General features: G+C 43.6%; 7 protein-coding genes and 1 long non-coding RNA gene across 9 annotated transcripts in view; 1 reads left to right on the forward strand and 7 right to left on the reverse strand.

The window, feature by feature from the left end:
• Positions 1 to 86, reverse strand: part of LOC110537925 (uncharacterized) — a 5541-nt gene extending 5455 nt beyond the window's left edge. Inside the window, exon 1 of the mRNA XM_021624393.3 lies at positions 1 to 86. This exon is cut by the window's left edge and continues 1303 nt beyond it. The gene's annotated coding sequence lies outside the window, so the exon portion shown is untranslated.
• Positions 87 to 6229: 6143 nt separating this feature from the next.
• LOC110537927 (proline-rich transmembrane protein 2) lies at positions 6230 to 24358 on the reverse strand. Of its 2 annotated transcripts, none has more exons than XM_021624396.3 (5): positions 24058 to 24358; positions 14893 to 15145; positions 12665 to 12951; positions 11930 to 12062; positions 6230 to 11081 (listed from the first exon to the last, which is right to left on the reverse strand). In XM_021624396.3, the coding sequence occupies exons 2-5, from the start codon at positions 15059 to 15061 to the stop codon at positions 11065 to 11067; spliced, it is 606 nt and encodes a 201-aa protein (XP_021480071.1). In that variant the 5' UTR covers positions 15062 to 15145; positions 24058 to 24358; the 3' UTR covers positions 6230 to 11064. The 2 variants fall into 2 exon arrangements, with proteins under 2 accessions (XP_021480071.1, XP_090049122.1); XM_090192996.1 differs by having other exon boundaries at positions 24267 to 24351.
• A 951-nt stretch (positions 24359 to 25309) lies between these two features.
• On the reverse strand, positions 25310 to 44403 carry LOC110537928 (major vault protein). Its single transcript, XM_036938000.2, has 17 exons — positions 43737 to 44403; positions 39580 to 39749; positions 37358 to 37553; positions 36917 to 37040; positions 36352 to 36483; positions 36107 to 36201; positions 35114 to 35350; positions 34802 to 34927; positions 34370 to 34570; positions 29240 to 29475; positions 28815 to 29012; positions 28516 to 28660; positions 28110 to 28321; positions 27095 to 27211; positions 26606 to 26732; positions 26232 to 26420; positions 25310 to 25880 (listed from the first exon to the last, which is right to left on the reverse strand). The coding sequence occupies exons 1-17, from the start codon at positions 43737 to 43739 to the stop codon at positions 25758 to 25760; spliced, it is 2631 nt and encodes an 876-aa protein (XP_036793895.2). The 5' UTR covers positions 43740 to 44403; the 3' UTR covers positions 25310 to 25757.
• Positions 44404 to 44462: 59 nt separating this feature from the next.
• LOC149979249 (uncharacterized) lies at positions 44463 to 48103 on the forward strand. The gene is made up of 2 exons (XR_016485183.1): positions 44463 to 44585; positions 46852 to 48103. It is a non-coding gene; the product is annotated as an uncharacterized LOC149979249 (long non-coding RNA).
• A 2291-nt stretch (positions 48104 to 50394) lies between these two features.
• On the reverse strand, positions 50395 to 63052 carry LOC110537930 (ceramide synthase). Its single transcript, XM_090192987.1, has 7 exons — positions 62312 to 63052; positions 59459 to 60089; positions 59205 to 59288; positions 56294 to 56519; positions 55721 to 55816; positions 55296 to 55405; positions 50395 to 54002 (listed from the first exon to the last, which is right to left on the reverse strand). Exons 2-7 carry the CDS (start codon positions 59581 to 59583, stop codon positions 53726 to 53728), a joined length of 918 nt encoding a protein of 305 aa, XP_090049113.1. The 5' UTR covers positions 59584 to 60089; positions 62312 to 63052; the 3' UTR covers positions 50395 to 53725.
• A 759-nt stretch (positions 63053 to 63811) lies between these two features.
• Positions 63812 to 85844, reverse strand: LOC110537929 (serine/threonine-protein kinase NLK2). The gene is made up of 11 exons (XM_021624401.3): positions 84276 to 85844; positions 83974 to 84103; positions 81662 to 81717; positions 81225 to 81331; positions 80865 to 80950; positions 79845 to 80054; positions 71901 to 72002; positions 67257 to 67343; positions 66895 to 67093; positions 66665 to 66758; positions 63812 to 66551 (listed from the first exon to the last, which is right to left on the reverse strand). Exons 1-11 carry the CDS (start codon positions 84587 to 84589, stop codon positions 66503 to 66505), a joined length of 1434 nt encoding a protein of 477 aa, XP_021480076.1. The 5' UTR covers positions 84590 to 85844; the 3' UTR covers positions 63812 to 66502.
• Positions 85845 to 86095: 251 nt separating this feature from the next.
• Positions 86096 to 101178, reverse strand: LOC110537932 (myc-associated zinc finger protein). The gene is made up of 7 exons (XM_021624403.3): positions 100085 to 101178; positions 99618 to 99768; positions 92020 to 92390; positions 91586 to 91854; positions 88524 to 88587; positions 87731 to 87902; positions 86096 to 87532 (listed from the first exon to the last, which is right to left on the reverse strand). The coding sequence occupies exons 1-7, from the start codon at positions 100115 to 100117 to the stop codon at positions 87201 to 87203; spliced, it is 1392 nt and encodes a 463-aa protein (XP_021480078.1). The 5' UTR covers positions 100118 to 101178; the 3' UTR covers positions 86096 to 87200.
• Positions 101179 to 103970: 2792 nt separating this feature from the next.
• cdipt (CDP-diacylglycerol--inositol 3-phosphatidyltransferase (phosphatidylinositol synthase)) lies at positions 103971 to 113397 on the reverse strand. The gene is made up of 6 exons (XM_036938006.2): positions 113164 to 113397; positions 110317 to 110451; positions 107656 to 107809; positions 107045 to 107126; positions 106483 to 106564; positions 103971 to 106205 (listed from the first exon to the last, which is right to left on the reverse strand). Exons 1-6 carry the CDS (start codon positions 113204 to 113206, stop codon positions 106060 to 106062), a joined length of 642 nt encoding a protein of 213 aa, XP_036793901.1. The 5' UTR covers positions 113207 to 113397; the 3' UTR covers positions 103971 to 106059.
• Between the last annotated feature and the right edge of the window lie 4247 nt (positions 113398 to 117644).

The following is a 117644-nucleotide window of genomic DNA, read 5'->3' on the forward strand; positions in this document are numbered from 1 at the left end:
GGTGGTAAGGGTATGCAACAACACGTCTGCCACGCTGATCCTCAACAAGGGGGCCCCTCAGGGGTGCGTGCTTAGTCTCCTCTTGTACTCCCTGTTCACCCACGACTTTGTGGCCAAGCACAACTCCAACACCATCATTAAGTTTGCTGACAACACAACAGTGGTAGGCCTGATCACCCACAACGATGAGACAGCCTATAGGGAGGAGGTCAGAGACCTGGCAGTGTGGTCCCAGGACAACAACCTCTCTCTCAACTTGAGCAAGACAAAGGTGATGATCGTGGACTGTAGGAAAAGGAGGGCCGAACACACCCCAATTCACATCGACGGGGCTGTAGTTCCTTGGTGTCCACATCACCAACAAACTATTATGGTCCAGATACACCAAGACAGTCGTAAAGAGGGCACAACAACTTATTTTCCCCCTCAGGAGACTGAAAACATTTGGCATGGGTCCCCAGATCCTCAAAAAGTTCTACAGCTGCACCATCGAGAGCATCCTGACCGGTTGCATCACCGCCTGGTATGGCAACTGCTCGGCATCCGGCCGTAAGGCGATACAGATGGTGTGTACGGCCCAGTACATCATTGGGGCCAAGCTTCCTGCCATCCAGGACCTATATACTAGGCGGTGTCAAAGACTTCAGTCACCCATGTCATAGACTGCTCTCTCTGCTACCGCACGGCAAGCGGTACCGAAGCGCCAAGTCTAGGTCCAAAAGATTCCATAACAACTTCTACCCCCAAGCCATAAGACTGCTGAATAATTTAATCAAATGGCGACCTGGACTATTTACATTAACCCCCCCCCCCTTTGTTTTTACACTGCTGCAACTCGCTGTTTATTATCTATGCATTGTCACTTTATCCCTACCTACTTGTATAAATTACCTCGACTAACCTCTACCCCCGCACATTGGCTCTACCCCTTGTATATAGCCTTGTTATTGTTATTTTATTGTGTTACTTTTGTTTCATTTTTTTGTAAATATTTTCCTAACTTATTGTCTTAAAACTGCATTGTTGGTTAAGAGCTTCAGGTCTCAGGAAAGGTTACTCATCACACTGGCGTAGTAGTAGGCATATTTAATGAAACTCAGGTGAATTACAGGTCAAGATGATTAAAGACGGGATCTCTTTATCTATGATAGAGAAATTGGCGTGCTCAGCTCAAACGTTTTGTCGTCCCAAAAAATGATTTGGGTGCTGGGTTCCAAAGGCTTATGCTGGAAGAAAGAAACGCATCTGTTTGTTTTGATCACTGCTGCTAAAATATAAGACATTTCAACTTACAGAATATTTCCTTTCTTCAAATATATCTCCTTATCTTTGCCACGCAGCATCGACATCAACTCTCTACTCCTCTGCAACTCTTCACTGGGTCAATTGCAGGCGGTGGCTCTCCTGGGAAAATGCAGGTAAGTACAAAGGAAAGTGTCTAGTGTCACCTGAGTGTCTAAGAAAGGTTAATAACAGTAGCTACATTTGAAGAAAAACACCCAAGAGAATTCAAACACTGGTAACTGCACAGAGTGAGCCACTGCCAGCCTAGGCCCTCCACCAAACCCCTTGCGACTGGGATTTGGTCGTCTGGGTTTGCATCCCAAATGGTACCCTATTCCATGTTCACTGCTTTTGACCAGGGCCCAACGGCACTACATAGGGTGCCATTTGGGACGCATCCCAGGTCTGCCTCTAATCTTCCTGTGGTATCAACGTCAGGGCTTTATCGGGAGACGAAGAGGTGCGTGACCCTCTGGACTGGACTGCCATCCTCCATGCAGGAGAGGAGATGCAGATTGTGTGGGAGAGGCTGCAGTCCCTTAATCGGATTGATTGATTAGATAATTCAGTCAGAGAAGTAAATGAAATCCCTGAAGGTTAACTGTAACCTTCTCTAAATGTCTCCTCTACTCTCTTTAACTCTCTCCCTCTCTCTTGACTCCCCTCTCTCGGTCCCTCTCTCATCAGAGCTGAATGGGTCAGGCCAACGCAGGTCTGCCCCTTTTCCATGTCATTTTGGTGCTGTTGTTGTTGCTGTGATCATGTCGTATGTTAATGTTATGTGGGTTTTACGTATCTACACTACCGTTAACATTATTGGCCCCCTGTTGGATAAATGAAGTGTTTTGAATTGGATGGGATCGAATTGACTCCCTCCAACCAAGGTCAAGCTGCTGTACAAATCAAACACACTTTTAAAATATGAAATATCTGGCTTTCTGGAAGGCCACTATCTGCAATGAATTGAATACTGATTCTCCTAGGAGGTTAAAAGGCTACGTACTGCATTACCAGCCTGAACTGAAAGACTCTTTGAATCGGTCAATTTTGAAATAGTTATTTACCTGGAATCATTTGGATTTGGACCATTTAACATTTGGACCAATGTACATTGGGAAGTTAGCACGCTCGGTTCTGGAGCAGAGTGTTGTTGAAGTGGGATGGAATCCCGGGTTGTACAAGGATGGTCTGTGTTACATTCAAGGGGGAGGGGATTTCGATAAAGCGTTGCATGCAATGGGGGGGGGGAAATCCTCTTAGAGAATATGGAGTGTAGCAGCCGGTGTAACAATCCCAAATGGTGTCTCCCAGGAGATCTCCTCTCCCTTCCTTTCCCCTGTCCTCTGCAGCACACTGCGTTCTTTCTCTCCATCTGCTAAAACCGGCCAGTCAGAATCTATCTTCTCACAGAGTTTAGTCTGTAGACACACCAATCCCTTTTTACTCCTGCTCGGATCCTGTGCCCTGCATACACACACCCTCCTTTGAACTCTACTAAGACGTGTGTGTGTGTGTGTGTGTGTTTGTTTCATGGCTCTTGGTTCAGAACATCAAAGGCACAGCACATACAGTACACTATTTCTTGTTTAGTTTTCCTCTCGCATTCTCTCCTTCTTTTACAGCTCTCTTTTTTAAAAACCTTTGGTTTCAGACCCCTCCCTCTCCCCCTTTCCTCTCTGCGTTCAACTGCATTATGATAGTCCAGATTTTGTCTTCTTTCTCTCCCTTGCTCGACATGTCTACTTTTATCTTTACCTCTGTCTAACTCTCTAGTTCCTTCCTTTTCTGCTTTTGTGTCGTTCTACCTGTTTTTTTTTTGTGGTATTTTTATCTCCCTCTTTCTATCTCTCTCTCGCCATCTGTACTCCCACTCTGCTCTCTGCCTCCTCACCACTCCTTTACAAACAGAACAAGTCTTATCCATCTCATTATCTGTCTGATAATGCCTTGTTTTTTCCCGTGATTTGTAGCTACCCCTTTTATTTGAGTTTACCTCCATCACCTTTTCTTTCTCTCTACTCTCGCTACCGTCTCCAGTAGCCGTCCTCCCCAACCCACCGTGCGCCCCCCTCTACCTCTCTCTCCCTCCCTTTTCTTTCTCTCTACTGCCATCTCCAGTAGCCGTCCTCCCCAACCCACCGTGCTCCCCCCTCTACCCCTCTCTCCCTCCCTTTTCTTTCTCTCTACTGCCGTCTCCAGTAGCCGTCCTCCCCAACCCACTGTGCGCCCCTCTACCCCTCTCTCCCTCCCTTTTTATCTCTCTCTCTCTCTCTCCTCCTCACACTGCTCTTTCTCTATCCAGCCTATCCCTCTTTCTCTGCAGCCCCCACTCTTTCCCCCTATCATGTTTTCTCTCTCCTTAATTCCCAGCCACAGAGGCAGAAGCTTTTAATAATTCATATGGATTTCAAATGTAAATGAGATAGAATTTTTATTAACACTGAGAAGTCAGACCTCACTCCCTCCCTGCTCCATCCCCGCTTCTCCGGTTGCTCTCCCTCCCTGCCAACTGTTGCCTTGACAACCGCAACATCCTGGAAACACGTAACAGAAATTCACACACACAAGACAAGAGTGGGTTTCTCGGATACCCTATCTCAAGCACATTCTTAAGGTAGGGAAAATGATGGAAGGAGAGCGAGTCTGACGCAGTTCAGGACTAACATGTTGCGAGATGTATTATTGAACATAAATATAAACGCAACATGTAAAGTGTTGGTCCCATGTTTCATGAGATGAAATAAAAGGTCCCAGAAATGTTCAATACACGCAAAAAGCTTATTTCTCTCCAATGTTGTGCACAAATTTGTTTACCAGTTAGTGAGCATTTTGCCTTTGACAAGATAATCCATCCACCTGACAGGTGTGGCATATCAAGAAGCTGATTAAACAGCATGATCATTGCACAGGTGCACCTTGTGCTGGGGACAATTAAAGGCCAATCTAAAATGAGTCCTCTAATAAGAGGACTTGCCACCCCACATAGCCTGGTTCCTCTCTAGGTTTCTTCCTAGGTTTTGGCCTTTCTATGGAGTTTTTCCTAGCCACCGTGCTTCTACACCTGCATTGCTTGCTGTTTGGGGTTTTAGGCTGGGTTTCTGTACAGCACTTTGAGATATCAGCTGATGTAAGAAGGGCTATATAAATACATTTGATTTGATTTGATTTAAAATGTGCAGTTTTGTCACACAACACAATGCCACATATGTCTCAAGTTTTGAGGGAGCGTTGGCATGCTGACTGCAGGAATGTCTACCGGAGCTGTTGCCAGATAATTGAATGTTCCTTTCTCTACCATTACCCGCATCAAACGTTGTTTTAGAGAATTTGGCTGTACGTCCAACCGGCCTCACAACCGCAGACCACGCCAGCCAAGGACCTCCGCATCCGGTTTCTTCACCTGCGAGATTGTCTGAGACCAGCCACCCAGAGAGCTGATGAAACTGTGGGTTTGCACACCCAAATAATTTCTGCACAAACTGTCAAAAACCATCTTAGGGAAGCTCATCTGCGTGCTCGTCATCCTCACCAGGTTCTTGACCTGCCTGCAGTTTGGTGTCGTAACCAACTTCAGTGGGCAAATGCTCACCTTCGATGGCCACTGCCACGCTAGAGAAGAGTGCTCTTCGCTGATTAATCCCGGTTTCAACTGTACCGGGCAGATGGCAGACAGCGTGTATGGCGTCGTGTGGGCGAGCAGTTTGCTGCTGTCAATATTGTTGACAGAATGCCCCATGGAGGCGGTGGGGTTATGGTATGGGCAGGCATAAGCTATGGACACAGTTGCGTTTTATCAATGTCAATTTGAATGCACAGAGATTCCGTGACGAGATCCTGAGGCCCATTGTCGTGCCATTCATCCGCCGCCATCCAACTCTTATGCAAAGGAGATGTGTTGCGCCGCATGAAGGCAAATGGTGGTCACACCAGATACTGATTGGTGACTGATCTGTGACTAACAGATGCTTATCTGGATTCCCAGTCATGTGAAATCCATAGATTGAATTTGTTTAAATGAGTGAACTTGTCTGGATTCCCAGTCATGTGAAATCCATAGATTGAATTTGTTTAAATGAGTGAACTTGTCTGGATTCCCAGTCATGTGAAATCCATAGATTGAATTTGTTTAAATGAGTGAACTTGTCTGGATTCCCAGTCATGTGAAATCCATAGATTGAATTTGTTTAAATGAGTGAACTTGTCTGGATTCCCAGTCATGTGAAATCCATAGATTGAATTTGTTTAAATGAGTGAACTTGTCTGGATTCCCAGTCATGTGAAATCCATAGATTGAATTTGTTTAAATGAGTGAACTTGTCTGGATTCCCAGTCATGTGAAATCCATAGATTGAATTTGTTTAAATGAGTGAACTTGTCTGGATTCCCAGTCATGTGAAATCCATAGATTGAATTTGTTTAAATGAGTGAACTTATCTGGATTCCCAGTCATGTGAAATCCATAGATTGAATTTGTTTAAATGAGTGAACTTGTCTGGATTCCCAGTCATGTGAAATCCATAGATTGAATTTGTTTAAATGAGTGAACTTGTCTGGATTCCCAGTCATGTGAAATCCATAGATTGAATTTGTTTAAATGAGTGAACTTGTCTGGATTCCCAGTCATGTGAAATCCATAGATTGAATTTGTTTAAATGAGTGAACTTGTCTGGATTCCCAGTCATGTGAAATCCATAGATTGAATTTGTTTAAATGAGTGAACTTGTCTGGATTCCCAGTCATGTGAAATCCATAGATTGAATTTGTTTAAATGAGGGAACTTGTCTGGATTCCCAGTCATGTGAAATCCATAGATTGAATTTGTTTAAATGAGGGAACTTGTTCAAATTGACTGATTTTCTCACATGAACTGTAAAATCGTAGAAATTGTGGCAGGTTGCGTTTACAGTTTTGGTCAAGTGTAGCAATGTACCGTGTAAAACAGAGCTCGTACTCAACTAGGGTTTATTCACAAGGTTCCTTTCAAACTTGATCAATAATCATTAATAATCAAACAGGATCAAGATCAATACAGAGTGCTTTATCAATATATTGGATTAACATAGTAGTGTACATACATACTCATACTGTATGTTTATAAAGCAGTCAATTAAGGCATGCACAGTCAGGCAGGTCTGCACAGATGTCTGATTCAGGATTATATTATAGATCTGTAATCAACGACAATAAGAACAACACTGATTAACTAATGGGCCGATGGTCTGGTACCACCGGTCTGTGGCTACCTCCCAAATGGCACCATATTCCCTATATAGTGCACTACTTTTGACCAGAGCCCCATGGGACTAGAAATGGAGTAGGGTTTCATTTGGGAGTGAACCAAGATCTCTCCTCCAAAGAGATAATATATCAAAACAGGATATAGATTATATTGGGCAGGATGTAGTTTACAACAAACAGGAAAGGGGATCAAATAGATAATTGTAAAGTGATCCGACATGGCTCAGTTGGTAGAGTGTGGCGCTTGCAATGCCAGGAATGTGGGTTCGATTCCCAGGACCAACCATATGTAAAAATGTATCACTTTGGATAAAAGCATATAATAAAATAACGATAATCTATAGAAAATAAGAAGGATCAGAAGAACATGAATTAGTTGGGAATAATGATGTTCTTAATTAAAGGAATTCATGAATTTGGTGGGAGAAAGAAAGACCTGAGAGATTAATAGGAAATTACTAAGAAAAGGTGGAGATTACTCACAACGTTTATGTCGGTGTGTGTATAAATTATCTCATGAACTGGTTGGTCATCGTCGTTGTGATCACATAAGGTATCTGCATATGAATTGTGTAACTAACTGTAAACATGCTTTTTTTGTTGTTGCGCCGTTCTCTTGTCAAGGAAGCTCAGAAACCAACCGGGTTGAATAACAGCGAAGGCCATTGTAGAATATTGTTTCCTTTGTGTTGTTCTATTGTCATAAAGAGAACAACAACTCTAGCAGAGATAACAGTGAAATAGAACCATAATCATGACAATAGTGATACTAGTGATGATAATAATGGAATAATACAATTAATAGCTCAATAACAGTCCACATCAAACCAAAGGCATAATCAGGTATATAAATAAATATATACATACATACATACATCTACAATATAGTGCAAGCAGGTTAAATATCCATAGTTGTGCACAACCATTGAGAAATGGAAATAAAAGAAGTCAAAAGTCAGCATTCACTTTCAGCTGTAAATCTTTTTTGCTTATGTGGTTTTAGTACGAACAGACATGCTACACTTTTGGCGTGAATGGGGTTACAGGAGACTTGGGCAATGTCCTGATGACCTCTTCTTCCTCCCAAAGTGTGCACTTGTTAACTTCCCTTCACTGATTCGAAAATAAATGGCTGGTACAATACGTATTGTAGAAACTCCCTCTAGCCAATGCCTCCAGGGTGGGAAAGGAAAACCAGCCACCAGCCAAATGCTGCTAGATTTTGCCATTGGCTGGTAGAATGTATTTTCTTACCAGCCACATGGATGGGTGATCACACAGAGCATTTGGGAGCAGTTTTATTTTTGTTCAATCCAAAGCCCACAAAAAAAACCTATTTGTGTATGCGTTTTCTGTGATTTATCTACATTTTTTTGTGGCTGGTCAAATTTGGGCATCCACGGCTGATGGACTAAAAACGGAATTTCCCACCCTGCATGCCTCCACTAATCCAATGCTTTTAGATTAGTGGGAACTATTGAACGAGTGTACACTTCAGTAGAAAGGATATATTATTGGGACACACCCCCTCACTAACCTTCCAAACATGGGAAACCTTCCCCTTTGGTTTTCAACCATATTGTAGCCTTTCTATGGTAGCTAGCGTAGACCTCAAGGGTGGTTCTGAGGAAGTGCTCCAAACGGTCGGGTGGAGCAGAGTCTCAAAATAACAAATTGGCATAGATTATTCTGGACCCCCAAACAAATCGCAGTGGAAAAAGTCAACTTTGGACGTGAACATCATGTGTTGTCATGACAAATATGCATGTGATTTATTTACAACGCGCTGTACGGGTCAACGAGCCTCTCAGCTACCTAAAGATGTCCTTGGTGTAAAAGCATTAGAGTTAACCCAGCCTCCATTAAAAACTCTTAAGTATAAACGCACTGTAAACGATACTGTAAACATGCACAGGGGACTGGGCTCAGGAAGTGAAGGGAATGTGGGTGCCAAGTAGAATATGACACCTTTAAACTGAGTGGGAGGGGACTGACTCAACTGCTTCTCCCTAAAAACAGCATCCGGGGGCAGACACACACACACACACACACACACACACACACACACACACACACACACACACACACACACACACACACACACACACACACACACACACACACAGTGTTACACTGCATTTCTCTCTCACACTCTTTTGCTCTCTCTCTCTCTCTCTCTCTCTCTCTCTATCTCTAGAGCACTTAGCCAGAGTCAAGCAAAAGACTGCCTTGCCCCTACTGTATGTGGCTTGGCTCACATTCCAGGCTTTGGCACACAGTGACACACTGACTGACTCCCAGAGGGAGAAGAGGTCATTCTTCTCTGTGAATAACAACCAGACAAGGGCAAACACTAAGCACATAGGAGCTGATACTGACCAGGGAGGAGAGAGAGTAACAACTGACCAAACACCCCAGTGAGGCAATTGTGTAGAATTTGAACAAAAGAGGCAACCATCAAAGATAACGAATACATACTTAGAGAGGTGAGAGGTACTGAAGTGAAAGGAATGAATTCAAACTGACCAGAGATGGTAGACTATGTTTAGAATTGTGTAAATACTGTCAAGCAGACTGTCATAACATTGTTGTTGTGGAATTGAAAGATGCATGGCTCCCTTGCAAAAGAGACCCTGGTCTCAATAGGACACCCTGTTAAAGTAAAGGTAAAATGAATAAATAAGTTACCAATAAGGAATAGATGATATGGAGGTATATACTAGACAGAAGCGGGGGAAATGAAGAGTAAGCAACAAAATTAAAATGACTGCCTGTCTTTTGTGTTTATTCTAGAACCGGCTCTGCTCAGTCTGTTTTTCCAGTCTAGTATATTCTCTGACTTTTATCCTGCATCAGTATCAAGCACCACACCATCTCTCTTTCTCTTTCCCTCTCTGTCTCTCTCTCTCACACGCACGCAAACACACACACACACACACACACACACACACACACACACACACACACACACACACACACACACACACACACACACACACACACACACACACACACACATCCTCTTTGCCTCTATCTGTGCCAAACAAAGGACTGAAGCCCATGCAGCTATCCCCAATCCTCCCCTCCCTCTTCTCCTCTCCTGTTCTTTATCTCCCTCCTTCCCTCAGCCAATGAGAATGTCATTCCGCCGTATGGGTGTGCCTGCCTGTGTCTCTGTGTGTAACTGCGTACATCTGTCTTCTCTCACACTCTATGTGTATATATATTTGTGTGTGTGTGCGGGGGGGGGGGTAAGCAAGTGTGTTTCAGAGTGCATGCGAGTTACCTGCCCTGCCTCAATCCCCAACCCAGAGTGGCTCATTCTCCCCAGATTCCAGGTATTTTAAAACGAAGACGATGAAGCAAAGATAGATGGAGACCCCAGGTTTTTCCCTAAATCAAACTACAGATGGTCCCATCTGTCTCTAACTCCTCCCTCCCTTTACAGAAAAGAATGATATGGAACAAATGCAGAACAAAAAAGCCCCCCCCCCCCCCCATCAACATCATCACATTGATCAAAGATCAATTCCAATCCTGTCACCTCCCTCCCTAACTCTCCCTTTGACTTCTTTAACTTGCTCCCATAGTGTGAGATGGTTTCTGACATCACAGTTAAAAAGATCCCTTGGTTGTGTTACAGTGGTGTGGACTGACTGGAGATGAATGGTACAGTGGAAGAAAATAATCCCAGTACAGAGAAAAGCAGATGTCCTTTCCCGGCGACACCGTGTTTTGTCACGTTCGGAGCAGCTCGGGAGGAGCAGCCTGGGAAGAGCAGCCTGGGAGGAGCAGCTCGGTAGGAGCAGCCTGGGAGGAGCAGCCTGGGAAGAGCAGCTCGGGAGGAGCAGCCTGGGAGGAGCAGCCTGGGAGGAGCAGCGTGGGAGGAGAAGCCTGGGAGGAGCAGCCTGGGAGGAGCAGCCGGGGAGGAGCAGCTCGGGAGGAGCAGCCTGGTCCTGGAAAACTATGCAGAGACTTTAAATACAGTCTGAGAGACTCATGCAACCATTGCAGGGGATCATGGCATCGTTGACCAGAGTTAGACGTGTCTCTCTTATTCAGAGGAACCAGCCTGGTTGTCACGGTCTATCCTACCTCAGTGTTGTTCAACATGACGCCTTCGACTTTCTGAGTGATGGCGGCAGCCAGTGACGAGTGGTCAACAAAAATAGGTGGGTAACTCCTGATCACTGTTCGCGGTCAATGATGCATTTGTCTGCAAAAGGTGGGTAAACACTCGAGCAAAATTAAGAACGTGCGTATCCGGCGTTTACATACGTTTAACGTGCCCTACACCACTGGTGGCAGCGTTGGGGTCCGTGGTGTAGGAGGTAGAGATGAAGGACTTGTCTATCCGTTTCAGAGAACATATTACAGGCCATACATGCTCGTGCAGCAAAAAAAAGGGACGAGGGGACTATACTGTAGGTTGCAGGTGCTTTTGTAGAATAGTGTTTTGATCGTAGGAAAGGGGAAAAGTCTGGTTGGGATGGTTGTTTGTGTGCTGTCTTGTGATCTTGCTCCTGGTTTCCATGGTGACCCTCAGGATTTTATTATACCTAATAATACAAGAGAAAACACAAGGGTGTTTGCAAAGATGTCATCAATAATGTTATGAAGTACAAACACTGAAAACGGTCTGACTCAAACCAGCCACAAATGGACGCAAATAAAGAACCAGACACATCAAACGCAGGTTGGCATTTATTGGGATGAATCTTGTCCTGGAGGCAGCTCTGCAGGGTGGTCACTAGCTGGCCAAGCCACAAAGTGGCCCCTGGGCACCAACCTCCAGGGCACCCCTCCCAACCCTGGAGGTTGGGGGCCCCGGGGCACATGCCCTGTGTGCCCGTTCTGTAAGCTGACCCTGCCCTAACCTTAACCTCATGCCTAAGACTAACTTTTAAAAAATCTCATGACTTTTTTACGATATAGACAATTTTGACTTTGACCCGTCTAGCGAGGAACCGCTCAGCTCTGCCTCCAGGACAAGATTCCTCCCAATAAACTTCAACCTCCACCACAATCAAAAACAGATAACAGTGCTACAAAGTCCAGGATTCAATCTGATCGTGTTTGTAGACAAAGCAGCTTTTAAAAGCAATGATCCTGCGTTCACATTCACGGTAAACGCTGCATATGTCGACTCAATAGGAAATTACCATTAAATGGCGCATTGTTGACAACGCAATCAGATTGAATCCTGGCCAAGATAGGGAAGAAAACGAACAAAAAGGTACAACAACGGGCACTAACCTAATCAAGCACAAACACAAACGCAGACATGACCAAAGCAGGATAGAACACACACAAACAAACAAACAAACAAACAAAAGCTGCACGTAACGACAGACACAAAACAGCACCGCAACAAGAACTCGAGAGCTCAGCCACTTTGGCCACTCACTTCCCCAGTTTAAGACGATGGCTGCGATGATGATGATGACCCCGCCAACTAGCGAGACGATGGACAGCACCATTGCGTTCCGGCCCAGACGCCGCGCCCCGTCAATGTTCCCCAGCTGCAGGCTGTTCCTCGACTGGAGAGTAGGGAGACATGTTATTGATTAGGTTACAAAATGCTAGTAAGTTTACCAAAATTACCAGGTTGTTCAGAAATCCTGGTTGGAAGAGTCCTAGAATCAAGAGGGAATTAAGCAGGAAATCCAGGAATCCATAATCCTGGATATCTGGAAAACCTGGGAATTTTGGGACCCTAGTTGGTGTATATAAAGGGACCACTGCATGAAGAACACAGATATGACATATAAATAAATACACACAGTAATTCATTCACCTACCCCTGCTTCAACATACACACACAAATATACCCATGCATGCAGGCAGGCAGGCAGGCAGACAGACAGACAGGCGGAGAGACAGACACACAGGCAAAACTCACTGTGAAGACAAAAGGTTAAAAGCAGTGGGTGGCAGTCCCATCTCTTCTGACCAGAACATTGGCCATCATTTTCTGTTCATTTCCCAGCAGGTGATCACTAACACATCGCGGCCTCCCACTGCTTTTAGCTGTTCATCTTTGTGGTGTTTCTTAGATATCACACGCACTCATGCACACACACATTCCTTCACAGACAACACTTACAAACCACATGTCAAATACTTAAAAAGTTCCACTCGCCATAACAGAGAAGACGAGAGCCACGATGTTGATGGGCCACAAGGGGCAGAAGCAGGACAGGATGGCCAGGATCAGGTAGTCTCTAGGGGGCTTGCCGTTGTCCTCCTCTGTCACAGTGCTGGGCTGACGGCTGATGGAAGGCCTGGGAGACCCTGCCCCATGACCCAGCAGGGACCCAGAGCGGCTTCCTTTCCGCGCCCGGCCGTTGGTTGGTTTGGCGTGTTGCAGTCGCTTGGGGGACGAGATGGAAGATGTGGGTGAGGAGTCGGCAGCACACATTCCATTACCTGTAGGTGGGTGGGTAGAGGGAGGCAAGGAGGGGAAGGAGGGTGAAAAGGAGGGACAAAGAAGGAAGGAGAGAATGTCCTCATAGTTTCATCGCCAAAATCGGGAATCCAGACATGATTCAACATCTATAGACGGGTTGGCTGACAACGTCACAAAAACTATGCGCGTGTATAAATGTGGTCGGAAGGTGTGTGTTGTTATGATTCCGAACAGTCAGATAACTAGCAACAATGACAAGAAGCCGATGTGCTAGCTAGTTTAGCCTACTCAAACACCCTGCTCAAACAGAGGGATGCTATGTTAGCTAGCTGGCTATGACTATCCAACACAACACTGGAACTCTTCCAAGTCAAGGTAAGCTTTTGGTTTTACAAATGTATTGCCACCAGGGTCTGCCGCCATAACTGCTTACTGACTGTACACTGTAACGTTACTGCATGATTGTAGCAGGTTTACTAACGCGTTAGTTCTATTAGCTATGTTGACTATGATGTTACTTTAGCTAATATGGTGACAACAATGTAGGCTATGTGTAGCGGTTATGGTTCGGCTTGGAAAGGTTTTTTCGCCTGGTCACATACAGCTGATGTGTTGTGCATTGAAGTCCACAAGTGAAGGGAAAATGTGAGAGGAGAGTGAATAGATGTGAGTAGGAATAGAACGAGGCTGCTATGAAAGTGAACTGTGTTTACGCGTGATCAGGGTTATATTCATTCTGCAAATTCTGTTGAAAAACGTTTCTTAAACGGAAGCAAACGGAACAAAATGGGGACAAACATGAATTTGTCCAATAGAAACTTTTGTTTGCAACTGTTGGACTAATGATTACACCCTATATCAGCTAGATGCAGGCAAGAGTGTGCAAGGCGGTATTGAATGTGTCACTGTCTGTCCATGTGAATATGTCTCTGTCTGACTCCTCAACTTTTTCTCTCAACCTGTGTGCACCTACATTGTAAACTTTCATTCATAGACTAGGTTATAGCAACCTCATGTAGTAGCCTAAACCTATCACTGTTACATTGAACTGGGTGAATGGAATATGAATTGACAATAGAATGTAATAGAAATAAGGCCATGCTCATGAAAAATCGTCCTCCCTCATCTTAAATGGCACTGACCACCACTGATGTATAGATAGGTGTAATCTAGAGCTCTCTCTCTTGCTTCTCCTTCACTTTGGAAGAAATTAATTTGTTCAAAACTGTTCTAGAGCGAGTTGATTTTTAATCCGAGGGTATTCTGTTATTGACACACTTGTTGAATTATGCTGCACAACCTGACAACAACAGTAATTCATGAGGCAGTCTAGATAGAGCAGGTGAGTGCAGGTAGGCCTAGACAGAGGCATTTTTTTGTGGTTCAAATCAATATATTTGTACAATTCTCAAATGGCTCTGATACCCCTTCTGAAAAAATATTGCATTCAGAGTGCAGTATAATTGCTATATGCTGCAAAAACTGCATCCAAAGTACCACAGTTGACTGCAATTACTGCCCTTTTACTGCAGTTTCAAAACTTTAAATCTTTTTTTTTTGGAAGGGCACAAGTGATTGACGTATGGTGTGGTCAAGCCAATAACCTACATATACTTTTTGTTTGGAAAGGGATAGAAAGAAAGGGTTTAATTGAAAGACTAGTGGAGGGAGGGGAGGATTGAGTCATTGAAAAAAGAAAGGGTGCTGAAGAGAAGGTTGCTATCTGTAAATCATGCATCTGTCTTAAGTGATTCCCGGACGGACAGGGCCAGACACTCAGGGTAATGAGAAGGGGAAGTGAAGGGACATCTCTAGAAAACAAACATCTCTAGAAAACAACAACAGAGATGAGCTCAAAGTGTTGAGAGGGGTGTTAATTTGAAGTTGGGGTGGTTAGGGTGGAGGAGAACGGGATGGGGTGGAGGAGGATAGGGGGGGGGGGTTGTGGAATATTTATTTACTGGTCTCCATCTTCTCGCTGATTACTGCCAAGTGGTCTTTGGGTTCCGATTGGCTGGAGTCAGGGGCTGTCTCTTGGTGCTCAGCGCTGGTTGGCTGGGAGGTGATAGTCTGCTCCGGCTGCTGTTCTCCCTCCGCTCCACTGGGGACAGCATTGGTGTTGGAAGCCATGGCAGAATGCGGACAATGTTGTTTTCACTGGTAGTTTGGGCCTGTTTGATGATTGGTCTTGATTGGACTTTTGATCTTCTTCAACTGAAATGAACAGGGGAAATAGAGAACATGATTCATTTGACAGTTACTTGCATTGTGGTGTTATCAAATTACCAGTTTGTTAGCATGGAAGTCTTAGAGCTCCTGCAATGTTCTGATCAACCGTACAATATAGTATAGACTAGCATTTCTAAACATTTTATACAGGTATACCAAGGACCAGCCAGCAAGCAATGGCTTTCTTCATTGGGACTGCTTAGATTAAACTTGACATTTTACCAAATCGTAGTCAGCTAACCATCTGAGGGGCGGGTAAGCAACATCCGGGGACCATATAGAAAGGAAACTACTCAGGGATGAGGCCAATATTGACTTCAAAATAGTTACAACGTTTATTGGCTGTCATAAAGGAAAACTGAGGATGGATCAACATTGTAGTTACTCCACAATACTAACCTAATTGACAGAGTGAAAAGATGGAAGACTGTACAGAATACAAATATTCCAAAAGATGCATACCATTTGTAACAAGGCACTAAAGTAATACTACAGAAATTTGGCAAAGCAATTCACTTTTTGTCCTGAAGACAAAGTGTTATGTTTGGGGCAAATCCAATATAAAACATTGCAGAGTACCACTCTCCATACTTTCAAGCATAGTGGTGGCTGCATCATGTTATGGGTATGCTTGTAATTGTTAAGTACTGGGGAGTTTTTCAGGATAAAAAAATGGCGGAATGGAGCTAAGCACAGGCAAAATCCTAGAGGACAACCTGGTTTAATTTGCTTTCCACTAGACACTGAGAGAGGAATTCACATGTCAGCAGGACAATAACCTAAAACACAAGGCCAAATCTACACTGGAGTTGGTTACCAAGAAGACAGTGAATGTTCCTGAGTGGCTGAGTTACAGTTTTGACTTAAATATACTAGAAAATCTATGGCAATGGCCAACAACAAATTTGACAGAGCTTGAACAATCCAGGTGTGTAAAGCTCTTAGAGACTTACCCAGAAAGACTCACAGCTGTAATCGCTGCAAAAGGTGCGTCTACAAAATGTTGATATTCACACAGGTATTGTGTATAGATGGATACATTTTAAATTACGGCTGTAACACAACAAAATGTGTAATAAATAAGTCAAGGAATATGAATACTTTCTGAAGGCATATACTGTTGGGAATAGGGTGCTATTTGGGATATAGGGTGCTATTTCAGACTACTGCCAATAAACATTGTACCTACTCTGTTAATAATGCACTGTTGCCAGTAGCAACCGACTGACTGACCAATGAGAATATCTTTCCACATAGGTATGACAGCCTCTGGGAATGTAATAGATGTTCTTCAAAGAGAGGAAATGTTTGGAAAATAACATGTTTTTTTACAACTATGCAATACAATAAAGCAATAAAACAGAACGGAGTAGGCTATGACTGAAGACCTGCTTATGTTAGACAGAGTAAATGGCAGAGGAAGAGGCACTTCTCTTATAACTAGTTGGAACCGGTTCAGGGAACAGAACCAAAAACCGTAAAATAAAGGAAATTATTTGAGGAACAGAACCCAAACCAAAAACAAAAGTGATCTATTCTGTTCCTGAAAATAACGTTATATTAGGCTCCGGGATTTTTTTCCCAGTCCCACATAAATTGCAACAAACTGCCTATGCAAAGCCCTCACCCTGTCACACAGAAACGTATTCCAGGAGTATTGCCGCCACCAACTGGACGGGTTGAAAAAACAGGGTAAAAATAAAATCCATTCATGGTAGGGAAAACTAACTTGATCCACCCCCCCCCCCAAAAAAATGTAAATTGACAAAACCAAAACAAAAATCATACTTTTTCCTTCCCTCATATCTCCATATCTCCCTTCTCGGGCTCTAGGGCTTGAGAGGGTGGTACGGCTTGTGACAACTACTCCACCGAAAAATCTTTCAGTACCAGGAACCGGCTCCGCCAAAATCCACAATGAAGTATGGTTGGCTGGGACAGAGAAGCCGCTCCTTGGTAGGTATGATTCTGTGGACCTAATTAAGATTATGCATGTCATAACTAGATACCCAGCGCTTCGAGGCAAGCCTCCATCCTCTCTCACTCTCAAAGTTGCAGTTGCATCTCGCCCTACATTGTGGCAGGCAGCACAGTGTGTGTTTGTCTTTCATTATGATTAAACCATGCTTTTACGGCAAATAAAATGTGCTTTTAGCGACTTTCCTATACAGATAAAATGACTTACCCACTTCAGAAAAGCTGCTCTATCCGGTAAAGTAATTTAGTGTTGAGTTAAAATGTAAAATACATAAAGTGCCATTCAAAAGTGTGGATACACCTACTCATTCAAGGGTTTTTCCTTATTTTTTTATACTATTTTCTATATTGTAGAATAATAATGGAGACATCAAAACTATAAAATAACACATATGGAATCATGTAGTAACTAAAAAGTGTTAAACAAATGCAAATGTTTTATATTTGAGATTCTTCAAAGTAGCCACCCTTTGCCTTGATGACAACTTTGCACACGCTTGGCATTCTCTCAACCAGCTTCACCTGGAATGCTATTCCAACAGTCTTGAATGAGTACCCACATATGCTGAGCACCTGTTGGGTGCTTTTCCTTAATTCTGCAGTCCAACCCATCCCAAACCATCTCAATTGGGTTGAGGTCAGGTGATAGTAGAGGCCAGATCATCTGATGCAGCACTCCATCACTCTCCTTCTTGGTCAATAGCTCTTACACAACCTGGAGGTGTGTTGGATCATTGTCCTGTTGAAAAACAAATGATAGTCCCACTAAGCGCAAACCAGATGGAATGGCGTATCACTGCAGAAAGCTGTGTGCCTTGAATTCTAAATAATATCACTGACAGTGTCACCAGCAAAGCACTCACACACCATCACACCTCCTCCTCCATGCTTCATGGTGGGAACCACACATGCGGAGATCATCCGTTCACCTACTCTGCGTCTCACAAAGACACGGCGGTTGGAAACAAAAATCTCACATTTGGACTCATCAGATCAAAGGGCAGATTTCCACCGGTCTAATGACTATTGCTCATGTTTCTTGGCCCAAGCAAGTCTCTTATTATTATTGGTCCTTTAGTAGTCCTTTAGTAGTGGTTTCTTTGCAGCAATTCGACCATGAAGGCTTGATTCACACAGTCTCCTCTGAACAGTTGATGTTGAGATGTGTCTGTGAAACATATATTTGGCTGCAATCTGAGGCTGGTAACTCTAATGAACTTATCCTCTGCAGCAGAGGTAACTCTAGGTCTTGCTTTGTTGTGGCAGTTCTCATGAGAGCAAGTTTCATCATAGCGACTGCACTTGAAGAAACTTTCAAAGTTCTTGAAATGTTCCGGATTGACTGACCTTCATCTCTTAAAGTAAAGTGACTATGCATAGATAAACATAAACAGTCTCATGGCTTGGGGGTAGAAGGTGTTAAGGAACCTTTTGGTCCTAGACTTGGCGCTCCGGAACCGCTTGCCGTGCGGTAGCAGAGAGAACAGTCTATGACTTGGGTGACTGGAGACGTTGACAATTTTTTGGGCTTTCCTCTGACACTGCCTAGTATATAGGTCCTGGATGACAGGAAGCTTGGCCCCAGTGATGTACTAGACCGTACGCACTACCCTCTGTAGCGCCTTACGATCAGATGCCGAGGAGTTGCCATACCAGGCGGTGATGCAACCGGTCAGGATGCTCTCAATGGTGCAGCTGTAGAAGTTTTTGAAGATCTGGGGACCCATGCCAAATCTTTTCAGTCTCCTGAGGGGGGAAAGGTGTTGTCGTGCCCTCTTCACAACTGTCTTGGTGTGTTTGGACCATTATAGTTTGTTGGTGATGTGGACACCAAGGAACTTGTAACTCTCGACACGCTCCACTACAGCCCCGTTGATGTTAATGGGGGCCTGTTCGGCCCGCCTTTTCCTGCAGTACACGATTTGCTCCTTTGTCTTGCTCACATTGAGGGAGAGGTTGTTGTCCTGGCACCACACTGCCAGGTCTCTGAACTCCTCCCTATAGACTGTCTCATCGTTGTGGGTAATCAGGCCTACCACTGTTGTGTCGTCAGCAAACTTAATGATGGTGTTGGAGTCGTGTTTGGCCACGCAGTCGTGGGTGAACATGGCGTACAGGAGGGGACTAAGCACGCACCCCTGAGGGGCCCCAGTGTTGAGGATCAGCGTGGCAGATGTATTGTTACCTACCCTTACCACCTGGGGGCGGCCTGTCAGAAAGTCCAGGATCCAGTTGCAGACGGAAGTGTTTAGTCCCAGGGTCCTTAGCTTAGTGATGAATTTTGTGGGCACTATAGTGTTGAACGCTGAGCTGTATCTGACTCCTCCTTAAGATAAGCCACACCCACAAGCCCTCTAACCTTTATGCCACACCCCTCCTATCTGCACACCTCTCTCAGCCTTTGGTCATGTTCCAGGCTGACTACATTTCAGACGCCTGACAGATCTCACAACACCTTGATAGGTGTTTTAAATGTCTGCTAACCACATCATATGATCGAACAATCTGATGCCTGACTCCGAAGTCGATGATGTGGTACTCAGCCATTGTTTGGTGAAACGTAAAGTCTGCAATGTAGTCGACCTGGTAAGCAACCAAAGTCTTCCGACAGGTGACGTCAAACTTACGTGGCGCTATTCCCAACCTAAGTTAGCTAAGTTAGACAACCACATATCACAGTCACTTGACCGACTAAATCTGACATAAGACAATTCTGTCAACCCTCTTATCATTTTGAATAAGAGTTAGAGTGAGGATTAGAGGTAATAAGGATTAGTCCGTATCGAATAGTAAGGCTGGGATACATTCAAACCTGCCATAGAGACAGAATCATTGGATCACTTGTTTTGTTTTTTGGTCGCAGGTTCAGGAATGGCTGAAGAATTGGAGCATTTACTTGGAACTAACTCTGCAAATAGCACTGCTAGGTGATTTGAAAAGTCATAGTCAATCGATCAATAATATATATTGAACAAAAATATAAACAGAACATGTAAAGTGTTGGTCCTATGTTTCATGAGCTGAAATAAAAGATCCCAGAAATGTTCCATATGCACAAAAAGCTTATTTCTCTCATATTTTGTGCATAAATGTGTTAACATCCCCATTAGTGAGCATTTAATCGTTTTCAAGATAATCCATCCATCTGACAGATGTGGCATATCAAGAAGCTGATTAAACAGAATGATGATTACACAGGTGCACCTTGTGCTGGGGACACTAAAATGTGCAATTATGTAACACAACACAATGCCACAGATGTCTCAAGTTTTGAGGGAGCGAGCAATTGGCATGCTGACTGCTGGAATGTCCACCAGAGCTGTTGCCAGAGAATTGAATATTCCTTTCTCTACCATAAGCCGCGTCCAACCGGCCTCACAACCACAGACCACGTGTAAACACGCCAGCCCAGGACCTCCACATCCAGCTTCTTCACCTGTGGGATCGTCTGAGACCAGCCACCAGGACAGCTGATGAAATTGAGGAGTATTTCTGTGTGTAATAAATCCCTTTTGTGTGGAAAACTCATTCTGATTGGCTGGGCCTGGCTCCCACTGGTTGAATCAATGTTGTTTCCACGTCATTTCAATTAAATGACATTGAACCAACATGGAATAGACATTAAATTGACGTCTGTGTCCAGTGAGCTGGTAGTAGTAGTTGGTTAGACAATTTGACCATTGGAAAAAGAGCTACTGCATAAATACTGCAATGCGGGTTTTATTGAATTGAGTCCAAAGTGTTAATGAAATTATAATTATTATAAACTCGGTTTAGGGTGGGGACGGTTTGAATTCCCCAAGCAATCAACCTAACCTGGCTCTTACATATTGTCCACAAGACAAACTTACACCGCTTCCCTCACTTCCTTACTTAGGCAGGGATTTAAGTTGCCCTTTTCTGCAATCAAATGACCGAGTGGCCTCATGGGTGGAATGTTATTAATATTTCAATAATTTCATAATTAATCAACTTTTTCTTTTTTTTTTTACACAGAAAATCTGGTGTTTCTATGTCAAACGGTTTTGTTATATTTCAGTCTTCTGTGATGCACAGTATATAAAGTGTAATGTTGGAATGCAAACTCCAATTGAATACATTTAAACTCTATATCTGACATGTTACAGGTATCTTCTTTTTTTAAGCTTATAACCATTTGTGTGAGGTATATACTTTTTGTTCAAAGTAGATTTGTTTAAGACTACCAAGAAACACTGTGTGGCCGATTTTGCCCACTGCAGTAAATGGATTAAAGGTGCGTTGTTGACAAGCGCATTGCACTGTCGACAATGCACCTCTTAAAGGCAATGTTCTCGACGCTTGTGGAGATCACATTCATTGTAAACACTGTGGATTTTCGGTTTAAGTTTAAATAGGTTTGCGCAGGACTGATTTCTTCATCTCACTCTTGCTGCTTTTGCACGCTCCCACTGGCTTCTTGTCTGACTCCCACCCGCTCCTGCAAGAACTGGTCCCGAACCTGACCACAGTCCTGCAATGTTATTTTAGGTGTATGTTACACAGCTTACACAGCAGTTTTGCCGGCCTAGGAAAGATCAAAATGCGGGCGAAAATAGCCTAAGAAATATGAGGATGAAGTACCATTGATTTTGGGCCTAGTGATGAGCGATTAGTTCTTTTTTTTAAGTCAGTTCGTTTAAAAAACAAAATATTAACGGTTTTCGGTGTCGATATATATTTTTTTTTGCATTATGAAATATGACCTTTAAATTATTTACAGCTTTTTAAATTTAAATCCCAAAGCCACATATTGAGAACATTCAATTGCCAAAACATTCAAAACAGTCCTTTGTCTCTAACAACTCAGAATAAAGCAATTAACAAGAGCCCCATGATAGTAGTGACGGCCCATTAATGCTTATCACTTATTATTAACCATCATTTATTCACATGACTTTATTTAAATAAAATATTTCAGTTGTGTATATTACTCTATTATTTAATTTCATCATCTCATCTCTGCTCAGGCAGCAACAGCCAGAGAACCATCTAATGTAATTTCTGTTCTCCCCAACGAGCCAAGTTCTCCTTGGCTAGCGAAAAGGCTAGACGTGATCATTGGGTTGCCACATCTGCCCATGTTGAAGAGCTGACGAAATCACTATTTTAGTAGTTCTTCAAAATAGGTATGGCATACTTTCAAGACTGCTACAACTATCAATCGGGAAGTATAACTATACACCCCAAACTTCCCCTATCCCTCTCATTGCTGTGTTGAGTACATTCCTCTCTCAAGAGGTCTGTGTGGGTTTGCCGGGAAGAATATGCGCAATGGATTCTGGTCATTGTAGTGAATTACCAAATTACTAGGTTTAATATTTGCTTATTAAAAACTAAATTCTCTGCAGCGTTTTTGATTTGATGTCTTTCGTGCTTGATAGGATTTATCTCTAGAGAAACAGCGCGTTGAGCTCATAAAAAAGGAACTACGCCATTTAACCGACGTTGGTCAATTAGTTGTTTAATATTCGGGGGAAAAAAACGACATTTCGGTTAATTGCTTATTGGGCTATATCAGCCAATAGGCTAGACGTAGTTTGAAAGAAAGCCAGAGTTGGGTTGAAATAGATTAGGAGAGTAGACACGTGCACTTCGCTAGAACTACGTTGTGCATAACTTTTAGCAGGCAGAGACAAATAAATGTGTTATCAATACTTAATATCTAGTCAATGTAGGAACCGAAACTATCGTCTGTCATACTTCGGAAGTTAATGTAATTGGAAAGACAACTGCCTCGGGCTTCCCCCCCATGCATATAGCCTACAGGCTATTTAATTGAGACACTTGATCTCGAAAGCCCAACAAAAGGGGAATACTGCTATCTAACGTAATTTACCTTTAAAAGTCAGGTGCAATGCGTTTGCCGATAAGGTGCATTTGACTCCCGGCCTTACTTCCTCTACAATTTGACATCTGGATATTCTCTGTCCTGTAAATACTTTCATTCCATTTACAGGGTTGTTAGAGTATACTGTGTGTACATGTCATTTATAAAAAAAGTGTTCGGCTTCGCTAAGAGGCGTTGTTGAGTCATACAATTAAATCGAAGTACCACCCAACCCGCTTTACAAAGATGAATGTTGTGAAAATATAAACATACATGGGAAATGTAATGGTTATTATAATAAATATTGTACATTTTGATGACATTTACATAGAATAATTATCTGCAATTAATTCAGGGAGTGAGACTAACATACTAGAGGAGAATGAAGAGGGGATGGAGGAGAGAAGGGAGGGCAGGAAAGTGGAATGAGCACATCATGGAAAATGTGATTTTAGCCCACCTAGACGTGTTTGTGTGTGTGCGTGGGGGGGTGAGGGACTTGCGGTGAATTGCACATGTAATTCATCAAAAAAGCAGGAACACTGTAAATTCTAGCAAATTCTATGTAAAGATGATCAATGACTTATGCAGACTAACATATATCTGTTTGGAAAACCACTGAATGCATAATAAAGATGCCTACAGACACATATACATGCATGCCTGGCTGCCTTACACACCACACACACACACACACACACACACACACACACACACACACACACACACACACACACACACACACACACACACACACACACACACACACACACACACACACACACAGAGAGAGAGAGAGAAAGAGAGGCATAAATACACATGCACCCTCTCCCCGCCCTCCCTCGCTATTTCTCTCATGCACAGGAGTAAATTGCAGAATGAACAAATGACTGGTGCATTCTCTCAGACACACGCGCGCGCACCATAGTCTGCATGCACACACAATGATGACACACCCACTTTAAACCGCACATGCAGTGCATACTGTACACTAGACTGGCTACTGTACACTACAGATAGCAAAATATGAACAAAATCACATAGAAACCGCATGCTATCCACCTAGGCCTACCTGATCTTATTGAGTGACATGAAACATTATCCTTAACATTTTGCTTTTCTTGATCACAATTCCAAATATTACAGAAAATGCAACGTGCGAGAAAAGAGAACACAAGTTCAGTAAACTACGATTAAAATCTCCACCCAGAATTCGCCGAATTGTCTTTTTCTTTTGATACAAGCTATGGTAAACGGTAACGGTAAAATTAGGCTACAGACCACACCGTGGGATGTCAAATTGCGCTCTTGTGCTTGCTATGTTGCTACCTCATCTCTCTCTCCCTCTTTTGTTCAACGGCGCTGCAAGATTTAGGGGGGGGGGGGGGGGGGGGGGGGGGGCTGGGAAGGGGAGGCAGGAAACTCCCGTGCCCGGAGGCGGGTAGAAAGGAGGGGAGAGAGGGAGAAATCGACGCAGCACATGCTTTCGCTCGCTTATCTCTCTCGCCCTGCTTTCCTTAATTTTTTTTCTCTCAGGCTCTATTTCGCTGATGGGGCAAATAGGATACCAACGCGCCACTTGCGCCGTCCACATACCAGTTTAGTTAGTCATACCCCCTCAAGCGTTCCTTTGTCGCTGGTGCACTGACCGACTTATGTTAGCCTATATTTATTCCTATAATCATGTGATCAATATTGTTAACAGTATTCACCAGCAATTGAAAATACAGTGCATGCTTGGCTATTATTTGGTCATGTCTGGCCCAACTTTGCTCATCGCACCTGAAGTGGAGATTTTCAGTACCAGCCAGGCCGAGCCATGAGGGATACTTTAGTGTTGTATGCTAGCGACGTCCTGTGGACAGAAGTGTAGGCCAAGTTATACTGGGTCTGTTTGCTCTTTGGACAAACAGAATAGTTGATCACGTTACCAGTTAACGTTACCTTCAACTAAACCCCATTTTGTTCTACGTATATTACATGGTCACATATGCATTGGGATTGTCGAAAATAGGCTATCAAAATGAGGGAGAAAAATAAATCGGTGCTAAAATCTCCAGTAGTCTTCTAATAAAAACGTAATCAGTATCAAATCATTGATTAAAGGTGCAATCAGTAAGATTTGTATTGTTGTACAACGGTCATTTCAATTAATGATATGGTACAATTTGAGCTCTGTAATAGATCAATCAGGCCAGAGCATGTGGCCTAATGTTGTTTTTATTAGTTACTACGGAATAAGCTGAACACATAAACACATTATCCAGTGTGTGATGTGTGTACAGAAAGAACATGGATACAAACGGAAGAATTGGCACTCAATGTTTTGGGGAAAGTTCATGCTTTAATTTCTTTGATAAATGGACCAAGAAATGAATGAAAGATATTTGCATAAACCTCAAACAAGGAAAGATTCCTTTACTATCAAGCATTCCGGTTAGTGGAGATATGCAACACATGGAGTTGGACAGCACTTATTATGGCATCGACGGCACCAAACAGATGAGTAAAAAAAAAAGGCATGTAAACCAAGGGAATGTTCACTTGGGCGTCTTTAGTCAGACACACAGCTGTGTACACACACACACACACACACACACGTCAGAATAATCACCACAGTACAGTCGCCCATGTCATCTCCTTAAATGGTCAGTTACTACATCAGACATAATGGATAAACAACCAGAAATCCCACATCTGTAGGGGATGCTTTCAGACTGGAAATTCTCTTCTTGTCGACATTCTCCTCCTTTTCCTATTCTCTTCCTCATCTCATTGGCCCGGGCTCTGAGATAAAGCTCCCAGAAGGCCGTTGGCCGTGCTGAAGAGGTTGATGGGAGAAGAGCCGTCTGTGATCAGGGTGGACTTCAAACCCAGAGACTGGAGCAGCTTCACCTAGGGGAGGGGAGGGAAGGACAGAAAGCGAGAGAGATTATATATCAAATATGATAATTGTTCCTTTCCGTTACAACTAATTGAAGAAGATCCAGTGTTCCAGTTCCAATATCTTAAACGGTATCTTATAAATCCTGATAATGTTTTGTCACGCTAAGATAGCTAATTTATTTAAATTGAGATTGGGTGGGAGAAAGACAGACCTGCTCTGTGAAACGTAAAGTCAAACGCTACAGAACGATTCTGACCCGAGCAAGAGCTTAAGGATTCTCCAGGTGCCATTTTTATTCAGACAAAATGTATTGTGTAGCACAAATATGACAGTGTTACGGTGTGTCAGGAGTTATGTACCTGTAGCTCGGGGCCGGCTCTGGCCATCTCCTGCAGGGTGTCGGCGCCGATACTGTCCACCAGCTGTTTAAAGCGGTTGCTCTCTATCTCAGCCAGCTTCTGCTGTTTCTCCACTTCTAAACGATCCATCTCTGACTTATAGTTTAGCTCTTGCTCCCTCGCCTTGGACAGACGGTTCAGCTCGCCCTCCTGCACACACACAATTACAGGTCAGCTACACATAGTATGTGAACCTTTCAGAATTACACAATGTAGAACACCTTCAAACATTCATCAAACAAAACAGACCCACACACACAGGTCAGCAATTACAGGTGAACTACTGGTTGTTTCAGAATTAAACCATGTAGAACACACAGCAAGAGGATACATACAGCCTCAATCCTCTGGGCCTCAGCCTTCAGTTTAGCCTCGTTGACTGCTGCCTCTCCCTGGATACAGGCTGCCTCTGCTCTGGCCTGGGCCTCTGCCTTGGCTGCCCCTGTACTCTCCACCGCCGCACTGCAAAACACAAGGACACACTGTTAGATGGTTAAGGTTGGAAACACTGATCCTAGTGCTGTACCTTGGGGAAACTTCTTCACCCCAGCGCCACATATCTAACCTCCGCATTCACACAACTCACAATAGCATTATGTTAGGATCTCTGATCTAAAATCTTACTCGATACAACTTCAGTCACACTACTAAGAACAGCATGATGCTAACTCTAGCCATGCTAATTCTAGTCTCTTGCCATAACATTTTCCCATCAACGATGCTAACATGTGTTAGCGTTATGCTAATGCTATCCCCCTACCATTACATTTCCCATAAGCGATGCTAACATTCGTTAGTGTTAGCGGCAGAGCATTAATGGTCACCTGAGGGCCTCCAGCTCCAACAGCTCTTTCCTGGTCTTCTCTGCCTCCGCCTGGTCTGTGATCCTCTGCCTCTCCAGACGACCACGTGCCTCCTGCTCGAGACGCTCTGCCTCATGGCTGTAGGGAGGGAGGGGAGAGAGAAGTTAACGCTTACCCTATTGGCAAAAACAACCCAATCTGAAGATGAACTCTGTGTGTCTGTCTGGTGGCAGGTAGCCTAGCAACTGAGAGGGTTGGCCAGTAATCAAAAAGGTCACTAGTTCGAATCCCTTAGCCGAACTAGGTGAAAAATCAGTCAATGTCAGTCAATCAGTCAATAAGCAAGGCACTTAACCTGAATTGCTCCTGTAAGTGTGTGCGCACATGCGTGTTTGTCAATGACATATGGACAAAGCCATCGATCACGAGCCATTCATTCCTATGTGAAGGCGCATTGAAGCCAAATGAAGTCTTAGGGTGGTGTCTCATGGAGACATAACATGTGCAGCTTGAGCTACTCCAAGAAGTGAGTTGCAGGCTAGCCCACTCTCATTTTTAACCTTTATTTAACCAGGCAGTTAAGAACAAATTCTTATTTTCAATGACGGCCTAGGAACTGCCTGTTCAGGGGCAGAACAACAGATCTTGTCAGCTCGGGGGTTTGAACTTGCAACCTTCCGGTTCCTAGTCCAACTCTCTAACCACTAACCTGCCGCCCCATTAAATAACTAAAGTTGAAGGCAGACAGGTGTACTGTAGGCTGCCATTAGCAAACAAATTATTCTTATAACTTCTGTAATGAGATTTTTAAATAAATCGGTTCAAGTAAATATATCTAGTGTATTAGAAGTCATGATTGTCTTCAAATTTTGTATACAAAGATAGACATTTTTCCATTCACTATAATGGGGGGGGATCCTATTTTATGCTAACAATTCCTGCAGTACCATGTTCGGCCTTGAACTTCGATGGCTTCAGAGGGGGAAATCTCCCCCCCCCCCCCCCGCCGTGTGTGCACGCGCATCTTGTATCCTACCGTGCGGCAGCCTCCTGGGAGTTGGTGGTGATCTCGATGGCCAGCTGGACACTCTTCTGCAGGGAGTCTCTGGTCCTCTGGTCCACCGGCTCCACTGACTGGATGTCCACACTGCTGATGACCAGACTGTTCTGGTGGAAGCGCAGGCTGGGACGCACTGCCAGCTTGTCATCAAAGCCAAACACAGAGGAGCAGATGATCCGGTTGGAGTTCTGTAGAGTGGAGGTGGTTAAAGAAGAGGTTAAAGCGTGGGGGTGTTATTGTTGTCTTTGAATCAATTGGCTTACGGTTTCCATAGGCCTACCTAAACTACAACCGCTCAGGGCTGGAGGCCATGTAGAATTTAAAAAGTGTGTTGAAAAGGAAGAACAGTGCAGATTTAGATGACTGAGGTGTGTGGACGGACCTTGTGAAAGTCGTCAAACTGCACGGAGGCGACGGCTCCTCTGACGCGGGAGGCGATGGCTTTACAGGCATCCCCCACAAAGTCTGGTACCGAGAACAGAGCCGCAGCCTGGGACGGGTCCGCGGGAGACTTCAGGTCAAAGTGCCTGTGAGTGAGTGAGTAAGTGAGTGAGTGAGTGAGTGAGTGATTAAATGCATCAGCTGGCCTACAGACTAGACTAGGGACACAGAGAGACAGACCAAATCGCAGAGAATTCTCAAGCACACACATACGCCCGCCCCCCCCCCCACAAACACTACCAGTTGTAGCTGAGCTGCAGCTGCAGGCGTGCGTGGTCGGCCGTCTCTATGGTGATGATGTCAGTGAAGAAGTCCGGCCCCAGCAGCAGACACACGGCCTTGATGACATTGGTCCTCTTGGGCTTGTCCCCCGACAGGGAAAGCACAGTGAACTGCTCATCAGGACCCAACATTACCATCTCTGGCCCAAACACCACCCTGAGAGAGGGGAGGGCGGGAGGAGAGAGGGAAAGAGAGGAGAGGGGATGGGAAGAGAGAGGGAGGGCGAAAGGGAAAAGTTAACACTAGGGGTGCTCTGGTTAAAAGTAGTGCACTATATAGGGAATAGGGTGCCATTTGGAATGTAGGCTAGTTTTATGGGTTGTTTCTGGACAGGGCCAGTGTCATTGTCCCTCCACGTCCGTCTGCCTGTCAGCCATGTTTACCTGGCCTTCTTCTCCCTGTAGTCGTAGACCTGCACGGCAGCGTTGTGGGGAACCCTGTAGGACACCACCTCAGTCTTGTCCCGGGCCGTCATCTCCACTTCCTTTCTGCGGTCTGAGCGGTCAGCCAGGGGATCCTTTGTGGAGGTCAGGAGGGTCTCAACATTCTGAGGCAGATTCTTCGCCCACAGCTCCTCGTCCTGCGTCAGCATGTAAGTGTGGCCAATCACAGCACGGACCTAGAGCCAGGCAGCCAATGGGGGGGGGGGGGGGGGGGATTTAAGGTTGTTAAATAACAGGTGAATGGATTCCCTGGATCATTTGAATCAGGTGTTTTAGTGTATGTCCTAAATGTCCCCCCTACAGTACATGGTACACTACTTTTGACCAGAATCCTGTGGGCCCTGGTAAATCGTGCACTATATCATTGACGCCTGAGCAATGGAGCAGGTGCAATCCCACTTTTTTACCAGAAAAAGTATCCATGTCCTTTTCAATGTTTTTTCGCTAGTCTATATTAAAATACATGTCTGTTTTATATAATAATTAAAGCTGCAATATGTAACTTTTTAGGCAACCCGACCAAAGTGGGAGTTATAGATGGATCGGTCATTCTCACTGAAAGCAAGTCTAAGAAGAGGTAGATCTGTTCTGTGTGCTATTTCTACACTTCCTGTTAAGTTTCATATTTGCATCTTTGACTTTTGGTTTTGTAAAACAGAAGAAAAAATATATTTTTGGTTATTAAAAAGATATTTCACAGTAGTTTAGATGGTACAATAATGTTTTGTCAAACAAAAATAAGGCGACCTATTAAGAGTTTTAGCAACCAGGAAACAGCGGAGCGATTTCTACATATTGCACCTTTAACAGATTGCATTTTTGTCTGATTAGGCTTCTCTGGACGTCTGGCTTTCTAATCCAATGGGTTTTGAGAAGGAGAGAGAGGACGCAAGGAGCATGCAATTGAGATGCTTCCCACTGACTCAAAGTAACCTTCCATCAGCCAAAAAAAGATTGCACCTTTGCAGAAAACCGAGCAGTTTGCAAGAAGATAATGAGAAATAATCAGTAAGCCTAGTATTACATGATTAAATCTGAAATCATTTCTCCCCAAGCTGTTTAGAGGCATTTAACACCATTCTGCATTTGCACCATATATTTTCCCAACATTAAAATCAGTTAAAAAATGTTGTTTTCATTCAGTTAAAAAAGTAACAGTCCTGACCGAGCCCCATATGGGACCGCAGCTGCTTCGCGGTTATAATGTGGCCGCGCTGTCTGTACGCGCAAAATGGAAAAAAATCACAGAATATTTGTAGCTCAATGAAACAGTTCTGCTTTGCTTTATAAGTAATAATCGTCCAAATAAAAACAATTTCTACCCTCATTGCATCAAATACACTACATTACCAAAAATCTGGACACCTGCTAGTTTTAACATCTCATTGCCAAATCATGGGCATTAATATGGAGTTGGTCCCCCTTTTGCTGCCATAACAGCCTCCACTCTTCTGGGAAGGCTTTCCACTAGATGTTGAAACATTGCTGCGGGGACTTGCTTCAATTCAGCCACAAGAGCATTAGTGAGGTCAGGCACTGATGTTGGGCGACAAGGCCTGGCTCGCAGTCGGCGTTCCTATTTATCCCAAAGGTTGTTCGATGGATTTGAGGTGAGTCTAGTTCTTCCACACCGATCTCGACAAACCATTTACGTATGGACCTCGCTTTGTGCAAGGGGCATTGTCATGCTGAAACAGGAAAGGGCCTTCCCCAAACTGTGGCCACAAAGTTGGAAGCCCAGAATCATCTAGAATGACATTGTATGCTGTAGCGTTGTTCTATTTTATTCTGTTAAATTACTATAAAATAGGTGCTAATAGGACTGTGATAAGGGCTCTGGAAATAAGAGCATCTTGTCTGCTAAATGAACAAAAACAAGGCTATGCCATTGAACAGCCTCAGTCTTTTGAAGACCAATATAACCAGTTGATATTACGGTTTCAATAAATTAATCTTAATGGCAGTTTTTAATTGACTGAATATACTGTATATTGGGCAATTTAGCCATTAGGATTGGTTATCTGTAATTTTATGATAAATTAGCCATTGTTGCACACTGTTGGCATATAGATACAGTGCCTTGCGAAAGTATTCGGCCCCCTTGAACTTTGCGACCTTTTGCCACATTTCAGGCTTCAAACATAAAGATATAAAACTGTATTTTTTTGTGAAGAATCAACAACAAGTGGGACACAATCATGAAATGGAACGACATTTATTGGATATTTCAAACTTTTTTCACAAATCAAAAACTGAAAAATTGGCCGTGCAAATATTATTCAGCCCCCTTAAGTTAATATTTTGTAGCGCCACCTTTTGCTGCGATTACAGCTGTAAGTCGCTTGGGGTATGTCTCTATCAGTTTTGCACATCGAGAGACTGACATTTTTTCCCATTCCTCCTTGCAAAACAGCTCGAGCTCAGTGAGGTTGGATGGAGAGCATTTGTAAACAGCAGTTTTCAGTTCTTTCCACAGATTCTCGATTGGATTCAGGTCTGGACTTTGACTTGGCCATTCTAACACCTGGATATGTTTATTTTTGAACCATTCCATTGTAGATTTTGCTTTATGTTTTGGATCATTGTCTTGTTGGAAGACAAATCTCCGTCCCAGTCTCAGGTCTTTTGCAGACTCCATCAGGTTTTCTTCCAGAATGGGTCCTCTATTTGGCTCCATCTTCCCTGTCCCTGCTGAAGAAAAGCAGGCCCAAACCATGATGCTGCCACCACCATGTTTGACAGTGGGGATGGTGTGTTGCTTTTACGGCAAACATAACGTCTTGCATTGTTGCCAAAAAGTTCAATTTTGGTTTCATCTGACCAGAGCACTTTCTTCCACGTGTTTGGTGTGTCTCCCAGGTGGCTTGTGGCAAACTTTAAACAACACTTTTTATGGATATCTTTAAGAAATGGCTTTCTTGCCACTCTTCCATAAAGGCCAGATTTGTGCAATATACGACTGATTGTTGTCCTATGGACAGAGTCTCCCACCTCAGCTGTAGATCTCTGCAGTTCATCCAGAGTGATCATGGGCCTCTTGGCTGCATCTCTGATCAGTCTTCTCCTTGTATGAGCTGAAAGTTTAGAGGGACGGCCAGGTCTTGGTAGATTTGCAGTGGTCTGATACTCTTCCATTTCAATATTATCGCTTGCACAGTGCTCCTTGGGATGTTTAAAGCTTGGGAAATCTTTTTGTATCCAAATCCGGCTTTAAACTTATTCACAACAGTATCTCGGACCTGCCTGGTGTGTTCCTTGTTCTTCATGATGCTCTCTGCGCTTTTAACGGACCTCTGAGACTATCACAGTGCAGGTGCATTTATACGGAGACTTGATTACACACAGGTGGATTGTATTTATCATCATTAGTCATTTAGGTCAACATTGGATCATTCAGAGATCCTCAATGAACTTCTGGAGAGAGTTTGCTGCACTGAAAGTAAAGGGGCTGAATCATTTTGCACGGCCAATTTTTCAGTTTTTGATTTGTTAAAAAAGTTTGAAATATCCAATAAATGTCGTTCCACTTCATGATTGTGTCCCACTTGTTGTTGATTCGTCACAAAAAAATACAGTTTTATATCTTTATGTTTGAAGCCTGAAATGTGGCAAAAGGTCGCAAAGTTCAAGGGGGCCGAATACTTTCGCAAGGCACTGTATTTGCACACGTTTTGTTTTCTGGCATTGTGTTTAAAAATACATTCAAATAATTTGAGTACTCGAGTTCAATATAATTTCTTGTGGCAGAACCTAATAAATAGTTGTATTCTGTTCATATGGATTCCCCTTTTGAAGAAACAATGTGGAATTGCAGGAAATTTTTTTAATTTTTTTTTTAAAGAAAGCAAAAAGTGTTTGACAGTCAGGTGCCCAAGCACTATAGAGAATCAGCCAGGTCACACCAGATCCACTGCAGTTTTAGACGTTTGTCCAGGGGCCTCATTTATAATCGTTGCTTAAAATGTCACAACATTGCGTGTGCCATTTCTGAAAATAAAATGTAAAAAATACATTTAAAGTATATATATATATATTTTTTATTTTATTCGGCGTACATACAAAAATGTTGTACTTGGCGTACACCATACTATAAATATGCATGTTTCTCGTTATAAAATCAGACCGGTTGTAAAACTCTGCGTGCGTGAACAAGCATTAAAACTCAGCCTGGAAAACGCCCTCCATTCAACCTTTTGACACCGCAAAGGACGGTGTCAAAATGGTTGTGGACCTGCCAGCAGAACGTTTGAATTTAACATTGTTTTGCGTCGACTTTTCCCCAACCGAAACATGGACTGCCCGCACATTCTGAAACAGTGTCTACGCCTGGCTACTAGGTCCAATGAAGTGAGAGATTCACATGGTAATTGGTTGTATGGCTACGACGGGAATATGAACTCAGCACAGCCAGAAAAGATGAGTAATTTATTCTGCAACGGTTGTGAAGATAAAATAAAATAATATCTAGGTATTATTTTAGATTTTTTTTTTTATAATTCAAATTATTTTTGCTCTTCTCAGTAATGGCAAATGGCTGAATTCTTGTTTGTTCTTTCCTGCTTTTAATTTTCATCATATCCCACATTTGCACAAAATAGCCTACTCACTTGCAATACAATATTTCAACCACTAGCAGATGTGCATACTCTTGGTCTAAAGTTTGCAGGGAGGTGAGCACATTCTCACGTCAAGATTTTTGAAATATAAAAAATGCCAACTTTTGCGTGAAAATTGGAGCACGCACATGTCGGGGTGTATTTTGTACGTACACATAAATGAGGCCCCTGTTCCACAAGACATGGAGGGATACTGTCCACTAGGGGCAATGTGAGCGCCTATTACCATCTAGTTCAACTGTGAGCAACAGCTCTGAAGATGGTCGGTTCAATCCCAGTGCTAGGCACATCTCAAACCTTAACCCTTTCCTGACCCAGTCGGAATTCATGTGAAAAAAATGTACTGTCATGTTCAGGTTAACCCTATCCCAAAATGATTGCCTAAACTTAACGGTCAAGTTGCCACTTGGGACGTAGCCCCTGTCTTCAGACATTCCGCTGGGTAAAAACTCACCTTTCCTGTTTTGATGTCTCGGACATAGATCCCTTCGTTCTCGTCCAATGGGATCGCCTGTCGCCGTAGCATCACCTCCACGGCAGCCGGGGGGACGTACTCGATTGGTCCGCGTAGCATCCAGCGGTCACCGGGGCGACGTTGGACTCCACCCCTCCGGGAGAGCTTGGCCCTCTCCTCCTCCCCCTCATCCTCCTCCTGCTATCAGAGAGGAGAGGAAGAGAGAGAGGAGGGAAAGAGAGATGAGGAGAGGGAGGGAAAGTGAGAGAGAAAGAGTGAGACAGTGTGAAAGCACCAAATGTACATTGAATGGATTGTGTACCAGCCAAACCAAACAGTCCTGTTTAGGACCGTCGTTGTATTTGACCAAGGTGCATTTGTGTCCCCTCCCATCTGCATTTCAATTGTTCCACCCTTCCAGCCTTCCCTCACCTCCTGCGTATCGTTGAAGGCCTCTACGGCCCTCAGCACCAGGCCCTCCTCCTCAGAGAGAATGTAAACATCCTGGATGCCCTCCTCTAAGTGCTCCCCTGGCTGCAGGAAGAACGAACGCTCCCCCTGGGAGGAGGAGGAGAGGAGAGAGAGAGCAGTGTTAAATGAAAGCTCATTGGGGAAGTGACTAAAAGCTACAAAGGCGAATTAATGAACAAAACAGAAGTCACTGAACTTCCTCAAAAAGTGTGTAAAACACAAACAAGTGACCACACAAAAGGCGTGAAAGACGGAGCTCTCGTTCAGTCTCACCTTGACCACCCTCTTCTGACCCAGCTGTGGTTTACCGTCTGGTCCCACCGGGTCCAGGATCACACAGTACTGACGGCTGCTCAGCGTGGTCACGTTGACCACTCCCACCACTTCCTCGGCAACAGACGGGATGTGTGCCTCCCGCTCCGCCATGGTAACGAGCCACTCTTCCCCAGTGCGCCGGTCCCGCCCCCCGGCGTCACGGAATGGCCGCGTTGCTCGCACGTGCAGTGCTTTCTGAGAGTGGGGGGGAAAAAAACATCAACTCATTTAGGCAGGTCCTACGAAACATCATAAAACTAATAAAATGTATTTTCAAAAGAATAGAAGAGCATATTGAGTTTAATTAGGCAGCCATGGCTGCGCCATTCAAATCAATAGTCCGTTGTTTTGTTTATTAAAAACAGACCCACCTATCCAGTCAGACATATTTTATAGTAAGAATATAACAGAATAAAATGCAAATAACATTTTTCTCACGGGGATGTGTGGAACCGCTGTTATATAAAAAAATATATATATAATATTTTTAAACAATCATTTTTTTATCCACATTTCAGCCCTTTCCTAACATTCACTCCCCCTCATTAGGGAGCAGCCGTAGGATCTGATCATCATGATACAGATAGAAAATAATACCAATCCTATTTTCAAAAGCACGCGAGTGTCATATTCATAGTTCACAACCTCCTCTGGGTTTTTGGAGTTGGCTATATACGCAAGCAAAAATAATAGGCCCACTCTTGATTTAGGCTACATTATTGCATGCCCAGTGGCGACCCGTCATTCAGGGCTGCCCCACCCATTTTGAGCCCCACATTTTGGCATTAATACAAGAGAGATAGGAGAGAGAAGGAAGGTGAGTGATAGGTCAAAGAGAGGGAGAGAAGGATAGAGGGAGAGAGAAGCGAGGGAGTAAGTGATAGGTAAAGTGGAAGAGAGAAGGAGGGAGGGGGGGGGTTCTAGATAAAGTGAGGGCGAGAGAGGTGTTACCTTGTCAGTGAGGATGAAAGCGTTGACGATGTCGAGGACCTCCTCATGAGCCCCTGGTAGATACGCCCCCACCTTTCTCACCTGCCACTCCTCACCTGGACACACACACACACACACACACACAATCACTCAGCTAGGTAGGTGTGTGCGCACGTCTGTGTATGATAGCGATACATCTGCTACTTGTGTACATACATTATATATACAATAAAAAATATATTAAATACAGTATATATGTGTCTCACCAGTGACCCTGCGGACTCCGCCCCTGTCCACGCCCTCCTTGCGCGCTCGGAGGCGGATGGCCTGGTTCTCTCTGATCACCGTGGCCTTGATGGTTTCCAGCACCGCCACCTCCTTTCTGGGGATGTACGTCCCTATGGTTGGGGGTGGGCAGAGGTTAGGGGTCAGGGGTTAAAGAAGCATTATTAGGCAACCAGGCTGTGTTTAGAATCGGGTACTACATACCGTTTGGAATATACTATGTTTCTTGCATACTACTTTCTTCTACTACTTGTTTTTTTGGACTTTGATTATATTGGTATTGTACTGCACTGTTGAGAGCTCTCAATAATGTATTTCACTGCACCTTTTACACCTGCTGTAAACTGTGCACGTGATGAATCAAATTGGATTTGACTTCAGCAAGTTAAATTAGAAACAAATTGAAAGAGCACTAGCTATCTCGTTAAAACAATGCTCTGATTTGGTCCAAAAAAATATATGCATTGATCAATGTCAATATGACCACTGTAAGGACCCAAGGAAAGTTGTAATGGATGTGTTAGGAGTTGAACCCAGAGAACTCACCTGGCCCTTCAAACAGCCACTCATCTCCGGCAACCCTCTTCTCTCCTCCCGCGTCCTCAAAGTCCAGCAAAGCCTGCAGGCGCAGAGCAGTGTCTGGGTAGACGATCTGCAGTGCTGTCATGTTCTGGGAGTGGGTGGGGATAGAGGAAAAAAACATAATTGCTTTAACTCTCCAAACTTCTAATGCCTATGCTTTAACTCCGCAGGCTAACACAGTTGTGGCATGCAGGAGAACGGGGCTAGCACCCAGGTCCCAGACAGTTATATTATCTATCCAAGTGAATGCCTACGCTTTAGCTCAATGGGATCATAATGGAGGGGTTTCAGTGAACCACACTTGTGTACTGAGTAACCTCTGCTCGGACACCTGAAGACTTGCATTAGCACCCTGCACTGCTAACACCTAGGCTTTAGCGCTGACGTCTAACAGTCAGACAGTACCTGCTGGATCTCCTCTCCGGGGTAGAGGGGGAAAGGGTCCTGGGTGAGCCGGATCTCCAGGTCAGCATGGCGAAGCTTGGCCTGTCCCGATTGGTCGAAGAGCACCTGTCCGTTGTCGTCGCGAGCGACGGGGTTGAGCACCACGCAGTAGTGGCGAGGAGGGACCATGGTCATTCGCGCGGGGGAGAACAGCACTCTGGGAAGGAGGGGACGATACAGTCACCTAGTGACTGACACACTAATCTACACCGATTCTGTACATCAAATTGTATTTGTTACATGCGCCCGAATATAACAGGTACCTTACAGTGAAATGCTTACTTACAGCCCTTAACCAACAATGTTTTAAAGAAAAATAGGTGTTAAGTAAAAAATAGATAAGTAAAAAAATTACAAATAACTAATAATTAAAGGGCAGCAGTAAAATAACAGTAGCGAGGCTATATACAGGGGTACCGGTACAGAGTCAATGTGCGGGGGCACCGGTATTGAGGTAATATGCACATGAATGTATAGTTAAAGTGACTACGCATAGATAATAAACAGAGTAGCAAGCAGCAGAAAAGGGGGGGGGTGCAAATAGTCTGGGAAGCCATTTGATTAGCTGTTCAGGAGTCATCCAGGACCTCTATACCGGGGGGGGGGAGTAAAAGCTGTCTAGAAGCCTCTTGGACCTAGACTTGGCACTCCGGTACCGCTTGCCGTGTGGTAGCAGAGAGAACAGTCTATGGCTAGGGTGGCTGGAGTCTGACAATTTTTAGGGCCTTCCTCTGACACCGCCTGGTATAGAGGTCCTGGATGGCAGGAAGCTTGGGTGGTACGCACTGTCCTCTGTAGTGCCTTGCGGTCGGAGGCCAAGCAGTTGCTATACCAGGTAGTGATGCAATCAGTCAGGATGCTCTTGATGGTGCAGCTGTAGAACTTAGGGATCTGAGAACCCATGCCAAATCTTTTCAGTCTCCTAAGGGAGAATAGGCTTTGTTGTGCCCTCTTCATGACTGTCTTGGTGTGTTTGGACCATGATAGTTTGTTGGTGATGTGGACACCAAGGAACTTGAAGCTCTCAACCTGCTCCACTACAGCCCCATCAATGAGAATGGGGGCGTGTTCGGCCCTCCTTTTCCTGTAGTCCACAATCATCTCCTTTGTCTTGATCACATGAAGGGAGAGGTTGTTATCCTGGCACTACATGGCCAGGTCTCTGTCTCATCGTTGTCGGTGATCAGGCCTACCACTGTTGCGTCATCAGCAAACTTAATGATGGTGTTGGAGTCGTGCCTGGCCATGCAGTCATGAGTGAACAGGGAGTAAAGGAGGGGACTGAGCATGTACCCCTGAGGGGCCCCCATGTTGAGGATCAGCATGGCAGATGTGTTGTTACCTACCCTTAAGCAGCATGTCAGGAAGTACAGGATCCAGTTACAGAGGGAGGTGTTTAGTCCCAGGATCCTTAGCTTAGTGATGAGCTTTGAGGGCACTATGGTGTTGAACGCTGAGCTGTAGTCAATGAATAGCATTCTTACGTAGGTGTTCCTTTTGTCCAAGTGTGAAAGGGCAGTGTGGAGTGCAATAAAGATTGCATCATCTCTGGATCTGTTGGGGCGGTATGCAAATTTGAGTGGGTCTAGGGTTTCTGGGATAATTGTGTTGATGTGAGCCATGACCAGCACTTCATGACTACAGACGTGAGTACTACGGGTTGGTAGTCATTTTGGCAGGTTACCTTAGTGTTCTTGGGCACAGGGACTATGGTGGTCTGCTTGAAGCATGTTGGTATTACAGACTCAATCAGGGACAGGTTGAAAATGTCAGTGAAGACATTTTCCAGTTGGTCAACAACCTGCTCGGACTACACGTCCTGGTAATCCGTCTGGCCCAGCGGCCTTGTGAATGTTGACCTGTTTAAAGGTCTTTCATCGGCTACGGAGAGTGTGATCACACAGTCGTCCAGAACTGAGTGTAAACGTGTTTGTACAAGGCATATGTTGACTAACCTAAACCTGTAAAGAAACACCTAAAAGGTGCCATTACAAACTTGATAGTTGGTAACGTTCGAAGTGTGCTGTCAAATAGTGTGTGATGCTGTAACCACAGAGAGAAATGGCTTGTTTGGCATCAGGAGGCTTAGAAGAAACTGAAAACAACCAATCGCACTAGTAATTAGGAAACTACATGCAGACCTTATCAGATAAAAACACACACACACACACACACTTCCTCACTTCTCATTGTTCTGTCTGATGTAGGTGAGTGGTCCTATCTCCACACGGGCGATATTGGTGTTTTGGTCAAGGACATGGATGTAGTGGTGGGGCGGAATACGAATGATTGACACATCCGCATGCCCCACAAATTCCACACCGCCTCTGCTCCCGCCATTCTTGGATGTCATCTGGAACGGCCGGGGTGGAAAGAGTTAACAGGGGTCTATTCAGTGATGTGAAACGTACCACAATATAATGAAATAGAGCTGACACAATTTCCTATTCTGACAGATAGACAAGATATAGATTATAGAACAGATATATGATTATCTGAAAGGTTCTGTAATGTTATGTCCTCCAGAACAGGCCCCTTGAAGTAGCCATTTTTACAATACTTTTACTTCACTACATTCCTAAAGAAAATAATGTACTTCTTACAGTGCCTTGCGAAAGTATTCGGCCCCCTTGAACTTTGCGACCTTTTGCCACATTTCAGGCTTCAAACATAAAGATATAAAACTGTATTTTTTTTGTGAAGAATCAACAACAAGTGGGACACAATCATGAAGTGGAACGACATTTATTGGATATTTCAAACTTTTTTAACAGATCAAAAACTGAAAAATTGGGCGTGCAAAATTATTCAACCCCCTTAAGTTAATACTTTGTAGCGCCACCTTTTGCTGCGATTACAGCTGTAAGTCGCTTGGGGTATGTCTCTATCAGTTTTGCACATCGAGAGACCGACATTTTTTCCCATTCCTCCTTGCAAAACAGCTCGAGCTCAGTGAGGTTGGATGGAGAGCATTTGTGAACAGCAGTTTTCAGTTCTTTCCACAGATTCTCGATTGGATTTAGGTCTGGACTTTGACTTGGCCATTCTAACACCTGGATATGTTTATTTATGAACCATTCCATTGTAGATTTTGCTTTATGTTTTGGATCATTGTCTTGTTGGAAGACAAATCTCCGTCCCAGTCTCAGGTCTTTTGCAGACTCCATCAGGTTTTCTTCCAGAATGGTCCTGTATTTGTCTCCATCCATCTTCCCATCAATTTTAACCATCTTCCATGTCCCTGCTGAAGAAAAGCAGGCCCAAACCATGATGCTGCCACCACAATGTTTGACAGTGGGGATGGTGTGTTCAGCTGTGTTGCTTTTACGCCAAACATAACGTTTTGCATTGTTGCCAAAAAGTTCAATTTTGGTTTCATCTGACCAGAGCACCTTCTTCCACATGTTTGGTGTGTCTCCCAGGTGGCTTGTGGCAAACTTCAAACGACACTTTTTATGGATATCTTTAAGAAATGGCTTTCTTGCCACTCTTCCATAAAGGCCAGATTTGTGCAATATACGACTGATTGTTGTCCTATGGACAGAGTCTCCCACCTCAGCTGTAGATCTCTGCAGTTCATCCAGAGTGATCATGGGCCTCTTGGCTGCATCTCTGATCAGTCTTCTCCTTGTATGAGCTGAAAGTTTAGAGGGACGGCCAGGTCTTGGTAGATTTGCAGTGGTCTGATACTCCTTCCATTTCAATATTATCGCTTGCACAGTGCTCCTTGGGATGTTTAAAGCTTGGGAAATCTTTTTGTATCCAAATCCGGCTTTAAACTTATTCACAACAGTATCTCGGACCTGCCTGGTGTGTTCCTTGTTCTTCATGATGCTCTCTGCGCTTTTAACGGACCTCTGAGACTATCACAGTGCAGGTGCATTTATACGGAGACTTGATTACACACAGGTGGATTGTATTTATCATCATTAGTCATTTAGGTCAACATTGGATCATTCAGAGATCCTCACTGAACTTCTGGAGAGAGTTTGCTGCACTGAAAGTAAAGGGGCTGAATAATTTTGCACGCCCAATGTTTCAGTTTTTGATTTGTTAAAAAAGTTTGAAATATCCAATAAATGTCGTTCCACTTCATGATTGTGTCCCACTTGTTGATTCTTCACAAAAAAAATACAGTTTTATATCTTTATGTTTGAAGCCTGAAATGTGGCAAAAGGTCGCAAAGTTCAAGGGGGCCGAATACTTTCGCAAGGCACTGTACATCATACATTTTCCCCTGACACTTTCTGAATGCTTTAGCATGCCAGGAAAATTGTCCAATTCACACACTTATCAAGAGAACATCCCTGGTCATCCCTACTGCCTCTGATCTGGTGGACTCTGTTTGTAAATGATGTTGGAATGTGCCCCTGGTGTCCAAAAACCTAACATTATAATAAAATGCTGCAGTCTGGTTTGCTTAATATGGAATTTGAAATCATTTATACTTTTACTTAAGTATATTTGAGCAATTACCTTTACTTTTGATACTTAAGTATATTTAAAACCAAATACTTTAAAACTTTTACTCAAGTAGTATTTTACTGGGTGATTTTCACTTTTACTTGAATAATTGTCTATGAAGGTATCTTTATTTTTACTCAAGTATGACAATTGGGTACTTTTTCCACCACTGTCTGCGTTTAGGGAATTACTATTTATACTAGAGTGTATGCTATAACTCAAGAGAAAATGATTCCCATTGGACAGTGTTCTTTAACCGTCATGATCATACATTTGTTGGAACGCTCCTGAATTGTGAGAGCAAATACACCTGACGATAACACTACTGGGGCAACTGAAGCAAACTGGATGGGCCAGGTAATAGGGCTTGACAGAACAAAAGTAAGTACGGGTCTCTTTATACGAGGCAAAACTATGGACACTCCCACCAGGTACACACATCTGTGCCAAACACATGACAAATCGGTCATATAGACACACACCTTTCAAACTGGCACGCCCAAAACTATTGCTATTTCACTGTACAGTGCCTCCACCCACTCAAGAACTATCAAGCAAGAGGGACAGACAGTACACATAGCTCATGTACTATAGCGTCTACATTGAGCTCATGAGGTGCGCGCTGTGTACTGTACTAGGTGTGAAGGGACAGTAACCATCGTCACCCACACCATCTCACAGAAACAATCCCATCCATGACACCAAAAGCACATATGGTATACAACAAAATGTCAAGTGCTTTAATTTGTGTGTGTGTGTGTGGGGGGGGGTGCACATATATTTTCAGACAGCAGTGGATGCATAAATTTGGTCCTGATTTCAAATTGCAATGATCAGTCATGCTTTTGGTCTTAAACTCATCTGGCATGTGAAGTTTGTTGTCTCCACAGCAACTTGTTTTGCATTGATAATGCTCTGTGTTCTAGAGGCAGAAATGCAGATGTAAGTGTGCAAGTGTCTACAAAATAAAATCTCCCCTTTTCAACTTGGGTCAAATCTAAGCCTGACATATCAACTTCCGTAGAAGAGATAGCTTGCCCTACATTGAACACAGTGGAAAATAAAATGTTGCAGAATGAGTCAAAGAGCATAACGTTAATCTCTGCTGCTTAGAGGGAGAGAGGAACCCCATAGATAAAGCATTTACAATCAGTGGTGTAAGAGATATGGACATGATAGTTTATTTGAGTGGGTAAAGTGCATCTGTTTTGCGGTTAGTTCCGTACCAGGTGATATAGGTGTTTCCCTTACAGAATTAGGAAATAGCACACAAAGCATTATTGTAAGGGCTAGTTCTAATACTTTAACAGTACATTATTCCGTCCTCAAATTCATCTTAAGGCTAAGTTTATCGATGAACATAGCCTTAATAAGATATTTTTGGGAAACCGGACACTGTGTATCCCTTTCAATGCTGTGACCAGTCAACTCCAAGGAAGTATGACGCATTTTCATTTGGAAGTTATGTTCTAGGCGTTTTATTAGCAACTTTTGAAATGTCTTGAGAACAGATTCCAAAAGTTCAGAATGTAAATGTAAGCTTAAAGCTTAACCAAGTTGAGATGTAAATGTTATTTTTTAAACTGAAAGCGCATTCTGTTTCACAAACACAAGTTGTAGAAGTTTCCTTTTCCAGTACTAGAGCATGCACTTTATTTATCTAACTAGGCAAGTCAGTTAAGAACAAATTTACAATGCCGGCCTACCCCGGCCATACCCTAACCCCGCGACCCAATGGGACTCCCAATCACGGCCGGTTATGATATAGCCCAGGCTCGAACCTGGGTCTGTAGTGACGCCTCTAACACTGAGATACGGTGCGCCACACGGCAGAACGGCTACTAACTAATCTAGAGTAGCTATGAGAGTTTCTTACCATTGTTGAATAATTGAGGAGATTCTCCACTTCTCCTAGCTTGGCAAACGTCTGTAGCCAGATGGTCTGTTTTTTTTAACAACTTTATTTGCGCGTATGTGTGTTTTGAGTGGGTGGGCGTGCCTGGCTAGGCTATGCAGAAGAGGCGTCACTAGTTACCACAGACACAAAGTCATAAACCCCGCCTATTTCTAGAATTTCTCTTCTTTAAAATGTGATTTTTAACCTAACCTTAACCACACTGCCAACCTCATGCACAAGACGAACCTTAAAATAAGACCAAAAAGCACTTACTTTCAAAATAATTTACGATATAGACCATTTTTACTTTGTGGCAGGGCTATCTAGTGGAAACCATGCGTAAGCAATCCCGGAAAAACGATTACAAGTAACGTGATTTACTGGACGACTGCTGTTATGTAGATATTCATAAATGTACTAGATACGCTTAATAGTACGAAAACCATTGTAGTATCTAGTTACTTTGCTCTAGGAGCCTATTGACGCAGTACTGACAAATGTTTTTAAAACATTTTTTATAATAAATGCTACGTTCAGGTGCCAGTCGGAACTAGGAAACTTAAAAATGTCCGACTGATGAACGCGGTACGTGTATAACTTCAGACAGTTAACAAGTCTGAAATATCCGAATTTCCAAGTTCCGACTGGTACATGAACGCGGCATAACCCTGTGGTAGGCTACCATAACTCGATTTCTTTCACGTCATCAGTCCCGAACACACCGACTGCGTCATTGCATCAATGCTGCATAACATTATGCACAGCTAAGCGACTATACTGATGCAGGTATCTTTTGCAGACGGTTGGACACATGGAGGAGAGAATCATGTAAGCAGTATCCTCAAAACGATGTATTTTTGACACAACTGCTGACAGCTACTGGGACATAAACACAAAAAAATTCTGCTTGGAGACAAGTGTCCACGATAGTAGTATTGCCAGGTCAGTTTAGTAGTGAGCTTGTGCTAGATGTGACTAGTTATCCTAACCTAGCCAATGAGGTGTGTGTGTGAAAGAAATAGCCATATAAATTATGCTAGTTACTACCCCTGATAACTTGCCCAAATGATAATGTTTGAAAGAGTGTGAGTGTGTATGTCAGATAAATAGTAATAGAAATGGTAGATACTACTGTACCCCTGATAATTTGTGTGTCTATGTGTACAGTAGGTAGTAGACAATGGACCTGATCGGACAGCTCAGAGCCTCTGCTCTTTTCTGTCCATAAGAAACAATTGGATTAGTGGAAGAGGCAGGGCAGGCCAGGAACAAGGAAGAAGGGTGTGGTCAGCATGGCATCACCCGAGGCTGAATGCCCTAAGGTTTTTATCAGAACGGTTAGTTTCGCCTTTTTGCTTTTCCCGACATGAATTCGTGGTGTTTTGTTTTAAAAATAGAGGTAAAAAAATAAAAAATAAAAATAAATAAGAGGAGAAAAAAGAGGAATAAAAGAGGGATAAAAGGACTTCATTAAAATTGTAGCTCACGGGTGACATGTCCATGATGGCTATCTAAAAACCAAAGTAATGCTAGGTGATGGTTTGGCTTATCATGTTCATGTCTATGTAGAAGAAGACTGTAGGAGGAAGTGGAGAGGACTCAGGGACAGGCATCAGAGAGAGAAGGACAGAGAAAGAGAAGAGGTCTGGGTCAGCAGCTTCAGGGTCAGCAGCCTTGGCGCTTCTGCCACATTCTTTCTTTTCTGGATCCATTTGTTGTGCCTCGGGCAACGAGTGGCAATTTTACAGCCAGACCCTTTACGTCCTCCTCCAGTGTGGGCGCCACTGGTGCATCAAGGCCCTCAACGTAATTTACAAGTGAGACCACCCTCCTCCACCGGAGCAGCGAGACCCTCTACAACGTCTACATCATCGTTCATCTCTGCTGTGTGGTGGTGCAGCGAGACCCTCTACAACGTCTACATCATCGTTCATCTCTGCTGTGTGGTGGTGCAGCGAGACCCTCTACAACGTCTACATCATCGTTCATCTCTGCTGTGTGGTGGTGCAGCGAGACCCTCTACAACGTCTACATCATCGTTCATCTCTGCTGTGTGGTGGTGCAGCGAGACCCTCTACAACATCTACATCATCGTTCATCTCTGCTGTGTGGTGGTGCAGCGAGACCCTCTACAACGTCTACATCATCGTTCATCTCTGCTGTGTGGTGGTGCAGCGAGACCCTCTACAACGTCTACATCATCGTTCATCTCTGCTGTGTGGTGGTGCAGCGAGACCCTCTACAACGTCTACATCATCGTTCATCTCTGCTGTGTGGTGGTGCAGCGAGACCCTCTACAACGTCTACATCATCGTTCATCTCTGCTGTGTGGTGGTGCAGCGAGACCCTCTACAACGTCTACATCATCGTTCATCTCTGCTGTGTGACCGGTGGTGGTGCAGCCATGGAAGAGGATGAAATGGAGGAAGCACCTCTGGATCTGAGATTGTGACCCTCGAGGAATCAAGGAAATGCAATTGAAATTTTCCAACTGTCCTTGTTCCGCTTACTATGTCCTGTCCTTGTTAGTAGTTTCTCAATACATAGGATAGCATTCATTGTTAGTTGTACATAGATTGCAGGAAAATTGACTGAATTGACACTGACACACCAGAGAATTTTGATGCGCTCGTTTTTTTTTTTTTTACACAAGACTAAAGGTGAAATGTGTGTTTACCTGTATTGTGGCTACACATTCACTCTTAGTTTTTTTCAGACTCGCACACACACCTCTCCTCCACTCCTCTCCGTACCTCAGATCTCCAGTGCCCTGCCCTTTCTGTCTTTATGGCCATGTCGGAAGTTCCCCTACTACGTCTAGGCTTTATGAGTAGTCCCTGTATCTGTTTTCAGTTGTGCCAAAAATACATGCTCTTGTTGTTCTTACAGATTACAGGTTACACATTCATTTTAGTATTTTCACACGCACACACACATTTTCAATAGTTTTTATTTTTTTACAACACACATACCTGTCATGTTCTTTCCTGTACTTGAATACTTATTAATTCTAATGTTTTCATAGTCAGTTTCATGTGTTTATTCATATCTAATGTAGACTTAATCTGTTTATTTCTTCCCTACATCTTTGCAGATCTAAGACAAGATGAAAGTAAAAACATTCTCTTCCCAATAGTTTTTTTCCCCACCTGCATTTTGTCAGACCAGTGAAGATGGTGGTAAACTACTATTTGTATGGACCCTAGGTTACCTTTTCCCATTGTTATCATACTAACTGTATGTCGTATAACCTTAAGAGGTCCTGCTCACCTGATGTTAATGGGAGAGGGAAGGGTTTAAGGTGTGGTCTTTACTCCCAAATTTCACTTAAACATAACTTCCAAATGAAGAGAGGCAAGGAGACATAAAATAATCTGGGGGGGGGGGGGGGGAGATACAATGGTGGATGGTTATTATAATAACCTTGGTGTTAGGGGGCTCTTAAAAGAGCCGTTTCACTCCAAGGCATGCTGCCATGGGACTTCACCTGCTGGCGATGAGAAGTAGGTGGTCAGCTTCTCTCACCTGGAGCGCCTGTCTGGGGGCGTTGTTGGTTGTTGGTGACATCAGGAAGGTGACCATTTGGCGTGCCAGTCTCCATCCGGAACGGGACCTGGAATGACCTCTACAGGTCGTTGTGGAGAACTTCACGCAGGCATCGACATTTTAGGGACTGAGACCAAGCACGCCGATACATTCTCCACCGGGCTGCCAGAATCCCAAAGGCGCATTCAAAAACGAACCTTGCTCCGAATACGGATTTTAAACCAACTCTGGGAAAAGCTACAGTCCTAATGAACATTCTATAAAAGTACATCTCATGTCACATAGGGTATATTAACTAGCTAGGTTGCACGTAAAATATATCTAATATCAATCAATTACGGCATCAAAGAGTTTAAAAATCCACTAGAATGTAGCTTACAGGAGACACATCGCCAGAAGTTCAACTGGGCTAATGGACCCCGGTAGTTGGTATCCATCCGGGCGATCCTGGCTCCAACCATCTGGAGCAGGTGATCGCTTCGGTCCAGACGAAAGTAACTTCTAAATTCCTCTCGAAATTGTCGAAGCTCTTGAATGAGACGGTGGAACTCACCTGCATGCTTTCGGAACTTCAACCACCTCTGGACCCACACAGACATGCGCTTTCGGCGGGGTTGGTCCCAGCCCAACAGCGCGATCAAAACCACCTTCCTCAACGTTGGTCTCATTGTTGGAAGAGCCTCTCTCTACTATCTTGACTATTATTGCATTTCGCTATTTTGGAGGGAAATTATATTATAGGCTCTCACAATACCTTTTCAGATGTCATCGAATAAATAATAAAACACAATGTAAAGAAATGATACAATCTAATGTTTTTATAATGTAATCTCAGTTTTTACTGGATATGTGTGCAACAAAAATTCAACATTCACAATTTGCTACTTCCTGTCAAGTTTACCGTACAATTTGATGCACCTGCACCACACAGAACGCTCTGCAACTGCCTCTCCAACGCAATGCTGCAAGGCAAACGCAGCGTTCCATTGGAAATGAATGTACTTCTGGTGTACTAAAACGCAATGTGTTCGAAGCGTAAGGCACTGCACCTCAGTGCTAGAGGCGTCACTACAGACCTTGGTTTGATTCCAGGCTGTATCACAACCGGCCGTGATTGGAAGTCCCACAGGGCAGCATCCGGGTTAGGGTTTGGCCAGGGTAGACCGTCATTGTAAATAAGAACTGACTTGCCTAGTTAAATAAAAAACATCCAATAAAATCTCAATGTTATCAAAAACAAAAGAGCTTCATCAAAAAACAATTATTGAAAATACCTAAAAAAATATCAAAATATGTAGCAACACATTTACAGGAGGTATTTTCTTAGGCTGCTACTTAGGCAACTATGTAATTGTGTGATGATACCAAATATGTATATAAACCCTGGATTTCTAATGCTATGATTTCTAGATGCTTTGAAGCCATTGATTGGCCATATTGGCACTCCTCAGAAAAGCAGTCCTCCATAGGAATGAATGGAATTATACAGTATTTCATGTTTAATGGTTCAAAGACATATAAGTATTTTTTGTTGAAGTGGGGACAGTAAAATTAGAACTTCCAAAATGTATACTTTAAGGAAGAATAAAAAGATTTAGCTCACATAATGTAATTTAAAAGTATGCATTGGAATGTAAGAAAATACACGTTGCAAAAACGAATGTAGATATTAGTAAATGCATTTTGATAGCTTCCAAAATATTATTACAACAGTGGGGGAGTGCAAAGATGGAGGCGTGGTGGCGTCAAAACAGCGCCCCCTGTCTGTCATCTAGTGTATATATAAATCATTGGATGATACCGTATGTGTGAGATAATGGTGGCTCAGATAGTTTGTTCAGTCGGCGTCTCCCATAGCAAAGGGACACATTTCAAGGCCCACTTAATCCAGTTTGTTTAAATATCTGGCCTTTTCAGCAGCTTCCAGACTATTTATATAAGAAGCCAAGTATTGTGTTGGCAGTATCATGTTATGGGTATACTTGTCATCGGCAGGGACTGGGGAGTTTGCCAGGATCAAAATAAATATGAAAGGAGCAAAGGCCAGGTAAAAAGTAAAGGGAAACTGCCTCAGTCTTCTGAAAACCTAAACCTGGGATAGAGGTTTATTTTTCAGCGAGACAATATCACAAAATGTAATGCCAAATACACACCAGAATTGCTTTCCAAGAGGTGTTTAGTGTTCCTGAGTGGTCTAGTCTCAGTCCTGCTTTAAAAAAAATCAGAGGGGTTTAAATAAAGCTGCCCATCAATGATGCCCAACCAAATTTACTGAGCCTGAGCAAATTTGACCAAAAATATGGATATACTATGCCCTAATGCCCTATGCCCTATGCCCTAGTTGTGCAAAGTTGGTCAAATCTTAATGAAAATTATTCACAGCTGTAATGGCTGCCAAAGGTGCTTCCACCAAGTATTACCTCAGGGGGATGGAGAGTTATTACTTCTTAATTTGGAAAATGTTCTATAACTTTCTTTCACTTTGAATATCTGGAGTAGGTTGTGTAGAATTGTAGAACACAATCTAATTGAATCCCTTTTTAGATTGGATTTTGAGACAGCAAAACGAGAAAGAAGTTCAAGGGGGTCTATTGGCACTGTGTACAATTCTCCACAATCTAATGTTATATTTCTATCTGCTAAAAGGAATTAGTCTATGTTCAACTAAAATACAATATATTTATAGTATATTTTCCATTTATAGAATCCCACTCCAGTTTCAGACTAGCCTACCCTCAAATTGAGCTATAATAAAAATGAAATCCTTCTTTTCTAAATATAGGTACAGACATGACATGCATTTCAGACAGTATTGGCTGTATTTCACAAGCAGCAGTAGTCCTACTTTGACCCTAGTGAAACTGAATTGCAGAGCCCTGGGTACATGCTCATAAAGCGTCTCAAAGAAAGTGCTGATCTTTAGCTTTTGAGATCCTAGATCAGCACTCTTACTCTATGAATGTGGGCCATGGACAGTAGCAAGTATACCCAACTGCAGTCTTGAGAGAATTGATCAAGGAATACCATTTCAATTGATATCATGGTTCAAAGTATAGTGATTCTTGAAGGAAATAAACGGACTCCAGGAATCTCCTGTATGCACAAACAATGGGGGGCGATTTTATTGGTCAATCTGGGGCAAGTAAAGCAAAACTTCGCTCAAAGTTCTTCACCACGATGAGACTGGTGCTTCTTTTCAAAAGCAGTGCAGTGGTGCTAGAATGGTAGATTCCTGATGTCATGTTGGTAGTCAGAGCAGAAGAGGAGAGCAGAGTATATGTCAGCCAACAGAACAGTTCTGCGTCCGAAACAGCACCACGGTGTTCCCTACATACTGTAGTGCACTACTTTTAACAAGGCCCTGGTCAAAAGTAGTGCACGATGTAGGGAACAGGTTGTCATTTCAGATACAGACTGGAGTTTACACAGTAGAGCCCACAGTTAGTCAGGCAGCAGTCAACAAACCCATACGTACAGGATATATATCATTTATACATGTATTCGTATGTACATTCAAACCCATTCAATAAATAGAGACACATTCAAATAAATAAAAAAAATAAACAAACAATATGGAAGATTTTTGTTGTTGTAATACTTTACATGACAGAGGACATGTAAACTGGTAAAATGAATGACGTTTTCGTTTGGGAGTTAACACTTCCCAGTGAGCAAAATTGGTGGAAAGACATTATTTTGCTCATAGGGTTTAACATGAAGGCATCATTTATAATAGACTAGAGGGGGTCAGTTGCAACAGTAGACATTAGAAGAAGATACCGTTTTGGCTTAAATCGTCACCATCCTTGTCTTTTAACTCCAACGCCTCTCACTCAAAGCATATCTTCTGGAATTAAACTTTGCCATCTGGTGCAAATGATATTTAGTGGCAGTTTCAGCGACCTCTTTCAGTCAGATGAGGAACACTGCTTTTACATTTCAATCACGATGTCAAGCTGAACTTCGACCCTAATCTTCGTTACAACTGACATTTGTGAACATATAATTCATTTTTGAGGAATGATATTTGATTTGTATGATCAACTCCACAGTTTATATCCCTTGCCGGAGGCTTAGGGGTCTACTTTTTTTGCATGGAAAAGAATGTTGATCATACAATTTGCCAATGTACCTTTAAAATCAGTTATAAAGCATGAAAAAATAAAATAAAATATCTATCATAAAACATTTCAAAATGTTAAAATCGAGTAGCTGATTTGGTTCTGGGTGCGGAGATGAATAAGTCCTCCAATAAGCCATTTTAAACAGTACCATAACTGACCATTGTAAATAGTAACTAAGTTAAGAGTTACAGTGTTCCCAGGTTAATATTGGCCAATGGTCAAAAAAGCCATTCTCTCATTCCTTATCATGCAGCAGAAAACAGCCCGATGCAATTAAGTATAGTCCAGCGTATTATACAGTAGTCCCTCTATCTGTTCACTTTTCTTCCATGTACCGGTAGAGAGATCTGGGACCAGGCTAGTCGAGTCCCAATGTCAACCAACTCCAAGTCACAACCCAAGGCAGTGGTCAAGTGTTCAAGGTCTGTTCACCTTTGGGATTGAGCTTCAAGGACCACATTTCAACCCTCTTGACTTAGGCTTCGTCCCAAATGGCGTTCAAGACCCAACCTGAGTTACATCGGTGCCATTGCACGCTGTCAACATGAGTAAACGGCGCCAAAACGGAATTAAAATCACAAGTAAAACAAAATAGTGGTTTAAATAGTGGTGAAAAATGAGAACTTGGAACCTGTGTTTGCCCCTCCCAATCCAACCTTATCAGTCCCTTCTTTCAGTGCATTGTCCATGTGTTTCTTTTTCGGTCCTATCGCACAAATCCCTCAATGCATAAAAGAGAGTACCAGCTGCCAGTGAAATCTACTTCAAATTCCGCTCATGCCGTTGAACACACTACACCAACTTACTTTCTCGAAATCCTTCATAATACTGCTTTAGTTAATCTAGGAATCCCTTACATCAGCAGACTGTAGAAAGCCTGGAGGATGAACGCCTGTAGAATGCATCTAGATTCTAAAATGTGGTTACCTTGTTTAGCGTGCAGGCGACCTTATTCCACAACAGCCTTCCCTAACATTACAGACCCATGGTGATGATGGCAGTGTTCCTGATCATTATATTATGTTGATGGGGGGGGGGGGGGGGGGGGGGGGGGTCTGAGACATTAAAACACCTCTCCAAGCATTGCAAAGATCTGCTAAACTGCACAGGCCCACTCAGTCGTGTATTGAAGACTGCCTTCCAGCGTTAATCAACTTGGATGGCTGACTGGGACAGCGTAGCTGCATCATTGTCCCATTCGAGTCTACTACTCCCCCCTTCTCTCCCCCTCTATGAGTCTCTCCAACATTCAATCTCTCTCTCTCTCCCTCTCCTCTTTTGATTGAAGTGGGGAGTGAGTACAAGAGGAAAATCACAACACATAAATAAAAAAAAACGATCAACATTAATAAATAAATAAAATGCTTTGAATGAGAGCAATATAAAAACCTAAAATGACATTTACTCACCAACTGTTATAAACCCCCATTCCCCTCCTCCCACATTCGTTGTCTAAACAGGAGAAAAGGGAGAAGGACCATTTCAGAGGGGAGAGAAGGCTGAACGAAGCGATACCAGAGGCGCTGTTTGCGTGTCCATCTGTCATGTCCCAAGACAAGACCCGCTCAAATGGATCCCGAGTGGATCATCTTGGTGGACAAATAATACAGGACCGGGATCACAAGTTGAAATACTGGTATTGTCTTTGTCCCCTTTTTTGCAGCCACCAAAATCAACTGGTCACCAAATAATAATTTACTACACATTTCTATACATTAATATTCATTTTGTATCCTTCCCTAAATCTTGAACAGCAGTTGAATCTCTTTCAAGAGAATAATACTTTATCTATTCCTTTAACTCAAATAAGATGATCACTCTTGCTTAATCCGCCTGTATTATTTTCTGTATCACTCGATCACTATTGCTCGTCAATGTGTTCTCTCATCCTTTTGCTTTTCAATCCATTCAACCCCCCCCATTCAGTTTGAAATCAGTGTGTACAGACACGTAATATTGAAATACTTGCCCTTTCACAAGTCTTTCTGTCTATGCTTCCATTTCTCTCCCTTATTAATTTCTTTCTTTCTTCACCCTCTCCTCTTCTTCTCTCTCTCTGTCTCTCTCTTCTTCCAGAGGTCTATGTAACTCTAAAGGGACAATGGAGGGAGGGAGAGAGTGGTAGAGGATGAGAAACAATCTCTCTCTCCCTCCCTCTCTCCTAGGTTAGTGTCATTGCAATACAGTACAATAGATTCCCTTGACAGACCTCGGTCTTCCCTCCCCCGGCCTGGTCTGGCTGGCCCCGTCCCCACGGTGATCTCTCTTCCTCTCCATCTCTGCCTCCCTCTTTCTTTCTCAGTGCGTGTCAGTCTCTCTGTCTGCCTGGTGGGGGACGGGACTGTAGCCGTTGGCTGGGGGAGGTAAAGGGGCTCCCTGGCCGGGGTAGCAGCCCCCATCTTGCTTGTTGAGTGCAGCCGGGGGTCGGGAGCGCGAGGCCCCGGTGAAGAGGCGGAAGGCGCCCCTGCAGATGAGGGTGAACCAGTAGACCTGTGGGGCCATGAGACAGAAGGCCCCCACGTTGTACTGCCAGGGAGCCCCAAAGGGCACTGTGTAGAGGGGGATGGAGGCATACCTGCAACAGGAGGAGGAGGAGGAATGAGGGTTAATGCTCACTTAAATGTTGCTAGTTAACAAGCTTACCCAGATTTTTAAATGTACTTAGTGCAAACTTGTTCATTTGAACAAGTTCTAAAACAAGACACCTTGTCTCAAGATTAGCTATTTATTTATTTATTTTACCTTTAGTTAACTAGGCTAGTCAGTTAAGAACAAATTATTATTTTCAATGACGGACTAGGGTTAACTGCAGAAATCTGGGTAATTCCAAAGGGTTCACAAACTTTTTCTTGCAATTGTATGTATGTATTTTTTGCTACTGCTCGACTAAAGAGATCTCGGTAGACCAACAGCCTATCAACCAAACAATCGACCAGTCGACTAAATGGGGTCAGCCCTAAAAAATAAAATAAAATAACACCATTTTCATTACTGAATTTATAATGGTTGGTGATGGTTTGCGACAATCTGGGACCGTCACGTGATGTCTTGACGGCTGGTAAAACAAACGCCTTACAAATGTCTTAACATGGTCTTGGTAGATAGTGTGGTCTACAGTTTATCATGAGGTACTCTACCCTCAGGTGAGCAATACCTCGAGACTTGTTAATATTAGACATTGCGTAACAGCCGTTATTGAGAAATAGACACACACCCCCACCCCTCTTCTTATCAGACGTAACTTCTCTGTTCTGTCGGTGCGTGGTCAATTCCACCTGTTCTATATTATCCGCGTCGTCGCTCAGCCACGACTTGGTGAAACATAAGATATTACAGTTTAATGTCCCATTGGAAGGATAATCTTAAATCGTAGGTCATCAATTTTATTGCACGTTAGCCAATAGAACGGATGGCAGTGGGAGTTTACTCGCTCGACCTACGAATTCTCAGAAGGCAGCTCGACCTGCGCCCCCTTTTTCTCCGTCTTCACGCAAATGACGGGGATTTGGGCCTGTTCCTGAGAAAGCAGTATATCCTTCTCGTCGGACTAGTTAAAGGAAAACATTTCTTCCAGTTCGAGGTGAGTAATCGCTGTTTCGATGTCCAGAAGTTATTTTCAGTCATAAGAGACGGTAGAAGCAACATTATGTAAAAAATAAGTTAAACAACGCAAAAGAAAAACATACAAAATAGCAGTTTGGTTAGGAGCATGTAAAACGTCAGCGCCATCTTATCAAAGATATGTTGTATTCGGCGCATGTGACAAATAAAATTAGATTTGAGACAGAGACAGGCAGACAGAGACAGGCAGACAGAGACAGGCAGACCGAGACAGTCAGACAGACAGAGACAGAGTTCAGTATGTTACCTGCTGTAGGCGTAGTAGAGGTAGGGGAAGAGCAGAACTCGACAGATGAAGAAAGTGACCAGCATGAGAGCGCCATTCACTTTATGAAGAAGAGTGTGCTGCTTCTTGTACTGAGGGGGACAAAGAGAGAGAGAGAGAGAAAGGGCAGGAACAAGGGACGGGGAAAAACAAGAGCAGGGTGAAGGACAGAAAGAGCTTGGGTAAATGTCAACCCAAAATCACAGGAGACAAGAACACTAACATGAAAGCTAGAAAGTGAGCCCTTCAAAATCAGAGAGACTCAAGGCTCTTAAATTGCTGCACGGAGAGTAAGAGACTGAGGAAGAAGAGAGAGGAGAGAAAAAGAGAGAGCAAGAGAAAGAGCGAAAGAAAGAACAGGGGTTAAAAGAGAGGGGGAGAGGTAGGAGTGAGTGAGTGAGTATTACCTGGATGAGGATTTTCCCCAGGCAGACGGACGGAGTGCTGAGTTCAGCCATGAACATGACACCCTGGAAGTAATCGCCCTTTCCCTGCCTCCAGAACTAACATCAAGAGAGCGATAAAGAGGGGAGTGGGGGGAGAAAGCCGGGAAGAGTGAGATGCGATAGATATGATAGATATCATGATATGGCTGATAAAGTTTATTGACAGACCATTGAAAGAAAATCTCAAACACGCACACCTCATCTCCCCTTAAAAACACGTGTCCATAGAAGGGATGTTAACATTGGCGTCCCGTGCCGCTGCCAGTAGCAACGGGAGGCAGATGGGGATTGGAGCAAGAGAGAGTCTAGTCTGCAGATGGTTGCCGGTTAGGGACATTTTTAGCGATCAGAAACCAAGTCACCAAAGGTTCATCTCTTTCTATCAAGACTTAAAGGATTATTAAGTGTGTGTGTGTGTATATATAATTTATCATTAGTTATTTTCCCCCCCTTTAGACACAAGACAGACCATGCCACGGTAGACTACCAAGATAGTCCGCTAAAGCCACCCTAGTTACAGCGATAGATAGTTACCACGGAGACGGGGAAGCAGATGGTCACCATGACGACGTGGTGCAGCACCATGAGGAACTCTCTGCGCAGGTAGCTGGCCACTGCCGAGCCCATTGGCTTAGGCCTGCCGCCCTCCTCCTCGTGCCCTTTGACCTGCAGCTTGTGCCAGTAGCACAGGAACATGGCGTAGATGTCGTACGCAAAGTAGGGCACCGCAAACAGGATGTAGGTACTGGTAAGCCAGTGTCTGGAAAGGTAGGGCGCAAGGGGGGGAGACAGAGAAAGGAGAGAGCGAAAGAAAGAGAAAGTGCAACAGTTTATTTTCTATGCAACAATGTGTACCTACACTGTAACTACATGTACACTGTAGCTGCCTATGTGACTACCATGTAAATACACTATTGCCTATTTCAGTGAGGCTCCAGCCTAGACGTCAGGAAGTTAAGTGACTGGCCAGGATGCACTGCTCTGGGCACGTGCGTGATTTGGGTGGGTTTGTGATTTGGTAGTCAAATGAGCCGGCACTCGCACCTCCCGACTTTGACTGGCAAATGAGGGCAAGGGGGAGGGAGTCGGTGACTGGCAGTATCTCCCTCCTCTCTCTCCTCCTCCTCCTAATTGATGGAAAGATGAGGGGGAAGAGGAGCGAAGGAGGGGGTGGGGGGGGGGGGGGGGGTTAAGAAGAGCAGCTGTGTCACATTGTGAGTTTGTTCTTAGGACAACAATGTCTGACTCAGAATCACAGCATCTCAGTAGTCTAAAGAATCTTCCTTTCTTACTCTGCTTTTCCTCTCATCCAATCCTCCTCTTCCTTCAACCAAAAACAAACCTTCCTCTTCTAACCAAAAACATGACACTGTGTGCATTTCATATAGTTTTGCTGTAGTCCACTGTTAACAAAGTTGCAGTTGTAATACCAGTGGAGACATGTTTGAGTAGCTGCTCCTACAGTTCCATAGCAGCATGCTGCAGTCTAGGTTTCTGAGTGACTGCATTACAGATACTAAAATAGCTCTGCTGGCTTTGGGACAAATAGAGGTTAATTGGGTTTAAATACTAATTCGGTTAACAGGGACAAGGTGAGTAGGGAGAGAATGACAGATTACGCACACACACACACACACACACACACACTTGAATACTTTATTTGGATTGAAAGTTAAACATACACAGTAAATTGGCCAGAGTTAACTTGTTGATTTTTCAATGTCATATTTCTAGTGTTGATTGTGGAGTTAAATTAACTCTGTAAGAGTGAAATTAACACTCAGTGGTTTAAAATATCCCCAATGTGGGGGTTTATAACCAGTGTTGAGTGTGAGAGTGTCAGTTTTACAAACATTCCCATCAAAACCACACCCATCATTATCAGATTTCCCAGCATGCTCTTCTGCAACACACGTGTCTTCTGTTTCCCTCAGAATAGAGTGGACAGGACCAGGCAGTAAATCAGACTAGTGAAAAAAAAATAACATGATCAATGATGGGTCTTTTCTACACAGAAAATCATACACGATTATTGCCTGATGTTTTCCTAAATCCTAAACTTCCCAAATCCTTTCAGATGTATTTCAAACCATACTTCAGATTGAAACATTATGACAAATCAGTCTAAAACAATGTTTGACAGACGGTCATAACGCCAATTAAAAAAGTTAACATTGGTCGCTGATTACATCACTTTTTTACATGGTGGGGTTGCGAAAAAAATGTAATATCAAAATGGGGTCACGGACCAAAAAAGTTTGGGAACCCCTGATTTAGGAAGTCTCTTCACAATGTCACTAACCCCAACAGTCATTCTGAATGCAGCTGCGGGTGAATAAAAATTCCTACTGTTGGATGTCCTAACTGACGGAATTCCAATAGGAATCATATATCACTTTGTAAGCCAGCAGAATGTGACTTACAGGCCTGATGTGGCCTGTAAACCAGGAGGTTTCTAACACCACTGTGTTAGGGTAAAACTTTGCTATCAAACTAAGGCCTTATGACGGCTTTATGCGCAAATATTTATAGAATACCCATCATATCAAAGTAAACTTGGAGTCACGCGATGACATGGTGTGTGGTCCTCCTACTATGACTGGGGAAACCATGCAGTTTATTAAGCTTCAGATGAAATAAACGATGATTAACTTCACAGGTTGGTGAAAGTACATGGTTATCTTGATGCGCCTTCCCAATAAAAATCGGAGGGCCTTATTCTGGTGACATGAGGACGTCTGACAAATAAAACAAGAATCTCATCATGTAGACCAGGCTACCCGCACTGTGTCTGCAAGCTGTTGGCCAGAGAGCACGTGCCAAGACCAGTCTTTTTTTGTGACAAAGCTATCCGTAGAGTTTCAAATACGATGGAAAAACATTGAACTTTAGACTTATTCGGTACATGAAAACTTTAGTGAAAAAGCACATTTTGTGTGCACTACGTCATCACACACTGGCTTTTATCTGCAACAAGTCCATTTGGTGGAAACACAGCTATTGGTGGGAAAATATGCAGATTTTCTTGATGCGGATTTTAGAATATTCGCATGAAAATCTGTCGCCGATTGGATGGAAACCTAACTAGTGTCGATTTAACACTGGAGAGTTTGCGGTGTCGTTAGGGACCCAAAGTGCTCAAGCGAAAAAACATTCGGAACTGCGGTTAATGACTCGTTGAGCAATTATGACTGATTATTTAGTTACATAAAAGCAATAGATGGCCACATCTTAATGGCTAATTAAATGACATATATTTAACAACGACATGCGGGCAGTAGGTTCAGAACAACAATGACAAAAACTGTATACCCAAATTAAAGAAGGGCAAAGAGGCATGTGCTCTGCACAAGTAGAGCCCATCTGTGCAGGTGCCCGCAAACACACACACCTGGAACACAACTTTACAGCAACTACTACTGCATTATCATTATTCTGTACTTACTGATCCTCGATGATGTCCTCACAGGAGGATGCGATGATGTAGCCAGCTGAGGAAGCCATGATGGCTTGGATGGATGACACCAGCCTAGTGGGGAGAGAGAGGTCAGAGAGTGGGGTTTCAGTTGACATATTTATACCCATAACTCGGAATAGTATAAAATGTCAAGCAAAGCAGAATAGCATAAGGTAAAGGGTACGATAGGTAGGCATAGTCCTCAACATTGACTCATGTATCTGACTTGTAAGTGTGTGTACCTGGCAGACACGATGGTGGCGTCTCCCTCGCTCAAGCCCAAGCCTGGAGCCTTTTTCAGGCCTCTCTTAGACAGCAGGAACAGGCCCGGGAAGAAGATGGAGCCGGCAGCCAGGATGCTCAGCATGGTTCCAGTGTGTGTGTGTGTGTGTCAACAGGTACCTCACTACTGCCCTCAAACCACTTGACAAGTGGGAAAAGGTTGAATGACTGTTCTACGCAGGGTACTTCCAAAGCTATGGTAGCCGAGTTTCCAACTATCACTCGCTGCTAGATGGTTGAAGGTATATCATTAGAAAGCGTGGCAGCGTGTAAGTGTTGTCAACAGAACACAAATGTTAGTAATGTTATACTAGTAATGTTATACTAGTTATGTTAATACTGTTATGCTAGTAGTAATGTTTTGCTATGTTATTCTAATGCAGTATGTGGTCAAATGCTGCATTTGTTTTTAGTAGGCTAGTTTTGGGGATATTCTGGGAATGAAAATGGACTTGCTAGTGGTTACGGTCCATGTTAATTAAACAGATACATAAGGAAAGAGGGCTACGATACAGCCGTGGGTGGTATGTCTAACTCCCCACACCTCCCTCCCAACCCCCTGCTCATAACCAGCAGAGACCTGGGTGGCTTCTGGGTCCACACACACACACATACGAGACAGAGAGAGAGACAGAGAACAAACAGACAGATGATGGGGAGGATGAGAAACAGAGGGAGAAAAAAAGAAGAGAAAAATCAATCAAATCCGTTTCACACACCTTGATTAAGAGTGCAGTAAATGTACAATAAATCAGTTATGTGTAACAGGGTTAGTTGTTTCCACTTGTCTCTAAAGAAATGTGAATTTAATGTTCAAGCACTCTTATTGGTTGGTTCAATTCCCGATGACAATAAGGCATGTTGTTATTGGCCCCGCTTGTAGATAGGGGGAGATCGTGAATGTCAGGTCTCCCTAAGTATGAAAATGTGATGCAAGGGGTAGGTCGCGTTCTGAATACCGTATTCTATTTTACAATGTGTACATTCCTGATTTATACACGTGTGGGTATATGGTACCTGTTAGGTAGGATTGTTGTATATAAAAGTGTGTTAGCCAGCATGCACCGATGTAATGGTCAATAGTTCACTGCTAACACAGTTGTTTTCATGCTACAGATTTTACCATCGACAGCCATCAACATCATTAAGCCCTGCACAACTAACGTGCCGTTTCCTTTTTAATCACAGATAATAAACAACGGTCAACTGGGAACACTGACTGGGATGATTTCTATGAACTAAACACGACGCAAGGATAGTACGATTAACATCCGTTACAGATGCACATCTAAAAACTGCCAGCGTGGTGTTTCTCTGAATGTCATATTTATTCAGTGTCATTGTGCAGCCTTTTATAACATGATGAACGTCGTACTCAAATAATTACCTGGTGCGTAGACAGCCCTACACTACACTCTAATCTCACAAACGCTGACAAATCCATTGACTACACTGTAGGCGTCATGTGTCGCTGGCTGCACCAGCTATACGCCGCCTCCGTTGGGGTTATAAATTCATTTGAGGTTTTCCACTGTCATTGCTCTCCAGGCGAATGCATGCACTCAGAGGGACTGGGGAGAGAGACGGGATGAATAGGCGGAGGAAGAGGAAAAAGGTGGCTGGAACCAACATAGATTTAGAAAGGGATTAGAGAAGCAGGAGATTTAGACAGATTACAGCTGGGAGAGAGGGAATTAGAGAGAGAGGAGATGGAAGGACATTTGACAATGGGGAGTACCTACAGTACATATGGGATATGATGAGGGATATGAAGGGTTGGGTGGAAGAGGATGTTGGGGCGGGGCCTATTGTTCCATCCTAGGCTGTTGGACAATAGATGCACCCTCACAACACAACAGGTTCATCCCATAACCAACAAATGGGTGCACTTGCATGCGGTTTTGATAAAGGCCTATCTGGGCATAATATAAATACTGCCAGATTTAGCTTGGTAGCTGTGTTCTTTTGTTCAGCACAGCAGTGCATAGGCTGCACCTCCTGACAGTAGACTATACCAGCAATTTTACATGGGGGGTGGGGGATAAAACCACTGGCCCCCTGCATAACCCCACGTTGCTACATCGCTAACTTGGCAGAAAACACAGGCTTGTTAGCGTCAAAACCTAGCTGGCAGACCCGTGCAAAAACGTGTCTCAGACTTAATTGTCAAAATACGCAATGCGCGTCAGTAGCCTAAGTAACACGGTCCTCCTCTATTAAAAAAAATATCGGGACAAGTCTGTTTTGCACTAAATAAGAGTAAACGCAACAATAAGCAACATATTGTTTTGAAAATGGGAGACTTGTGCCGGTCTTGGCACGGCTCCACATCTAACCGTTGTCATGTTTGTTTGCTTGCTACTGTAGGCCAGTGTAGACTACAAACCGGACAAATCAATGTAACTATGAGTGCGACTGCGAGCTCGCTAGATTTGCATTCGATACATTTTTACCTTACAGTCGTTTCGTGCACAAGAGTGATTGAAGCTTCTAACAGGTTGTGTGGCACGCGGTTTGTCTATTATTAACAACACACACACACGCAAGGGATAAATTGCCTAGCCTGGCTTTTTTTTTTTTTTAAACAGACAATGCTTGCTTACCAACCAACCAACATGCGATAGATGACAAGATTATTCAGGCCTGTATAGGCTAAAACGTGACCGTTTGCGACACACACAGGCACAACATTTATTACAGACATATGACGTTTCTTGTTTAACATCGGGTTGATGAGAATGAATTAGAGTTGGGTGTTGAGGGGGTACTAAAAGGGAGAGTAAAACAAGAAGAGATGGATAGGCTAAATTTACATTTGGTTGTTGCGGCGTCCCGTTCTGCGGCCCGGTCGGTCGGATCAAGGGGAAATCAGTGTGTTTGGTCCTGGTGGTTGCCTTCAAGTCGAGAATTGTTCCACATTCTCTTTGTGTTTTGTCTTATTCCGCATTCGGGATATCTGCGAGAAATGAGAACGTGCGTCAAACAAGACAAATAGATGTGTGTGTCCTCCCCGCTTCTGGCGTGTGGTCTCTGTCTTGGTCCGAATCAGAATATGACTCCCGCCCGACGTGCTGCTGTCGGATCGCTGCTTCAGCAATTTTATTTCCGAGAGGTGAAATGCTTTTGAAGTCGATGGTTCGCTCGAGTGTTTTGATTTATACTGCGAGGGCACTGCTCTTCTCGCCTTTGGCCGCCGTACAACCCTACTGATATCTGAACCGTTATGCCATATCGACCGACCCTATTGCCTGGCCGATAATATTCGATACATTCACTGTGAAGTCTTCTCTGCAGATTATTTTAGGACCTGTCGTAAAACTAATTTCAGTAAACAGTCTAGGGGGAAGAAGAATAAAAAAATCATAGCGTATGCGTGATACAGTCACGCTGTGGCTAAAGCGTTGCCATTAAACCGGTTACATAGCCAGTTCGGTACCACCCCTCTCTCTATCTCATCCCCCTTGCTCCCGGGTATGGTAGGCTAATATCCAAGTGTAATTGGCGGATGAGGTCGCCTCATTGGCTATGACTCCTAGGACTAGCCGTGTTGTGACAGACAACAGCTGTCCCTGGATAAAGTATTTTGCTTTTCAAGGGCAACGGACTAATAATAGCCCGAGTCATTTTTCAGATCAAGCTGGCTAGGAAAAAGTCCTTTCGTTTTTTATAAAGACATCAAAATGCAAGTTGTCAAACCATGGGTTGAGTTATTAACTTTGACTAATTTGGAGAATGAACGTAGCTATGCTCAATCAGATAAGACTGTACAAAGTTACACAAACAGTTGGGGTCCGCTAAACAAGCCAGCCTACAGTGCTTAAATAGGTATATAGGCCAACAGCTCTCTAAACATGTCTGGTCTTGGAAATTAAGATGTTTATTAGCACATGGATAGAAAATACAGAAGCAATCTAAATTTGCACAACCTCTGCAGTTGGGTCAACCTCAAACTGATAAGCTGTACAATAATGTGTGATAAATTTGGTAACACTTTACTGAAGGATAATACACATTTGTCATATGTATAAACTGATTATAATATCTCAGTATCACATAATTGGGGCTATAATGTAATAGGCATAATAGCCAGTTATTATCAGACACGTTGAAATTGAACCTGTTGAAAAATTGCCAGAGAGAAATTACATTACAACCAACCTTTCTGAAGGCGAGAAAAACAACCCTCAAAAAATAAAACACGAGGCAAAAAAAAAATAACAGCAGCCCTTAAATCAACAACCTGACACAGTACAATGTAACGTTGCCCTTTGAGCCCTCTCCCCATCGATAAGCGGACAGACACCACACAATAATATTATCCAGTGACTATCCATTTATTCATTCACTACTTTACTCTAGTTGTTTTCTTAAGAAATTCAAGTATTTGTTGGGAACACAAGTCAGACTTTTCCTAAAATATCATGACAAAAAAAAACTTTTTGTTTCAAAACATCGGTTTCATATTCAGAACAATCAAAAACACACGTATCAGTTTTTTCTCCCATATTTCTAACACCTACATTCCCAGGTGTAGTCTCTCTCCCGTGCCTATTGATGCACAAACAAAGGATACAGACTTGCTTCCTTTCCTTCAGTAAGGGGTGTACGTCCAAAATGGCACCCTATATAGTGCACTACTTTTGACCAGGACCCTCAAAAGTAGTGCACTAGAAAGGGAATGGGTTGCCATTTGGGACAGATCCTGGCCTGAAGAGAACTGGGCATGTGAAAGCAAATCCCCAACTGAGCTTCTCTCTACTACATTGCTTTAAAACCTGTCTTCTATCAGTGCCAATAAAGGAAAGAAGGAGAGGATGAAAAGCTGCTTTAAACTATTTAACTGCCAGAGGAAGCTCCTCCAATGAGGAAGATGTCATTATTGGCTTCTACCTCAAGCATAGCTGGGTCATACTCCTTAGGAACTGTAGGAACACATTTTGCATCAAGTTTCTTATTGGACAAGTTCAAGTAGTCCCTCACAGTTTGAGTCTTTTCTTTTCGGTGCCTAGTGAATATGACCCTGCTATAAAAGGCAAACAGAGACGAGAGGACAGTGTGAGGGGGATAGAGAGAAGAAAGGAGGGTGTAAGGGAGAGAGACAGGCCCTGGTGAGCTCTTCTAAAACCCAGCCTGCTTGGACTCTACTAAAGACAATAGCCAAGTTGTGAAAACCCCCAAAAACTTTTTAAATGAATCACATCACAAAACAGTCCGAAATAAAACCACATTAAAACAAATAATATTTCCTAAAATCTAATTAACATCACCACAAGGAAGGTTTGTCCATGGCGACAACTCCCATTGCACTGCATCCAAATCCTCTTCCTTTTTAAAAAAAATCATAAATACATACATGCAGGTTTAAGTGAAACATTTTGGCAATCCCCATCACCCCTTAGCCTACACTGCCAATAGCACCATCAAGTGGTGGGACAAGGGCCTGACCACTGCCATGACGGCAATGCCAACAAGCACAGTACGGCGTCTTCAGGAGCCTCATTTTAGTTAGTACTAGCTCCAGTCAGAGCTTCAGCGCACAGAGCTTTGCGGTTCCTCTTTGTGGGTAAAATAAAATAAAAATTGAGGCACAATGTTATTGGTGAATAATATCGGTGTGTATTTGCGTGGTCGGGTCCACAGTACTTTGCAACGGAACACCTGAGCCGTGAACTCAACTGGAAATAAACCAATAAAGGAAAACCAAAACACAGCAGCATTTCACCAACACATTTCAACAAGCTGTTCTTCCTGCCACCTGTCCCTCATCCTCCTTCCCTCTCTCCAAGAGGGAGAAAGGAGGCGAGTGACGGAGAGAGTTTAAGGACAGTGATTTAGTACAAAGGAATGACATCACGTTACAGTACGTAGTAGTTGAGTTGGATCTATGTACACTTTACCCAGTAGACTCTCTCTGGGTTCCCTTTTTGACTCCAACTGTTTGAGGTAATGAGATCATTGAAGTAGAAAACTGCACATTCCCTTAAACTCTACACACGTGAGCGCACACACACACCGAAATGGCTGACTACTCAGTACATGGGCACAACATGTGCTCAAGCTCAAACTGCCACTCAGAGAAGCTAAATCAAACAATAAATTAAAATATAAAATAATATGATTTTAAAAACATGGGCGAGGCTCCATCTACCTCGAGTCCCAGAAGCTCCTCCCCTGCTGTGGCCCCACCCAATCAAAGAACCCGGTCAATTTGTTGTCTTGAAAATGGTTTGGTCTTATGGACAAGGGCAGATTGGGAGGGAAGATTCAAAAGTAGCACGGAGCCACGCTCAAGGCCAGAGGTTGCATTTGTAGCGCAGATCTAAGACCAGTTTACCGAAGATATTGAGAATGGGTCCAGTGAAACTATCAAACCAAATCAATAGAATCAATGATTAAAAAGGTAGGGTCATCAATGTGACATTAACATGCCTAAGTCACTGAGCGCACAGGTAAAGAGAGTATGGTATCGCCAGGAGCACGTTGCTTTTCATCATATTGCACGCGGCTGGAATGACTTAACAGAGCAGAACAATTATTCAACATAAATAATAAAACAGCTATTCCTTTGTCTCCGCCATCCACGTTGGAGCACAACACAACCAACCTCAACTCTTCTAGTAATAAATGTTTCCAGTAATTTTCCTCTTCTACCAGTCTTCGCTCTTTCTTTATTCCTTTTTTTAAAATTCAGCAGCACATTTTAGTTTTCAGAAATGCCTATAGGGTTGGTGTCCTCAAGTCTTCCCCCAGTGTCAATAGCAGTTTTCATAGTTGGGAACTGTAGTTTTCATTGAAGGGAAATGTAGTCTTTAATAAAAAGTGAGCATTTCCTCTGACAGACACTGTTCTTCTCTCGGAGAGGCTGGCGTACGGTTTCATTCACACCTCCCCTTCATCCAGAGAAACCCAAGCCTCTCTCTATTATAATGGACCAAAGCTTGTCTTGTTCCTTTTATCAAACTGAATTTCCCACGATTCCTCTTGTACATGAACGACACTCCCCTTCATCTCTCCTCCTTCCTGGAGACTTTGGAGGAATGCCACGCAGTAGACCTGAGAGAGATCGAGAAAGATAAACAGAGAGAGATGTAGATAGTACATGGCAAAATAGTATTTTAAGCTGCATGTATGTTAGTTGCGTTGGTCCCTCCCTTGGTTTTCCTCACCTGATGAAGGTCTTGAAGGCAGCACTCTGAGGGTTGATGCACAGCGGCACTCGTTTCCCCTGCTGGTGCTCTGTTATGAAGTGATGGATGAGCTCTGATAGAGCGAGAAGAGATTGCGAGAGCGAGATTGCAACAGGCCATCAATTTCAATAACAAGCTGGGTTGGAAAAAAGACAGAAGAGAAGTGACGAGAAAGAGGAGTAGAGGGAAGAGCACCAGATAGCTCCTACCTTTGCCCTGCCAGACAGAGAGCAGGCTGTTATCGTAGCTGTGGCTGAAGTTGCGGTCGGCAGGCGGTTCAAAGTCCCGCGTGTACACACGCCCGCTGGGCACCGAGTAGCAGCACTGGCACATGCACGTGTGGTAGCGCAGACGACCCTCGTCCAGGTAGGGGTGGGAGAGGGCGTCGCTGCCCGAGATCCGTTTGGCCTGAGTCACACACACATGGAGAGAAAGTTGGTCCCCTCTCTAATCTTGTATTTTCTCCCTTACTGTAGCTAACTACATTTTTCAGCTCTTGCTTGAACATCCCTATAAAAAAAGAGGAAGCCTTTAGAGTGACGGTTCTCTATAGACTTTTGTCTGTACTCACCGGATCAAACACCAGCATACGACACAACAGGTGCACGGCCTCGTGGGTCGCCCCGTCCGACAGCATGTATAACACAGAGAGTGACGGCTGAGGGGGAAGGTGGGGGGAGAGAGAGATTTCACTTCATGAACTGCTGCACCTAGTTTTAGATAAGGATTGTGGGTAGGGTATACATCCTATCTGGGCCCGGTTTCCCAAAAGCATCTTAAGACTAAGTTCAGGCTAAGTTCACCAATGAACTTAGTCTTTCAAGATGCTTTTGGGAAACTGGGCCATGAGCAGTAATATTTTGGCACCCTTGCACCTTTCTCTATTTCTTCCAAAATATTTTTGGAGGGTATTAACATAAACACGTTCAGCATCTCCTAGCTTGCACGCATAGCCTACAATCCAAGTACAAAAAGTACAAGAAATTAATTTAATATAGCGTACATCACAATAAATCCTTTATTTATTTTAGACAGGTCGAAAGAAACAAAGAAAATGTAGCCTACTTCAGAAGAGCAGAATAGCATATTCTGAGTAGGCCCTGGTCTGGCCATGGGCTCGACTAGCTCAGCTCATTTAGCAGACAAGATTTGCTTAGAATTCCGTGGCATTATTTTAAAGTATGAAGAATACAATTGAACATAGCTGAATATCATAGAAAGCTATGAACCCCCCCCCCCAAACAATTTCAGAGGGAGTGACACATGCAGCTACTCTGTGTTGAGCAGTTAAAGAAACGGGTGCCCCCTATATATTTAATTTAGAGTTATTTATGCAACTTTTGTTGTTATAAACTTTTAATGGATTACAAATCTAAACATACAGCCTAAGGCTGCATGACGGGACTAATGATGATTTGAAAAAAGTTGCATGAAAAGGCATGAGTTTTCGCAGGCTGCACATACTTCATCAGTCTCTCACTCACAATGTGACAAGCACTTCATAACATTCTGACCCATCAGACTATTCTTCATTTAAATCTGGTCGTTACATATAGCCTACTAATATACACTACATGATCAAAAGTATGTGGACACCTGGTCATCAAAAATCTAAATCCAAAACCATGGGTTTTGGTCCCCCCTTTGCTGCTATAACAGCCTCCACTCTTCTGGGAAGTCTTTTCACTAGATGTTGGAACATTGCTGCAGGGACATGCTTCCATTCAGCCACAAGAGCATTAGTTGAGGTCGGGCACGGATGTTGGGCGATTAGGCCTGGCTCGCAGTCAGCATTCCAATTCATTCCAAAGATGTTTGATGGGGTCGAAGTTCTTCCACACTGATCGACAAACCATTTCTGTATAGACCTCGCTTTGTGCACGGGTCATTGTCATGCTGAAACAGGAAAGGGCCTTCCCCAAACTTTTGGAAGCAGAATCGTCTAGAATGTCATTGTATGTTGTAGCGTAAGATTTCCCTTCACTGGAACATGAAAAACACTCCATGACCATTATTCCTCCACCACACTTTACAGTTGGCACTATGCATTGGGGCAGGTAGCGTTCTCCTGGCATCCGCCAAACCTAGATAAGTCCACCGGACTGCCAGATGGTGAAGCGTGATTCATCACTCCAGAGTACGCATTTCCACTGCGTAACAAACTGACTTGTTGGAAAGGTGGCATCCTATAACGGTGCTACGTTGAAAGTCACTGAGCACTTCAATAAGGCCATTCTACTGCCAATGTTTTTCTATGGAGATTGCATGGCTGTGTGCTTGATTTTATATACAGCGGGGCAAAAAAGTATTTAGTCAACCACCAATTGTGCAAGTTCTCCCACTTAAAAAGATGAGAGGCCTGTAATTTTCATCATAGGTACATTTAAACTATGACAGACAAAATGAGGAAAAAAAAAATCCAGAAAATCACATTGTAGGATTTTTTATGAATTTATTTGCAAATTATGGTGGAAAATAAGTATTTGGTCACCTACAAACAAGCAAGATTTCTGGCTCTCAGAGACCTGCAACTTCTTCTTTAAGAGGCTCTTCTGTCCTCCACTCGTTACCTGTATTAATGGCACCTGTTTGAACTTGTTATCAGTATAAAAGACACCTGTCCACAACCTCAAACAGTCACACTCCAAACTCCACTATGGCCAAGACCAAAGAGCTGTCAAAGGACACCAGAAACAAAATTGTAGACCTGCACCAGGCTGGGAAGACTGAATCTGCAATAGTTAAGCAGCTTGGTTTGAAGAAATCAACTGTGGGAGCAATTATTAGGAAATGGAAGACATACAAGACCACTGATAATCTCCCTCGATCTGGGGCTCCACGCAAGATCTCACCCCATGGGGGTGGTCTCACCCCGTGAATGACCTGCAGAGCTGGGACCAAAGTAACACACTACGCCGCCAGGGACTCAAATCCTGCAGTGCCAGACGTGTCCCCCTGCTTAAGCCAGTACATGTCCAAGCCCGTCTGAAGTTTGCTAGAAAGCATTTGAATGATCCAGAAGAAGATTGGGAGAATGTCATATGGTCAGATGAAACCAAAATATAACTTTTTGGTAAAAACTCAACTCGTCGTGTTTGGAGGACAAAGAATGCTGAGTTGCATACAAAGAACACCATACCTACTGTGAATAATGGGGGTGGAAACATCATGCTTTGGGGCTGTTTTTCTGCAAAGGGACCAGGATGACTGATCCGTGTGAAGGAAAGAATGAATGGGGCCATGTATCGTGAGATTTGGAGTGAAAACCTCCTTCCATCAGCAAGGGCATTGAAGATGAAACGTGGCTGGGTCTTTCAGCATGACAATGATCCCAAACACACCGCCCGGGCAACGAAGGAGTGGCCTAGCCAGTCTCCAGATCTCAACCCCATAGAAAATCTTTGGAGGGAGTTGAAAGTCCGTGTTGCCCAGCAACAGCCCCAAAACATCACTGCTCTAGAGGAGATCTGCATGGAGGAATGGGCCACAATACCAGCAACAGTGTGTGAAAACCTTGTGAAGACTTACAGAAAACGTTTGACCTCTGTCATTGCCAACAAAGGGTATATAACATAGTATTGAGATAAACTTTTGTTATTGACCAAATACTTATTTTCCACCATAATTTGCAAATAAATTCATTAAAAATCCTACAATGTGATTTTCTGGATTTGTTTCTTCTCATTTTATCTGCCATAGTTGAAATGTACCTATGATGAAAATTACAGGCCTCTCTCATCTTTAAGTGGGAGAACTTGCACAATTGGTGGCTGACTAATTACTTTTTTGCCCCACTGTACCTGTCAGCAACAGCTGGCTGAAATAGCCGAATCAACTCATTTGAAAGGGTGTGTGTATATATATATATATATATATATATATATATATATATATATAAAATTACTTTTGATTTAGAATGGTCCACAAAAAAATACAATACTTGTAATCCGTTGCCTGCACTGGACGTTACGTTAGGGGAAGCTAAGCTTTCCCGAAAGTAAATTAAAATTGCCAAAATTATACAGAGAAATAAATTAAAAATAGGATACTAAAAGCATTGATTTGCCATGCATTGAACGTTATTTTTTGCTAACACTGATTTGAGTTATATTGTTAGCCTAAATTATGACTATGCAATCTATTCATCACATTACAAATAGTAGGCTCTCTTACATAAGTCTGCAAATGTGATTATGCATGTAATGCTTTTATTATAAAAGGAGCATTTTTATGGGGAAAATGACCTTCCCCAAAGTTAACTCACACGCCGTCTACGTATGCCAGGTAGGCTACACTGCTTGTAAAGCAGATTAAAGTGCGTCATTTTAAGAAGTGAGCAAGAAATATAGCATCACAAGAAAGCTGGAATCCTCTTAAATAGTGGCCAGTCAAAAGTCTTTACACACGCGAATGCGCAACAGCCGGGCTTATAAGAACACTTTTAACTAGGCTCTGTAGACTATGGGCTCTCCAACCGTGTTCCAGGGGTCCTATGCCTAGGCTATAGGCTACATTTGGAGTTATTTGGCCACTTTAGTTGTGATACAAACCTTAAAACATATAGGCCTATGGACTAGGCTACATGGTGTGTGACCATGATTATCATGCACCTGTCGGAACAGAGGCGGGAAAAAATATAAATCAATAATACATGTCATCATATGCACAAATAGCAAATGGAGGACACTTTTCTTGCGGTTCATTTTCATACCAGCCAGGTAGGTTATACTCCTGTTGTAAAGTGAAGCAATGTGCTTAATATTAGGAAAGTTGAGGAAAAAAAAGGGAAAAAAAAGTACTGTAGGCTTAGCCTACAGAAATCTGATGGGAACCTCCCTCGTCGTTTTAACAGGGGCCTTAAAAACTATTTTCTCACGCAATTGCATAGAAATGTTCATGGGCTCTCATGAAGTGTTCGATTTGATTTTTGATTGCATTTGCATTGCCGTCAGAGTGATTAGAATAACAATAAGTGCCAGGCCATTAATAACCGGCAGTTAGCAAGTTCGGTAGGCTACTGATGACAATCAGTGGCATCAGAGCACAGTTTTGGAGAAGCCTAGATACCGTGACTAAACGGGTCACATGGAATTTGATTGCAGTCATGACTCGTGACCGCAGGTGTGGTGATAATACGGTCACAGTAACAACCCTAGTTGGATGTAAGGTGTTTTCATTTGTAAAATGCAAGCAGTAGGTAGTGAGGAGGAAGTACCGGTTTGTGAGGTCCTCTCAGGATGTGAGCTCTGGCCCCCTCACAGGCAGATGCCATGGCAGAGAGAGGAGGGGTACCCAGGAGATCAGTGATCAGATCCAACTGCGGGGTAGAGGGAGAGAGAAGAGAGAGTGAGGGTGGGAGAGATTTAATTTGACAAATAACCTAAATAAATAAAACGACCATCCACAAGGGCCAAAAAATTAGATACATTATTTGATTATTAATTGTTAGATAAAAGTACAAATTATTGCCCAGACAGATTACACCTTTAGATGGCTTTCCCTCCTTCCTCACTCCCAGGGTTCCCTGCCTCCCACCCCTCTACTAGGTCACAAAATTGTCAGCCGGTGATTGTCAAGCAAATAACTGTCGGTCTCACGGTAATTGACCGTTAATTAACAAACACATTTAGCATCTCCTAGCTTCCACACAAGCCACTGATGCAGATCTTTGGAGCATCTACATTTTAAAATGTTTATAAATCCATGTAATATAGCCTACACCTTAACAATAAATCCATAATTTATTTTAGACCTGTCTAAAGCAGCATGATATTTAGTCTATTTCAGAAGAACAGAATAGCATACTCTTTGAGTTGTCCTTATGTTTGGTCCTGATCTGGCTATGCCAAAATGGCTGTAGGCTACACTAGTTCATTTAGCAGACAAAATTTGCTTAGAATTCAGTGGCATTATTTTATATTCTGAAGAAAACAATTGAACAAAGCTGAATAAAATAGAAAGGATATTTTCTCCAAACGATTTGAGGGAGTACCCACACATAAGGCTATTCTGTGTTAAAGCAATATACTCCTGTTTAATTTAGAGTTATTAAATGTAACTTTAGTTCTACAAATGTTGGGCTAAATACACTGCTCAAAAAAATAAAGGGAACACTAAAATAACATCCTAGATCTGAATGAATGAATTATTCTAATTAAATACTTTTTTCTTTACATAGTTGAATGTGCTGACAACAAAATCACACAAAAATTAGCAATGGAAATCAAATTTATCAACCCATAGAGGTCTGGATTTGGAGTCACACAAAATTAAAGTGGAAAACCACACTACAGGCTGATCCAACTTTGATGTAATGTCCTTAAAACAAGTCAAAATGAGGCTCAGTAGTGTGTGTGGCCTCCACGTGCCAGTATGACCTCCCTACAACGCCTGGGCATGCTCCTGATGAGGTGGCGGATGGTCTCCTGAGGGATCTCCTCCCAGACCTGGACTAAAGCATCCGCCAACTCCTGGACAGTCTGTGGTGCAACATGGCGCTGGTGGATGGAGCGAGACATGATGTCCCAGATGTGCTCAATTGGATTCAGGTCTGGGGAATCATGCCTTCCTCTTGCAGGAACTGCTGACACACTCCAGCCACATGAGGTCTAGCATGGTCTTGCATTAGGAGGAACCCAGGGCCAACCGCACCAGCATATGGTCTCACAAGGGGTCAAGGATCACATCTCGGTACCTAATGGCAGTCAGGCTACCTCTGGCGAGCACATGGAGCGCTGTGCGGCCCCCCAAAGAAATGCCACCCCACACCATGACTGACCCACCGCCAAACCGGTCATGCTGGAGGATGTTGCAGGCAGCAGAACGTTCTCCACAGCGTCTCCAGACTGTCACGTGCTCAGTGTGAACCTGCTTTCATCTGAAGAGCACAGGGCGCCAGTGGCGAATTTGCCAATCTTGGTGTTCTCTGGCAAATGCCAAACGTCCTGCACGGTGTTGGGCTGTAAGCACAACCCCCACCTGTGGACGTCGGGCCCTCATACCACCCTCATGGAGTCTGTTTCTGACCGTTTGAGCAGACATGCACATTTGTGGCCTGTTGGAGGTCCTTTTGCAGGGCTCTGGCAGTGCTCCTTCTGCTCCTCCTTGCACAAAGGCGGAGGTAGCGGTCCTGCTGCTGGGTTGTTGCCCTCCTAAGGCCTCCTCCACGTCTCCTGATGTACTGGCCTGTCTCCTGGTAGCGCCTCCATGCTCTGGACACTTCACTGACAGACACAGCAAACCTTCTTGCCACAGCTCGAATTGATGTGCCATCCTGGATGAGCTGCACTACCTGAGCCAGTTGTGTGGGTTGTAGACTCCGTCTCATGTTACCACTAGAGTGAAAGCACCGCCATCATTCAAAAGTGACCAAAACATCAGCCAGGAAGCATAGGAACTGAGAAGTGGTCTGTGGTCCAACTTGCAGAACCACTCCTTTAATGGGGGTGTATTGCTAAATGCCTATAATTTCCACCTGTTGTCTATTCCATTTGCACAACAGCATGTGAAATTTATTGTCAATCAGTGTTTCTTCCTAAAGTGGACAGTTTGATTTCACAGAAGTGTGACTGACTTGGAGTTACATTGTGTTGTTTAAGTGTTCCCTTTATTTTTTTGAGCAGTGTATTTAGATTTTTAATACATTGCAAGGCTGCATGATGCAAATAATGATGATTTGAAAAAAAGTTGCTAGAAAAAAGGAATGAGCTCCATTGTTTTTTCTGCAGGCTATACACACACTTCATCAGTCTCTCATTCACAATTTGATAAGCATTTAATAATGCCTCAAATTTCACGGTGGTGTCCCCTTTGTTTGGCTGTAATACACCCTAAAAAAATCCATGCCTGTAGCGGCCAGTGGCCATTGTGCCCTTGGCCCGGAGTGCAGCGTTGTGCCCTTCTCCCGGAATGCTACGTTGTGCCCTTCTCCCGGAGTGCTACGTTGTGCCCTTCTCCCGGAGTGCTACTTGCACCGATGCACCTCTCACTCACATTGCTAGCACTGAGACGGCACTTGTGAAGGTGGTAAATTACATTTTAATGGCATCGGACCGAGGCTCTGCATCTGTCCTCGTGCTCCTAGACCTTAGTGCTGCTTTTGATACCATCGATCACCACATTCTTTTGGAGAGATTGGAAACCCAAATTGGTCTACACGGACAAGTTCTGGCCTGGTTTAGATCTTATATGTCGGAAAGATATCAGTTTGTCTCTGTGAATGGTTTGTCCTCTGACAAATCAACTGTAAATTTCGGTGTTCCTCAAGGTTCCGTTTTAGGACCACTATTGTTTTCACTATATATTTTACCTCTTGGGGATGTTATTCGAAAACATAATGTTAACTTTCACTGCTATGCGGATGACACACAGCTGTACATTTCAATGAAACATGGTGAAGCCCCAAAATTGCTCTTGCTAGAAGAATGTGTTTCAGACATAAGGAAGTGGATGGCTGCAAACTTTCTACTTTTAAACTCGGACAATGCTTGTTCTAGGTCCCAAGAAACAAAGAGATCTTCTGTTGAATCTGACAATTAATCTTAATGGTTGTACAGTCGTCTCAAATAAAACTGTGAAGGACCTCGGCGTTACTCTGGACCCTGATCTCTCTTTTGAAGAACATATCAAGACCATTTCAAGGACAGCTTTTTTCCATCTACGTAACATTGCAAAAATCAGAAACTTTCTGTCCAAAAATGATGCAGAAAAATTAATCCATGCTTGTCACTTCTAGGTTAGACTACTGCAATGCTCTACTTTCCGGCTACCCGGATAAAGCACTAAATAAACTTCAGTTAGTGCTAAATACGGCTGCTAGAATCCTGACTAGAACCAAAAAATTTGATCATATTACTCCAGTGCTAGCCTCTCTACACTGGCTTCCTATCAAAGCAAGGGCTGATTTCAAGGTTTTACTGCTAACCTACAAAGCATTACATGGGCTTGCTCCTACCTATCTCTCTGATTTGGTCCTGCCGTACATACCTACACGTACGCTACGGTCACAAGACGCAGGCCTCCTAATTGTCCCTAGAATTTCTAAGCAAACAGCTGGAGGCAGGGCTTTCTCCTATAGAGCTCCATTTTTATGGAACGGTCTGCCTACCCATGTCAGAGACGCAAACTCGGTCTCAACCTTTAAGTCTTTACTGAAGACTCATCTCTTCAGTGGGTCATATGATTGAGTGTAGTCTGGCCCAGGAGTGGGAAGGTGAACGGAAAGGCTCTGGAGCAACGAACTGCCCTTGCTGTCTCTGCCTGGCCGGTTCCCCTCTTCCCACTGGGATTCTCTGCCTCTAACCCTATTACAGGGGCTGAGTCACTGGCTTACTGGGGCTATCTCATGCCGTCCCTGGAGGGGGTGCGTCACCTGAGTGGGTTGATTCACTGATGTGGTCATCCTGTCTGGGTTGGCACCCCCCTCCCCCCCTTGGGTTGTGCCGTGGCGGAGGTCTTTGTGGGCTATACTCAGCCTTGTCTCAGGATGGTAAGTTGGTGGTTGAAGATATCCCTCTAGAGGTGTGGGGGCTGTGCTTTGGCAAAGTGGGTGGGGTTATATCCTTCCTGTTTGGCCCTGTCCGGGGGTGTCCTCGGATGGGGCCACAGTGTCTCCTGACCCCTCCTGTCTCAGCCTCCAGTATTTATGCTGCAGTAGTTTGTGTCGTGGGGCTAGGGTCAGTTTGTTATATCTGGAGTACTTCTCCTGTCCTATTCGGTGTCCTGTGTGAATCTAAGTGTGCATTCTCTAATTCTCTCCTTCTCTCTTTCTTTCTCTCTCTCTCTCTCTCGGAGGACCTGAGCCCTAGGACCATGCACCAGGACTACCTGACATGATGACTCCTTGCTGTCCCCAGTCCACCTGGCCGTGCTGCTGCTCCAGTTTCAAGTGTTCTGCCTTATTATTATTATTCGACCATGCTGGTCATTTATGAACATTTGAACATCTTGGCCATGTTCTGTTATAATCTCCACCCGGCACAGCCAGAAGAGGACTGGCCACCCCACATAGCCTGGTTCCTCTAGGTTTATTCCTAGGTTTTGGCCTTTCTAGGGAGTTTTTCCTAGCCACCGTGCTTCTACACCTGCATTGCTTGCTGTTTGGGGTTTTAGGCTGGATTTCTGTACAGCACTTTGAGATATCAGCTGATGTACGAAGGGCTATATAAATAAATTTGATTTGATTGCTCTCCATCACGTGATCGGGTCTTTCTCACAGGCTACAAGTGAAGACCAACACATCGGGGATGCAACTGCGTGTCCTTATTAAATTCTGAGGTGCATATTAACGATATTGGAAGAACTGTCCACATTAACTTTTCATCAGCCAATAAGATGAGTAGCCCTAACGAACAGCAAAAGCACTAGCTTATGCCAATCTGCTATACCCCATAGTACAAAACTATTCTTATTCGTGCGAGAAATACATAAAAATAATAATGTTTTACTCAATGTGGCTGACACAACAGATCAGAACATTTAGCTTAAAATGTTGATAAACTATTAGGCAATTTCTTCACATTATAAGCACAGGAATACGCACACGGCAGTAGGCTATAAGCACGAATGGACCATTAGCGGGAAAACACCATTCTCAAAAGTAACCGCAAATGCGATTATGCATGTAATGCTTTCATGTATGCCACTTAGGCTCCACACCCCTTGTAAAAACAAATAAATGTGCTTAATTTTAAGAAGTTATTTAGCCACTTCAGTTGTGATACAAACCTTATCAAAACATATAGGCCTATGGGTTAGGCTCCATGAGGTGTGCGACTAGGATTCGAAAAAGTCGCATCCATTCACAAGTGATAATATATAATTCACAAGTGATAATAATATTGTCACCCATCAGATTATTCTTAATTAAATCTGGTCTTTACATATATTAAATAATATACAGTACCCGTCAAAAGTTTGGACACCTACTCATTAAAGAGTTTCTTTATTTTTACTATTTTCTACATCGTAGAACAATAGTGAAGACATCAAAACTATGAAATAATAATGTAGGAACCAAAAAAGTGATAAAATGTTTAAATATATATTTTATATATGAGATTCTTCAAAGTAGCCACCCTAGGCCTTGACAGCTTTGCACACTCTTGGCATTCTCTCTACCAGCTTCATGAGGTAGTCATTACTTTAACTTCTTGGCGCACCCAACCCGTTAAGCGAGATCATTTGTCGTCAACATCCGCTGAATTCCAGAGCGCCAAATTCAAATTAAATGACTAAAAATATTTAATTTTCATGAAATCACAATTGCAATATAGCAAAACACACCTTTGCTTGTTGTTAATCCGCCTGGCGTGTCAGATTTCAAAAAAGCTTTACAGCAAAAGCTATCCAAGCGTTTATGTTAGGACATCTCTCTCAGCAGACAAAACATTACAAACAGCTAGCAGCAAAGTAGATTGGTCACGAAAGTCAGAAAGGTCAGAAAAGCAATAAAATAAATCGCTTACCTTTGATGATTTTCAGATATTTGCACTCACGAGGCTCCCAGTTACACAATAAGTGTTCCTTTTGTTTGATAAAGATGATTTTTATATCCAAAAACCTCCATTTGGTTGGCGCTTTATGTTCAGAAATCCACAGGCTCGAGCGGTCACGACGGGGCAGACGAAAATTCCAAATAGTATCCATAAAGTTCGTAGAAACATGTCAAACATTTTTTATAATCAATCCTCAGGTTGTTTTTATAATAAATAATCGATAATATTTCAACCGGACCGTAGCTTTTTCCAATAGGAGAGAGAGAGAAAATGTCTGCTCCAAGCTGTTGCGCATGCAAAACTCTGCTGGCACCCAGCCATCCACTGACGCGATGTGATCGTTCTCGCTGATTTTTCAGAATAAAAGCCTGAAACTATGTCTAAAGACGGTTCACACCATGTGGAAGCCAAAGAGAAACGATTCTGGTTGATATCCCTTTAAAATGGAGGTACGGCATGCAATGGAACATGGGGATTCGTTTCTCTTAGGCACTTCCTTGTTGGATTTTCTTCAGGTTTTCCCCTGCGATATCAGTTATGTTATACTCAGACAATAATTTGACAGTTTTGGAAACTTTAAGAGTGTTTTCTATCCAAATCTGACAATATATGCATATTCTAGATTCTGGGCCTGAAAAATAGGTAGTTTCATTTGGGTACGTTTTTCATCCAAACATCAAAATACTGCCCCCTACACTCAACAGGTTAAGACATGAAGATCAGTCAATCCAGAAAATGTCAAGAACTTTGTAAGTTTCTTCAAGTGCAGTTGAAAAAACTATCAAGCGCTATGATGAAACTGGCTCTCATGAGGACCGCCACAGGAATGGAAGACCCAGAGTTACCTCTGCTGCAGAAGATAAGTTCATTAGGAGTTACCAGCCTCAGAAATTGCAGCCCAAATAAATGCTTCAGAGTTCAAGTAACAGACACAGCTCAACATCAACTGTTCAGTGGAGACTGCGTGAATCAGGCCTTCATGGTCAAATTGCTGCAAAGAAACCACTACTAAAGCATGAGGAATGCTTTTTTATTGAATACCAAGTGTGCAAAGCTGTCAACAAGGCAAAGGGTGGCTACTTTGAAGAATATAAAATATATTTTTGATTTGTTTAACACTTTTTGGGTTACTACATGATTCCATACGTGTTATGTCATTGTTTCGATGTCTTATTATTCTACAATGTAGAAAATAGTAAAAAATAAAGAAAAACCCTGGAATGAGTAGGTGAGTGGAAACTTCTGATTGGTACGGTTTGTATCGAAACAGGGGCAGAAATACATGTCATCTATGCACTTAAATAGCGAATGGCGGACACTTTTCCTGTGGTTCATTTTCATGCCAGCCAAAGATAAGCAATTGGCTTAATATTAGGAAAGTTGAGAAATAAATAGCTCATGGGAGCTCATGGGCTCTCATGAAGTGTTTGAATAGATTTTCGATTACATTGGCATTGATGCCAGAGTGATTAGAGGGACAATAGAGTGCTGAGTACCAGGCAGTTAGCAAGTTTGGTAGGCTACTAATGACCATCAACAGCACCAGAGCTTGGAGAAGCCTAACTACCGTGATCAAACGGTCACATTGAATTCGACTGCCTTCATGACTCGTGACCGCCGATGTGGCGGTAATACGGTTACCGCAACAGCCCTACCCTCTCTACCTGTTGTATGGGGCTCTGGGCCTGGAACAGGATGCGTCGACCCAGTAGTTCGGCGAAGATGCAGCCCACCGACCAGACGTCTATGGCAGAGCCATAATGGCGGCTGCCCATCAGCACCTCAGGAGCCCGGTAGTACTGAGTCACCACCTCCTGGGTCATGTGACGAGACTGGTCCGGCTCCTCCACACGTGCCAGCCCAAAGTCACAGATCTGAGAGGGGGAGGGAAGGAGAGAGAGAGAGAGAGGTGAGTGGAAGAGGGGGAATATAGTTACATGATAATAACATACACCGAGTATACAAAACATTAAGAACACCTGCTCTTTGACATGACAGACTGACCAGGTGAAAGCTACCTTTTTGATGTCACTTGTTAAATCCACTTCAAATCAGTGTAAATGGAGATTTTTTTTAAAGCCTTGAGACAATTGAGACGGATTGTGTGTGTGTGCCATTCAGAGGCTGAATAATGGGCAAGACAAAAGATAGAAATGCTTCTGAACAGGGTATGGTAGTAGGTGCCAGGTGGAACAGTTTCAGTGTCAAGAACTGCAAAGCGGCTGGGTTTTTCACACTCAACAGTTTCCCATGTGTGTCAAGAATGGTCGACCACCCTAAGGACATCCAGCCAACTAGACAACTGTGGGAAGCATTGGAGTCAACATGGGCCAGCATCCCTGTGGAATGCATTCAACACCTTGTAGAGTTGGTAGGCTACTAATGACCATCAAGGCTGTTCTGAGGGCAAAAGGTGTGGGGGGCAACTCAATATTAGGAAGGTGTTTGTAATGTTTGGTATACCCAGTGTAGGTTGACCACTGTAAGTACAGCATAATACACTTGTGTGTTTGTGAAAAGGTGTAGATTATATTCTTCAGCCCATATTGATCTCTACTAGGTCATTTTTTTCTGTGCCTGGCATCATGCTTTTTTTGTCATGTCTTTTGCGGAAGTTCAGACACACAGATTCACATTCATACATGCAGACACACGCCTAAACAAACGTGTACACACACAGTTACCTTGAGCAGGCAATTGCTGTTGACTAACAGGTTCCCAGGTTTGATGTCCCTGTGCAGGATGCTAGCAGAATGCAGGTACTTCAGCCCTGAGTGAAGGAGAATCACTGTTACTCATAACAGTCCAAATATAGCCCCTAGCCAATTCCCCTTCAGTGTTTGCAGTCAATGACAACATGAATCCGTCAATATGGCTCCATCACATGAAACAAGCTGGCTCCTTTAACCCTGCAAACCAAGAAAGGATAGGGGGGAAAACTCACAAATGGGTTGTTTTTAGGCTCAGCAGTCCAACTTTAACCTTGACTTCCAACTCCATTCCAACACAGCGCCTTTCCCTACTCCTCCCTCCGTCCCACTCACCTCTGAGGATCTGGTAGAGGAACACTTTGATGTGGTCGGTGGTGAGGGGCTGGGGAGACACGATGACTTTGTGGAGGTCACTCTGCATCAGCTCAGTGATCACGTAGCTAGTCAGGCATTGCCCGTGGTCAAGGAAACAGACATCTATTGGATGTGGCTGGAGCACATAGATGGAGTATTAAGCTTTCTTCTATCTATAGTCAAGTTAAATGTAGCTATCTATCATAACACATGACTATCCCTAACGGTATCATCTCGGTTGAGGTTTATCTTGATGTAGAATGTATTATGTAGATTCAGACTGTTTTGAAAGGAGGAGGACATGATAATACATAGAGAAACTGGGACAGAGAAAGTGCACGAGTGAACAATGGCTGACACATAACAGTCATGTGTGCAAGTGTGTGTGTGCACGTGAACTTGCATGTGAAGGATACATTTCCTCGAAGCAGTCGATCTGCGGAGGCTGCAGAATGTCCAGCGCTGACAACACCTGTAAACACACATCATCATCATCCTTCTCGTTGTTTTAATGATTAGAGCTCTAAAAGACAAAACAGACAGGTGAACGGTTAAAAGCAGTGAGTGGCCATCCTATCTTTGGCCGTCATTTCGTGTTCATTTTCTGATGATTGTACACGTTGAATCGCCACTGCTTGTCAACACTCAGCAAGTGATCTAGCGTCCACAGCCGACATTTGATATGGCACTTCTCGTCCTTAAGTGTCTAAACTATAACAAACCTCTAACTTCACAGTGCTATTTGTCAAGCTAGCCTCTGTATGGACACATATCAATGAGCAGTGGGGAGATGCGTCGCCATGTCTTATGCCTCTATTATGGATGCAATACTGTATGAAAATGTCTCAAAATGGCACCTTACCCCAGTCCAAAGTATAGGAAATAGGATGCCATTTAGGATGCATCCTGTATGTGTTGTGCAGTCCTGTGTATAGATGTTAGAGGTCGACCGATTAATCGGAATGGCCGATTAATTAGGGCCGATTTCAAGGGCCGACACCAATTTTGCCGATTCACCAAAAAAAAAAAAAAATTAAAAACAACTTTATTTAACGAGGCAAGTCAGTTAAGACCACATTCTTATTTTCAATGACGGCCTAGGAACAGTGGGTTAACGCCTGGTTCAGGGGCAGAACGACAGATTTTTACCTTGTCAGCTCAGGGATTCAATCTTGCAACCTTACGGTTAACTAGTCCAACGCTCTAACCACCTGCCTCACGAGGAGCCTGCCTGTTATGCGAATGCAGTAAGAAGCAAAGGTAAGTTGCTAGCTAGCATTAAAATTATCTCATAAAAAACAATCAATCATAATCACTAGTTTTAACTACACACGGTTGATGATATTACTAGTTTATCTAGCGTGTCCTGCGTTGCATATAATCAATGCGGTGCTCATACGCAAAAAAGGACTGTCGTTGCTCCAACGTGTACCTAACCATAAACATCAATGCCTTTCTTAAAATCAATACACAGAAGTATATATTTTTAAACCTGCATATTTAGCTAAAAGAAAGGTTAGCAGGCAATATTAACCAGGTGAAATTGTGTCACTTGTCTTGCGTTCATTTCACGCAGAGTCAGGGTATATGCAACAGTTTGGGCCGCCTGGCTCATTGCGAACTAATTTGCCAGAATTTTACGTAATTATGACACAACATTGAAGGTTGTGCAATGTAACAGCAATATTTAGACTTAGGGATGCCATCCGTTAGATAAAATACGGAACAGTTCCGTACTTCACTGAAAGAATAAACGTTTTGTTTTCGAAATGATAGTTTCCGGATTCGACCATATTAATGACCCTTGGCTCGTATTTCTGTGTGTTATGTTATCATTAAGTCTATGATTTGATAGAGCAGTCTGACTGAGCGAAGGTAGGCACCAGCAGGCTCGTAAGCATTCATTCAAACAGCACTTTCGTGCTTTTTGCCAGCAGCTCTTCGCAATGCTTCAAGCATTGCGCTGTTTATGACTTCAAGCCTATCAACTCCCGAGATTAGGCTGGTGTAACCGATGTGAAATGGCTAGCTAGTTAGCGGAGTGCGCGCTAATAGCGTTTCAAACGTCACTCGCTCTGAGACTTGAGAGTAGTTGTTCCCCTTGCTCTGCATGGGTAACGCTGCTTCTGGGGTGGCTGTTGTCGATGTGTTCCTGGTTCGAGCCCAGGTAGGAACGAGGAGAGGGACAGAAGCTATACTGTTACACTGGCAATACTAAAGTGCCTATAAGAACATCCAATAGTCAAAGGTATATGAAATACAAATCGTATAGAGAGAAATAGTCCTATAATTCCTATAATAACTACAACCTAAAACTTCTTGCCTGGGAATATTGAAGACTCATGTTAAAAGGAACCACCAGCGTTCATATGTTCTCATGTTCTGAGCAAGGACCTTACATGGCACATATTGCACTTTTACTTTCTTCTCCAACACTTTGTATTTGCATTATTTAAACCAAATTGAACATATTTCATTATTTATTTGAGGCTAAATTTATTTTATTGATGTATTATATTAGTTAGTTAAAATAGTTAAAATAAGTGTTCATTCAGTATTGTTGTAATTGTCATTATTACAAATAAATAAATAAATAAAATAAATAAAATATTTGTAAGATCGGCCGATTAATCGGTATCAGCTTTTTTTGGTCCTCCAATAAATCAGTATTGGCGTTACAATCATAAATCGGGCGACCTCTAATAGATGTATTGCTATCCATTCTTACGTTGTCGTGTTTGAAGAAGCAGAGCATCCTCAGCTCTCTGAAGACCCTCTTACAGGAGACTAGGTTCTGGAAGACATTGGGCATCTTCTTCAGGGCTACCTTACGCCCGTCACGAGGGTCTGTCACTGACCTGCAGGGGCAAGATGGAGGGGTCTGTTTGCACTGGTCACCAATGGCGGGGACACGTGCATGCGCACACACAGTATGTCTATTTTATTCCCCTGTTAGATACACACCCTTTTTGGATGGGTGGAAATCAGTGGAAATCAGTCTTCATTCTTATTTGAAATGGCCCAACTTACCAGACCACACCAAATGCGCCATAACCGATAGGTCGATCAGGCTCCATCTCAGCAGGGCTTGGCACTTCACTGGCAGGACTACTGTGAGGCTGTGGTACAGCGGCCCCACCACCGGTGCTTCCCCCAAGAGACGTCGGGTGTCGAGGCGTCCCCGCAGGGGCAGTGGGACCAGTTAGACTTGGAGTTGCACTGAGGCCCGTGGAAGTGGATCCAGTTGAGGTGTTGACGCAAAAATACTTGTTATGCCCCAACTCAGATCCGGGGAACAGGTTACCACATACTGTCTGCTGCAGGCCTGTACCATGGAATGCCATTCTATTTCAAACCCCTATCAGAAGGGTTCGTTTGGGAGCTATGTCTAATACTGTACTCGCTTTGAGCGTTGCATGCATTACATATACATGAACCGAGAGCTTGACTTCAGTATTCTATGCAGGCATGGTTGTGACTCTGTTCCTTGCTTGTAGAACATGCAACAGAGAATGTAAACCATGTCTAATATGGCTAGCAGCTATCTTGTTAGCTATTTAATAACATTAGCAGTGTTATTTAGCGTGCTATTAGACTATTGTCGTGGAATCACCATTATTGGCTTTAGTGAGGTAGGTAACGTTAGGTCACGACAGAAAACCAAAAGTATAACGTCAGCAGTGTGATCGAAAACACTGTCGGGTCCAGAAATTCCTGAGGTATATCGACACAAACGCTATCTAATTGACCAGCGATCACATAATCAATCAACCAGTCTGGCTGGAGAAAGCAATGCCCATCACTGTTAATACATTTGTGCTTTCTGTTTTGTGGCCTAATTTTACGATGAGTAAGAAGTCTCCCCTTATCTAACAATGCTATGTTACATTACCTGGCTACCAGCTCGCACTACATTAGTTTATTGCCCCGGGCTCAGATAGTTAACATCAACCAGACAAAGGTTGCTAACGAGCTAGCTAAACCGAAAAGTACACACACCTGTGTTTGCATACACTAGCTTATGTTAAAGCTAACCAGTTTCAGAGGTAGCTAAATACATTTTTTTTTAAAGGTAGCAAACACCAGGTTCTTCCAGCTCGAGTTGTCGGTCAATGAAATTCAGATTTGTAGAACGTTAACTAGCTGGCATTAGACCGAATGCTAACCAGCTGTTCCATGGCCCATATAAGACAGCCGGGTATTAGGCTAGCAGACTTTCGTGACCTATATATTTGCTTTGACCAAAAAACATTTTCAGTAAACGAAACGAAATGAACGAAAAACCAACCCGCGTGGTTCGCAGCGCGAAGAAGTCCTCTTTTGATTTTACACAACGAAAGTCAGTTTTGCATCACTAACGTTAGCGGAATAACGTTAGCCGGGGTTGCCAGCTAGCTAAATTGCTAACAAGCTAGCCCTATCATACCCACTGATAGAAAATGAAAAGTGCCAAGAGAGATTAAACCAGCTACTGTGTGATATAATTTCATCGCTCTTCTCTATGTCATCTGCTAACCATTTCTTCCGAATGATCCCTTTCTTTCTTGGAAATCAGCTGTTTGAAGTAGTGGAATAGTGAGTAGGAGGAGTTGGGGGGGGGGGGGGGGGGGTGGAGGATAGCAAAGGACAGGAGAAAAGGTGGGGGAGGGTTAGACCACTGGTGTAAGCAATGCCATGGACAATAGATCAACGGTTCATAGAATCTCTATTCAGATTATCATAACTACATCTATATAGAGACAACAAACAAACAAAAGTTGTAAAATAATTACATTTTTCTCCAGAGACATTCATTTTCTATTCTACTGGCACATATCAGATGCTGTACATGTTCACAGATAAAGTGCATATAGGTTATACATACTACCGCTTTAATACAGTGACATTAACAGAGGAAATTCTACACCAACAGATGAACAGTCTAGAATGCAATCTCACAAAAACGCGTCACAAAAGTACAAATACTTTTCAGACAAATTCAACTTTGAGAGAATTAAAAATCAGAGCATCCAGAATAATAACAACAAGATCATAGGAAGCAAAGAAAGACGAGCATTCAGTGGCCAAATATACAGACAAATAAATACCCATTTGATGCTATCTGTCTATACGTGATATGGTAAAGTTACATGGTGATGACATGTTTCTGTTGAAAAGGCAACAGTCCTTTCTTGGGATACTGTTCATCTTAAAAAGCAAAAAGCCAATGTAGGACCACAGCTCATACTGCGTCTGGGTGATCATATACTGTATAATCAATATTTCCAAGGAAAAGAAATAGCAATGCATTTGTAAAATCCCAAACATCGTTATGGGAGTTTGGGTTCTATGTGAATGGAAAAGTTTCATATTGAACAGGAAAACGTTCTCTTTCGTTCAGTAGAATTTGATACAAAAAAAAAAGGGGATTCCACAATCTCTCCTTTCCTCTTCTCTCTCGTGGCCACCAATGGCAGTTGATAAAGTGACTGTTGCGTAAACAACAGCAACATCTTAAATAGGATCAAATACAAAGGGCTCCCAAGTGGCGCAGCGGTCTAAGACACTGCATCTCAGTCCTACTGACCCTGGTTTGATTCCAGGCTATATCACAACCAGCTGTGATTGGGAGTTCCATAGGGCGGCACACAATTGGCCCAGTGTTGCCTGGGTTAGGGTTTGGCCGGGGTAGGCCATCATTGTAAAATAAGAATTTGTTCTTAACTGACTTGCCTAGTAAAATAAAAGGTAAAAAAACAGACAAATGGGGCCCTGGGGGGTGAATGCCCCTATATGCTGATCCTGGGCCAGAATTTAATTTTCCCCATTAATGGTTAGGATTGGGGGAAGGGAAACTGATCCTACAGTACATCTGTACTTAGGAGAAATTTCACCCCTAACTGCAGTCTCTACGGCACCCCCTTACCTCCATCCCCTCTCCCCCTTCCCCCTCCCTTTCTCCAATGGGCCTGGCTGCTAGCTGAGAGGCTGGGGGGCGATGCTGGAGCAGTCAGTAACCAGCAGGCCCACGGTTGAGCTGCCTGACAGAGACACGGCCACAGCCATGGTACCGGTCCCCGCGGGGCTACTGCTGGGGCTGGGGGCGCCCTGGACCTGGGTGACGGCGTGGGTGCCCATGTGGCCCTGGAGCTGGGTGGGTGTCTTGCACTGCACCCCACACAGTTGGCACAGCAGCACCCCGCCGGCACCGGCCCCGCCGAACATGCCCCGCGTCCCTCCGCTCTCCTTCCACTCCTGGCCGTGGTGTTTCTGAGCGTGGACACGCAGATAGGTGAGGGTAGTGAAGCCTGGAGGGAGACGGGAGGGAGAGGGAGGAAGAGAGAGCATTGAGAAATAAGAAAAGGCGAGGAACAAAAGATGAGGAACAAAAGAGAAGGACATATGAGAGATGAGGAATGAGAGAGGGATACCTGTGTAACCACCTCCGTTACACAGGTATTCTCCTCTCCTTTCACACGTAAAAAATAACATGGTAGTCCACTCACTGCGGTTGCACAGGTGGCAGGCGTGGTGCTGTGATTGGTTGTGGACCCTCATATGATCAGTGATGTAGGCGGCAGAGAGGAGCTTGCCACAGATGTGGCACGGTACCTTCTCCTCGTGGCGAATCAGGTGGGCACGGAGACGGTCCCGCGTGGCGAAGGCAGACGTGCAGGTCTGTGTAGCACACGCGCCCACACACACACAAAACCATTGTTGAAGCTTGGACATTTTGACATTTTTCTTCGCCACTATATTTTAGAAGCTAAGCAGGTCAATACCATTAAATTGCCTATAACACATTCATACAGTGTATACATAGAAGCAAGGGACATACGACAGGAAACAAGTTTGAAAATAGGGAGAAAGAACAAGGCAAGAGTTCAAATGTTGTCCCCCACGAATGATGCAGTTTCTGGGAGATCGGTCATTCAGTGCCAGAGGAGTAGCTTTTAAGGGTTTTTCACAAAATCCAAAATAGTGTAAAATCCATCATGACAAACCTTATGCGTCCCTGAGTTAAATGTGCTCCTTGTGAGCCGGGACCTATGTACCGAATGGAATGACTTTAGGTCAAACCGGTTGAGGGGCATGACCTTTCAAAGTTAGCATTTTCATCGCTTGTTATAGCGCCACCATCTGGCCAATCAGTGTCATTTTGTAAATGACTGATCTTTATGGCAAGACCCATCTGAGATATCACAAGTGACTTACTAACTGTGACAAATCGACTGAGACAGATTCATTGCGAGGGTCAATAATACATTATTAAATTGAGTTTGAAAGAAGAGGATTTACCGGGCACTTGAAGGGTCTCTCAGTGGAGTGCACCTGTCTGACGTGACTGTTGAGGTGGTCGGGTCTAGAACAGACAGGAGAAAGAATTAAGATCCCACGTGTGTCTTATCTGTATCGTATCGGTCATTTCTCGTCGATAGAGCTACCCTTGCAAAACAGACGTCACTTAGAACTAAATTCTATTAGAACTCCAGACTAATTTCACAAATGTGTGCATGTACATACACAGTACCAGTCAAAAGTTTGGACACACCTACTCATTCAAGGGTTTTTCTTTATTTTTACTATTTTCTACATTGTAGAATAATAGTGAATACATCAAAACTATGAAATAACACATATGGAATCATGTAGTAAGCAAAAAAATCTAAATATATTTTATATGGGATTCTTCAAAGTAGACACCCTTTGCCTTGATGACAGCTTTGCACACTCTTGGTATTCTCTCAACCAGCTTCACTTGGAATGCTTTTCCAACAGTCTTGAAGGAGTTCCCACATATGCTGAGCATTTGTTGGCTGCTTTTCCTTCACTCTGCGGTCCAACTCATCCCAAACCATTTCAATTGGGTTGAGGTCGGGTGATTGTGGAGGCCAGGTCATCTGATGCAGCACTCAATCACTCTCCTTCTTGGCCAAAGAGCCCTTACACAGCCTGGAGGTGTGTTTTGGGTCATGGTTCTGTTAAAAAACAAATGATAGTCCCACTAAGCGCAAACCAGATGGGATGGCGTATCGCTGCAGAATGCTGTGGTAACCATGCTGGTTAAGTGTGCCTTGAATTCAAAATAAATCACAGACAGTGTCACCAGCAAAGCACCCCCACACCATCACACCTCCTCCTCCATGCTTTAAACTGATTTATCTTTTGACAAACATATCAAGACTTTCAAGGACAGCTTTTTTCCATCTACGTAATATTGCAAAAATCAGGAACTTTCTGTCCAAAAATTATGCAGAAAAATTAATCCATGCTTTTGTTCTAGGTTAGACTACTGCAATGCTCTACTTTCCGGCTACCCGGATAAATCACTAAATAAACTTCAATTAGTGCTAAAAACGGCTGCTAGAATCCTGACTAGAACCAAAACATTTGATCATGATTACTCCAGTGCTAGCCTCCCTACACTGGCTTCCTGTTAAGGCAAGGGCTGATTTCAAGGTTTTACTGCTAACCTACAAAGCATTAGATGGACTTGCTCCTACCTATCTTTCCGATTTGGTCCTGCCGTACATACCTACACGTACGCTACGTTCACAAGACGCAGGCCTCCTAATTGTCCCTAGAATGTCTAAGCAAACAGCTGGAGACAGGGCTTTCTCCTATAGAGCTCCATTTTTATGGAATGGTCTGCCTACCCATGTGAGAGATGCAGACTCAGTCTCAACCTTTAAGTCTTTACTGAAGACTCATCTCTTCAGTGGGTCATATGATTGAGTGTAGTCTGGCCCAGGAATGTGAAGGTGAACGGAAAGGCTCTGGAGCAACGAACCACCCTTGCTGTCTCTGCCTGGCCGGTTCCCCTCTCACCACTGGGATTCTCTGCCTATAACCCTATTACAGGGGCTGAGTCACTGGCTTACTGGTGCTCTTCCATGCCATCCCTAGGAGGGGTGCGTCACTTGAGTGGATTGAGTCACTGACGTGGTCTTCCTGTCTGGGTTGAGCCGTGGCGGAGATCTTTCTGGGCTATACTCGGCCTTGTCTCTGGATGGTAAGTTGGGGGTTGAAGATATCCCTCTAGTGGTGTGGGGGCTGTGCTTTGGCAAAGTGGGTGGGGTTATATCCTGCCTGTTTGGCCCTGTCCGGGGGTATCATCGGATGGGGCCACAGTGTCTCCTGACCCCTCCTGTCTCAGCCTCCAGTATTTATGCTGCAGTAGTTTATGTGTCGTGGGGATAGGGTCAGTCTGTTATATCTGGAGTATTTCTCCTGTCTTATCCGGTGTCCTGTGTGAATTTAAGTATGCTCTCTCTAATTCTCTCTTTCTCTCTTTCTTTCTCTCTCCCGGAGGACCTGAGCCCTAGGACCATGCCTCAGGACTACCTGGCATGATGACACCTTGCTGTCCCCAGTCCACCTGGCCATGCAGCTGCTCCAGTTTCAACTGTTCTGCCTGCGGCTATGTAACCCTGACCTGTTCACCGGACGTGCTACCTGTCCCAAACCTGCTGTTTTCAACTCTCTAGAGACAGCATGAAAAGCCAAATGACATTTACTCCTGAGGTGCTGACTTGTTGCACCCTCGACAACTACTGTGATTATTATTATTCGACCATGCTGGTCATTTATGGACATTTGAACATCTTGGCCATGTTCTGTTATGATCACCACTCGGCACAGCCAGAAGAGGACTGACCACCCCTCATAGCCTGGTTCCTCTCTAGGTTTCTTCCTAGGTTTTGGCCTTTCTAGGGAGTTTTTCCTAGCCACCGTGCTTCTACACCTGCATTGCTTGCTGTTTTGGGGTTTTAGACTGGGTTTCTGTACAGCACTTTGATATATCAGCTGGTTTTTGCGACCGCACTTGAAGAAATGTTCAAAGTTCTTGAAATTTTCAATTTTCTTTTGACTGACTTGTCTTAAAGTAATGATGGACTGTTGTTTCTTGCCATAATATGGACTTCTTTTACCAAATAGGGCTATCTTCTGTACACCACCCCTACGTTGTCACAACACAACTGATTGGCTCAAATTAATTTTTAACAAGGCACACCTGTGAATTGAAATGCATTCCTCATGAAGCGGTTGAGAGAATGCCAAGTGTGCAAAGCTGTCAACAAGGCAGAGGGTGGCTACTTTGAAGAATCGCAAATATAAAATATATTTTGATTTGCTTAACACTTTTTTAGTGACTACATGATTCCATATATGTGTTATTTCATAGTTTTAATGTCTTCACTATTATTCTGCAATGTAGAAAATACAAAAAATTAAGAAAATCCTGGAATGAGTAGGTAGGTGTGTCCAAACTTTTGACTGGTACTGTATGTGCATGTGTGTATACTTGTTTCACAATTGAACCCTCCCCCCTCCCACCACCCAGTCATCCCCCTTCTCACCGTGAGAATCCCTTGGCGCAGTGGGGGCAAACGTAAGGTTTCTCCACCCCTCCTTGGTGTGAGCGTACATGGTAGCTCATGCGGTCTTTCCTCTTGAAGCGCTGCTGGCAGATGGGGCAGTGGTAGGGCTTTTCGTCCGAGTGGGAAAGCCGGTGGCGGTTCAGGTGGTACACATCTCGAAAGGCCTTCCCACAGGCCTCACATGCATGGTTCTTCCTCACCTGGTTGGGGCTAGGGTTGGGGTAGGGTTGAGGCCCCTGGTTCTGGTTCTAGGTTTGATGAGAAGAAAGGGACAGTTGGCTAGTGCTGGCTGTGGGGTAAGTATAGCTACTCTGGTTACGTTGCACAATAAAGTAGGCGAGGAGAGAGCGAGAACGGCATAGGGAGCAGCAAATGATTCTTCAATAATTATGAGAAAACAGGCACCAACCAACCTGTACCATTGTCCCGGCAACCACAACTGCAGCTTGGAGCACCTGGGGCGCAGCCATGGTGACGGTCGCTGGGGCGATGGCCACCGCAACAGGTTGGCCCTCCTGGTTTCCAAGTGGGGTGGGTTGGGGGAGGGATTCTGCGGGAGGAGGATGAGAGGGCAGAGAGAGGTGGAGGAGGGAGAGAGGGATTGTTTGCCGCCCCCCTCCTCCTCCTCCCTTGCTCCCGTCCTCCCTCTCTCTGGCTGCTCTGTCCTTCATTTTGATGCCAGTGTGCACCGACTGATGGCGTCGGAGGTTGTAGTTGTTCTTAAACTGCTTGTTACATGTGGCGCAGATGTGTGTGGGCCGGCCAGGCTTGGAGACGGCCTTCTCTAAAGGAGAGATGGAAAATAAAGAGAGAGGAATGAGAGAGAGAAATATAGAGGGGAAAGGGAAAGAGGGAAAACAAAAGTGTGAGAGAACGTAACTCCTGAAAGGGAACTAAGGGTAGAGATTGTGGGTTGGGATTCCTACATGGGCCTGACATAATGCATAAGTAAGCTATTGGGTCCCTCTACATTTGTATACTGTAAGTTGTTTAGGATGAAAGCATCTGGTGAATGACCACCCAGCAAGCACATTTGGTTCCTTGGAAGTTGTGAGAATGTACGTTTTTGATTTTCCATTGGTTCTGGGAATGAAGCCATAAGTTTCTTGACCCCTGACCGGTAAAACGCAAAGCTTTCTAAACATTTTGAGAACAGAAGAGAACATTTTGCCTGTTCTGTGAACGTTCATTTTTATATTGCAGGGAGGTTCTAAGAACATTTTACTATGGTTTCCTGAAAGTTTTCCTGGAAGGTTTTATTAAGGTTCTGAGAAGGGAAATTATAGGTAATTTGATGGTAATTAAATAACATTCTGAGAACATGTTTCTGTAAAACTTTTAATAACACTGCTAACTTAGTTTGGGTTAACTGTTTTGAAATCCAAGCATAGATAGGACACATGGAAGTAAATTTGCTTAGGCATTAAACATGCAAACACATTTACTTTTGATTGTGGCACAACGTCAGTAAGGTTCAAACCTATGATCTTCTGTTCTCTATCTATAGAATTAGTCCATTGCGCCACCAGGATGAACTAGAATGGCAATTTTTTTCACATTTTTGTCTTTTCAAACAGACCCCATTTCAAAGGAAACGACCACTCATTAAGATCAGGTGTGGCCAATTAGTTGGTGCGGCCAACACACTTAATAAGATAGAGGATGGAAAGAGTTTAGTTTATTCTGAGAACGGAATGTATATGTTTTCTTACAACACATTCTTACAACGTTCTCTGAACGTTACTAAAGTTTTCTTGTTTTTTTTTATGGAAAATTTTCTTAACATTCTCGGAACAATTTGAGAACATGACTTTAAATAGAACCATGAGGAAACCTGTAGCAAACGTTATGCTGAAGTACTGAAATTCCCACAGAAGAACGTTGTTTCTTAACATTCTTGGGACAATGTGAGAACATGACTTTAAATAGAACCATGAGGAAACCTGTAACAAAAGTTATGCTGAAGTACTGAAATTCCCACAGAAGAATGTTTCTTAACCTTCTCTGAACTATTTGAGAACATTCTCAAAGTCAAACCAGTTGGAGAACATCTGAGAATTGGAGAACATCCAAATGTGTAATTAAATGTAACTATGTTTGAACTTTTAGTAAACGTAGTAGTTCTGTTAGGGGCACAACTTTCACTGGGAGAAATGGCATTTTTGTCCCCCCCCCTAGTTTTATAATTGCACTGTGATACCAAAAACGGCGTTGGTATGGTTAGGACCATGCGGACGCCTTAGAACGGTCGGGTAGGCTGTTTGGAGGTTTCAGACAGCTGGATTTAGGACCACATGGACACCAAAGAGCGGGTGGATAGGCTGTGTGAAGGCAAAGCTTTTGAAAAGCTGGCTGGACCAGCACAGGAGAGTTGAACAGAGGCAGCTGCTCTCAGTGTGTATGTGCTGAGCTCTTTCTCTGAGTTGTAAAAGCAAGCAGAGCAGAAACTGGCTACTCTTTAGTTGACTGATGTAGCTGAAAAGGTAACTGCTGTTTAACTTAATAGAAGAAAAAAACGAGTGTTCCCAGTGCTGAACTAGTAGTGTAACTGATATGTAACTTTAGCTGATGTTTTATACCCTCTTGACTGAGGTGAATGAATTCGTTAGCTAGTAGTTACCACAGTCAGTTCACCTCTAGCCTGTAGCTATCTGTCAGATAGCGATATGAGGTGGCATTTATTAATATCTAACAGCTGTTTGTATGGAAATGTTCTGTAGCCTTTTTGTCCCATTTCAACAGAAGTAAATGAACTTCTCTAGCTTTCACCAGTTGATGTACCATCAGAGAGAGAGCTGGCCAAAAGTAGGTATTATTTATGCCTCATTCACATTAGACCTGAATCAAACAATGAAACCAGCGGCCAAACGATTGAAGACGGATAATTCTGATGTTTTTTGTTGTTGTGGAATGTGAGTTTTTATTAGAGGCATTATAGCAGTGTAATGTTATTGATTTGTCAGTTTCCCTAACTAATTCCCTATTTTTATAACTGACACATTAATAAACAGCTCTACAGGCTTCACTGTTATGGTGCACCGTCAGTACACAACACTATGATCATCATGTCTTAGCAGGATCAGATGGCGACAGTTTAATTTTATTTGTATTTAACTAGGCAAGTCAGTTATTTGAACAAGGGACTGCAGTGACACCTCTTACACTGAAATGCAGTGCCTTAGACAGCTGAGCCACTCGGGGGCGCCACTCGGGAGCCCCATAACACACCAAGCAGGGTCAGACAGCCAGGAAAGACCAGTCTACGGAGCTCAGGTGAATTTTGCAGTATATTCACAATATCAGTGAATTTCCATCTTGAATTGATGGATAGACCTACAGTAGCTACAGGAAAGCATTTAAAGATTAAGGTTACAGTCTGGGATCTGGCAATAATGGTCATTTCAACTATTGAACCACTGATTCTATTCTTGGATAATAAAATGTGTAAATGTACACCAAGGTAATTCTTTGGCATGCCTCATTTTAGGAGGATCAGGTGGGGATGTGTCTCTGCAGGGTCAGGCAGCCAGGGAAGACCAGTCTGTGACGAAGCGGAGGTGAATTTTAGCAGACACTTTATTCTCTCTGTGCAGCAAACAATGGAGAAGACAGAAACTTCAAAGATTGAAATTATTTTAAGGCAGTCTGACAAACCTCCAAAGTTCATTTCCAAATTGTTACAAGGGTTAAATCAGGCGTTTCCCCGATGGCACAAAGCATGAAAAACAACAATGTGAGGAAGACCTGGTAGAAGATATTGACGATCATGCATGGCTACAAATATGATTGAATGCCCAGTCATGTTCATATAATCTTAGACATAAATTACTGCAGTTTAAGACGGTTCCATGGAACGTACTAAACTCAGCAAAAAAAGAAACGTCCTCTCACTGTCAACTGCGTTTATTTTCCGCAAACTTAACATGTGTAAATATTTGTATGAACATTTCTGGGGGGGAATGGCCCTAGCCCTCACCCTCCGATCCAACAGGTCCCAGACCTGCTCAATGGGATTGAGATCCGGGCTCTTCGCTGGCCATAACAGAACACTGACATTCCTGTCTTGCAGGAAATCACGCACAGAACGAGCAGTATGGCTGGTGGCATTGGCTGCAGGAAGGGTACCACATTAGGGAGGAAGATGTCTTTCCTGTAACGCACAGCGTTGAGATTGCCTGCAATGACAACAAGCTCATTCTGATGATGCTGTGACACACCACCCCAGACCTTGACGGACACTCCACCTCCAAACCGATCCCGCTCCAGAGTACAGGCCTCAGTGTAACGCTCATTCCTTCGACGAAAAAGCAAATCCGACTATCACCCCTGGTGAGACAAAACCGCGACTTGTCAGCAAAGAGCACTTTTTACCAGTCCTGTCTCGTCCAGCGACAGTGGGTTTGTGCCCATAGGAGACGTTGTTGCCGGTGATGTCTGGTGAGGACCTGCCTTACAACAGGCCTACAAGCCCTCAGTCCAGCCTCTCTCAGTCTATTGTGGATGGTCTGAGCACTGATGGAGAGATTGTGCATTCCTGGTGTAACTCGGGCAGTTGTTGTTGCCATCAAAGATTAAAGGTATATACTAGGGAACTTTCATAAGGTCTGCATGCCTTATATGGAATACAGTATGACAAAAGGAGTCAGTATTGAAAACATGCCCACGTCAGGGGAGATACCTATTTAGCCAATCCCTAGGTGCTGGACTGCTCAGTCCTGGCCCTGGGGGTCAACCATCCTGTGGGTTGTCACTCTGGCCTTGGCATAACACACCCAAAACCAAAAATGAATGGGATTCTGGCCTTCTAGGCAGTGTTCCTCTGTCCAGTGTCTGTCTTCTTTTGCCCATCTTAATCTTTTATTTTTATTGACCAGTCTGAGATATGGCTTTTTCTTTGCAACTCTGCCTAGAAGGCCAGCATCCCGGAGTCGCTTCTTCACTGTTGACGTTGAGACTGGTGTTTTGCGGGTACTATTTAAATGAAGCTGCCAGTTAAGGACTTGTGAGGTGTCTGTTTCTCAAACTAGACACTCTAATGTACTTGTCCTCTTGCTCAGTTGTGCACCGGGGCCTCCCACTCCTCTTTCTATTCTGGTTAGAGACAGTTTGCGCTGTTCTGTGAAGGGAGTAGTACAAAGCATTGTACGAGATCTTCAGTTTCTTGGCAATATCTCACATGGAATAGCCTTCATTTCTCAAAACAAGAATAGACTGACAAGTTTCAGAAGAAAGTTCTTTGTTCATGGACATTTTTGAGCCTGTAATCGAACACACAAATGCTGATGCTCCAGATACTCAACTAGTCCCGAAAAGAAGGACAGTTTTATTGCCTCTTTAATCAGAACAACAATTTTCAGCTGTGCTAACATAATTGCAAATGGGTTTTCTAATGATCAATTAGCCTTTCAAAATAATAAACTTGGATTAGCTAACACAACGTGCCATTGGAACACAGGAGTGATGGTTGCTGATAATGGGCCTCTGTACGCCTATATACACTGCTCAAAAAAATAAAGGGAACACTTAAACAACACAATGTAACTCCAAGTCAATCACACTTCTGTCAAATCAAACTGTCCACTTAGGAAGCAACACTGATTGACAATAAATGTCACATGCCGTTGTACAAATGGAATAGACAACAGGTGGAAATTATAGGCAATTAGCAAGACACCCCCAATAAAGGAGTGGTTCTGCAGGTGGTGACTACCGACCACTTCTCAGTTCCTATGCTTCCTGGCTGATGTTTTGGTCACTTTTGAATGCTGGCGGTGCTTTCACTCTAGTGGTAGCATGAGACGGAGTCTACAACCCACACAAGTGGCTCAGGTATTGCAGCTCATCCAGGATGGCACATCAATGCGAGCTGTGGCAAGAAGTTTTGCTGTGTCTGTCAGCGAAGTGTCCAGAGCATGGAGGCGCTACCAGGAGACAGGCCAGTTCATCAGGAGACGTGGAGGAGGCCGTAGGAGGGTACCAACCCAGCAGCAGGACCGCTACCTCTGCCTTTGTGCAAGGAGGAGCAGGAGGAGCACTGCTAGAGCCCTGCAAAATGACCTCCAGCAGGCCACAAATGTGCATGTGTCTGCTCAAACGGTCAGAAACAGACTCCATGAGGGTGGTATGAGGGCCTGACGTCCACAGGTGGGGGTTGTGCTTACAGCCCAACACCATGCAGGACGTTTGGCATTTGCCAGAGAAAACCAAGATTGGCAAATTCGCCACTGGCGCCCTGTGCTCTTCACAGATGAAAGCAGGTTCACACTGAGCACGTGACAGACGTGACAGTCTGGAGACGCCGTGGAGAACGTTCTGCTGCCTGCAACATCCTCCAGCATAACCGGTTTGGCGGTGGGTCAGTAATGGTGTGGGGTGGCATTTCTTTGGGGGGCCGCACAGCCCTCCATGTGCTCGCCAGAGGTAGCTTGACTGCCATTAGGTACCGAGATGAGATCCTCGACCCCTTGTGAGACCATATGCTGGTGCGGTTGGCCCTGGGTTCCTCCTAATGCAAGACAATACTAGACCTCATGTGGCTGGAGTGTGTCAGCAGTTCCTGCAAGAGGAAGGCATTGATGCTATGGACTGGCCCGCCCGTTCCCCAGACCTGAATCCAATTGAGCACATCTGGGACATCATGTCTCGCTCCATCCACCAACAGACTGTCCAGGAGTTGGCGGATGCTTTAGTCCACGTCTGGGAGGAGATCCCTCAAAAGACCATCCGCCACCTCATCAGGAGCATGCCCAGGCGTTGTAGGGAGGTCATACAGGCACGTGGAGGCCACAAACACTACGGAGCCTCATTTTGGATCAGCCTGTAGTGTGGTTTTCCACTTTAATTTTGAGTGTGACTCCAAATCCAGACCTCCATGGGTTGATAAATTTGATTTCCATTGATAATTTTTGTGTGATTTTGTTGTCAGCACATTCAACTATGTAAAGAAAAAAGTATTTAATAAGAATATTTCATTCATTCAGATCTAGGATGTGTTATTTTAGTGTTCCCTTTATTTTTTTGAGCAGTATATATCCATAAAAAGAAATCTGCCGTTTCAGGCTACAATAGTAATTTACAACATTAACAATGTCTACACTGTATTTCTGATCAATTTGATGTTATTTTAAATGGGTAAAAAATGTAACTTTTATTTCAAAAACAAGGACATTTCGAAGTGACCCCAAACTTTTGAACGGTAGTGCATGGTTCTCAGAACATTATGTGCGTGCTGGGCAGAAACTGTGATGTAATATTGTTGCACTGCTCTCACCATCACAGATGTAGACGATTCACTCATGATTTTTTTATTACATTTCTTTGTCTTTTTTTAATCTCTCTCACAACCTCTCATTTTAGTCCTCCTCTCTCTCTCTCTCCACCCCTCTCTGTCTGTCACAAACATATGCAACAGACACAGGGAGTGTGAAAAGGACATTATTTCCTGAGGTAAGAAATCCCATGGTTCAGGGTGGGGCTGAAGAGATATCAGATTGTATGTGCGTGTTTTCAGCTTTGATATGTAAAGAGAGGACATCAAGGTGCTTCCGCTGAGTCTGCAGCAGCCGTGACTCTTGACAACAAGAAACACTCTCTCTGCCCCTCCACTCCCCTCCTATCCAGTAGTTTATTGTGGATTCCATATGTGTTTATTGAATCAGAATAATATTGAATAAACATGGTCCTCCGTGGCTCAGTCAGTAGAGCATGACGCTTGCAATGCCAGGATTCGATTTCCGCTGGGACCACGCATAATTCTTTTTATGTGTGTCGCTTTGGTTAAAAGTGTCTTATAAATGGCATATATTATTATTCTAATATTATCATTATAGACTTGTGGAATTGATCAATTGAGTAAATTGTACCTGATCCTGGCTGTATCTCAAATGGCAACCGCCACCCTATTCCATACACAGTGCGCTACTTTTGACCCGAGCCATATGGCTGCTGGTCAAAAGTAGTGTACTATATAAGGAATAGGGTGCCTTTTGGGATATAGGACCTGCATGCTCACCAGGTAAAGGCTCTTCATTCAGGGCGGCTGTGTCCACTGTGGATGGGGGCGGGGCTATGTGCTCTGTAGGGGGGTTCTGGGCGGAGCCAGTCATGTCCGGAAGCAGCTCTGATTGGAGGGCTGTCTCAGACTGGGTCTGTGAGGGCGGAGTCTGGGGAAATGAGATCAAGAATTAGCTGCTGAGGCTTGAAATACACATCATTGGGGGATCATGCCACCTTTGACCCCAGTCAGCACACACACAAGCTCTCACTCTTGCCCTCATAATCAATACTACAACAAATTTGTAAGGGGCACAGTTGGCAAATTGTCAGCTTAAGACTTATATGACATCACAAACATAATAAGCATGTGTATGATCCCAGGATCCCTGAGCATTCACTTCTGCATCCATTGCACTCTGAAGAGTGAGACATTAAACACAATTTGTCTCTTTCTTTCTCTGACACACACACACACAAACTTACCTGAAACAGAAAATTACTCCAAGAAGAATCCATTTTGAAGCAGGATGATGTCAGATACTTTTAGTCCAAGAGTCAAAACTAGAAATATATATCCACCTGAGACTTGGGCGCCAACCAACCATAGGCTGGGGCCAACTGATGAATCACTCCACCTGCTATAATGTCTGCAGCCTACCTAGTTCCTCTCTGCAGTTTCAAATATCAAAGGTGAATATCTCTGTGTGAAAGTTTAAATCGCGGTGCATTCAATAGCATAAATTATTATTGAAGAAGAATGATCCATTTTGAAAGGCTGTCAGTTATTTGACAATATTTTTTGACAGTAATGCTAATGTTCAACTAAAATGTTGTTATATGGTGTGGGACGAAAGGATGCAACATGATATTATAACTAAAATGCGACAAAATGGTTGATGCATGCTTTTAATGATGCATTTACAATGCAATTTACATTGTATATTTATATTATAGCCTAAGCAGAAATCCTATTCTCAAATCCATGCAACATTTGGTTATTACAAATAACGAAAAATATATTTTAAAAAAGTAATAATAATAAGTCCGCAGTTGTTTGTAAATACGTGGACGAAGAGTCATTTATTTCGATAGCTCCGAGAGGCCAAAGCGGTGGTGGATTCCAAAGCCTCGGTGTTGCGTAAGATCGTGTCCCCAACTAGAGAGTCCCCGATCGGCCGCAATCGAAAGCTTCGCCTCGGCTTTTCAAACGAGAGGACGACATCTTTCTTTTTTTTTTCTATTTCTCTCTCCCTCCCACCCTCGCTGTCTTTCTTCCTTTTATTTTTTTTACATCTCTTCTCCTCTCCCCTCTCTATCTATCCCCCGCCGCCGTGTCCCCTGTTTAAAGGGAAAGTATTTAGTGTAGCTTATGCACCCTCCTCTCTGTTCCCGTCTCCTCCGTGGCGTGCGCTGTTTTCAATAGACCGGTGCATCCGTCTTCTTGCCCCCGCGAGTTCGGCCGACATAAATACCTATTTTATCAACAAGCTAGTAATGCAATAGAATTGCGTAAGATTGCCCAACTACAAACTAACATATCACAACATCCTTATAGTGAGATAATATTGAGAATACCCAACTGGGTGACATCAATAGAAACGTATTAAGGCAATAAAACAAGATCACGCGCATCTTAAAGGTAAATATACATGCTTCAGGTGCAACAGCTTCACAGTAATAGGAATGTACATCAAAATGACAAAAACGTTGTTTTCAATAGATTGTTAAGGCTAGAAGTGAGGTAGGCTAATGCTCCAGAGATACTGGACTTCTTACTCATATCTGCATCTCTGGCTGTAAAATAATGCTGCTGCAAATTTGACTGTTGTAGGAGAGTTACAATGGTTATTCTATCAAACTTCAAATTACTGGAACAGTACACAAGGCAGAACAGAACATCTAGGTTAATGGTCAGTGGCCCAAGCCCAGTTCAGACAGGAGGGGAATCAGATTGCTATTATCTCCAGGAACTTAACTTTTGGTTTATACTTTCATTTGTTGCGCTAGTAGTAGTGCCTATTGATGTTTAGGAGGCAGCTACAGTAGCTGGAAGATGCCATCTTCTGTTTTTAGTTCATTGAATGTATTTTATTTCATCTGGGTGCTTACATCACTGTGAGCACCCTGGTACTACTCGTAGCCCCCTTTCTTCTCAGTCCTTGAAAACACTGAGCAAGAACAACTTGTGCATTGAAGACTGATGTGTTTCTGTCCTGTCTTTTAATAATATCTTTGCAGAGCTACATAAGAGCCGTAAAAGACAGCCTTGATGTCACTCTTCATTTCTTGGCTGTTCTGTGATAAATATACTGAGTGTACAAAACATTATGAACAGTGTTCTTTCTTTCCATGACATAGATTGACCAGGTGAATCTAGGTGAAAGCTATGATCCCTTATTGAGGTCACTTGTTAATTCCAGTTCAATCAGTGTAGAGGAAAGGGGAGGAGACAGGTTATAGAAAGATTTTTAAGCCTTGAGACAATTGAGACATGGATTGTGTATATGTGCCATTTAGATGGTGAATAATGGGCAAGACAAAATATTGAAGTTCCTATGAACGGGGCATGGTAGTCGGTGCCCCGGTTTGTGTCAAAACCTGCAACGATTCTAAGTGTTTCCACATTCAACAGTTTCCATTGTGCATCAAGAATGCAAGAATGGTCGACCATCTAAAGGACATCCAGCCAACTTGACACAACTGTGGGAAACATTGGAGTCGACATGGACCAGCATCCCTGTGGAACGCTTTCGTAACTTGGGGGTTGCTGTGCGAAGTTGCTGGAATTACAACACACTGTCTTACACGTCGACTCAGAGCATCCCAAACATGCTCAATTGGTAACATGTCTGGTAAGTATGCAGGCCATGAAAGTACTGGGACAATTTCAGATTCCAGGAATTATGTACAGATCCTTGAGACATGGAGCCATGCATTATCATACTGAAACATGAGGTTATGGCAGTGAATGAATGGCACGACAATGTGTCTCAGGATCTCGTCACAGTATCTCTGTGCAGTCAAATTGCGACTGTGTTATTTTCCATAGTTTATACCTGTCCATACCATAACCCAACCGCCACCATGGGGCACTCTGTTCACAACGATGACATCACCAAACCGCTTGCCCACACAACGCCATACATGTCTTCTGCGGTTGTGAGGCCGGTTGGACGTACTGCCAAATTCTCTAAAATAACGTCTGAGGCGGCTTATCGTAGAGAAATTAACATTACATTTCTCTGGCAACAGCTCTGGTGAATATTCCTGCAGTCGGCATGCCAATTGCACACTCCCTCAAAATTTGAGGCATCTGTGGTATTATGTTGTGTGACAAAACTGCACATTTTAGAGCCTTTTATTGTCCCCAGCACAAGGTGCACCTGTGTAATGATCATGTTGTTTAACCAGATTCTTGATATGCCACACCTGTCAGGTGGATGGATTATCTTGGCAAAGGGGAAAACACACACAAACAGGGATGTAAAAAAATGTGCACACAAAATTTGAAATAAGCTTTGTGCGTTTGGAAAATTGTAGATTTTTTTACTTCAGCTCATGAAACATGGGACCAACACTTTACATGTTGCGTTTGTATTTTTGTTCAGTGTAGTTAACGAGCCAAAGCCTGAACCAGTATCTGGGCAGAGGAGATTATGAATATGACAAGATCTCCTCTCTGCCCAGAAAACTACCATTCACCAGCTCTGTCAAAATATGTTCGTTACTCACCAGATATGCCTGCCCTGCCTGCTACTATCGTCACATACTGCCGCTATGCACTTCCAAAAATGTGTCAGTGGGGTCAGATATTGTGTGTGACATAAGTATGTACGCACGGAGACAGATACACAGTCCCCTCCCCGATTTCATCGTGTAGGACAATGACAACATTGCTAATGCCGCCAGTTGTCTTGAAAGCAGCATCAGAACTCGGAATAAAAGTCTGCGTGTTCTTTTGCTTAGAAATTCCTATTGGTTGATTCTGAAAAAAAAAAAAAAGGGATTATTAGAATTTAATAGGATCTCTATAAGTCCCTCCTATTACCCATGGCGCTGGCTTGTACAATAACGACTCTGGACCTCTACTTTGACTACACTACCTAGAACCTAGAAACTCAACGGCCACTGTACAAGGTGGGACCTGTGTGGTCCAGCGGTTGCAGCCGCTCACCCTGGCACGCATTTGTGCCAGAGTCGGCATGGGTTCGAGTCCGGCCCACTGCCTTTTAGCTCGCCTTCCCCATTTCCAGCACTTGAAGGTCTCTTGGGCGGAACCAGAGACTGGGATTGGTCCTTTGAAAAAGGACACTGTACAAGAAGCCATGCACATAATAACTGAAGATACTGGCATAGGAGAGCAAACTGGTTGGTTCAAAGATGTCTTTATTACCTTTTCATCTATTACCGTTGACAAAGACATTCTGAACAATATCTGCAAGCCGGAGGCACTGCATGGAAATAAAACCTAAAAACACCTTTCTTACACAGACACCCACAATGTATTTACAGATGTTATCGTAGATCTTACATGGCTTGGTTTTGTTTTGTTGTGCTCCTCCCTCCCACCTTCGCAATGACCCAAAGTACACAGCACATTCTCCCAAATGTCTTGTTGAACTCAAATGAACTAGAGACCTTTGACGCCACCTGGCTGATAGCAACGTCACGCCACTCCAAACCTAGTTTCTAATGGTTGACGATAAAACAGATCAGCCACAGTATATATATATATATATATATATATAGTACACAAGGTCACACAGTGATGATAGAAAAGCTTGTCGAATAATATTTATAACAAACACTCAAAACATAATACTCAGGTGGTCTTCACTTGAGCTAAGGAATGTGCCCAATATTATAGATGAATGCATGTCTGTAAGCAAGTATCTGAGTATGTGTGTGGCAAGCTCGTGTGTGTGTGTGTGTGTGTGTATACACGTATCTGCAAAAAAAGGTGTGCGCACATGGCTAAGAAAGTGTGTGCATCTTCCCCATCCAATCATCACTGCAACGTAAAAGTCCAACACCACCTCTACAGTCACCACTACCCAGGGGCGCAACTTTTAGAAGTGGGGGGGACAATTATTATTATATATATATATTTTTTAATCCTTTCAGATAACCACTCCAAACAGTCTACCCGACCGCTCGGAGCCGTCCCGCATGGTCCTAAAGCACACCATTGCCTCGTTTTATAATCACATTCCAATGATAAAACCTGGGGGCGACAAAAATGACATTTCAGAATGTGTGTGTGGGGGGGGGGAGGAAACATGTCCCCAGTGAAAGTTGCGCCCCTACCATTACCAGTTGGTACAAGTTGCAACTAAGCACTGGTTCAGGGTCAGATATGCTATCCTCCTGATGGTCAAGGTTAAGAGTTGTGGTTGGGTAATCTGATCCTAGATCTGTGGCCTGGGCAACTTCTACATTTCACGGTAAGCACCTACACCTGTTGTATTTGGTCCATGTGACAAATAAAATGTCATTGGCTTTGATTACCACAGTAAAAAAAAAAGAAGAAATAATGAGAACAAAAAAAGAAAAGTAAAAGCTGTAAAGACCATTTCAAATCGTTACTGATGATGACGACAGAGAACAATAAAAACAACCATAGGAATTTAAATATTAATAGGAACATCAATAGTAGTGACTTGGACGTTACCACTTAGAAAAAAAGAGTATTTCAAGATAACACGTATCGCTCAAACCCTTGGTTATGAAGTCTACTAAATAAGGTGTGGTGGAAAGTGATTCGTGTTGGCTAGTTAGCTAGACAATATTAAAGCCTGCAATGATTTGCTCGCATACAAAAATATACCACCACGGTTTACTTTTTCAAGGTGACACCGGTTATAATGTCAGGCTTTACAACACTATACAAGTAGGCTTGATAACAGAAGGTTTAAGTTGTTACAATATTCTAACTAAAATAAATAACCATCATCAGTTTGGTTTTTAAAAAGGTCCCCTGACTAAGCTTACCTCCATCTTTGCTACATCACACAATAATATTTGTTCTCACACCTTCAACTCTATTCAACAAACACAGCAACTCTGACTCTGCTTTCTGTCTGTGTCCCAATCCTCTCAAATATCCTCATTTCCTTGCTTAATTTTCTTGTCTCCTTCCCTTCGATATCACTAACGTTTTTTCCCACCCAATGATTTCACGTCCTTTCCTATCAGTGCTCAAGCGGCGACTAAAAAAAGTGGGTTATTTGAGACTTTTGGGACACAGGGTGCATCTCAAGTCTAGTGGCTTCCTCTCCTCATCTCCAATCCTTTCTCTCGTCTGATGTGAAATAACTGGATGGGTAAGCAGTATTGACTTGTAGGCATCCACCTTTCTGTTTTCACCAATCGCTTGTTTTCCGATCAGTGCAGATGGAAGGAAAGGACACGAGGAAAGGAAGCCACTTTAGACTATTGAGATGCACCTCCCCCTCCTCTCACTCGGCCTTGCTCCTCTCCCTCTCACGGTCGGACACGTCGATGGCAGCCATGTTCCTGGAGGCAGTGATCAGGTGCAGAACGCTGATGGCAGACTTCAGCACACACACCACGGCACAGACACCAAGCAGCCACTGCAGCCACACTGGAGAAGAGACAAGAAGAAGAAGTCCCGTTGTTTCCACATTGCCCCCTTCCTAATGCGTAGGACCTGCTGTACAGACCAGCTATTTAGCAGAGGATTACTATGCTTCTGTGAGTGAATATGAGCCGACGTATTTAGACCGAGGCAAGAAGGGAGGGATATTACAGCGGGAGAGAACGGAGAATGGAAGATATGCAAAGGGAGAGAAAAGAGAAACTAAGAAAAGAAGAGGTGCGGGGGGGAGGGGGGGGAGAGATGACAGAGTGAAGAGACTCACCATGGGGTTCCTCAATGTAGTAGGAGACGTAGAGCAGGCAGAAGAAGAGCTCGTTCCCCATACACATGACAAACAGCACCGGCTATGGAAGACAGCAGTTAGATCAGGCTGTTGGCACACGTACGTACGTGTGTGTGTGTGTGTGTGAGAGAGATGGAGTGTATGTAATAATTGTGTGTGCATGGGTGCATGCTAACTGTTAAGAGTGTTGGGCCAGTAACTGGTTTGAATCCCCAAGCCGACAAGGTGACAAATCCGTCAATGTCCCCTTGAGCAAGGCACTTCACCCTAATTGCTCCTGTAAGTCTCTCTGGATAAGAGCGTCTCCTAAATTACTAAAATGTTAATGTAAAGTGTGAAAGGACTTTTTTTTGGTGGTGTGTGTGTGTGTATGACCATGTTGGTGTGTGTGTGTGTGTATGACCATGTTGGTGTGTGTGTGTGTGTGTATGACCATGTTGGTGTGTGTGTGTGTGTGTGTGTGTGTATATATGACCATGTTGGTGTGTGTGTGTATATATGACCATGTTGGTGTGTGTGTGTGTGTGACTGGATTTCTTACACGGGAAGTATAGTAGAGGCGAAGAATGGGGTTTCCAGATAGATCAATGGCCTTGTGGCTGGTGGATCCCTTCATCATTGAGCTGAGACAGAGAAAGAGTGTGACAGAGAGAGAGCGACAGAGAGAGAGCGACAGAGAGAGAGCGACAGAGAGAGAGCGGGCAGCGAGAAAAAGCGGGATGGAGAGAGAGAGGGAGCGTGAGAGCCCGAATGAGAGAGATACATAATGAGAGAGAGAGAAAGAATGAGAGAGAGGTTTAACCTTTAATTCAGTACAAGGACATAACACCACCATTTTCATCACCATTACATACGCATGTGATGGCCCTGGGTGTATCTCAGTAGTCTAAAAACAGCCCCATCTCCATCCACATTGGGGGAAAAAAAACACACGCTAAAGCAATATTGTGGGTGGACCAAAATCGGATGGACCAACAACCTATACACACACTTGGCTGTGGATGGGGTGAGGAGCCCCAATACAACTCAAAGAAATGGGCAACAAACCCCCCCCACTTAATGGACACAAAACATTCACTGAATCCATGATTATTTGCGTAAATCGTATGTAATGTACAGTTCATGGTTCTCCGAGGCTCTTTTGTTACGTACCTGTGCAGGTGGAGCCAGTGGCTGGCGATGTCCAGGCTCATGCTGATCTGGAAGAGGAAGGTGTAGGAGGGATAAAGCAGAGCTAGGTTGACCAGGAGACACATGGTGGCACAGCGGTCTGTCAACATGTCCAGCATCGCACCAAACTTAGTGCCTACAGGACAGGGGAGAGACAGGGAGAGGTTCTCTTTGTATAGCACAGCGATTTATACAAAATGATTACCCAAATGTTTTTTTTTTTACAAATTATGTGAAAAGGAATTAGAGAATGCTGTGCAGGAACTTTAGCCACCGGCTGGCAAAGCTCCAGATAGCTTAGACATTTGCAAACTGTACGACTCAAGTGTCTGGAAAATGTGATGCCATGCAGTGTGTTTTACCAAAGACAGCGAGAACACAAATCGCTTCACTCCCAATCAATAGACTCCTAAAGTCATCACGATACAGTATTCAATATGTCTGTCTAGGTTTGGGTGATATACCTTTAATACTGTATACTGGGATTTCAAAACACAGACTGATTTTCAATGCATTTGGTTTGCTTACTTTCTAGCTAAGTGGCTAAGTGGCTAAATGTCAAGACCAATCATCTTGGTTACAGCAGAGACATTCAATCCACTCCTGAATCAAGGTCCCTGTTGCCTAAATGGTTTTGTGTGTAATTATTATTATTATATATTTTTTTAAAGATTTTCAATACTGCCCCTTATATGCACTTCCGGTAATACCGTGTACCTCGGTATGGTACAGAAACGATATGACTGTATGAAAATCTAGACACCGCCCGACCTTATGTCTGTCGGCTGCAGACCACTGGAGGTTCCCACTGGTCACTAAAGACACATATAGGCAAGACTGTGTACCTTCACATTTCCGCTCTGTCTATTGTGACATGCCTTCGCTTCTGCCATATTCATACTCCTGTTTCAGGCATGTTTCAACCACTCGCCCGATCGTTTGATTTCCATTCATGCCCTTTAAAAAAAATATATATAGTTGATAATTGTTAGACGACAGGCCTATCACCTGCTGCCATTGCCGTGATGACAAACACCGGCAAGTGTCCAATGGAAACCTCCTTGTGACCCGCCGTGTTCGACATGAAACCCTGATTAAGACTTATTCATTACCAGTGTTATGAAACCTTACAGATGCAAACGGCAAGTGTTTTAGCCAATACGCAACACAGACACATCAGCATCTCAGACAAGGACTTTAAACCTCAGATTCTGTCATTTGTGCAGCTAATGAGCTCCGGTTCATGACCACGGCACTACTTTATAATAGAAGAGAAAGGACAAAGGCGAGAGAAACATTCTAGCTGTTATTCTCCAGGATTGCCTGAAAGCCAGAGACAGATTTAGACTTGGAACAGCTGTGGCAATATGGGCAGGAACTGTCATACTCCGGGCGAGATGTGGTCCAAACTGTACAAGAGGGCCCCAAGTGACAAGGATCTACCGGACGTGGGCATCAACAGCGCCCACTAGTCCTCCAGGCCCACTCCTCCGGTATGATGGAGCATGTGGCTGACCCGTCTATGTGGAGAGGCTAAGCAGGGGGAGGGTAGCCCTGGTCATCTCCACGGTGTTAGAGGTGATCCTCATAGCCAACAAGGAGGTACCGTTGGGACATGGTGGGGGGGGGGGGGCATGCTGCATCTGGTGTTTGCCCGGGGAGAAGGCCTCGGCGGTGCGCAACTGGATGGATGAGTATCTGAAGCTCGTGCAGATGGATCTGGAGACCGAGCCACTCCTCCTTGAGGACACCAAGCGTGTGAAGGGTTTAACCAGCTTTAACCTGACCGCGCGCCTAAGGAACGCAACGCTAAGAGACGACCAGACGTCCTCCCGCCCCATGGCGCACCGGGTCAGCGGAGCCGCCTTCCACTCCCAGACGCTGACCGAGCGGGCTTGACTGGAGGAGGGCCACAAGACGGTGGGGGGCGAAGAAGACATCTACCTACAGGATCCACAGGAGCTGATGGGAGTGTCTGGAACCTAAACCCCATATGGGATGTTGAATCGACTATGCTTGGTACTTCCTGCTGGGTTCAATACGTGAGAGCAGAATAAGTGGAGGAGTAAATCTGTTGATTTTCAAAGCCGTGATCTGAAGTACTGTCAAGTAAAAGGATTTTGTCGCCAAATTTTTATCAACAAACAACGACGGGGGGGCAAAGAGGTACTTCACCGACATCCAGAATAATAACGTGGGACTGTCATTGTACCCACCTAATACTAAGTTTGTTGCAAAAATAAAAGTGTTGCATTGTGTCGTGGTGACTTTTTTTTTATATGGACCTAGGTAGGGATTAGCGGCTCGTGCACACGAATAGGCACGACACACGCGTGCACACACACAATCCATCTTCCCTGTGATGACCCAGTTCCACTTTCTGTAATTATAATTTTTTTTTTCCGTTTAAACAAATAATATGGATAACATGAAGCGCATCCCGTCCGTATCATTTCATCAGGTAGCCTAATCAGGATTTACCTTTAGTGGACAGCAGCCTTATAAGAACATTGTTCCGGTCTTTGATATCAGCACCAGGCTCATATCAGTCCGACTCTTGAGACCCAGAGAGTCTGAATAAATCTATCATGGGTTGACTCTATCACAGGGTAAAAACGACATGAATAGTTGTAATGGTGGTACCTTGGTTGAGGGCGCGGGCGGCGTGCCCATCAAAGGCATCCAGGAGGGCACTGAGCAGGTAGAAGAACACAGCTGGTACGGGACAGCATGGCATCAGGTAGAAGGCAAGCAGAGCCAGCACGATGCGGGCATAGCCTAACAGAGAGGATAGGATCAGAGGAGAGGGGAGGACGAGAGAGGAGGAAAGATGAAAGGGGAGGAGAGGGGAGGAAAGTGGAGGAAAGAGGAGAGGGGAGGAAAGAGGAAAGGAGGGCCAAGGGTGGGTGAAGGAAGGTGGTGGTGTTAAAAACAGGATTTGGCCAGCCCAATGTGACAACGCATTCTGAGACAGAGACCTTCGCCCCCTCTCTGCGAGAAAAATCTCCAGGCATTCTAGTGAGCTAGATCATCTTAAAGATTTTCGACAGAGAACATTCCCATCCTAAGAGAGAGTCACTAAGAAGCCACACATCCGAAGCCCTATCCCTAACAGGACGGTTATGTCGAGGCCCCCCATCCGATTTGGGTTTTGATTATAGACTTTAAATAGAATATCTGACCTCTTTAAAAATACTTGTTGACTTTGTGTCTGTCTGGCATGCCAGATGGATGAAGGGTCTACTTTTCTAACTGTTGGGTCCATTTTTCCAGTCAAGTTCAATCAAGCCCAGATAAAGCACTTGAAATGAATTCAAATAGTATTTAAACCAACCCAGGTCTGGCACACAAAACAATCCTTCCAATACATAGCTAGATGGTGATACAGGTTGCTGGCACTGGCGCCTTCACACTACTGTTACACTACTAGCCATCTCTCTATAGCTACGTGTATTGTGAATATACAATGCATTCGGAGAGTATTCAGACCCCTTGATTTTTTTCCATATTTTGTTGCGTTACAGCCTTATTTTAAAATTCCACATCAATCTACACACAATACCCCAAAATGACAAATCGAAACAAGTTTAGACATTTTAGAAAATGTATTACACATTTTTAAAAACAGAAATACCTTATTTACATAACTATTCAGACCTTTTGCTATGAGACTCGAAACAGGTGCATCCTGTTTCCATTGATCATCCTTGAGATGTTTCACCAACTTGATTGGAGTCTACCTGTGGTAAATTAAATTGACTGGACATGATTTGGAAAGGCACACACCTGTCTATATAAAGGTCCCACAGTTGACAGTGCATGTCAGAGCAAAAACCATGACATGAGGTTGAAGGAATTGTCCGTAGAGCTCCGAGACAGGATTGTGTCGAGGCACAGATCTGGGGAAGGGTACCAAAAAAATGTCTGCAGCATTGAAGGTCTCCATCATTCTTAAATGGAAGAAGTTTGGAACCACCAAGACTCTTCCTAGAGATGGCCGCCCAGCTAAACTGAGAAAACGGGGGAGAAGGGCCTTGCTCAGGGAGGTGACCAAGAACCTGATAGTCACTGACAGAGCTTCAGAGTTCCTCTGTGGAGAAGGGAGAACCTTCCAGAAAGACAACCATCTCTGCACCACTCCACCAAATCAGGCCAGACAGAAGCCACTCCTCATTAGAAGGCACACGACAGCCCGCTTGGAGTTTGCCTAAAGAACTCAGACCATGAGAAACAAGATTATCTGATGAAACCAAGATTGAACTCTTTGGCCTGAACGCCAAGCATCACATCTGGAGGAAACCTGGTGGTTGCAGCATCATAATGTGGGGGTGTTTTTCAGCAACAGAGACTGGGAGACTAGTCAGGATTGAGGGAAAGATTAACGTAGCAAAGTCCAAAGAGATTTTATATTTTTTATTTGACCTTTATTTAACCAGGTAGGCCAGTTGAAAACAAGTTCTCATTTACAACTGCAACCTGGCCAAGATAAAGCAAAGCAGTGCGACAAAAACAGAGTTACACATGGGATAAACAAACGTACAGTCAATAGCACAATAGAATAATCTGTATACAGTGTGTGCAAATGAAGTAAGGAGGTAAGGCAATAAATAGGCCAATAGTGGTGAAGTAATTACAATTTAACAATTGCAGATCCTTGATGAATACCTGCTCCAGAGCGCTCAGGACCTCATGGGGCGAAGGTTCACCTTCCAACAGAACAACATCAGAACAGCACACAGCCAAGACAACGCAAGAGTGGCTTCGGAACAAGTCTCTGAATGGCCCAGCCAGAGCCCGGACATGAACCCAATCGTTCATGGACATCTCTGGAGAGACCTGAAAATAGCTGTGCAGCGATGCTCCCCATCCAAACTGACAGAGCTTGAGAGGATCTGCAGAGAAGAGTGGATAAACTCCCCAAATAGGTGTGCCAAGCTTGTAGCGTCATACCCAAGAAGACTCGAGGCTGTAACCGCTGCTTCAACAAAGCACTGAGTAAAGGGTCTGAATACTTATGTAAATGTAATATTTCAGTATTTTAATAGATTAGCAAAATGTCTAAACTGATTTTGCTTTGTCATTATGGGGTAGTGTGTGTAGATTGATGAGGGGAAAAACACAATTGAATACATTTTAGAGTAAGGCAGTAACGTAACAAAATGTGGAAAAAGTCAAGGGTTTGAATAGTTTCAGAATGCACTGTAATAGCCAATTCATGATGGCAAAACCGGCTCAAATCAAAACACAGATAACATTATGCTACGATTGACTAGGCTGATACCGTAAACTAAGTCACTTCTGTACATCACGCTGGTCCGTACAATTGACCTTATTTTAGCGCCCAAAAAACGTAATACTTCCAGATCAACTGTAATATATATATATATATTATACCTACTGTAGCTAGCTGCTAATTTGCTAACGCAATCTAGCAAAACATTTTAGCCAGTTTTCATTGGATTGGCACCATCCATGTAAATAGAAACTCACCGATCAAATTCGGAACGAAAAGGAAGATGTTTTCCTCGGCCATTGCAGTGGTATTCAGGTGTTTTCGATAAAGGTTATTTTCGACAAAACGACAATATTTGTCTAATTCCACTCTTCAATCTTTAGCTACAGTAACCTTCTGACTTCCTCGAATGTAGATTTTTATTTTTGACATAATGCTGTGCGACGTCAGACTTCCGGTGAGACGCACAACTAGGCACCTCCCCTTTAATTGTAACATATCGTCCCAAATGACACCCTATTCCCCTATATAGTGCACTAAATTTAATCAGAGCCCTATAGGTCTTGGTCAAAAGTAGTGTACTAAATAGGGAATAGAGTACCATTTGAGACATTCTATAGCCTCAATCATCAAGGACAGGGGACAAGAAATCAAGCTATTTTTGGCTTATGAGGGCACATGCACATCGTATGCATGCATGAGTGTCCTACTTGCTATTACTGTATGAATGATCCATGTACATACGGTAAATTACTGCAAACTCACTTTGCACTGCAAATAACAGCTGGCAATGGCAATGTTCTCAGTCAAAATCAGTAAGCCAATGATCACTCTTGGCTATTTCAGGGCCTTAAAGGATTCTTGTAAATCTCTACAAAGTGTGACCGTACAACCTTGGCCCAGAGTAGGATTTGATCTGCAGTGGCCTGTACAATTGTGCCTGAAATCATTACTGTACTAGTTGTAAAAGCTGAACGGATCTGGATGACCTCTACTAAACACTATGTACTGACTCCGGGGCGTGTGAAGGACCACAAGGATGTCCGGTAAGAACAGAGCCAAAGGATGTCAGGGCAAAGAGGTTTTATTGTCACCAAAACACACTCCCAGTGTAGTGGAGGGCATACGCTGTATACCCACTATTTTTCAGTGGGCATTGCGTATATTTACTTCTTAATCCCCACTGTAGTGTAGTGGATGTATAGGGCGTATCAATTAATAGGGTTGATGGAACAGATCGGAATGTTTAGCTTAACATTTGATGAACTAGAATTTCTTTACATTTTAGGCGCAGTAATGTACACACGGCAGTAGACCTGCCCGTGAATGTTCCAAAATGAGCTTGCGGAAAACATCGTTCTAAATTAAAGATGCAAGATGCTAGGATAAAGGCTAGGATAAAGCACTGGACCTGGAAATGACTACCATGTGGGAAAGAAATTGCCACCAAAGCATACAATTAATTATACCAGTAAAATATGAACTATCTGCACAATTAAGGACTGTAGTATGAGACAATGGCATCAGACTGAACATCCCCTGTGTAGCCATAGCATTATCGGTGGGTTATTTAGCATTTAGCAGGAAATGCTAACAAATATACTGAACAAAACTATAAATTCATACATTTCAAAGATTTTACTGAGTTACAGTTCATATAAGGAAATCGGTGAATTGAATTAAATAAATTAGGCCTTAATCTATGGATTTCACGACTGGGCAGGGGTGCAGCCATGTATGGGCATAAGCCCACCCACTGGGGAGCCAGGCCCAGCCAATCAGAATTTGTTTTTCCCAACAAAAGTGCTTTATTATAGCCCACTCTCAGATGATCCCGCACATGAATTAGCCAGATGTGGAGGTCCTGGGCTGGCGTGGTTGTGAGGCCTGTTGGACGTACTGCCAAATTCCTTAAAACGATGTTGGAGGCAGCTTATTGTAGAGAGATTAACATGAAATTCTCTGGCAACAGTTCTGGTGAACATTCCTGCAGTCAGCATGCCAATTGCATGCTCCCTCAAAACTTGAGATATCTGTGGCATTGTGTTGTGGCAAAACTGCACATTTTAAAGTGACATTTTCTTGTCCCCAGTACAAGGTACACCTGTGTAATGATCACTGTTTAATCAGATTCTTCATATACCACACTTCTCAGGTGGATGCAGTGGGGGATTTAGGTATAGACAACTGGGCATCTTGCCGGCGGCAGCACGGAGCGTCCGCATCCCAAAAAATCGGGATGGTGATATTTGCACGATCGGTTTTCTATCGCTCATTTGCACGATCGGTTTTCTATCGCTCATTTGCACCACACGTCAATGATATGTCACTGTGTGGGACTGTGGGTCAATTAACCTTGTCGGAGAGGGCGCCCCGTTTCTAGTTTGTGAGCTCGGCAGGCCTGGGAGACCTGCCTGGGAAGGTCTCCCACTCAGAAGTACGAGATGGGGAGGGGGGTGGGGGTTGGTTGACCTCAGGTCTCCCCACTGGAAGCTCGAGGTGGGGGGGGGGGCGCAGGAATATATCAAATAGCGCACCTCTAACTTTCTACAGTAATTAGTAAATTAGTCTACGGCAATTAGTAAAATCAATCACACTACAAAAGGCTAACAAATAAACCACAATTCATTCACAATACTGTGAATATATAGTTTCACAGACATATTGTTGCATTTTTTTCTGGTTTGTGCGAAATCGTTAAGAATAATATAAAACCGGTCTGCACACCGACAAGCTGAATTGGTTTAGTCTTGACTCTTGGTTGACAGTGTTGGGGGGATGGGTAATGTAGTCTTGACTCTTGGTTGACAGTGTTGGGGGGATGGGTAATGTAGTCTTGACTCTTGGTTGACAGTGTTGGGGGGGATGGATAATGTAGTCTTGACTCTTGGTTGACAGTGTTGGGGGGGATGGATAATGTAGTCTTGACTCTTGGTTGACAGTGTTGGGGGGGATGGATAATGTAGTCTTGACTCTTGGTTGACAGTGTTGGGGGGGATGGATAATGTAGTCTTGACTCTTGGTTGACAGTGTTGGGGGGGTGGATAATGTAGTCTTGACTCTTGGTTGACAGTGTTGGGGGGGATGGGTAATGTAGTCTTGACTCTTGGTTGACAGTGTTGGGGGGATGGGTAATGTAGTCTTGACTCTTGGTTGACAGTGTTGGGGGGATGGGTAATGTAGTCTTGACTCTTGGTTGACAGTATTGGGGGGATGGGTAATGTAGTCTTGACTCTTGGTTGACAGTGTTGGGGGGGGATGGGTAATGTAGTCTTGACTCTTGGTTGACAGTGTTGGGGGGGATGGGTAATGTATAGATGCTCGAGCGCCAAATTTACACTAATTTGTTTCTATTGGTCTTTGTCGCTTCTTTTTGATATGAGTCTTATTTTTGTACATATTTGTATATTTATAGTTTTAAATGCTATGATTATTTGTGTTCCAAATGTTTGAATAAAAATGACAGTTTGTGCAGAATGCTTTTATTTTGTGGCGGGTCGGGGGGCTGAAGGGGGTTTGCCCAGGGAGCTAGAACCGTCACTGGGTGGATGGATTATCTTGGCAAAGGAGAAATGCTCACTAATAGGGATATAAACAAATTTGTGCATTAAATGAGAGAAATAAGATTTTTTTTGTGCATCTGGAACATTTCTGGGATCTTTTATTTCAGCTCATGAAACACTTTACATTTGTTCAGTGTAATTAGCCTAGCACGCAGAGGCACATAAATGAGTACAAACATCAATCCCTGCAAACAAACTCCACTATCAACTCTCAAATATCTCATAGGAGTGCTGATCTAGGTTCAGTTACGCCATTTAGATCATGATGTATAAAAATGACATGGACGGGGAGGACTTGATTCGAGATCAGCACTCCTATGGGCCCTGGAGTGGTTTTCCCCAAGTCAATTTCCTTTTAAAGGATACACAAAATGTAATCTTTACCTTACATCTTTCATGGTTAGTTACACCAACTAATATAGTCTGTGGGCGTTCCTTTGAACACATTCCAACCAAGTCCGTACAAATGAAGACAGCATCAAGTCATTTTTTCCTTTTTTTATTTTTCAAAATTATTTTTGTGTTTCTGTACAACAAATTCTGTAGCAGACCTCCGCTCCACTTTGCATTGAACCTGAACGTAACCTGGCTCTCACTCTCTGTACAACAGTTCTATATCCCAGCACACAAATCCATTCCTCCTCTTTCTATCAGATTCTCGCTCATCCATCATCACCGTTGCCCTGCCCCACCAACTGAGGTGTATCTCAATAGTCTTTTGAGTCCCCTCCTCATCTCTCCTTCGTTTGAATGATGTGAAAGGACAGGTTAAAGGGAATTTCCAAAACACATCCACCAAAGTCCTTTCACCTGTGCTGTTTTCTACATGCCGGTGAAGGGGATGAAACGAGAAAAAATAACTACTTTTGACTATTGAGACCCACCCCTCTAAGCGTACATCGGCACTACATGTGGGCAGCGACATCACACATTCTCTGTCCCAGCGCTGTCTCCATGCCCTAGTCTAAAAATCGCAGCCTCTGAAAATGAATCTAGCATGTTCCGCCGTGAACGTGTAAACTGAAGTAAACCACCCCAGACGTGTCTTGAGGTAACAGAGGTTAGAGTATTGAAATGCACCACTGGAGACCCAATGTTTCCCACCCCACCATTTTGTTGTAATGTTGGTGCTGTTCAGATTTGGCAGTGTGAGTTTAGGAGCCAAAGGTAGATGA

Source organism: Oncorhynchus mykiss, chromosome 12 (genome assembly GCF_057628025.1).
Source record: "Oncorhynchus mykiss isolate SJ-2025 chromosome 12, ASM5762802v1, whole genome shotgun sequence".
Lineage (NCBI taxonomy): Eukaryota > Metazoa > Chordata > Actinopteri > Salmoniformes > Salmonidae > Oncorhynchus > Oncorhynchus mykiss.

Bases quoted from the DNA above. Each gene is read 5' to 3' on its own strand.
- LOC110537932 (XM_021624403.3), bottom strand. From the start codon at position 100,117: ATGGATTCTTCTTGGAGTAATTTTCTGTTTCAG. The intron at 92,391-99,617 runs GTGAGCATGCAG...TCTCTCCTTTAG, and splicing joins GAATGAAGAGCCTTTACCTG to AGAAGGCCGTCTCCAAGCCT. The intron at 88,588-91,585 runs GTGAGAAGGGGG...TGTCTGTTCTAG, and splicing joins TGCGCCAAGGGATTCTCACG to ACCCGACCACCTCAACAGTC.
- cdipt (XM_036938006.2), bottom strand. From the start codon at position 113,206: ATGGCCGAGGAAAACATCTTCCTTTTCGTTCCGAATTTGATCG. The intron at 110,452-113,163 runs GTGAGTTTCTAT...CCTCTCTGTTAG, and splicing joins TTTCGTTCCGAATTTGATCG to GCTATGCCCGCATCGTGCTG. The intron at 106,565-107,044 runs GTAAGAAATCCA...TGTCTTCCATAG, and splicing joins GCCTCTACTATACTTCCCGT to CCGGTGCTGTTTGTCATGTG.
- LOC110537930 (XM_090192987.1), bottom strand. From the start codon at position 59,583: ATGCTGAGCATCCTGGCTGCCGGCTCCATCTTCTTCCCGGGCCTGTTC. The intron at 59,289-59,458 runs GTACACACACTT...TCTCCCCACTAG, and splicing joins GCCACCATCGTGTCTGCCAG to GCTGGTGTCATCCATCCAAG. The intron at 55,817-56,293 runs GTAACTATCTAT...TCTTGATGTTAG, and splicing joins TCTGCTTCCCCGTCTCCGTG to TTCTGGAGGCAGGGAAAGGG.
- LOC110537927 (XM_021624396.3), bottom strand. From the start codon at position 15,061: ATGGCTTCCAACACCAATGCTGTCCCCAGTGGAGCGGAGGGAGAACAG. The intron at 12,952-14,892 runs GTAAATAAATAT...ACCCACCTACAG, and splicing joins CAGCGAGAAGATGGAGACCA to GTAATGGAATGTGTGCTGCC. The intron at 12,063-12,664 runs GCGAGTGGAACT...CCTACTCTCCAG, and splicing joins CTCTCGTCTTCTCTGTTATG to TCGAGGAACAGCCTGCAGCT.
- LOC110537929 (XM_021624401.3), bottom strand. From the start codon at position 84,589: ATGGCATTCCATGGTACAGGCCTGCAGCAGACAGTATGTGGTAACCTG. The intron at 81,718-83,973 runs GTAAGAATGGAT...GTGTGTTTACAG, and splicing joins GCTTCTTCAAACACGACAAC to GTGTTGTCAGCGCTGGACAT. The intron at 66,759-66,894 runs GTAGGAGCTATC...TCGCTCTATCAG, and splicing joins CTCTGTCTGGCAGGGCAAAG to AGCTCATCCATCACTTCATA.
- LOC110537928 (XM_036938000.2), bottom strand. The intron at 37,041-37,357 runs GTACTGTCTGAC...ACCCACTCCCAG, and splicing joins CCGGAGAGGAGATCCAGCAG to AACATGACAGCACTGCAGAT. The intron at 29,476-34,369 runs GTGAGTTTTTAC...GCCTGGCTCTAG, and splicing joins GAGACATCAAAACAGGAAAG to GTCCGTGCTGTGATTGGCCA.